At 41.9% G+C, this 144,179-nt stretch overlaps 1 protein-coding gene across 1 annotated transcript; it reads right to left on the bottom strand.

The window, feature by feature from the left end:
• Window positions 1–31,196: 31,196 nt before the first annotated feature.
• Window positions 31,197–133,431, bottom strand: ZNF516 (zinc finger protein 516). Its single transcript, XM_058040491.1, has 6 exons — window positions 133,405–133,431; window positions 88,340–90,358; window positions 46,582–48,051; window positions 41,622–41,726; window positions 40,647–40,714; window positions 31,197–34,140 (listed from the first exon to the last, which is right to left on the bottom strand). Exons 2-6 carry the CDS (start codon window positions 90,234–90,236, stop codon window positions 34,081–34,083), a joined length of 3,600 nt encoding a protein of 1,199 aa, XP_057896474.1. The 5' UTR covers window positions 90,237–90,358; window positions 133,405–133,431; the 3' UTR covers window positions 31,197–34,080.
• Window positions 133,432–144,179: the final 10,748 nt, after the last annotated feature.

The raw sequence follows: 144,179 nt of genomic DNA, 5'->3' as shown, positions 1-144,179 counted from the left end.
TATGATCCTTTCAGCTTTATTGTGATCTAATCACTAGGCACGTATTTAGGAAATATAAAATCCTTTCTAGACTTTTACCTTGAGACAGGCTAAGAATGCACAATGCACAAACACACATTCATAACAGTTCCCAGTTTGGTAAGATGATCTGTTCTCAAAAGTCATATATATAAAAAAAAAAGTTAACCGAACATTAGCCATCTTTCAAACCTAAATTGCCCAACTTGCTTAAAATAGAATATTTTGCAGAAATGTTTTTGTAAATTAAAGTCATGTTCAAGCTGCAGACATAGAGAGAAATGGAAAAAGTCAATTTTGGCCAGACTGTCACTTTGGTATGATTTTGTCTTTACGGATTAATGTCAGAATCTAAATACAACTCAAATAATGGTGTTTTCTATCCACTGATGGCCAGACTTCAAGAGTTTTACCTCGAATTAAGAAGAATGCCCTATCACCATATCCTGTATCAAAACCTGTTTTTAGTGGTTTGGTTGTTTTTTCTGCAAGCGCAGTGAACTCTCAAGCAGCTCCCAACCCCTGTGCAGTGGAGCTGTATCAGCAGAACAAAGTCCTGGCACACCACACCATTTTTGCTGGCAGGAGACTTTCTATAGTAGTGTTACACCAGCCTGAATGTTCCCTGTTCCTGCTAAGGGATTAATGATGATAAATAACTAACTACAGTAGGGCAAGTAGGTGACAAGAGTTGGAAAATTTGGTAAAATGATAATATTCAGTTTGATATGATGGATGGCTTTATTTCACATTATGGGATACAAACTTGATTCTTCAGTGGATGAATTTGAGCTGTGACTAGTGTGAGGCAGAGAAACTTTGTGACTGCAATGAGCATGCTTATTACTGCTAATAAAATATGTGTTCCCAACATTTCCTTAGTGAAAGAACCTCTTCCACAAATATCTCATAATTAAGCAATACTCATATTGTGTCACTACCTTTTTTAAACTTCCAATTGCAAATATCTACCAGGATGTCTGGCAGACACATTACTTTTTGAACATAAATTTCTAATTGTAATGTCTACAAGCTAAAGCTTGAAAGCACGAACACTTAAGATTATGATACCTGCAGATAAGTAAAATAAATCCAAATCTTTGCAATTTAAAAACCAGTTCTGTAATCTCTTCCTTATCATCCTAATTCAAATCCTTCTTTTAAAAAAATTCTTCTCTGTAGACACACTTACACCGTCCATTATTTTTGGTACTTACCAGATACTTACCAGAGAAAAAACCCCTAACCTGACAGGCTACAAAGTAGGTATTTCTTATGAAACAAGACAATTCTTTTGCCCTTGTGTAGTGAAGGTTAAACAAGAGGGATGGGTAAAGGTGGTTCTTTGACCAAAAAGATATATCCTACCCCACAGTTTGTTTTTCCAGGTATTTATACTTTTTTCCTATTTAATCCATTTAGAATAAAAATCCTGAAGCAAAATTCCATTCTGAAAATATCCCATCAATCTCACCATCTCATACTTCCTTATGGTTTGAGCTGTCCTTGGTGGGTTTATCCCATGCTCAGCAAGGGGAGTAAGGCAGTTTAGGGAGGGACTTAATAAGTTTTGGTGCAAACGGAAAGTTTCAGAGTTCTCCAGTGCTCTTTAGGGCTCTGCTAACACTAAGTGTTGGGGGGTAGGAGAGCTGTGAACAAAACAGGGGAAGAAGAAAAGGCAGAAAACAACAAGCCACTGGATTAGGTGGGAGGAAAATTAGAGAGAGAAGGACTGCTCTACAACCCATAGCCATGGCTCCAGCTCAGGTTACCTAGATATCAGATGTAGATATGGTTGTGGATACCTCAGCTGTGTGCCTCCCTTTTGAGCTACCTCTTAGTGTCCTTATAAATATACTGTGGGTAAAAGCTCTTTCTGTAGTGGTATCAAATTGTCAGCCTAAAGAAAATAATTACTCTTGGTGCCAGTGAGAGTTTTTCCTATTGTTTTGTTTGTTTGTTTGTTTGTTTGTTTGTTTGTTTGTTTGTTTGTTTGTTTTTTCTGTGGGCAGTAATAGGAACCTCATTAAACTTTAATCAAAATCCATGGAAACTTAGATGAACTTCAGATAAAAGCTTCGGTGACAAAAATAAAGATGGATGGATGGATGGATGGATGGATAGATAGATAGATAGATAGATAGATAGATAGATAGATAGATAGATAGATAGATAGATAGACAGACAGACGGACAGTTATAGACAAAACAGGGGTTTTATCTGTGTTTTGAACTTCCATTGTAGATGGGTACTTCCAGGCTAAACAAATGTCCTCCCCTCCTCCTTCTTCTGTGCAGCCCTGCGGGATAGGGCATAGCCTAACCTTACTCCAGTTTCTCTGTTTTCATCTGCTGAGGGACAGTGAACAGATCAGGAAGACTGTTGTTCCAAATCTGAAATTCCAAGTGCATTACTTGTTCAAATTAAGCCATGTGATACTGTTTTAGTTCATTGATTTGACAACTGTGACATTTAAAACAATGTTTCTGATACAGAAACTGCTTGAAAAGCAAATGAAAAATGTCCCAGAAGCAAACTGTTGTGGAAAGTAAGCACAGCTGGACCCTAATTCTTTCATAAATTGGAATGAATATTCCCAGAACAAATTTTCAGTATTTTGCTGTGTTTTTAAATTGGAAGACTTCTGAACTTGCATGACGCCTGGAAAACATACCATCCTCCCTGTCTCCACAAACTGAGTATTTCAGAAAATTTTCATGTCTGTACAAGGAAAAGCCTCTAAGTTCAAGCATGATAATTTTTAGGCATAAAGTTTAAAGCTACAATACACTGAAGTTTGAAATAATTTAAGCATCTAATGGTACAAATACTTGTTTACTGAGATGTTCAAAACAACCAAAGCTGCTTAAAACACCCCAAAAGTATATGGATGTGTCACTTGGGGACATAGTTTAGCAGTGAACATGGTGATGCTGGGTTAGAGATTTATCACACAGATCTTAGAGGTCTTTTCCAACTACAGCAATTCCACTATTGTATGAAAGTGACTTTAAAAATGTTATCTGCTTGTACCCCTGCTTTCTGCCTTTCCATCTCCTGTCCCCACTTGTGCCATTGTCTCCATGGCCAGCCTTTTTTCCCTTACTTTCCTCCAAATGCCAGACTAAAAATACTTCCCTTCTGCTTTCTCCAGCCAAGTCTCAGCATGCTGACCATACCTTTGCCTTGATTCCCAAGACCATTAAAAACAGTCTGTGAGGGATATTGCTGCACAGCTTGATCATGTAAGCAACAATGCTCTAGTGTACCTGTAAGATGCAAAGACACTGTAAAAATAGAGAGGGGATGAAAAAAAAAAAGGTGCTGTTCTCATTCTTCCCAAATGAAGTAAGAGGTTGTCATGGAAGCTGTTTCCACACTCTCTCCCTACCCAATTTTTTGGCCAGTCTGCTCTTCCTCCCCCACTCATCCATGAGGAGTTGAAAAGGGCAGAACCAAAAGCAGCATGAAATGGGAGTGAGACTTGTAAAGACAATGAAACAAAATGAATAGACATAAGTAAAATAATCCTAAAACAATGACAGCTCTCTTTATTGTAAAAACCGAGATGATAAAATGGATAGTAAAACTTTTAATCGCCTCTTTACCGCAGTGCAAGACTGCCGCTGTCAGAGTCCTGCAGTCAAGCCATGGTGAGACAGAGCAGGTTTTTTAGAGTTTCATTCTTCATCTGCAGATTTCAGGAATGAAAGGATTGTTCCTAAGAGAGGAAGTTAAAATTTAAATTGCCCAATTTCTTCCTTAGGCTGGCATATATCAAAGGTATCAATTGAGTTACGCTGGTTGGGGAGAGATGAAAATCTGGTCTGCAATCTTTAAAAGAAAATGCATTTCTATTGCACATTATTAGAAAATTAATTTTTGTTGCCTCTATAAGACAGCAATAAGAAAGGGAGGGAAAATAAAATGTTTTAAGTACTGTACTATGTCCCATGGACACTTTTTGGAGTATCAGTCAATCATCAGTCCCAAAATAAGGTTCTCCAAGGCTGCAAGGGATTCCAGGTATGCAGGAATCCAAAACTCATGGCCAGAAGCCCAGGGTCCCGACAACTGACCAGGAAAAAAAGGCAGACTTCCACCACAAATCTGTCAAACTTGAAACGTTTCCAGGAAGCATTTCAAGTTATACTAATCACACCTTTTTGAGTTTTGTCCTGGCTCTCCTCAGGGGGCCTATAGTTGTGCCAGATTTCTGTAAGAGAAGAACAGTAAAGCCTGAATCAAACCCATTCAATTTTAGGTAACCGTGATCTGCAAAGCCCCGTTCCGAGTCTGGCCTGAGGGATGTTCCAGCTCTTCCTTTACAGTTTATAATTTTCCCTCTGCATTTATTTCAAAACCACAATCTTCTCTTTTAGTCTTGGACTCATTTAATGAACTGAAGGCCATCTGCCACTCCTGATGACTGACTGATGAAGTCTGCTTCTATTTCTAAAATAAAGCCAGGAGCAGACTAAAGCATGCCTGAGCCAGGCTAGGATGAGAGGGATGCTTGAATGAGTGGATGGTTGGAGTAGAAAAGGGACAAGTGAAACATTTATGCTCTGTGTGTCTTCTTGGGCAGGTGATTTAGGACAGACAACTTTGCCCTTCACCAATAAAATAGGAACAAAACTACCACTCTCCCTGCTGTTCTGCTGCTTTATGGCACAGGAAGGGAGGAAAGAGAAGAATGTATTTGTTTGGAGCATCCATCCACCATTCAGATCCTGGAACCCACACCCCAGTGTTATGACCTGGCCACACTGCTACATCCCAGGAACAGCCCTCCTGGGAGAACAGGGTGCTCCTGGTTGCTGCTGTATGTCTGACAGAGTTGGTAGGCAAACTAAGATGGATTTGAAGCTTCTCCTCCTAGCACAGGAGGGAAAAAATTTAAACAAATGGGCAACAGGATGTCTAATGGTGCTAGTACAATCAATGGCAATAGCAGCTGTAATAGAGTCAGCCTTGAAGCGAGCTATTCTTTGTAATGATCATTGTTAACTAATATTTGTCTGCTGAATGCCCACAGGTCTTTGTCAAGGATCAGGCCCCCACTATGGCTGGCCCTGAATACAACCTAATAAAAAGCTGCCGTCCTCCAGAGCCTGAAATTGAAGCACAAGTCAAAAGACAATAAGTGAATTCTGCAAAGAAACAGGTGGACCCCAGGGTAACAATGAGACAAATGTGTCATGACATGGCCTGAAAGTGGCCAAACAGTTACATGCAAGAGAATGAGAAATGCTGCTATTTCTGTTAATTTGAAGAGTCTCTCGGACAGTCTATCTAAGTTAAAGTTGCCAGGTCTTTTGATGCCTTTTCAGAAGTCTCCCTCCTGGTAAGCAGCTGTCAGCAAGGCAGGGAAGAGGTAGCCTCTCTCTCAAGGTGACATGAAGTGAACGTGGGAGCAGCAATGTTGATACCTAAGGCTAATTCTCTGCACACAGTCCATTTGAACTGCATCTTCCAGAAGCCAAACTGGACTTCCCAGGCAGCTAATAAAAGGGATTTGTCTTCTGTACAAACTGGCTGCTTCCAAACGGCCACTGCAGTGTGAGCAGCCGGTCCTTCCCCAGGCTCGCACTCTTCAGAAAATAATGATGGCTTTGCTGTCTCTGCTGACCAGCTCTGCACCGAAATGGGAAAGGTTCCATACGTGTAATAGGAGCTCAGAGACCATGGTAATGAGTATGGTGTAAAAAATGATAGATAGGTGGATGGACAGATACCTCTTTATCATTTTTCTGAGCCATCCAATTTCCCCAGGCACAGAGTACACCCCGGAGATTTGGGTTTAAGGCAGAGAAAGCTTTACACGATGGATTGAGTGTTGTGTAAATATGTAAATAAAGAATAGCTCTTTAATTTTTTATGAGGAGTGCATTTTAAAGCCCTGCTTTGGTCTTCTTACTCGGGAAAAATTGCCACCTAACAAAATGGCAGTCATACCTGAACAAACATAACTATGTTCTGCACATAAAACACCTCTATTAAAAATTAACTAATGAAAAAATATTTGGATAATATTAAAAATAGCAAAAAGCTTGTGAATCAGACAAAAGCTTCCTGGGGTATGAAGTGCATTTGGCTATCAAGATGCTCTTTGTAGGCCACATGCTGCTTGCTGACATGCTTGAATCCTAAATAAACAGACTCTATACAGGGAAGCTAACAGGGTTCAGGGGCGAGTGGAATGTCACAGCCACCCTACTGCCGTGTGTGACGTGTCTGGAGGCAGTGTGTGCACAGCAGCGTGTAGTGGTGGCGCCGTGCAGGACTGAGCTGTTCAGCAGCAAGACTGGCACCTGAGCACCCAGAAGATGCCAGGCCCTCAATATGACTCCTGCAGGACGGTCAAGAAAGACTGCAATGGGGTTTAAGCACAACAGCTCCCAGCCTGGAAGCTGGCAGAGGGAAGTGGAGGGCTAATCAGTGCCCTCTGCACCGTCTGAGCTGGCTGTAGGGTGCTGGGTCCCAGGCAGGCACACCTGCACCCCGTGTCTCAAACACAGAGCCTGTGCCTCAGCATGTCAGCTCAGGGGCCCCTGATGTGAGCCCAGTTTTGGGGGTTTTGTGGGTTCCTTTATCCCCACACAATCCTTCTGTTGGTGCTGCAGTAAGGAGACCTACATGGCTCAGTTCCCAGCTGCACAGAGGAACTGGCCTGCTCCTGCCTGCCTTGCCTTGTCATGGTCTGCCCTTACACACTGAAACCAGCAAAAGGAGGGGAAGCAAACCCCCAAAGCAAGGCATTGCTAGTGGTTTACATGGAGTATGGCTAAGGCAAAGCAATGTGTGCATCTGGGAACAATCCTGAGCTGGTAGCAGCACAGACAGCACAGTCCAGTCATAATTGCTCTGTTCCCCCTCCAGGATCTCCAACAAGATGAGAACGGTTTCAGCAATTGATCAACATCATTCAAAGGGAAAAAATAATTTTCTGGTTCTGCTTGCACCTAAGAAAAAAATCTTAGAACTGTTTTACTGCTAGAAGTCCAAGTGTAAATATCATCTATGAGAACAGACTCTGCCATTAAAACCATCCTTGCTTTGTTCATACCACTAAAGACACAGTGTTCTGCCTAACTAAAGGTCACAAAACAGCAGAAATTTGAATGCTTCTATCAATGCTTCTAGCAATCCAGGAGATTTCACATAAAGCCTGTAATCCATCCAGTAAGCATATCTACATACATGCATACATACAGATATTTATATACACACACATACACACAATGAAGGAGGAAATACTCCCTTGAATAGCATGACCTTGTTGTTTTGTACCACTGTTTAAGAAAGGGATTATTAATGAAGCCAGCAGAAGTGCAGCAGTGTTTGTTAAGGCATCAAAAACACCCATTCCTCCTTTTTTCAGCAGAACTGAAACCCTCACATACATCCAGACTCTTGCAGTGTTTAGGTGTAAATAACACCCGGTGTGTACAAAGCTCCCCCTTTCATATTCATTACTGTCATAGCTTTGAAAGGAAAAAAGCAGAGGTCATTTATTAGAGGTTACTTTTCATGCAAAACACCCTGTGGTTGCTGTCATTCAGAACTACTTAGTCTACGCCCTCAGTCATCTATTAGCAGGGCTTCAGGTCATAACCTTTAGTGGCATTTGGAATCCCAGAACCTCTGATTAGTGCAGGATTTACATATCCTTCAGTAAAAAATGCTCAGCTATAGAAATGCATGAAGTGTTGTAAATTTGTTTGGCCTTTTGTCTGGAATACATATGAACTCTGCATTCAAAGTAGGGTGCATTAAACTATATTTGTTTATCGTGTTGTAACTCCTCTGTTAATGTGGCGTCCATTAACCCATTAAAGACAAACTGTCCTTTCAAAATGGGCTCATAATTGAGCACAAAGAGGAGGTAGATGCCAGTGCAATTAATAGGTTCAGATCCCACAAGCCAAATGTTGGTACTTCTTTAGGCCTGCTCTGTTTTTGTCAGAGAAGTAGCCATGCCTGTACGAAGTTTGATTTAATGGTCTCTGCTGGGATCCGTATCATGAAATTTTACTGGAAGGTGTGAGAGTACTACCGAGTTGCTGCCTTGGCAGGTGGTAGCAAGGTGGAACCAATCACACATTTTTGAGTTTCAGTAGCGTAGAAACATTGTTCATTTGCAATATAGGATCAATACATGTTGGGGCCTCACCTGAAATGAAGTTCTCTAAGTCATACACAGTGAGAGACCATCTATGTTTTATTTAGGTTGGTTATGACTCTCTTTGCCTGGATGTGAGTCCTAATGATGATAACAAAAGTGGTACCCTATGCAGTGGGGGCTTCTCTGTATCACCACAAAGCTTCACCTGGACATTCCAGCCTTTGAGTCAAATGAAATTCCTGCCAGAAGTTCGTTTAGCCGATGGTCTTCCTCCTTGGAAAGTTAATTCAGATGTCAGTGAGCTCCAGTGAGAGCACAGCAAACAGAATACTTGCCAGGAATACTTTCAATATATGCATTAGGACTTTGTGTGGCTATATGTCCCCTCTAGGTAAACCTGGAGATATTTTCACCACAAATTTAACAAAATAAATATTATTTATAATTATTATTAATACTTCCTCACACCAAATTAATATATGATCTTGCATACAGGGTGGTGGACATCTCTGGCCCCCAGTTTCTTTCCATTTACAATCCAACTGAGAGGTGACACTCACAGTCTCAAAATTCTTTGTTGAAAGAGCAACCCCATCTGCTTCTGCCAGATCCATCCTGATTTCTGCATGTCTTGGTGTTTTATACACTCAAATGTGAGAGGAACTGCTTCATGCCCTGCAACCAATATCAATGGGAGATACAGTCTGAAAGGATGCTCCCTGCATGGACGGAGTTTTGGCAAACAGATCTATGGTCAGCAAAGAGGATATCACCTTGGCATATCTATCTCATGTCAGCATCCAAATGACTGCCCAGTTCTGTAGCTACTCTTTGGTTTGCCTGCAAGTTGAAAATGTCAGAATGGCCTGGCCTCTGAGTATGAAACTTGACTTTTGAGGTCACATCTGTGCATTGCTTCATTCAAAGGCTGTGTCTCTGCAGGAGTGAGGTCAAGTATTTCAATGTATCTCCTGGTTTAGATTAAACTCAGTGATAAGAGGCAGAGGGACCCCACATTTGGGTGATTTGCTGCACTGGCTTGGAAGCAGCCCACTCCCCAGGGGAGCAGAAGGACACAAGCTCACCTTTAAATTGGCAGCAATGGGGAAAGACTGAACCTGTGAGCTGCATCTCAGGTGATTATAGCAAACTTGACTTTTTCAATTCAGGAAAGAATTTCAAGGCATACAGGCTGAAACCAAGAGCGCAGATCTAGATACAGCCCAAGAAGAAAACCTGGCCCTTTGTCTCTTTTTTACCACAGAGAAGCAATACCTTTTCAATTATAAGAGACATCAAAAGGTCTATCTGTAACAGACAGAAGGCTAAAATACTTACCTAGAAAATGTCATTTTCCTGCAACATCAGGTTCTGGCATGGGTATCTTCACTGATCAGGCTTTCTAACTCAAGGTTACCAAACCCTTCAGGGTGGAATCATGCGTGCCCATCTTACTTTACCTTTCATATTTCCAGGCAGAACCAGATGAAAGGCAGAGTGCCATTTTCCATTCTGCAGGATCAGAAAAGAGAATGACACAGAGCCTAAAATTACGTGAACTTTTGAGCAAAGCTGAGGACATTTCCTGTGGGAATGTGCAGTGGAGAATGATCAACCCCAAGACACACTGAAAATAATACCAGGGGTTCAGCCACGTCTTCCATTCATTTTTTTGGAAGCTTGAAATGCTACTGATTCTCCAGCAGTCAGAAGTTGTAAGAGGCAGGATACTGCCAGGTGAACATCCATCTGATACACCTGATCCACACAGAGAGAGCCTGAAATGCACAGGAAAACTCTCTGCCACTCTTACCTAGATGTGTGTTACTGCCCCAGTGCACATCAATACCTAGAATAAACAGCACATTTAAAAAGTTCATTTGGTAGGTGTCAAGGTTGTTCTACAGGGACACATGCGAGGGATGGTTTTCTGAGCTTTCATGGGATTTCAGAAAAAACCTCATCAGTCAGCCCCTGATGACAAAAGGAGCTTCATGCATGGGACAGTGCTCACCACCCACAGAATAAGAGCCCTGGGGGACATATCAAGGGTAAGGAAGGATTAATAATGGGAAACAATGAAAAGTAACAGAGAATGGAAAGTAAGAAGCAGTAAAAGAGATGGAGGAATGGGATCAAAGCAGTAAAATCACTTTGAAAGCAAACTTTCTCACATGGTTGGTTGAAAAGAACAGATGGCACATGGACTTATTACAGCTGCTTGTCAGCACAAGTAAGAAGGCAAGTCTACAGATATCTCTAAGCCCAATGACTTCAGCCTGCCTGTGGCTTGCACATCTATTCAAAGTTAAAATGGTTACAGTAGCACTCTAAACCAGAGATTCTTCTGCTAATATGAAGAAAGAAAACTGGAAACCTGTGTTCCACGGTGATTAAAAAAGTGACCAGCTCCAGCAATTTGTAAGAGAATTTGCTTTCTTCTAATATTTAAGCAGTTAATTTTCATTCATCAAAGCTTTTACACCAACTTTTAGGCTGTTGAACAACAACAGGACTCTAGCACACCTTTAGTTAAGATGGAACACAAATATTTTGCTAAAATTACATCCAGGGAAACCATTGTTTACGTAGAAGTCAGGGAATGTTTTGTGGCTACCTTCAGTGAAAAAAGACTGAATTCCATGTTGCATGGTTACAAATCGTTTTAAAATATGAGCCTAATTTAGAAATCATTTCATTAAGATAAATACCATCTTTCCTCAAATAAATCCTCTATCCTTTGTTTTCCTCAAAACCTGGTTATATGAAAGTACAGTATTCAGGAAAGCATTTGAAATACTGCTATTGTTTAAACTGAAGATGATAAATTCAAGCATTGATCTGTCCCTGCTACTGAATGGGAGGAGCTGCTCTTGAGGTCAGCACTGAGAAGAGTTGTCAGCAGATCCCTGCCATGTCCCATCAGTTACTCATGCACTTTTGATGTACCAAAAGGTTTAGTTAAATTAGATGGGTTCCGTTCTGTTGGACCTTGAATGTGAATCACATATTCTCAACTAAATAAGGCAATGAAATTAAATACAATTTTGGTCAACCCTCTACCACAAGTGAAAGTTTTGTGTTTGTATATACAAATGCTTAAATCTCCATACATGCAGACAATTTTTAGTGGATTATTCCAACTGTCTGCCTTACAGATGCATCACATTGGCTGTGTTTAAGAGCACTGTGACCTTCCCCTGCTCGGGAGGCTGTGACTGCAAGAGAGGACACATCCATATGTTCTCCCCTCTGCTTCTCCCTCCTCTGCTTCCGTGCTCCCCCACATCCTGACACTTGCTCAGACAGGAAGGTCTGATAATTTTCCCACTCTGCAGGTTAACTCATTTCATTACTCCACCATTCTTCCAAATTCTCCACCACTGACCATGTTCTCAGTGCCTGTGCACAGCAGCACCCCCAGACAAAGCTCTCCTCTGTCTTAGGGGCTTGTGCACTGACCTTATCAACTCCTCTTGGAACAATAGCCATAACCAGCACTTTAAACACCAGATTTATTTAAAAGCAAAATGATCAGGAGAGCACAGCACAACCAGAGCTCAGGGAATGTGTTTTTCCCTCTGGCTCTCCCACTGACTGGCTGTTAAGGCTTCACGCAAGTTACTGAGTTCCTCTGTGCTTAAGTTCAGTGCTCAGACATGTTTCTCTCAAAACTTCATGGTCTCAGAGACAAGGCCTGTCTTTTGCTCCAGATTTGTAAAATGACTGGCACAGTAAGGCCTTGTTAGTAGCTGGGATCTGTGGCTATTATGGCAATACCACAGGTGCTGTTAACATTTCATAAGCAAGTACTGCACTGCAAGTGCATTTAGCACCCAACAGTCAAATAATGTAATAGGTCCCTGCCAACATCAAGGTTAAGTTTCACTTAAAACAACAACACTAAAGAAGTCATCTGAGTGTGGAAACTGCAGCAGACGAGATACAGCCTCTGTGACATTTCCCTGGCTTACACAAGCATTTTCTGCCCTCCATCTGAGCTGCCAAGGCCTGACTTGTTTGCTCTTATAAGAGAAGGAGTGGTGGGCTTAGGGTCACAGTGGCTACAGGGCCTTTTCTCAGCCAAGCATGTGGATGGGCAGTGTGGGTGCTTCTGCCTGAAAAAGGTGTTGTGTAGAAATGTCCTTACTCAGCAGACGGCTGAGAGTGAAGCTGCTCAGCAGAACACAAGGTGAACAAATGGAAATGGAGGGGGGAGAAAATCATCATCTCCTAAACGACCCTGCAACACCCTGAGCCCAGCCAGGACTCTGCTGTCCCCTCCTGCAAAGAGGAGGTTGCAGTAGCCATGCAAACATCTACTGACCTCACTGGAACACGTGGCAGAGATGAAGTAGGTGACAAACAGCAAAGGCATCATTTCCTAGACAGCCATATTTATAATTTGTAGGCATACACACACACACTGTAGAGCAAAACTGGGACCTAAACAATTTGTGTGCATTGATTTTTGTGCTAGACTCAAGCTGTTCAGTTCACCTCTGACATCTCTTAGCGGATTTTTTTTTAAACTAGCATGTGACACAAAGTGAAAAATCCCTGTTGAGCTGTCTCCATCACAAGTGTCTTCACCTCACTGAACTTTGCCAGTAAAGCATCCAGAAAACAGAATGATGCCACTTTTAGTCATTGTCTCATTTTCCAGCTGTTGGTAATGGACACACTGTGCCTTAGCCTGTAATGATAAAACTGAAACCACAACTCTGTGTTTATAGGCCTCTGCTCCTTTGAATTTGTGACATCTATGCTAAAATACGTCTTTTTTTTTGACTACAACTGGAAAAAGGCACCAATAAGCTGAAACACATTTTATTGCAAAAAGGTGAGAAGGATTATTTTTAACAAATTTCATAAACAGAATGGTGTATTTTTTTGATTTTTAAATACTAAAGATTTATAAAGAAAAACAAAATAACAGTTCTCTATGGGTTTTGTCTTTCTGTACCATAGGGAAAAATCCTTTGAAATGTTTTAGACATAGATGCTGCTCAATGAAATATCTCCTAAAGTGGTCAGGTTGAGGATTTTTTTTGGAGAGGAGAGGTGCAAAGCCAGCAAATCCAGCCAGAACAATGTATTTATGTACTGTGTGTGAGCAAACCACAGTGAGCTGAGACTGAGACTGTCTGGTGAAAAGTAAGGAAAAAGCTGTAGCCTGGAATAGGAAGGTTCCCTCTCTCTGTTCCTGGGAGTCTTGTGCATTGCCAAAAATGACCATCTGAAGGCTTTTCCAGAAAAACAAACAGACAGCCAAGGTAGTGGGTGGCATTTGAAAATCAGGCTGTGGCACAGTCCCAGCTTGAGGGACTCCAGAGAACCCCCTGGTGAGTGGGCCACACTTGTGACTACATTAAATTACAGCAGCAATGAACCCTCACAATGGGCTAAGAGTTGGGGAACCTCAAAATACAACAAAGTGACCAGTGCTGTGCAGCCCCCTGCCCCAGGCTGCCAAATGGCCCTTGGGATGGAATTCCCCAGCCAGACAGAATCGTTTTCAAGGTGTGCTCTGCACCAGAATTACCCCCATAAACATGGTCCTACATTTATCCCTCCTTCTCCCACTACCCACAAGAGCAAGTGCAATGCATGCAAAGGAAAACTTCCAGCATCTACTCAACAGCTACCAGTGGTAATATCTAGGAATTACTCCTCTTGTTTTCCCATTATTATACGCGTCACAGGGGATAACCAGGAGGCGGGGAAGGGAGAAGAGAGACCACCAGCTGTTCCCAAAACTCCCAGCTGATCCATCTGGAAGATGATTCACACCTGGGAGGGAAATTGCTGGTGTGTGAATGGTGATGGTTACTTAATCCCTACACTCGCAGAGAACTGGAGGAGGGCACAAAGGCTGAGGCAGTTCTTCTTGTTCCTATGGCCAGCCCCTGTTTTAGCAGCACCATTTCCTCCTGACCTTGCCCCTCTCTCCCCTCTCTCACCCCCAGTTTAAACTGGAAACGAGCCAAATGTTTTCCTTAGGCCTGCAAGTCTAGTTCTTCGTAGGTTTGAGTTGTTGGTTTGTGTTGGAGTTTTTTTTTAAATGAAAACGCCTTGTTATGTGTAACATATGGATTTTATAAAGGTGGCTATGTATTAAAGGTAAAACAGAAAAAGAAAGAACAAAGTTTATTATTTTACACAGTGGAGTAGACACCTCATATGGCTAATTCTTGAGTTAAATGAGTTTTCCAAGAAAGTGTTTAGTCTTTCATTGAACAATTATTTTAAATACTCTGCCACCAAGAAGTAAAGCAGTGTAAGTTTTATGAACATATAATTTTTTTTTCCTTTCACGGAAACATTTGCTTGACTGATCCCTTATAGTTCCAGAAACAAATACGAGTGCATTTGCTTAAAATAACAAAACCACACACAATACTTAACTCATTAGGATGATTTAGCAGCGGTTCAGTATTTCTTTTGGCTGAGTGCTCTGGATGAAATCCCATGTACACAGCCTTGTATTTTACGCTAATACTTTTACTTCAGGTTACACAGTAATCTCTGTCAGGCGCTGTGCCCCAAGTACAGTATTAAAAGCTATCTGCTGCTGGAATGTCTCTGTCAAAAGGGCATGTGCAAAATAGATTCTAAAAATTAAACTTGTTTAATGCATTACACTTCATGGGTGTTAGAGCAGAGAATTAACTGAGATAGTAACCCATACTCCCCACCACTTAAAAGATAAACACAGTCACTGAGCAAGGGATATATTTGTAACTATGAGGAAAAAAATTGCCTCAGTTCTAGAAAAACTGTCTCAAACTGTCCTCTTTCCTTTTCATGCCTGACACAAGTAGAAATTAAACCTGTTAAGTTGTAAATTTAATTAAAAGAAACCTCATAAAATATATTAATACAATCTCTAGGAGCACTCCTCTGTACAAAACTTTTATTGGCTTCTCTTTTTATATGCCAGAATAATCCTTTGTGAAATTTCTCCTTAAATGTATTTAATTTATATCTCTCTGGCTGGTGACACTCACACTTAACATCCCTGCAGTATGGATGTACCCTACACACTGTGTTTTGAGTGTGTGGCACAAGTTTTTCCAGCTGAAACCTGCCAGATGCTGTCCTGTGACCCCACAATCCTCTGCCTTCTCCTCATGACCATTTTGGTACCAAAAAGTTACTTTGAGGAAGGGTGACAGAATCTTGACCTAAAGAAGGCCATGTATTTACAGGCACCATTCTGCCATCCTTCCACAGGGTTTTAATGTTTCTAGTTTCCTACTGCAGGGGAGTTTCTAATTTTTCTGGTCATACTTTATTATCTTCTGATTACTAATCATTAGCCTTCAACTTTCTCTAGGGCTTGGGTTTTTTGGATTTTTTTTTTTTTTTGGGGGGGTGGGAGGGTGGTGCTTTAGGGGTTCTTTGCTTTTTTAATTATTTTTTTTAACGGCCAGGGATAAGATATATATTAAAAATCAATTTCCTCTTGTCAAAGTAATTGCAAGCTGGGCATGATAATTTCTTTGTTCGGAGCAGATACAGAACTATTGTCTTGGCCTCCTAAATCGGTACGCCGTACCCCATGCTGTCTGCAAGCCTGAGTGTGGAGCCATGCACAGGAGATGCTGAATATCCAATATAACGGTGGTGTCCCTGTCTAACAAAAACTAACTCCTTCTCCTTTTTTTTTTTTCCATTTTTTTTTAATGGAAGAGAAATAATGAGACAACCGCACAGCATTTTAGTCCACATTTCTCTATTTCCTTCTCATAAAAGGTCTCAAAGAAATGCAAAGCACCATTGAAGAGTTCAAAGACATACCTCAGAATGTGACTGCACATTCAAGGCACACTGACATATTCAAGACTGGATAGCTCTATTGGAGGGGAAAAAAAAAAAAGGAAAGAAAGAGAGAGGGAGAAAAGAAAGAAAAAGGCTCAGCCTACAAAACACAATACACAATATCTACTTCTACTGTGTGAAACTCACTGCATTCATTTTGCTCACTGAGCAAACTAGGTCCCAGAGTATAACACGCACAATAAATCGAGCCCTTTTTTTTTCCATAGGACCTGATTTCAAGAGAAGCTAAAAATTACCCAGTGTAAATGATGCAGAGGCTGATGCAGCTGAATTTATAAATTGGGTTGAAAAGTTTGACATGCTGAATTAGATTATACTATATAATGCATCACTAAGTAATTGATATGTACATTACGTGCAAAGAAAGCCCCGCTAACTCATGTGTAACTTTCTTTTTTTTTTTCCCACATTATTGTGTAACTTGGCCGTTGGCTCATTGTCAGTTGAACAAATTTTAAAAAGGTGATTTAGTCCCTTATGAGCTGGATAAAAATGTTATTACATTCTGGTATTCTAAAAGTAAAATATAGGACAAAGATACACTTTTTAAAAGTAGAAAATAGATAGGAAAGCATCAGAGCATTTAAAGCCTCTTTTGTGGCCTGTTTTCCATTTTTAGGGAAGTTTTCCTTACATTTGCTCAAGAAATGTAAAAGTCCAGATGAAAGATGTGCTGTACCAGCTCCAACTGAAGAGGTCATCAGAAATTTAAGGGACTGGGGAATATACCATTTCCTCAGCTAAAACCAAACAATGTAACACAGATTTCTGTCTTCTGGGAGTACACTAGAAATCTTTTTTCAAATTATACCAGAAAAAACTTTCAGTTTGATACTGGCTGTTCAGTATATTTACAGTCTTCTACTGATGATCTGCATTTATTTCAAGAAGATGAGAGCATTTCCCTCTGCAATTACTGGCATATCTGCTCTGATCCAATGCTGATTGCAGCACAGGGCCTTAAATCTCTGTAATCTGTCTGAAATGTTATTAAATATTAGATTTCACTGTGATTTGTTTTCTTATCATTTTACTTGTAACTTTACTGCCATTCACCGCCAAGAGACCTTGAACTGGAGGCTACGGCTTTAATCTCAATTTGTTATACTAAAATGCAAAATTAAAGAAGAATGAAAAAAGTTGAATATTACCAAGGAATATAATTGATAACACTGTGTCAGTTTTGAGTTTTAATATTATAAACTGAATTTTATTATACTGTAGCCTAATAGTGACATATTTAACATTTTAAGACTGGATATAATAATTTTATGGGACAAAATGGGTATTGTTAGAAGGTTATATAGTAGTACTTTATCAAGTCCTTGTATATTAAATACCAAAACACTATGATAAAATAATAGCAAGTCTCACTTCTCCTTGGAGAAGAAAATCTGGTTTTAATGTCTCATCTCTGGTTCAAGACCTCCTGGAGGTCTCTGGTCAGGAAGCAGTGCTGTGCAGTATGTGCCACCAAAGCTCTGTGCACAGGGGCATGGACAGACAGCATTTACAGAGTTCTGGCACATTTCTTTTGCAAATACAAAGCAGGGACATTTTTATATCCTGACAAATCCTGCTTTGCTTCCAGGAACTCTTAGTTTGGTAGGTGCCCAAAGGACATGTACCAAAGGGAACAGGCATGAACATGCTTCCAAACAGTACAGGAGCAGCCAGAAATGGATGATTTTGTTTTTCCTCCCCTGTTTGACCACTTCCTGAAACAGAGGTTCTCTCTTCCATATCACCAGCTAGACTCAAACTTCCTTACATCCAAATCCTTCTAATGCACCTCTGGCATGCTGCTGATTATGATGGTTGTTGGTTTGCATTGCATTTTCCTTCCAGACATCTCTTCCCTTGACCTCCATCTACCTCCCTCCCAGCCCATCCTTAAATTGTGGAGAACTTGGGATATATTAAAAAAAAAAAAAAAAAAAAAAGAACCATGCAGAAATCCAAATCCCTGTTTCAAGTGAACTACCTTGCCAGAATGTGGCAGGATGTCATCACGTGTAACACTGGTACACATCTGTCATGGTAAAGAAAGGCAATTTTCTGGACTGGGAAAAGGAAATAATTCCCTGTTGCCAAGAGTCTGAAATTCAGACAACGTCCAAATGCAAAATAAAACTAAAATAAAAAAATATTGGTAGAAATATTAGATGTTAAGGCTGCAGTATGGCAGCAGTGCTGGAGATGAGTATAATATGTGAGGGTACAGATGTACAAAGAGGGAGGATAGCACAGGACTTTCAACCATGGAAATATCCAGATCAGGGTACTAGCCCTGCAGTTCCATCCTGCTTTGTCTGTCTGAATCACCCAAGCAATGTTCCTCCCTAACAGTCTATCCTTAAAGTGCATATAATAAAACGAGGCCACTGAGACTCGTACAGGGCTGGCTCTCTCCACTGATTTTAATTCACTAACTAGAAATGCTGCACAAGGTCAGTGTATGTGCAAAAATCTGTATCAGCAGAGGCTCACATTGACCCTTCTTTCAGAGGAAAAGGATAGGACTTGAAATTTGGATTTTGTATAGATTGAGAAAAGTGTCCCCAGAAAAGAATGGTGACTGCAATTTTATACAGATACATATAAAAGTTTTGAAGAGCTTTTGTTAGTTATATAGGACTCTTTCATGATGCACAAAGATCAAAACAACTGAAAACTGTCAAATAAAAGAGGTTTGGGGGAAGGAAGGAAGGAAGGAAGGAAGGAAGGAAGGAAGGAAGGAAGGAAGGAAGGAAGGAAGGAAGGAAGGAAGGAAGGAAGGAAGGAAGGAAGGAAGGAAGGAAGGAAGGAAGGAAGGAAGGAAGGAAGGAAGGAAGGAAGGAAGGAAGGAAGGAAGGAAGGAAGGAAGGAAGGAAGGAAGGAAGGAAGGAAGGAAGGAAGGAAGGAAGGAAGGAAGGAAGGAAGGAAGGAAGGAAGGAAGGAAGGAAGGAAGGAAGGAAGGAAGGAAGGAAGGAAGGAAGGAAGGAAGGAAGGAAGGAAGGAAGTGTCGGAAGGAAGTGTCGGAAGGAAGGAAGGAAGTGTCGGAAGGAAGGAAGGAAGTGTCGGAAGGAAGGAAGGAAGGAAGGAAGGAAGGAAGGAAGGAAGGAAGGAAGGAAGGAAGGAAGGAAGGAAGGAAGGAAGGAAGGAAGGAAGGAAGGAAGGAAGGAAGGAAGGAAGGAAGGAAGGAAGGAAGGAAGGAAGGAAGGAAGGAAGGAAGGAAGGAAGGAAGGAAGGAAGTGTCGGAAGGAAGGAAGGAAGTGTCGGAAGGAAGTGTCGGAAGGAAGTGTCGGAAGGAAGTGTCGGAAGGAAGTGTCGGAAGGAAGGAAGGAAGGAAGGAAGGAAGGAAGTGTCGGAAGGAAGGAAGGAAGGAAGTGTCGGAAGGAAGTGTCGGAAGGAAGTGTCGGAAGGAAGGAAGTGTCAGAAGGAAGGAAGGAAGGAAGGAAGGAAGGAAGGAAGGAAGGAAGGAAGGAAGGAAGGAAGGAAGGAAGGAAGGAAGGAAGGAAGGAAGGAAGGAAGGAAGGAAGGAAGGAAGGAAGGAAGGAAGGAAGGAAGGAAGGAAGGAAGGAAGGAAGGAAGGAAGGAAGGAAGGAAGGAAGGAAGGAAGGAAGGAAGGAAGGAAGGAAGGAAGGAAGGAAGGAAGGAAGGAAGGAAGGAAGGAAGGAAGGAAGAAAGCTTATACTTTGGATATCACAAAATATGAAGACAGTCTAACCACATTTGATGTTCATGAATGGGTTAATATTAGAGTTGGCTGCTCTAGAAAGTTCTGTCCAACAAGCTTGGGTGTCCCTGATCTAGAGCACCAAGCATAACACTTTATTGCTTATATTTGTCACCTCTTACTGGGACTGCGATTTAGGGACAGATTTAGGTTGAGATTTAGGGACAGAGTTCTTTTCCCAATTCATCCCCACAAAATACGGGTCACCAAAGGTCTTCTTAGCTGCTGTATTTTCATGGTTTTCTTTCAATTTCACATCATAGATGAATACCCTAACACTTGCACTGTCTTTGTCTCTCTCCTTCTTTGTGTGCATTTACACACAACATGAAACATTCTTCATTTTAGTCCATCAGAGATATATACTATTTTCAGTTTTACTTTTTAACTCTAGCATATCACAGGATTGGAAAATATTTAGAGTAAAATAGGGATGGCTATCTATAGCAAGAGAAAGCCTACTAAAACTTTCAAAACACAAAGGACAACATTCACCCAAAACAGGATCCAGCTAGATTCTGTCTCCAACCATGGACAGTCCTGGAAGGAAAGGTCATGATCATCTTCCTCTTGGAAGAGGATCACAAAATAATTTCTGAGATGTTAGTTTCAAACAGACATCAATCACTCTGCCTGCAACATTATCCCAGGGCTCAGTGCAGAAGAGAAACATTTATTTAAACATGCCAGCTGTGTTCAAAGTGAAAGAAAATTCCCCTAAAAATACTTTCAAAACAGAAACGAACATCAATTAAAAAAAATTAAAATCAGCCCATAATTATAAAACAAGAAGAGCACAAGAAGAGAAGTAAAACCTTGCCTGATCACACTGCAAAAGTATGTGCACATTTTGTAGTACAAAGAAAGGAAGTGAAGCTATAGCTGATTTTCTCTGAGTTTTGTTTCTTTTTTTTCTCAGAAAAGAAAGACACAAAAAAAGTAAATAAAAAGTGAATTCAAAAATGCACAGGGAAAAGGAAACCCTCGTTCTCTCTAATTCCATCTTTGGAGATGTCAGCAAAAATAAAATGTCCCGCTGTGCCGGCAGCGGGACAAGTCATTAAAAATATGAAGAGCCTCATTTTGCACCAGGCTGAAGTGCCAGGGGAACTGTGGCACCCAGGCAGGAGCAGCTGGCAGCTCCCCCAAGGCTTTTGTGCCTGGAGCCAGGAGGGCAGAGCTGGCCCTGGAGGGGGCTGGATTGACTGCCCCAGCATCAGGGCACTGCAGCACAAGGAAGGGCACTCTGTGTGCTTCCACACTGCGGGGTGCTGGTCTAAAAGTGACTCTTCCTGACACATGATTGCTGCGATTTGGCTCACTGCTCTATCCGAGTAAAAAAAACAAAATAACCCTCCAAAACCCAATAAACAAGCAAACAAAACAAAAATTTTTAAAAAAAGTTTTATATCAATCTTCTAGAAAAATTCTGTTAATGTTCAACCTGGAGACAAAAGCCAAAACACCCAAGAGGCCGATCCCAGAGCCACAGTGCCCCAGCAATAATTAAAGGGAACATTTTTGTTTTATGGCACAATATAGTCATGGTGTTTGGACTTGTCAAAACAAACAAACCATATTCAGGGAAATCTGTGGTACAAAAGAGCTAAACAAATTATGGGGTAGAGGCAAACATGGCCACACCATCAGCATTCAAGACCTGAAGAAAAGAGTGGAAACTTTCAGGGTCTGAAAGCGGGAGTGGAAAAGCTAATTGAGCACAAATGAAAGGATCTATTACGGCTGAAAGAATAAGTGAGAGTACAGGCAGGACAATACTCTCATTTATGATTCAAATATCCATGGATAGTGCAGTACAGCTTTAAATACAATTTACAGCCTTGATTACAAATGACTATGTGCATCAACTTGGAAGCAATGCAAAGACTGTGAGCGGGAGAAAGAGCCTGCCTTGTCAGAAAGGAAGGAGAAGGGGATAAGTGACGGCAGAGCGGGGCTGGACACTCAGAAGCAATTGGAATGTGCAGAATTATGAAATAGGGCTTTTAAAAACCTGAAGATGAACTGATTAGTGGGCAAGAAGGCTCACATTTAGAATAACCGAATTGCCCAGTGATAAGATTATAAAGGGAGATTTATGTTAGATAATCACAGTGAGATCAGGGGCAAAGGAGTATCATTCTGTCCCTGTGTCTTCCAAAAGCAAAATATAAATATATGAATGTGGTAAAAATAATAAGTACTGGAAATGAAGAGCAAGGACAGGCTCTTATTTTTATAGAAAGCAGCAGCAGCTTTTTTTCTCAGCCTGCATGAGACCCAAAACTGACCTGAAACCACCCAAGTTGTGAACTGCTTTCTACCCAGAAACTGCCTGTATCCTCATTGCCTTTTTTTTTAAGCTGTGTTATGTTTTATGAATCAAACATTACTCCTGTTAAATTTCCAAGAGTTGGAAAATTCTAAAAATTTTACAAAAAGCATAAAATTATTTGGGCTGTGTAGCAACAAAATTAGCACTTGATGGACATTAGCACCAAAGACAGTGCACCCTGAGGTTCCACAGGCTGTTAAGTTTTCTGTATATTTCTTCTATTCCTCATCCATTCTGAGTTCCAGTCATTGAGTACCACAGCAGCTAACAAAAGTCAGGATAATGCCATCAACCCTCCACAGATCCCACTTTCCCAATTCTCTCAGAGCCTCTCTGAAACCAGAAGGTCGCTAAAAAGCCAGTGGTGGCAGCAGACCCCAGTGACAAGGAGACAAGCACAAGCAGAGGCAAAGAGCTGGATGAAGGTGTGGCCTTCACATCTGCAGGAGGACATCAGTACCTGAGATCTCAGCCCTGCCACGCTTTTCACTGGGATTGGCTAAACAACACAGGTAATTCCTTTGCATTTACCTCTTCCCAGAGACCTTGTTTTCTTCCAAGTGGAAATCACTCACTCGAAGTGATCTGTGCATCCAGGACTGTCAGTCTTAATCATAGGCAGTGCACCACGTTCTCAGGATTGAAACCCAAATTTAAAAATCCTCCAAGCCTTGTGCAATATGTAGCAGTCCCTTGACTAAAGCAAATCAAGGGGTGGCTAAATGAAATTAAGGAAAGTTGTACATATATCCCTGCAACATCCCAACCTGTTCCGACTGAACACTTGTCAGATTCAGTGTTCAAAATTTACAAGTAGTGAGAACAACCAAACATCAGGAATTACCCCTCCTCTCAGAACCAGAAGCGACAAACTCCGTAATTATGTGCACGGGAGACTGGAACTATGTAATGAGGAGGAAGAAAATGAGAGGCTTCTGGTGGTTGATTCAAGACAATGGAGCCCTCATCTCTGAGCCCAAAGAGTAACCACACAAAGGACAAACCCAAAGTCTCTTCTGTTTCCCCTGTCATAACCATTCACTGCAGAGCACAATAATGCTGGGGCAACTGTGTGTTATTTTGCTTCTTTTGTAAGAGGTTGGGTGGCACCTTTCTTTAGCAAGGCAGTTAGCAGGGGTAGCCCAACACAACACCCCTTCTCCACAGTTATTCCTTTTTTAAGGAAACTTTTTGAAAGAAAAAGAGAATGAAACTACATGGCATGCACTCCCAGTCTCAGATCAGGAGTGGAAGAAAATAGTGGCCACACACTGCTATACAATTAGGTCTGTCTTGGAAAGAAATTATACTGATGCTTTTCTAAGCAATGCCAGGTGGTTTATTCACCAAATAATGAGATCCACTAAATGGATCTAAAGATTCTTGGTGTCTGGTAAATGCTTACCTTGGACTCCCTATTCCTCTCTTCAAGAAATGGTTTGCTTTTCCCAATAGTTTTCTTAAGTAGCTCCTCAGCTGTGATTAAAAGTAATAACAGTGGTCTGAAGGTTGGTTAACTTACACTTGTTTAATGATACAGCTCAAGGAACTGCAAGTGCACCTCAAAAGCCTCATTGATTTAGTAAACAGCTTCAGCCACCAGAAGACCTTGTTTTTAAAGTCCATAATTCGCTTCCAGAAACTAAAAAAATCCCGAACTGTTGTAGTTTATTTTTCTCTACTTGATCACTGCTCAAAATCCTACTAGAAAAAAAAAAATTAAATCTTCTGAGCTTCATTGTTTGTAAGAGCAACAAAAACATGGAATCTTTTCCCTGACACTGCAGGAGGAGGGAGCACACGATCTGGGAGCAGGAGATGGCCATGTGTGGGCAGCAGCACAGCAAGGACTGGTGGTGCCCACAGCCCAGCACAGAGGACCAAAGGAGCCAGGCTGCCTCAGAGCTGAGCAAAAAAGGGGGAGACCGTATGTCAACAGGCTTGTGCAGCCTCTGGGCTCTGCATCCGCTGTGCAGCAAATCTGTGGACAAAGAAGGACCTGAGTGCACCCGGGTCCAACACTTGCCCAAGTAAAAGTGGGTGGGATGGCCAAGAACCTCAGAGCCAACACTGCAGTAACTCCCAGGGTCATCCCGTGCCCCTAGGGCCAGCTGAATGATCCCACTGGCCACTGGGAAACTCGGTGTTCCAGCAGAGCTCTGTCCTGTGATACAATCCCTGCCCTGTGCTGCTCCATCTTTGAGAACTAGACAGGGCTCCAGCTCCAGACAAAACTGACCTGGGGACAGAACCCCTCCTGTACAGGTACAGAGCAATTTAAATGAAACTGGGGGTGCTAAGGGCAGGCTTAGGTAAGGGCTGCTTGCTTTTCCCCCTGCTGCACTGGCAGGGGTAGACACAGCCTGGTGGGCTGGGGTGGACACCAAGGTGGGCAGAAGCATCAGCACCCAGCAGGTGACAGCCCTGGGATGTCACTCAGGAAAAAGGCTCTAAGGGAACAAGCCATTTCAGAACTATCAGCAGACAGCAAACAGAGCAGCCGATGGATTTTGCTTCCCTCTCTTTTTGTCAATTTAGGGAGAGAAGCACATTATAAAAATATTAATAATGAAAAAAAAATGCTGTGAATAATTCTTCACTTATGGTTTCTCCTCCAAATATTCAGAATTACTATTGCTTTGACCATCTTTGTCCAAAGATTGCTCCCATTTCAAAAGATGACTGTTCACAGCCAGAGATTCAGAATTTCGTTTATGTGAATACAAATTGATATTTATGAAAAATCCTACATCTAAAGTACATCTGCTAGAGTAATTTTCTAGAACATTCCACAAAACTCTAAGCATACCGAACATTGCAAGGCTTCCCAAGAAGAACTAATTACAATGCCAAAATTAATATTTGAAGAAAATCTTGAAGCAATGGCTCTGTTCTCATTTAAATATGTGACTACTCTCTTTATAATGTGCAAAGCATTATAATCATTTATATATGTTCCAAGTGATATATTACTGAGTTGAACCTAGATTCCCCTTCTTTTGTTCTGGGTTCATAACCTTGCTGTATTATCTTCCATAACTCTATAGCTTGCTAATGCATAATTCAAGCCTCTCTTATTGACAAAAGGCGGCAGAAAGAAAGAATATTTCAATGCCACTTTCCCACGTAGATAGTATTGCTTTCACTTCAGCTGGTATCATTTCCATACTAAAGCCAAATCTTTTAAAGTACATTAAGTATCATTTTCATAGTTTATTCGCAATTGATTCACTGGGACAACTACATCTGTTTACCTCCATCTTCTGAGACTACTTTATTGCAAGTTTTTTATTGGGTTGGGGTTTTTTTTTAAGTGGGTTTCTTGCCAAAAGAAGAAACTTCAGTTAAAATATTATGCACTAATGCATGACATCAGCTTCACATTAATCTCTTGATTTAACTAGAGCTTTGATTTAGGACTAGTGTCACAGCTTCCCCAAATACAAGTGTGGAGCAGAACCATTTTGCCATCATCCTGAAAACTCTGTTCTAATCCCTTCCCTGTGTAAAGTAACTGTAAACAGGCAAGTATCACGTTCCCATGCATCTCTGAGTGGAGATCAAATTTGCCTTACAGTCAGCCATGCATCTATGCAAAAATCCCATTGATGTTAGTGCAGTTTCTTCAAATACACACAGGTGGGAAGGAGAAGATAGTCCCTTTTTTTTTTTTTTCCCCATTTTCCATGTAGGTGATGGATACAGAAAACTCCAGTGGTTTTCAGTCTCCTCTGAGAAACAGACTGCCTTCCAATGGTACAAAAGGAATACAGGCCCACAGATAGACAGAATAATTGAAAACAATTAAAGGCTCCAAGAAACATCCAAGTATCAACCTTTCCTCATCACTACCTGGGCTGGTTAGGACTGTCAAGTTCTTGTGTTTCCACACTCAATGTCCTCTCATTAGAGCATTCTTTGGAAGCCTAAAAAAGGACACATCTTCCTTTACAGAGGGCTGTAGGGCAACGAGCAGGACTCTCCCAGCAAAGAGAGATTGTCACCACACCCTTCCCACAGTCCCTGCTCTCCCCTAACTTGCCCTGGGCTCAGTCTGCAGCTATACATGCAGCTACACGCGCAGCATCCACCACGATTTGTGCCATCTCTTGGCTGCAGTGAGAGCAGAGTTTCAGGCAGGTCGGTGAATCCGGGAGTGCCAGGGCTGTGCACTGCACCTCCCTTCTCCAAGCTGCGACTGGTTTGCCCCACAGGCAGCTTAAAGGCATTCAAGCAGGTAAGTGCCGTGGTCAGAGGGGGAATTTGCCCCCGGGGCTGGTGCAGCATCAATTCTGCGTGGCTGCCCATGGCAGCTTCAGCATCAGGAAATGTCTCTTACCATACAGCACCCAGCAGAGATGGACACCTACCTAACAAGCACTTTATATAATGAAGGAAGCTGTAATCTTACAAATTATTCTGCCAAAAGTGGCATGAACAATTATCAGAGGAGGCCCTGCAAGGCACCTGGACTCCCTGGAATCGTATTTACCAAACCAGTCTCAGGAATAACACCATCCAGCTAGGTCTGCAGCTCTGGTGCTTCTCTCTGTGCCATCTCAGCCTGTTTCTTGCAAGTTCAGCTTCCTGAAGCATTCTGGCTACAGTCAAGATGATTTCTCTAAATTTAGGAGCTTGTTTATTTTTTTCTAAAAACTCTCAAAGACTCATTTTCTGCAGAATACTCAGAAAACACAGCTTGAGAAGCAAAATTCAGGTGGGTTTAATGGTGCCTCCAGCTGTGCCTCATTTTAAAGTCACTGTTTATTCAACAGAATCAATGCAAAGCAGAATTAACTCTAGTTACCAAATACTTTAAATGTCATGGTCTGAAAAAGTTGCAGCTTAGGAGAGTAACACTGCTGCCACTTGGACTATTCCCCTTCTACTTGCCTCACCTTAAAAGCCATGGGATTTCTCATATCATATGCTGTCAGAGAAGACAAAATGGAAATAACTTATGTAACTTTGTAGGGAATTCTGTATGTTTCTAACCCTGAAAGCACTAGTACATTAGGGGGTAGTGTTGGAAATGGTGCTGTGACATAAATCAGCAGCCTTGCCAGCAGCAAGAAAAAGGCCCATATCATTTTGACACTTGCTCACCGCCTGTCCTTCCCCCTGGAATTTGATTGGGTTTGCCCGGATTTAACTCCAGCACTTGCACTCAGCCTAGCTCAGCAAGTTCCTGCAGTTCTCACTGAGATGTGAGAGAGCAGAGCAGAGCAGAGAGCAGAGAGCAGAGCTTCCCCTTTTGTGGCTGTGAGCTGGGAGGCAGGCAGGTCAGGGGAGGGAGCCCAGGAAGAGCCGTGCACGTGTGTCACTGCTGGCACAAGTGACAGCAAGCACAGGTCCCCTTCAGCACCCCAGGGCCAGCCCAGGGCCAGTGGCTGCAGGCAGCCTTGTCCTCTCAGGGCACAGGGATGGCAGGCAACCAGAGACTGAGGACCTGAGCAAATATCCACATAATTCCGTAACTCTTGTTAGCAAATTTCCAAATATCTGTCTTTGTAAAGAGCCCCTAGAACTTACCACTAGACCTACAGTTCCTAGAGATAAAAAATGTGCTTCACGTCACACCTGCACTAAGCTTCCTCCTGTACCTCTAACAAAGCAGTCCAACACTCCCTAACAATGACACTCTCTACTCTTGCCAATATTAAAAAAAAAAATCATATTTGGAAAAGCCAATTGTTCCTATATCCATAGCAGGCTTTTGCCCATTATCAGAAGCATGGATGTACAACTGATTTGCCATTTGTCAGGACAAGCAGGTAGGAAACCCCAGCCGAGGGGACAGGACTAGGCAAGCTCCTGATGTGGATTTCTTGTAAACAGAAAACTCTTCCCAGCTTTGCAGCTTTGGAGATGTCAGCTCCTGTGTGGTGCAAGAAACCATCCACCCACATCTATGTTCTCTGAAGCAGGAGAGGAACACAAGGGAGGAAAATTTGGGAAAGCAGTAGCCACTGACCTGGTTACCACTTTACATCCATGGTCTTCTGTGGCTGAGGTGACTGCAGTGACCTCCCACTGCTGGCTCCCATGGGGAAGAACAGACCCAGTGTCCCTGCAGCAGCATGACTGTCATCAAAACTCATGGCAAAAGCAAGAAATGGTTTGGTTTGTGACCTACCTTCACCAAGGAATGTCCCTCACAGAAGAACTTGTTTATTGGAGCACTGCTCCAGCACTCTGTAACAACCTGCAGGCCTCAGAAACCACCACTGGCTTGTGAATTGTCCCAGGCAAAGCACAACACTGCCCTGTCCCAGAAAAATAAGCTGAATTCTGGGAGTAAGATGAACCAGAGGGTCAGTGTCCCTTTTATTTTATGTCATATCATAACAATGAATATTTAGAAGATAAATAAATCATTTTTCTCTGCTTAGAAAAGCCTTCTGATGTTCCTGTGGTACTTTGGGTTGATGATGATGAGAGATGACATGCACAGCTTTTCACTTACAGAAAGGGAACATGGGCAACTCACATTTTCTAAATTCCTCACAAGTAACTCACCTGATGACACAGGAACAAACAAATCAAGCCATCTGTACCAATCTCACCTGAACAACTTGAGTCTGAGATACAAAGGATTTCACAAAGGAAAGAGCCAAGTGTCTGAAGCCATTTTAGTGTTGGACATTTTAACAGCTTTAAGCATCTCCAGCTCTTTCATCCGACATACTACAAGGCATCTTTAAACATTCTGTATTTCAGAATGCTATCTGAACGTACCCTCTAGCATCCTCAAAGGATTGCTCCAGTTCAGCATCTGCTTAGAACACTGAGCCTTCTTGCCTGCCTTTTTTCCCCCCATTCCTGCTTGGGGCTAATCAGTCTACTTGTTTCTCTGGAAGAGCAATATGCTTCTCAGAATGCCTTAGGTACTGGAGGGACCCTTCAGTCCACCCTCAACTACTCATAATTATTCACCTCTGATTCATTCATCACTCAAGAAAGCAGAGATCAGAAAAGGCATTCCCTTATTTTCTCTCAGAACATCATTCAGCCTAAGAACATTTTTGCAGAATAAGATGATTCACTGAGATTAAATTATGTGCTTATTTTCAGAAGTTTCCAATCCATCTTCCCAGAAGCTGTCTGCACACTCCTCCTCTCTCATTTCAACAGAAGCCCTCTACAATAGGCACACAACTCTTCTGGTTAGGTTTCAGTTTCTGCTCCATCTCCAAATTCTTTTCATCTCTCAAACTGTTGATTTTGCCCTTTTTGGCAATATTTTCACTCAATGGTGATTCCCCTCTGAACTTCTCGCTCCACTTCTGGCCTCTCCTTGGTCCTGTTCTCAGCTTCAGCCTTCCTCAGAGACTGCTTTCCATCTACTTCAATTTCAGGTGGTCAAAACTTAGCTCCTTAGTGATCTTTCATGGGCTTTCTTCGTCTTTCTTATGGCCCTGTGAGCAACATCCACTGCAGTATTCCAGCCTACAGAGCTGGGAACCAAACAAACCCCTGCTCTGCGCCTGCTTCTCACTCACAACATACCCCTTCCTCTCTCACTAGCAAAAGCATCCCTTACTCTGACCAGTGGCTGGTGGTCACTTTGGAAATACTTGCTTATACCCAACATACATAGATTTATTTTTTCCATGTACTATTTACTCTGTGACTAGCAGCCTCAAACAAAAGAGCATTATTTTCTAGTGTTTTAGGGTGGTTATGGTTTTCCTCCTCCCAAATGCAGTATTAATAAACCCATGAAGGAAAGAAAAAAAAAAAACAAACAAGCAACAGCTACTCTATACTTGGAGATAGCTAATGATGTCCTCACATGGGTACAGTCCCTCTTGAAAGTGAGAGCATTCCCAGAGTCCCATAGCAAACAGCTAATAGGGGACCATGTCTATGCTTTCAATTATCTTCAACTGCTTTACACCACTTGCTGCTATCCAGAAACAACAATTTCATAATAATTTGTAATAAAAAACTAAATTATAAGTTTTTTCATGTATCAACACACTCCATTTCATTTGTGTTACCCTCTAAGCACTGGGAGCGGCTGGTGTTCCTTACCTGTGAGCTCTCAGTGAATCCACCTGTGCTCTGTCTCTGAACACTGGACTGCCCTGAAGTGTGGGGTCCTCAAACGCAGCAGAAGAGAAAGGAGAGAGCACACGTGGAGAAGACTCTGCAATTTGGTGCTTTGCACAGAACTGCTGGCTTAAAAATAGTGGCTTGCAGGGAGGCAGGGGAAATTTGACTTGTCATAAAATGCAACCTATCCCCCAGTAATCCAACATATTTTAAGTATTAAGAATCTAATGAAGAAGTTACCTCTTGCTTTGTTCCAGGCCTTGTGACAGATCAGTTTTTCAAGGACAAATCCCCACCTATGTCAATGAATTCCAGCACTCCTGATGGAGCTGCTGAGATACACTTGAGGTAGCCCAGCATGGGAATATGGCAAGGAGGAACAAAACCAAGCACAGGCCTGGTCAGGAACTCCATAGGTGTGAGGAGGAGTGAACAGGAGGGATGCACTCCCACTAGAGTAACAGGATTTTGTTATTTTGCTGGCTCCAAACATCACGCACGCTCTGATGCCTCCAGCAGGGTAAACAACACCACAAAGTTTCCCAAAGCAACACATTTACAGGGATTACCATGAAACCTGCAGGATATCAGTGCCTGGAAATCCCCCAGTGAGAAATCTGTATCCTACAGTCAATAGCAAACCACTTTTTGCACCTGCCAGTATGTGCTGTTTTCTAAAGGCTCAGTCTTTGGAAGGAGAGAGGCAGCAATTTATGCTAAGGTTTATCACTAAGGGCTTTTAAGAGGTTTTAAAAAACAAAAACTGTCTTGGCTTTCCAACTGGCTTAACTTTTTGTAGAATGCACCCATTTATACAGCGTTTCTGACAGAAGGAATTTCAGGAATGCAGTATGGTGGCAATGTAGCTGATTAGCACTGTGGATAAAGTTTCTCCAAGCTGGACTTTTGGTCAGTGTACAACATTCAGGATACAAAAATACTCTGCAGGTCTTTCGCTTCAGCCACAATAAAAGAGTCTCCTACACTTTAGCTAAAATAAACCACACACAAACCAGAGAGAGAGGGAGAGAGAGAAAGAGAGAGAGATGGCAGATACACTGAGAATCTGCAGTGTAGATAATCAAACCCTTTATTGTCTAAGTTACATTAGACTTGCAACACCATAAAAACCTGTTAAGAAGAAGAAACAGTAGATTGGTAGAGGTAGTAGAAAGTCCCTGTAACAGTCATAAAAGGGCTTTACAGGAGTGTGTCATGCCAAAAAACTTATCACGTTGCTTAAAAGAGCTGATCAAAGCCCATTTGACTAAATAAATAAGAACACAACTCATTTTAAATACTATGGTCTAACTAAAATAACAAATCAATACAATACAATGATAAAGAAAAAAAAAACAGAAATCGTGGGATTCACTTTCAAAAACAGATGGTCCTTAAGGTTGGTTTTCCCCCACCCACTCTTATTTCTTGTTTAATTAAGTGAAAATCTCACTTCTGTGCCATACACAGCATATAATTATTTAAACTGATTTCCCCTACTGTTGTTCTTCATGAAGCTAAATTATGATTGTAAACTTTGCTGATTAGTACCCTGGCAATGGCAGTGACAGCACTAGCTTCTCTGGCAAGAATTCGGGAAGAAAATTCCAGAAAGAAGATTTTGGCTCTAAATATTAACTCAGATTTTCTAGTTCAGCTTGCCAAAAAAAAAATACAATTTAAAAAAAGAGAGAATTTACAAATGTACACTACACTTTTGTGCCATTTTGGGTATAGAAGAGTTTTTAATAACTAAACCACAAACAAACAGGTTAAGCAACTAGCTTTTTTGCATTCCTGAACTGTCACCATTACTTTCTCTCATGGAAAATATGACTCAGAAAAGCAACAAAACAAAAGAAAAAAAAAGTAATTAAAAAAATCAAAACCAAAGAGAAAGCTAGTGCAAACCCAAAATGATAATCATTAAGTAACACAGCAAAATATTTAACTTTTTCTTTTCTTTTTTTTCTTTTTTTTTTTGGTGTACAATGGAATGTGTCTATGCGAACTCCCTCAAAATAACCTCACAGAACAGTTAATTACAATCACTTTTAAGTACTTGCACAGACATTCCTAACTACACCGAGACTTACAGAGAACTCTGGTTCACATCTCGTGTAATAGCATAAGGAAAATCTAGTTTGAAAAAAATAAGTAAGAAAGTTAATTTGCATTGTTGCAAATGTTGCAAAGTAACAAAACTGTCAAGTAATTCAAAACAAGTAACAAGTAGTATCCAGCCCAAATTGCTGACTAGATTTTCTTTAAAAAGCACCCTCCCACCCACCAGTTAGAACAGAACTGTTAGAACAGAAAGATCACGTTTTAAGGTTTTTTTCTGCCTTTTTTTTTTAACAAATCTGTTGTCAGAAGCCCATTTCTACAAAAACAGCACTATCCCATTACTGTATTAAGTAAACTGTGGTCTCACCTGTATTAAAGGTTAGCATCATTTCTGTACATGTAAAATTATTGCTTTTTTGAAAAATATATTTAGCATGCTAGTTGTTTTAATTCCATTTCCTGCCTTTACAAAATGTTACAATTAAAAAAAAACAAACAAACTAGTAAAGCTTTTGCAAAAATTTTCACAGAACATTTTCTTTCAAGGCAGCAGTAACTTTTGATAATGCATAAAATTATATGTGCAAAATCTGAAACTTTCAGAAATATTACCATCACACATAGTGTCACAGCAATAAGAAAAGAAAATATTTATATCTGTGGAATACATTTTTAATTGCTTACACTGCATGGTTTAACAACCTGTTATGTGCCACAACCCCACCTTGAAAACTTGCAGTTAAAGAGTTACTGTAGAAGAGGTATATAAAGCTTTTTTTTTCTTTTTTTTTTTTTCCTAACACCACCAGTGATCACCAAGTACAAGACATGACACATTTATATGAACATTAACCTGCCACCACAAAAGAAGTTCCTCCTCTTTCCAGAACATCAGTGGGCCCAAGGAGGAGCAGCAGCTGGTCTGCTGAACCAAAGGCAGGAGCAGAGAGCACCTTATGGCCCCAGGGCTGCCTGAATCCATTCAGTGACACCTTTTCTCTTCCAAACAGACAGATCAGCGGTGTTAGACAGCTGAATGTTTTATTTTCTCCTTTTTATTTTTTCATTAAGTGAAGACTTCCTTTGTGACCAGGTTGAAGAAAGTAGCCCTGTTACAACAAAAAAGGTCCTGAGAGTAAAACACAGAAGCCTGGTTTTTTCCTTAGTGTTCAACTAGCTTTTCTTTTCCAAAGCAGAATAGAAGCTTTTCTCGGGAAGTGTTTCAATTTCCATATTCACATACTATTAATGGTGCGCAGTCAAGAGCGAGAGCACTAGAAATGCAAGTGGTCCCCAAACTGTAATGAAACAAACCATTGCAGAATGACGGTCTTTCTCTTTAGTCCCTTTAATCCTTCATCAAGCATTGCTTTCTCAGCACCGAATGCCACCTTTTCCCTGCACCCCCCATTCTTCCTCTCACTGTTGTTGTGTTTTTTTTTTTAATTTGCTTTTCAGCATGACAGGCAGTGGCAGTTTCATTAATTAATACTTCTCCAGCCCTCGAATCCACTGCTGTTTTTCAAATGTATCAAACAGTCATTGTGAGCATCAGGGAGGTTTTTGTTACAGTGCTTAACTTCTTCATGCTGTCCAAATCACATAAAGTTTAATTTTTCCAGTGTCTCAAACTTCTCTTGATTAATATAGACGCCTTGTGCCGCCACGGTGCTTGCCAACTCCACTGTTTATTATCAAGGAAATAAGGAACCATGGGACTGATTAGTATGTCAATTTATATATATCTTGTGTAGCATCTTCATTTGTTTTAGGATGATTAACAGCGCAGGGGCACCCCGCTGCTGGCAGAGCCTGCTCCCAGCCCGGCGCAGCCGCTCCGGGTGCGGGCCTGGCTGGCAGGGGATGGATGCTCTGCAGCGCGGCGGCTGCCGGGGCTCCTCCGCCCGGGATCTAGGTTCCCTTCCGGAGGTGCAGCATGTGGCTGAGCTCCGCGCTGCCGTGGTCTCTGCCCTGCAAGAAGGACAACACGGGGAAAAGCTCATTCTCAGCCCTGCTCCCAGGCGCGACCCTCCGGCAAGTTCTGCCGGCATTCGTTACCCTTTATTAGCATCATGCACATTCATCTCGACCCACCACGTGAGAACACTTTCGGGGTTTTGTTTTTTAATGCATCTCCACCAAGAGCAAAGCGTGTCAGGCCCATATAAAGTCCCACATAAAGATGGACTAGAAGAAGAAGTAACAGGACCTGGCAGAGCAGCTCAGAAAAGGCTGAGAACAAGAAGGGAAAAAAGTGGCCTCCAAAAAGTGGAAATTATGAGCTAGCCAAAAGGGATTCGCAACTAGACCAGTGTTTTAAAAAGGCTGAAGTTTGAGGTCACAGAGGCAGCTGAATGAAGAAAAACTGAATTCTTGTGCAGGTCTGTCAAATGGTAAGGCGGCTTTTTTCCCCCCTTGTCATCTTCCTTTTATTTTCTTAGACAATTTTCATGAATAATTACCACTTTGAAAAAAAATAGCAGGGATATTCTAAAATCAAGTGAAATTAAAGATAACATCATGAATAAGTGGGAGCCTGCAGCTCCCAAGAAAAGCTTTAAAATGACATTTAGAACATCACTATCGGAACAATGCAGTTTACAATCCTGATCCTAAAACAACATGGCAAGATTAATCTTACATAAATGCATTATCCTTAAGCTAAAGTCTTGATGAAGTGAAACAGACCATTTTAAATTAATGCAACATAAAATACAGCACCCATGTAAAATCCAAGCAAGTTTCAAGCTGTGCCTATGGCAGCCCTCGAAATAGCTAAAGAAAGCCCAGCTCTGGTTGACATAATGTATTAAGTGCATCTCTTTTGTTAATAGATTTAGAAAATTCCTAATTAAACCTGGCCCGAGATTCATGACATTTACCAGTCAAAGTTTGGTTTTAAGTCGGAAAGATTTGCAACAAAATTAAAGAAAAAAAAAGCTGCTGTACAGACTGCAGTATATTTGAAATGTAGGAAACAGTAACTGAATGAGAGATGTGATAAAACTTCCTTAGTTGGATGCTGAATTTCCCGCAGTAAACTAAGAAAGATGCTTTACATTTTTGCGCGGCTGCATCATGCCTGAGAGACACAGCCACAATTCCAGGAGGAGGCATTCATCACTGGAACGCCTCGCATCGAACCGGCTCCACGTACACGGGGGAGCACGGCAGAGCTTCGCAGGGCTGGGGAGCAGGGAGGGAAGGGGAAGGGAGGGATGGCAGGCTCCTTGCCCCACTCTCCCTGGGCAGAAGCTGGAAAAGAGGTGAAATTGGAGGCCCTCTTCTGGGATGGACAGCCTGCGAGGTGATGAAGGTGTGCCCTGCATGTCAGGGACCACACAGCACAAGGGATCCAGGGGAAGGACAATCCATCCGCCCCACACGTGCAAGGACAGCGCAGAGGGGCTGGAGATGCTGTGTGGCTGGGCCCCTCTCAGGCACAGCTGTGCTCCCAGTTTCACTGGTGAACAGAACCTGAGCTTCATGTGTGCTAAAACCCACCCAGGGGCTCACCCGCCTGTACTCACACCACCCCAAGGCATGGACACATTTTGAACCAGCTGATACAGAGCTGGATTGACTTCTTCCTGAAATAACTTTTTTTTCCCTTCTAAAAACTAGGTTTTCTTCACTTTCAGTGAAAAGCAGCAGATCTTTATGTGAAACCTACAGCTTCCATGCCAAAAGCTGCTCTCATAGCAACTTCCAGGGCTTTTCCACAGTCAACAGGAAAAACCCAGTTTGTGTGCATGTTAATATGCTGGAGACAGATCACTGCATGACATTGGAGTAAACTGCAAGGAGCACAGATAGCACTGCAGTTTACTAGCAAGGGACAATTGTTGGGACAAGAACCAGAGCTCCAAATCCTGTCTCTAAAGCTCATAAAGTAACAGACGTACAGCACATGCATATTACTCAGATGCCAGTACAGCAGCCTCCATGGTTCCTTGATTGTTTGCATTATAATCTCCATATGTATGAACGAGACAAATTAGGTTGCCATTTATTTGTTCATTATCTATTATTTTGATTAATGGAATTCTTGTTCTCAGAATAACTATTTAAAAATAACATTTGCAATAATGAGGACTGAACTATTAATCATGATCTTTGGAAGAAACTCTGCAAGGAACTGGAGCAAGACATTTCATATGAACAAATGTCATAAATAGGACTTCTAACAGACAGTACGAGAATTGTGAGTGCAAGAAAACCCAAATCAGCCAAACTCAGAAACCAATAGTTTAAATAACTTTTTAATCTGGGTTATGGTTTTTTGCCTCCTCCCTTTCTCTGTAAAGTTGCTTTAGGACAAGCAGAGCCATAGTGTTGCTGGACTATAAAAACATTACAGGTAACAGATGTCCCCAGCTTTTCCCCCAAGCTCCTTTACAACACACATACAGACATGTATATAGTGTTTTCTTGATGGCTCTTTCCAATCTTTCTATCCCCCTCAGGCTACTCCTAATTACGTGATTTCAAGTACTGAACGCTGCAAGAAATATTTTTAAATACTTATAGTGGAGAAAATAAAGGTTTATGGACCCCTTAATGAAGGGTCACAGAGTAGGTACAGGACCTACTGCACACCTGTCTTTTCAGTGAATGAGGCCCAAAAACTGGGGTGTCCAGAGCTGTTTCACAAAAAAGGCTGATCTGTTTTCTGGCATGGGGAAAGCTTCACCCAGAGAATTCAGGATATGAATAGTTTGGGTTTTTTCCCCTGAGCTGCAGCTTCTAATTGATTTTCTGTAAATAAAAACTGTTTTTCTGGAGAGGACAAAGGCTGGAGTTTTGGGGATTTTCCTTGTTTCACTCACACAGAAGAGGGAGAACTTGGTATCTCTGCCTCCAGTACTGCAAATATGGTTCACGTACATATACACTCAATTAGAGAGAGCTCTCCCTAACTGCTAACCAGGAAATCAGGCCTTTAGAAAACCCGATTTCTGGTCCCTTAAAATTTTTAGAGAGTATTGATTGACACTCATGGAGCATAAACTGCATTCCTAAAGCGGGCCAGGTTTTTATAGGGCTTTAAAACAGCAGAAGGAGTCAAAACTCACGGTGTACGCGTTAGAAACTGCCACACTGCTGTCACCACAGTGAAAAAGCAGGCTGCAGACTGACTCCTGTACCTCTGGGAATTGGGCTGCTGGCTGCAGCATCAGGCAGTGCCTCTGAAATGACCCCACGCTTTAGGAGAGCCTTGCTCTGAGACACACACACACACACACACGTGGTTGCAGGGCCCCTTCTGAAGGGGAGCCAGCTTTTGTCTTGCCATGTACGTGCAATTGGAGTGTACTCCCTGAATCCATGCCTGCTAAATCATGTCTCTGAATGTTGCTTAAGAGTATTCCAAATTAAGATACATATTCATTGTGGATAAGCAAGTTTAATTATGTATATACTGAGATATTAAGCATTTGTAAAAATATTCAGAATATTCAATATGTTTAATATGGCAGCTTTTCAAGAGAATCTGTGACTTAGCACAGATTGTATTGACTTGGGGTATGTAATGAGCATTTTTTGTCCTTTAGAAAAAGAAGAGTAGGAAATATTCCAAAGTTCATGGGAAATTAATTTTATGTAAAAATGTCATTTGGTTGGGTTTTTTGTTTAAAGCATTCAGGTAGAAATAAGAAACCACAATAAATAATGTTATGAATGAACATCTTATTTCCTACATTTCATTTATATTTCATTGGTGCTGGCAACAAAGCATGAAACACAGCCCAGTGCTAATAGTAGCAAAACTTGTGTGTTGTTTGATCTTTTTTTACACACTCCTATAGGTAACCTCCTTTTCACAGATGCTGAACACCTGCACCTCCTGTTGGTGGTTCACTACCCTAAAACAGGGTTCTTATTTAGACACCTAAATATAGATTTAGCTGGTTCATTTTTGAAAAAGCCTGGCAGTAGAAGCTATTTTTAACACACAGAATTAGAATTATTCTGTGATAAAACTACTATTCAACGTGGCAGTGCTGTAAGCTACCATGCTGGGGGATTTTAAAAGCCCTCCCTAACATTGTTTCCTGAAGGAAACCTTTAGAGATGATCTGGCTGCCTAGAGAAGGGAATGGCGGAACCGTGAAATGCTAATGTTAATATTTTTACTTTTTAGCAGACTACTCAGGGGAAGCTATTTTACCTGTGAGGTGGAAACATTATGTAAAGTGAATCATTTCCACTTGACATCAAAAAACCCCCTCTTCCCTTCTCAAACTACCATATAGGTAACTATTGTTTCTTGCTCGGAGCATGTGCATGGCACTTTTGTAACTTGAACTGACTTTACACCCTAAACTCTCATGAATAGATCTGTCCCCAATTAAGAAATGAAATGAAGACATGGAGTGACAACGTCTAAAGTGGGAAATGGTAATGTTAAGGGAACGCTGCAGGCGCTGTTCTCACTGAGAGCTCATTTCTGTGCTTCTAAAGGCCCCCACAGCTGCCTGTGGAAATGAGAGCATTCCCTCCGTAACGCCCAGGGACTGTGCAGGTGGAGGCTGCTGGGGCAGCACAATGCCTGCCTGCCACGAGAGCCAGCGAAACAGCAGACAACTGAACAATCCCCCGACACAGACACTGACAAACTGAGACAAAGGTTGGTACCGAGGAGCAAACACCACAAAAGAAAGGGAACGATCTCCTGCAGGATTGATCACACCGCATCTTCTGTGGAAGAAATACCAACTGGCACGAGATGAAGCCACTGAAGAAGGCAACCCCTAATCAGTGCTCTGCCGTACTGAGAGATGATGTGATTTCATCAAATGCTACGAAGGCAGACTGGCAGATAGAGAGAGCAAGCTACCTTTGCCATGGAAGAAGCTAGTCAATAAATTCTGGCATGACAATAGTTTACAAAGGCAAGATTACGAGTCAATTGATTGTGTGGCAATATAACCCAAATTACAAAGAGAGCCCAGATGTGGTCTGAGCTGACACATTTCTATTTGGATATATATGGCCATTCCAGAATATTTTGGAAATGTAGTTCCAAATTTGACCTTATATTGTCCTCTAGAAGAAAGCCTTCAGAATGTGATCTCAACTACACATGCGGAGAGAAAACCATGAGCATGAAAAGATGAAAGAGCATCTTGCAAGATGCTTAGGTTTACTAAATCTGTTACTAAACTGATGAGAACCAAAGACTATCTGAGTGAGGTGGCAGAGTTGCAGTGTTTCACTCTGTTACATTGACTGTGTCTGTGTCCCTGTTACTCAGAGATGTGTCCCTGCACAGTTTTATCCAATAAGCATCATAAGGTGGACACTGCAATGTAACTTTGCAGCTACTGTCCCACAAAAGCATAGCAAATATTGCCCATAACAACAACTGAAGTGCTATGCCATCTTGGAAACTTTATGAGAATTATTGGCCACTCCTGTAGCTTGGTGTCAATCCAGACACTGCTGTGACAGAGGCTGTGTTCCCCATGCAGCCTTTGGGCCAGAAAGATGCAAGGGCACAGAGGAGGTGCCAAGAGTCTTCATGAAGGGTGCAGCACATGAACTAGGCAGTGCAGTGGTGCCCAGTGAGAATGCTTACTGAGCAAGGAGAAACCAATTCCTGAACTTCATCAGGTTGGGAGTAGCATGGAGATGCACTTTCTAAGCATGGCTAAAAACATCTGCAACAGTTTAGTAGCAGACAGGAGGACAGGGGCTACTATAGTGAAAATTCAACTAAGAATGAGGATGAAAGGAAAAGTGAGTTATGCTGGAAGTAGTTTCACAATGGAAGGGCAGTGCCCATGAGAAGGTGTGCTCTGAAACAAACCTGCCAAGCTGGAAACTGAATGGGAAGGTCCAGGTTATGACACTATTCTACAACGACGTAAGATACACAAAAAAATGTTGTGTTTCAGTTTAATGATTTTTCAGTTTAATGGTTTTCTATATAACAGCTTTGTCAGGTATAATTCAGAGCTCTGAGAAGTGTTTGTTAAACAGGAAACTGTATACTACTAGAAACAGGAAAGCACACTAACAGAGTCTACGGAAACTGATGGGTGAGAGCTTTTCAAGTCATATACTGGGTATCAGGGTGCAAATACTCTTCAGAAAAATAGAGACTAAACATTAATTGTCTCATTGCAGCAGAAAACGTGTTAATTGTAAAAGCAAATTTCCAGGAATTCTTTATGTGCTATCTCACTATTACACGTCAATGCACATTACAGAGTTACCCATCCCACCCAGTCCCCAAGTAAGCCAGTAACATGTTTATTTAAACACTAACTACCTGCTTTAAAATTAACTGACTCTCTATATATCAGATTCTGATAAAATGCTTTAAAAATTTAAGAGCTAAAAATTAAGCAATACCATTATTATTTATACACGTTATAAAACAGTCAGTGCCTTAGTGATGAGTATCACTGTGCAATATTTTCCCAGCTACCACATTAAAAACCAAACACCCAATTAATTGTAAAACATACTTGTTTTGGGGCATCTGCAGAGGTGGTGTGAACTTCAGTACCTCGGAGTCCATTAGACTCAAACACCACTGTGGGAACAAGGGGGCTTGTTAACAGATGAACATTCAAGCTTCGTTAGTGTGTGTACATTATTTGAGACCATTACAAATTAACCACGTTCAAAAAAAGACACCAGCTCCTAGCCTGTGGCCGGAAAATACCAATTTACCGTAACACTTACTGTAAGAGAGTGTGCTAATGGCAGCCTAGGGCCACTGCCCTTTTTAATTCAGACTTCAGCGCTGAAGAAAGCAATCACTGACAACATTAATTATCAGTGTATGTGTAAAGGGACCCTCTTCTTGCATTACTTACCATTTGGCTTCTGTCATTTTGCATCAGACTGGCTTATGTATGCATCATTCACACTTTTGAGGAGGAAACCTGCTACTCTCACTGTCTCATGCAATGCTCAGGAGGGCTCAGGACAATGGTAGCTTCAGCGTCCTCCAGCCTCAACCACAGACCGTGGCAGGTTAAAAAAGGCTGGCAGGGATTTCCCATTTTAGGGCTAACCAGTCTGAGGGAAAATCTCGTTTCCCACAAAAATGTTCCCGTCAACAGCAACGGGAGGCAAAACAAAGCCTTATGTTGTGCTGAAAGGGGTACTTTGATTTCAATTTGTGCTGGTGGCAACAGAATTCATTAGCATATTCATTTCTGAGTACCCTACTCTCTAATTAAAATAAAACATTTGCAAACAGACTTATCTTAAATGCATTGCAATTTTATGGAGTTCGGGCAAGGATCAGGTAAGCAATATTTGGAGAACAAGAGCAATAGTCATAAAAATAAAAAACATGTCTATTAGATTTAGGTACTGGAATTACTTAGGCTAACATGGTACGTGAAATGTAATTCTTGGCATTTTGTTAGCTGAATCTGAAAGCAGGCAAGTGAGAAATGGAAAAAGCAATAGTGAGTGTGAAAAGATACCTGTGTGGGACCTCTGATGAGTCCTGAGGTGGCTGGGTTGGGTAAAGCATTTTCCACATTCTCTGCAGACACAGTCTCCTTGGCGTGTTTGTGTCCTGAGCATCCCTGTAGTCAGGAGAGAGGGAGGAAAGGGAGGGGAGGGAGGGGGGGGGAGAGGAGAGAGGAAAGTTGAGAAGAAAACATTATGCCAGAAGAAAACATCATTAGTATGTCTAATGTGTCATTATGTGAGGCTACCTTCAGGCCCTGGATGACAACTGTCAGCCTTCATCTAGGCACTGGCTGACAGGCCAGGCACACACAGGACTGCAAGAATGCATAAATTACATTGAATTAAAAAATGCTCCCCGTGATGTGCCCGCACCAGGACTGGCATGTCAGGTGTGCGCTTTTCAGAGCAGCTGGATCCACTTCTCAGCCATCACCCAGCTTTGTCAAGCAGTACATCAGGCAAATCAAAGTGACTCCAGCGTGGCGGAGACAAGTCACATGGATAATAGGAAGTGAGTAGGACCAGAGCCCGACTGTCCCCCCCAGGCAGCAATACCTCAGAGACAAATGCAGAGCGAGTGCAGCCATCGCAGACTGATCAAACCTTTCGCCCCTGCCTACCTGCCTGCCGGTGCTGCTCTGACCCCGGACCTCTGAGGCACAGACGAAAGACATCTGTGAATGAAAGTGTCATTCCGGACATTTTGAGCTGGTAGCAGCACAGCAGCCTTCCCCCAGCCCTGGGTAAACATGTTTTCTAGGCCATTAGCATTTGTGGAAAACCGCTCAAACCTCTCCTTTTTCTCCAAAGGTCAGTTTACAGCATCTGACTTAAAGGGCTGGTCTTTGTCTTTTTGCTGCTGATCAAAAAAGACACATTTGACTTTTATTGGGCTTTTTTATTATTTTAAAAAAATGTTTGAACATCATCTTTTCTATTTTGGTAAAACACCCTCTTTGGAAGAAAAGAGTTGATGTTTCCATTTGCCACTGGAATACTCTGGCTTTTAAAGAAATTTGAGAGGGATGTCAACAGAAGCGAAGTTTCAGCTTTTCTTTCATATCCCCCCCCCTCCTCCCAGTCACAGAATTTAAAAAGAATAAAATTGAGACCAAAAAAGTGGCAACAAAAAACCTCCACACAACTGAAAAATCAACTGCAGGATGCCACAAGATTAATCCAAAATATGGATGCTGCACCTGAAATTGAATGGAGAAGAAGACAGCTGCCATTTACTCTGCTGGTATGACACCAAGCATCCTGGGATGGTTTTCACCAGACCATATACTGCAAAGAAATCTCTTGCTGCAAAAAAACCTCCAAACACCACACTCACAGATTGTTTTCTTCTTTTATAATAGCACCTCCTGCAGATGGCAGCACAGTCTGCATAATACACCTGAATACCCACAAACTTAAGTTTCTGACTGTCAAATACAAGATCATGATTTAGGGAAAAATCCAGATCTGGTACACACACACAAAAAAAACCCCAAACAAACAAACAAACAAAACCCTATGGAAAAAACAACCTATCAAAAAAATTTAAAAAATCATGTAAGTGTTCTAAACATGAATGAGAACCTTACTGAACTGTAACAGGATGGGTTTGCCTTGTAAGGAAGGCAGGATTAGAGGTGGATTTCTGAGCTGTTAGGAGCATTTCTCCCCTCACTGCCCAGAACTGTAGCTGCAAGCTGGAAAGCAAAGCTGAGGGAAGTGTGTGGAGGAACCAGCTGTGGCCTTTGCAGGAGTGCCACGCTGACTGTGGATAGGCAGGGACTGGCAGGGCAGCTTTGTGAGGCCCAGGAGAGCTGGGTTCCTCAGGTCATGGTTCTGACACCTCTGGAAAGACATTTAATCCCTCTGTAACCCACATTTCCTTCTGTTGAAGGGGAATACAGTTTTCTCAGCAGCCATCACCAATCTGACCCACCAGCCTTCATGGAAGCACCTCTCTCACCCATGAGGGAAGGCGGAGCATGCTGTTTGTAAACCAATGTACAAACACCAAGGATGAGTGGGTTAAGACTTCCACCTAGCCCCTCCCTAGCACTCACTTTATGGGAGTTATTCAATAAGCAGGTGGATAAAATGGACTGCTTCCAGGTGTATTTGCTGTTGTTGCATTTCCCAGGTAGCACCAGAAGGCTTTAGATAGTTCAGAGGTTTGAGCCATGGGGGTGAGTCATCACTCAGGTTTTCCTCTAGGTGAACAAAAGGGGGTGGATGACTGCAGGTGTTCGATAATTCATGTAAAGGAACACCACTGTGTGAATGGGAGCTCCTGTGAAACCCATGCTCAAAGCTGGTCTCAAAGGAGCCCCGAAGAAAGAGTGCATCTGCTGCCACACCCCATCCTTTCCTAATATATTAATGGCACGAATAAAATAAATAACCTCTATTAAATGTAACAGTAAGATTCTCTCCACAGGCATTTCGTAAGACTGGGAAGAGTGAAACAAACCTAGCCCAGCACAGCAAGCTTCATGTTTGCAGCTGTATCACAGCAGTACACACAACAACTCTCTTCCAAGGACACACTGGAACAAACACAAACATCAAAGAAAGGATCCCAAAAACAAATGCAGCCACTCAAAAGGAAGTTGAATACTCCACTACCACACACTAAAATAATCTACTGTGATCCAAGATGACATCACATACCAAAAACCCCAAGGAAAGTCCATTGGGAATATTCAACTGAGGGGAAAAGAACATGACAAACAGTATACATAATCCAGATTTTCGGATGTCCTTTATGTCATAATTGCCATATTCACATTACAGTATTAAAGCTAAATGGGATGATGCATACTGACTCAGAGGACTCAGCCTATCTAGAGCCATATGTTATTTCAGATGAAGTTCAATTACCCTCCTCTGTTTGCAGTTGGTAGGATCTCGTTCCTTTTGCCCGAAGCAGCTTTTTATTTGAGTGCTATGAAAAACAGCCGTCATGCCAATTGGTTTGGAGAAACATCAGCAACCTGGAAGTTGTATATAAAACCAAGACAAGCTACATTAAAAAAAAGGGGGGTTTCAAATTCTGAAAACTTGATTGCTGTAAAACACTTGGAATGAAAGAAGAGGTTTCAAAGCAGAGATGGGCACTAAATAACTTCCAGTTACAGCATCTCTAGAAATCACTGCCCAGCAAAAACATTTTGGCAATAAAATCCCTCTTTTAAAAGGCAGGTAAACAGAGACCTCTTTAAAAACCCTGCCCCTATTTTACTTTGTTCCGAAAGTCATCATGAATTTTCTGGTCCTTGCCTTCACTTAGTCATCTTCCATTTCCTAGCTTTTACTGTTTTTCTCTTATCCCTCCTAACGTGGCTGGGAGCTCACTGGATCAGTAAGATTTCTCTGAGCAGGCTGACACAATGTACTGTTAAATAACATCAAGGAGGGCACCCACGCGAAGGTGCCCCAAGTTGGGGGTGGTACAATTAACTGGTACTTGGAGCAGGAAGTGGGCAGGGAGAAACTTTAGACAACAATCCACTGGGATGGTGAAAGCAAAGCTGACTGGACCAAAAAAACCCTAAGGAACACTGAAACTGTAGTTTCAGACATTAAGCATGTCTTCCTCTGCTTCCTTAACAAAACTCAGGAGCCTTGTGTTGGCTGCAATCATCATACAGGCCCTAAGTTCCTGTGAAATGATCTGCTCAATAAATAGCAGGATCCCTCACAGCATCACCTTTGGATTGACTGAGCAGAACTGACAGTGGGGGTGGCTGAAAGGCGCCACTCACTCATGGCCTATGTCAGGGAGATTCTGCCCTCCTGTCTCCTCCAAAAGGCTCTTACACCAAAACCTGACTTAACAGTCTGGGCTCCTTCCTTGCCTCAACTTGCACACCTCTTCTGGGCACCAAACCACAGCTGTCCTTAATACTACCACCTTCCAAGGGTCCTGGATTTTGTACCACTTGCAAAAGATCCATTTCACACATGCTTCTGACAAAACAGAGTGTATTATGTCAAGGAAGGACACCAGAACACTGCCCCAGAATGTGTGGTATTTTCATGACAAGTTCATTTGCATGACTTCTACAAAGAGGAGAAGGGTATAAAAAGTAGCACAGTTCACAAGTGGTAAGAGGTGAGACTATGACTCCAATTCTCCTCCCCTACAGACACACATACATTTCATGTGTAAACAATCAGTGTGATTTTCAGTTTCTACTGAGACAAACTAATTCTGGTAGACCATCAGAAGAGTATGGTTTCAAATGCAAATACATAGGTGTATTTTTATTTATACGGCCATTGAACTTTTTTAGTCCCCAAACTTTTAAACTGGCTATTTGCACAACTGATTTTTCGGCTTATGTGAATTACCATGCACGTGTTCAGCTCTACCTCTTTTTAATTATAATTATAAAAAAAAAATCAAAATACTAATTTGAAAAATACTTAGTAGCCTTTGATATGGACAAGGAAGATCTCAAGACTTTTGTCAAGAAAGACAAAGGACACTGACAAGCGATTATCCCTCTGTGTTGTTGGAAGACATGTTTGCAGACAAAATTGAACAAAACCTCCAAAATAACATCACAGATAAGCCCCAGAGGATGTTTATTTTGCCTGAAGCAAAAAGATGATGATGTGTGCCAGCACCAGCATATCAGGGGGATCTTCCTGTGACAGCACATCTGTGTAACTCTAGCCTGCTTGAAGCAAGAGGACAAAGGAACAGCAGTACTCCAGGTGGAACCAGATACATTTAACCTGCAACAGAAATGTCACACAGAGCACAAGGGGGGATGCTGCAATGTTAAGAGAGCAGTAAACAAACCTATTCAAGCCTATCCAGCAATGATAAAAACAGTGAACTTGTAATCCTAACTGTTAAAGGCAGAGGGGGAAAAAAATGGGAAACAGCATGTCATGGTTCTGAACAAAGAAGGAACAAACAAGCTATGTCCCCAGCAATGCAAGGGCTTGTTAAAATCTTACCTGTGTGATCTAGGACAGGGCTGTTGGCACCACAGGTTTGGTACAGTGAAGCAAGGTCCTTTGGAATGTATGTTTTAAAGATATTTAAAATGTCCAAATGTTTCTCATGCCCATCTGATCCCAGATCCTGTTTGCTGGAGTGTAAAGCCGGAGGAACTCCCACGGCACCAGGCTGAGGCTGCAGCACGGGACTGGCTCGTGCAACTGCTGTGCAGTTTGCCAATGTCCTCATCTCATTCCCGGCCTTGACGTGAGGCTCCCTCTGAGGCACGGACGGCTCTTCGTGTTTAGGGTACTGCTCACTCTTACACAGGGCGTGGTACTGCAGCGGGGGGGTGTATTTGGCCTTCACGGAGTCGGATGCACAGTGCTTACCTGGAGAGGCAAAACCAGTACTTCCTTGGGGAACCACATACTTCTCCACCTGCTTACTGTTGGTGGGCTGCGTGCCAGGCCTGGATATGACTGTTTGAGCAGGTGTTACGCTTCTGCCGTAGCTTCCCATTTGTGTGAGTTTGGAATTTGCTTCGTATTTGCTTTTTTGTTGTGCTGCTATGCTGTACTGCTCCTGGGAATGGTTTACCTTGGGCTGTCTGTACCCATCCAGGCCTGACACACGTGAGGCACAGTGGCCGAGCGCGTGACTGTCCTTTGATGGATGCGTACTCCCAGACTTTGCAGCCATCCCGACAGAAAGGGAGCTGGCTTTGGAACCCGGCAACGCACTTGGCACTTGAGTACGTGTAAATCTGGCAATGGGCAAAGGCTGGCATTCCTTCCCACCGAGAACAGGAGGGGGGCCAGTGCGCCCACTCCTCGCCAGAAAGACCAGGTTGGTTTTAATACCCTTGAATCCATTTTGTTGAACCCACGGGGGTACCATCGAGTTACAGCTGATTTTGTGCAAAATTCTTTTGTGCATCCACAGGACTTCAGGGTAGTAGGTCTTGTGACTGCAGAAAGGACACGGGTAGACAATTAAAGCAGCCTGCAAGGATGTATTGAGATATTTATTGCATGAACTATCCCTTGTTGATTTTTCACTCAAATCAAGTGGAGCTACCTCTAGAGCTTCAGCACCTTTTTCTATCAGAGGATGCTCCCTGTGCAAGTCTAGCAAATTTTCTCTAGCACGACTAGCCTGCACTTCAAGTGATGTTTTCAAGTCCATGACCATGTCTAAAGATGTCTGGCCCATGCCAGAAGCAAAGCCAGCAATGTGACTGGAGCAAGGAAGCCCTTGGCCATGATGAAATACTGGCATCTTTATGTCTGTAGAACCATGGTATTTTGAAAAGGGTTCCTTGATGACACTCTCCAGTGCTGAGACCAGAGCAGGAATCTCTGGTTTAGATTCCCTGGCTTCATTCTCTCTGGCGTTGTGGCCTCCCAGTTTTGGGAGTTCATCCAACTGAGATGTTATCATTGGGGTTTCCTCTTCGGGGAAGTTGCAGTGGTATGGCTTTCCAGCTGAATGGGAGAAACAAAAAAACATCATTGTCATTTTACGCAGAAAGGAGCCCAAAAGACAAAGAAGAACTCAAGATTAGAAGAGGACAAACTTTGGCATTACTATGGTAATGATGTGCTACAGACCAAATGTACCGTATGAACAAGAAAATCTTGAAATAAGACACAACAGTTCAATTTACTTTTAAAGATTACTGTGTAGTCTGGATAAGCTCTCTAGTACTGGGTGTTCATGACATTTTGAAGAAAAAACAATTCAATAACAAAACCACGTTAAAATTCTGGGACTGCGAGAAAAATAAACAAATCTGCAACCATTTAATGCTTTAACAAAAGCAAAGATAATGGAGCCAGATAAAACTGACCTAGTTAAAGGTCTGTCAGCGCTTCCATTACAAGCCCCTATTTTCAAAGGGTTTATAACTCAGCAATAAAAATTGGCTCCACATGGAAACCAACCATATAAGCAGGTACAGCATACAGAATAAACTGCCCACTTAAGGGAGACTTTTGCAGTGGCCAAGTATAAAAGATGAGTTGTAGAGGACGTAAACTTTGAATTTTCTGTCCTTTAGTTTAAAGCAGGTATTTTTCTTCTGGTTTCTTTAATATTTTTTTTCTCTACAACATACATTTATGTTTGAGTCAAACTTTAGGAAAACTTTATGACGGCTCAATCCACAGGAAGATAAGAACCCAACATTTCAGCCATTTAGATTACAGAATTCAAACCGCACTTTTAATTCTCCTCATTTTCTTTTTCACTTCTCCAGAGTAAATTTATCCACCAGAGTAAATTTATATGTCCTGGAAAGGGAGCATACTGGCCAGTAATTAAAACTGTTTAGGGTAAAAAAGTAGGAGTTGTTTTGCTGGGAGTGTGGCTACAGCTGCCTGCTCTCCCAATGCTGACCTCTGAGAGCCACTGATGAAGCCAATGAATCCCTTTAAATCAGTTCACAGATCAATTCCACAGAGATTTTCACCACAGCAGTAATGCTTACTGCACTGAATCCATTTAGCATGTAACTGAATTGAATCATCTGACAAACTTTCAGTTTCAATTAACACGCAGTTAATGAGCCACTGCCAGGCAAGTATAAGGAGACCGTGCTCCATCTAAAACGTCACCAGTCCAAAGTGATCACACATCCATAGGAGGGGTGAGAAGGGGAAAGGAGTGAACTGCTCTAGAGCTGCAGATCCTCTCACATCAGCTCAGGAAAGCCAGCCCTTCAGAGAAGCGAGCGCTGTTTGTTAGAGCAGGGCACTGCCACGGGCAATATTCTGCAATGGAAGAGCCACGCTGTTGGCTGGAGCTGCTCTGCACATGGAGTCTACTTATCCTCACCTTCAATTCAAGCAAAAACATTCTTAAGCTTTTGTTTAATTCGAGGTAATTAGGTTAAAAATAACCCATAGGTTTGCAGCCTCACAGGGCTGAATGCTCACTCTGCTAAGATCATTTTCCTTCCAAACTCTCCAAGGGAGTATAGGCAGGGGGAAAAAATCCCCCCAACCCAGAAATTTGTTTTTCCCGTGTTGCAGGCAACAAGGTTTTGGAAAAGCACATGCTCAGCACCACTAGCCAAATTTACAGTTTGAAACAAAGACACTGCATGCAGCAGTGAAATCTGATACTGCACATCTGTGTTGTTTTCCAAGTATATCTGTCAAAGCTCAAAATACTTGTGCTCTTAAATAAGATTTTAAGGCTTCTCTTTATGATCACAGGGAGTGGCTGCTTTGATCATTGTAGTAAATAATAAAGCAAAGCAAAAACAAATCCTTTGGTTGCAGCAGTACTCAGTGGAGAACCAACCTGCTGGGTGTACTGGGCAGAGGAGGGAGGTGGAAGACCACTGCCAGCCCCATTCCAGGGATTACACAAATGGGAGGCTCTTGGTCCACCTCTGCAGCTGTGATGAAGCTGGGCATCAGCAGTATGGTATCTGCAACTCCCAGGTTGCTCTGGGTACCACAGACATTGCTGCATACTTTCTTGCTTGGTCAAAATCTATGTACCAAGCTCTTTCAGCAAGGAGGACAAGTCAGACCGTGGAAGGTGGCACATCTCAGATCTGGGCTTGGTCTTTAGGTCTGGACTACTCAGTTTGGGTCTGTACCTGGGGAGGGGAGGAGGAGGAGAAAGCAGAGAGACAGCCCACAGTCCCATGTGCTCCCATAAAGCCTGGGACTGCAAATTTTGAGGTGGATGCAGACCTTTTTGCCCTATTTCCTAGTGCAGCCATCTATGAAAAAAGATCTTTTCAGGTGGAAAATGTAACACAGAGCAGGAAAACGATGAAGACATTTCTGAGGTGTATAGGTCTGCAGTTGCCCCAATGCTGTCAGTGCATTAGATGAAAATTTGTAAGCTATTACAAAACACAACCATAAGCTTCTAACATCTCCTCCTAGTGTCTTGCTAGACTCAATTCCTCTGATGTCTCACAAGAACAGTAATGAACGCAGTAATGAAAATACCAGGAACAATTTTACAGCTTAGATCAGGAGGCTCAATAGCAGTATTTGTGCTAACTGCTTTTTTTCCAAGCTGTACTTAAAAAAAGAAAAAAAAGACAAACAAACCAACAACAACAAATGAACGAACAAACAAAACCCCAAACAAACAAAAACCCCACGTCCATACCCTACTTCCCAAGATTTGGACAGAAAAAAAATTTCACCCGCAGGCTAACCCAGGCTTCCTTCTCAGTACAAACACAGCCTATGCTCTTCCCTAGTCCCATCCTGCCCTCCACTAGGGATCCAACACTACACATCTCAACACCCAGGCTGCCTCGTCCATCCTTCCCATCATGGCAGGGGGTCCAGGCTGGGCAGTGAGCAGGTAACAAGAGCCAGGTGGAAGAGGGGATGCAGGCAAGAGCATGGAAAGATGGTAAGCATAAGTCTTTTTAGAAAAATGGATTAAATTTATTTCTGCCTGCTCCCAGCTACTTGCCCCACTGAAAAGGGGTACTAATAATCCTTTTAAATCACTGGTATAAAATATTGTTCAGTGCAGGCATTACTGTCACCAGAAACTTTTGAAATTTTATTATGGCCAGGTCAAAGCAAAAAGCCATGAATGAGATGCCTTCTGCTTGGTCTCCAGGGACTATAACTCACACTCCCCATTGAAAGAGTTCTTGGCTAAGCATGCTCTCGCTTTCATCCTACAATTTCCATCATCTCCTTACATTTTGTCCCAATTCCTTTGTTTCTTACCCCAAACAGCTGTTTTTATCTGTTGTACTTTAGAGTGAGAAAGGTCCTTTTACGACAGGAGAAGTGTTCCAGTCTTTCTGTATCACAGGTACCTGGGCAACAGCTAAAGCATAGGAATTTTCCAAGGTGACTTGCTAGGAGGTGGCTGCTGATGCCAGCACCAGTTTTACTGCAGCTTCAAGTACCAACAGCATCACAGGCCACATGGAAAGCAAAGCAGGAGAGTGCAAAACACTTACCTACACAAAACCCATAGTCTAGAAACACAAGAATATTCGGGGATTTGAGCAGTTCCTCAGAAATACACCTAATGCCCTCAGCCATTTACTCACACACAGAGATAAAAGCAACTCCCCTTCTCCCCACACACATATATCCCTCTTCTCTCTTCTCCCCCTCACATGCATAAACTCCACTTGTTTTCTTCCCAGCACTGTTTCTCCACAAAACAGAACTTCAGAATGGGCTGCACAGCTGTTTTAATTCATGAGGCTTCCTATAAAGTAAACCAGGCTACAAGGCTGAGGACAATGAAATCGTGATTTCTATTCAGAAGAGCAGAACTGGCTAGAAATTGGCCCCTTTTCTGGCTAGTGTTACAGCACTAGGAGTCTGAGGAAAAGGAACAGATGTGGTGTGTTTGATTTTCAGTAAACATTTGATAGTGATTTGCACTTTGAGATTAATACTATGGCTTGATTTGAAAACTGACTGCAAATAAATCATGATAAAAGCAAAGGGATAACATAGGAAGAAGGTGCAATATTGCAAAGACCTGTATTAGGTCCTATTTCACTTGGTATTTTCTTTAATGTTCCAGAAGAGATTCTAGACAGCATGCTAACCTAAATATCCAGGAAATATCACATTTGGAGGAGCTGCAAAAATAATGGGGACAAGGAAATAATGCACAGGGACTCAGAGAGAATAGAAATGCAGTCTGAAAATAATCAAATGGGATTCATTCTGGGGAAGAAAAGCAGGCTAAGACAAGTGAAGGGAAATGATCCAAAAAAATCCATGCAGCAGGAAGGCAAAATCCGGGAAGAAGCAATGTTGAAAATAACTGATGTTACAATAGACAGCAAGTTAAATATGAGTGTGCTAGATTAAGTTCTTCAGAGCTTAGTTTTCAGAGATAAAAGCACACATTATAAAAACAAAAATAAAACTATTGCTGAAGAAGACACAATGGCAATGCAGGTCACACTGGGTTTTGAATATAGAAAATGTATGAAAAACATATATTAAAAATCTATATAAATATATACAGACAATAATAATGGGCACTATGCAAAAGTCCACAGTAAGCACAATACAGTGGGACCCAGCAGGGGGAAAAAGGCAAAAAGCAGTTTTGCCACAGAAAATTCAGGTGATTTTTATTCTGTGAAAGGAAGGTTCAACAAAAACAGTCCATGCCCCTAGAATATCTGTGCAGATCTGCAAATACAGGTAAGTCAGGAGGAGTTCAGAGAACTGCCACAGGAAAGTAACCCCCCCAGAAAATAAACACCAAGAGTTTCCCCACATGGCTGAGGGAAGACAGAAGGGTGACAGGCCAATGTCTGCAGCCTCCCCAGGAGCTCAAGCTCCAGAATTATGTCATCCTGAGCACTGGAGTCTATCAACAACAATCAGATATACTTGCACGTAGAAAAACTCATGATTAACAGAAATACAGAAATAAAAAAATGATTACATATTTGCAGCTTGAGGAATAAATGTCAAGGGAAGAGGCGAAACACCACTTGGACTGTAAAACTTGCATGGACAAAAACATGGACTATCAACACATAAAAATCCATCTTTTTCATAGGGAGGCAGAAAGCATGAGTTACTCCTCCCCTTTGCTCTCTCAACACAGCAAAGCAAAACCTTGCATTAGCCAGCACCCACACACTGTAACTGCTTCACAGAGATATGCCAAAAAACTGTATGCCTTCCTTTCATATTAATTCCAGACATACTTAGTCCTCCAAGAAGGGCCTCTTGGAGCATTCAACAGTGAGCCCATGACACTCCTTAGCAGCAGGTTTATCCTGTGAGCCTAGCTCAGCTGTTCAAAGAGACCCAGTGTCTGTTTTTCAGAGGGGGATTTGTCTTAGCTGAGCCACACCCCCTGTTCTAGCTAGTTTTATACCCCACACACTGCCCACCATTTTCCCTGCTTCCTGATCCAGTTTTGCCACTCAGAGGATCCCACATGGTGGCGACGTGGGCATGAGGTGAGAGCCAACTCCTACAAACCCTCTCAGGTTTTCTTACAGCACAAGGCCACGTGCCACAACGACACACTGGGAAAATAAAGTTATGCGGTTTTGATAGGAGATGCAGCTTCTCATCTGCAAAGCTCCTCTTGCTTTACACCCTGTTAGATGTTTTGAGGGGCTCCTACATGAGCTCCCCAACAATTCAGAGGAAGATCAAGGACTAGACTGGGGCACTCAGCACCACAATCAGCTAATATCCCTGCTTTCTCTCCAATGAATTTTAGAATTGGCGGTGAGGGCTTTTGGCTGAGGTTTGAGGTTTTTAACAGGGCAGAAGCCCAGCACAGCTCTTGTTGCTGGCTGACACATATGGTTTGTCAGTCAGACAGCCCATCCTGTCCCACAGAGGTTTCCCTTCAGCTACACAGGGGGGGAAATGCAGTAATGCTGTCCCATACCACAGCCCAGGAGCACATGGAAAGCAAGTCCCAGGTGCCCCGAGAAGTCCTGCCTTCATCAATGCTTCTGGTTTATATTACACTGCTTTTTCTTATTACTTTAGAGTATTTTTTCTCTTATTTTTGTTGTGGCTAGTTGTTGGGGAATTACTTTTACAGTTCCACAAAATCAGCTATACATTTCTAGCAACCCTATACATCCTTAGCAAATAAACCCAGGCCAAAGGTTTGCCAACCAGAAGTAGCAGCCCTTTGGTACAGTTTGCACTGTCTCCCCATTCTCCTTTTCTATATCTAAATTTTAATGATTTCTCACTGACTTTTTAAATTCAAAGCCAGTAATTTCAAGCAAAGCATCCTGATGGGAACTCCTTACTTTCTATCAAGTATTTACTGGGGAAGGATGATGACTATGAAAACCCATGATGCCACAAGTAGAGAGATAAGAGCTGCTGCCTTGTTCTGTTTTCTTGGGGGAGGGGGGGGGGGGAGAAGGATGGGATGGAATTGGGCCCAGAGTAGAAAATCAATTATCTGGTGAAAAAAAAATTTAAATTTTTTTAGGCACTGTCCTGGTTTTGGCCGGGACAGGGTTAATATTTTGTAAAAACTGGAAGGGGCATGGCCAGGACCTTAATGTTATTGGATACCACCTCAGGTCACTGCTGGGTGGAGGGGAAAGGGACACTCTCTCTCACTGCTTAGGAGAAGGGAGAAAACTGGAGACCAGACAAGTGCTGTATTTGTTTGTTGCTGGTTTCTTTGTTTTTTTTTAGTGTAAATAGTTTCTTTGTCTTATACCTCCTATCATTAATATTGTTTCTGTTTGGTTTTTTATCGCATTTCTGTTCCCAGCAAATTGCTCATCTCAATCTGTGATTTTTGCTTTTGCGTTTCCAATACAAGGGAGAGAAGGAAGTGACCAGCAGCATGATGTTAGTGGGAGTTCCAAACTGAAGAATAGTATTCCTAAAGCACAGCAGGCACCCTAGAGTAACAAAATTTCACATTTTTTACACCATTTACTTCCCAAACAGTACTACTGCTGTTGTCACAATGATTATATGACTAACAGTGTCTCTAATTCAATTTTTTTATGACCATGCTATTTTTCAGTTTATTTTTCTCCTTTTTTTTTTTTTTCAGGATTCCCTTTATAGAACAACAATGTACTGATTTATTTCAAAATCCTTTTTCCTGCATTTCACTAACTTTACCCTCTGCAATTTCTCACTTTAGCTGCAAGTTACTTTTTACCCTCGCTGTCACATGCATCATCCTTCCAAACTCAGAGAGTGCAAACAGCTGAAGGACCCCATTGCAATGTTCATTTCCTTTCCCCTGCAGAACTGGGGGACACTGCAGGGGACAAAAGCAGGACAGGCCATCCGAGCCCACCACTTCCAGTGCTTCCCAGTCTCCATTTAACTAATCTCTCCAGCATTGTCCAGCAGGACACCTGCTGCTTATGAAAACAAAACCCACAGAGCGCTTACAATCCAGACAGCAAAAAACGTGAATAGGTGACCATCAGACTTAATAAAGTTTGTTCAGTTCTGGACTGCACATGTTGAGATTTCTGAATTATTTCAGATTATTAGTGTTATTAACATCAGAAATACTGCATTGGTTTTGCATTTCAGAAAGAATCTGAAATGGCACCAAAGTGAGTGGAAAAAAGTACAAAAATTTTAGTTGATTACATTTGAAACTTAACCTTTTAAGATGAGTGAAATCTGACTCTGAGAACACTAACAGTACAGCACACAAAAGACCCCTCTCTACAAGGTATTCCCTAGCTCAGTAAAATTACAAATTCCTCCACACAGCAGAAATGCTTCAGAGTTATATCACACTTCAAGATCACTTTTTTTTTTTTTCTCAAAAGAAAAGGGAGGTCTGAAATCATCCGCACAGCTACAGATGCAAATGCCAGCAAGGTTATTGGAATTCCAAGCATGATCAAGAGACTAGGCACCAACAAAGTAACTAAGAAACTAGGCTGAAAAGGGTATCAGGTCCAAAATCTCTCAGACTGAATTACGCATTGTTAGGTACTGGAAAAACAAGACTGAAAGTTCACAGTGAACTTTTTCTCTCCAGCTACAATGTTTTCTTTAAGACTATTTGGCTTAGTTGTTATCTAGGGGACTGATGCTACAAGGCTCCCAAACATCAAGTGGCTGAACCAGCAGCTCTGTGTGCAAATTATTCCAATATCCTCTTGCACAGTACCTTTTCATCACCCTCAGCTTTGCACCAGTGCACATCAGGCGCAAACACAAACCGTCTTCCAGGGCAGATGCTTTGGGATCTGTCTCCCAGGTATCAGCCCTTCCAGATGCAACACAAACATGGGGCTTATGGAAGGAAAGCATCCACTGCAGGGCACTTAATGAAGTGCAAGTGCAAATGTGGGCAAAATGGCTGCTGCTGGCAGTGTGCCACAGACAACATTTTCAGTGTTCATCACATTTCTCTGCACCTCCTCATTGACATTTTTTGGTAAGTCATTCTATACATGGTACACAGAAATTCCGTGCAGTGGCAGAGCTAGTCGTGACTTATCAGTCCTTTCACCCATGTATTTCTCACAGAGGTCTGTGAGCATATTCTCTGCCCAGCAGCAGCCAAGAAGCCTCACAAAATAACACATACTAATCTGCAGGTGAAGCTGTAGCTCCTGTTATCTCAGCCTTTCTAAGTGCCTTTCTCGCCCTCCATCCATATTGTATCAACCCAAGGGTAGTGAAGACTTCACTGGTGCTTTCACTATTTGAGAATGAAGTTTGTCTTTTATCTAGAGCTGACAGCAGGTGACACTGGTCTGACCAGTTCTAAAAAGCAAGGCTGCACCTAATGCATCTGATCCCCATCCTGATGCCACATCCTGCTCTCATCCCCAGCAGAGCTCCTTCTGGGACTTGGGACCAGACTTCCCGCTCATGGCCCACAGCCCCTCTTTGCTCTCTGAGCTTCAAGAGCATCCTGATGTCTTCCTATCTCACAGAGAGCTGTTTCAGCCACAGTCTGAATCCTGGAAAAAGGTGAAGGAATGTTAAGTGCTTACCTAAAAACTGTGGGTAAAATAAAGGGCCAGAGGAATACATACACAAAACCAATAGAAACACATTTGAAGGCACTGCTTGCCGAAACAGAACTGTACAATTTGGCATTGCCTTCAACATTGCTGCTTATAATATAGTTAAAGAAAATTATGGGGTATAAAACCCCTGGAATGCTCTGCAAAATTAGGAAGTGATTAGGCCAGATGATACCAATTTGACTCCTAACACAGCTTTGTTGTAATTTCAGAGTTAACAGCAATACAGTAGAATACAGATCCAAAACCCAGGCAGAATACCTCCAGTATGCTCTGTAGCTGCTGCACATTTCTCTGTGTGTGGCCCTGCCTGTGAAGTTTGGTTCAGGTAGAGGGGGAAAAAGAAAAGGTTTAAGACCATTAACACAGCAGGATACGTAATTAAATTTGAGAGTTGGGTTTGGGCAAGGGCTGTTGTGGGTTTTGTGGGTATTGGTTCTTTTCTTTTAATTTAAGGCATAGAAAGAGAAGCGCAATTGGCTTTGATGCATCAAAAATACTTGCAGAGGAGATGGAAAATCATGACTCAGATTTTTTTAAGCAAGTGGCAGCTTGCCTGTACAATCCCTCCAAACATAGATCCAAACAGTTGTAAATCTTCCTGGAGATTTTTCCTTTCATTCCAACAGTCAGATTTGCCACAATGTCTGCTCCACAGCATCTTCTTGACCACCACCTGTTCATCTTCCTTCAAGTGCATTAAGGAGGAAAGCTTTCCAGGCCAGGACTGTGGACTGGCAGCCGTCCCATACAGCTTAACATTCCTCATCCAATATTTCATTTCTCCCATCATTTGTTAAGCATGGCTAGCGTACTGCCATACATCATAAAGCCTTTTACTACAGCTACTCAATCTAAAAACAGAGGGTACAGCTGTGCTGTCAGCCAGCATTCTGCAGAAATGCCTCAGCCACAGCCGGCAAGCCCAGCGTGGTAACAGAGGCAGCAGTCACAGAAATCAGGAGCTCTGCATGACCTAATTTACCTTGTTTCTCCTGCTGAAGGCCACGCTACCATAGCTGGTGACTCTGCTAACAGACTTAAGGCAGTCAGGAATCTCTACTGTGCACAAAAAATACAGGAACACATGACAGAAAGGGGAACTTAGACGGTAAGCATTACACAGATTTAAAGATTTGGTAGTTATACAGTGCTTGGACAGAAAATACGCTTTCTTGGGCTTACTGTTTTTCTGGCTTTCAGAGGAAAGAGGACATTGAAAAGAGAATGGAATGAAATAGGGTTGGAACAGGGCAAGAAATACATACTATGAAACCCAAGACATAGGCTGGACAGAACTATGATTCTTTGACCACCACTGGAAACTGGATGGAAATTGGATGCCCTTGGTGAGGTGTGACATTGCTGGATTGTAATTAGCACCATTATGTGGTGCTGCAAGCACATGGCAGGAGAGATGAGGAACCAAGCACTGCAGAGTTTCCTCAAGGTACAAGAAGAACCTATGCTACTGAAATATCAAGAATTGATTTGAAAAGCTCTGCTCTGGATGGACCACAGGGAACCAAGGTTCCCGAGGAGGATGTGACTGTAGGCACAAGGGCAGCCTTTGGCTTCTCAGCCAAGAGCACTGACTCAGTGCCCACTGCAGCTGAATTGCATCAAAGGCAAATGGTGTCCATGTGTGTCCACCAAAGGCACCGCCCATGTCACACAAGCTGCAGCCCCGAGCCAAAGGCCTCAAGAGAAGAGGCTGGAGGTGCCCGACCCAGCTCACCTGTACCCACCTCTGGCTTGGCATTGGCGGTGTTTGCCCCTTTGGACTGCACAGGACAGGGGTATTTGCAGGTTGGTTAATTGCTACAAAAGCACCTTCCCTTTCCCCTTCCTTCCATAGCCCTCCCTTGGGGTAGCAAGGACAATGGAAGGCACTTCCAGAAAAGTGAATGGTCTTTCAGACCTGGCCTGAAACAACTCCAGACAGCCTTATGCAGATCACTGAAGACATGAGCCATTTATTGGCAACTTCCATAATCCCCTTGAAGGGCTGACAGACAAAGCAGGAACCTAGCACCACCACACAGCAGCAGAAAGGGCAGCTGTCCGCACGCAAAATGCGCTCTACAAGGGATTTGGAGCTCTAGCATTTTTCCTGACTCCATTCTTTTTATACTGAGGGGTAAATTTGAGAGCTCACAAGAACACAAGAGCTCTGGGTTTACTTACATTCTTCCTTTTAAAGTCTTACTATTCTGAAAAAATGAGTAAAGAGAAAAAAATAACAAATAAATACCAACATCTATTAAACTCTGGCGGAAGAGACAGAGGAAGTCCTCTGTTTGGGAAAGAAGTCAGATGAGAATCATCCCAGGGTGCATCATCTAACTCAAAAAGGTCAGGAGACAAGGGTCTCAAAGATGTTTTGAAAAAAAGAAGAACCAGCTGTAAACTTGTTTTAATCAATCTTTCAAATAATAGAAACTTTGTTATGCTAAGGGATGATGGGGAAGACAAAGCAAATCCATTTGAAAAGTGGCAATAGAAACACATCACTTAAAATAAGCTTCAGAGACAATGAAACAGTAATTCTGCACCTGTGAGCCATGATTATTTATATCACCGCCTCATTTTAATAACAGCTGTGTGAAAATGCTAAAACATTATTAAATCTGAAACTAACTACTGCATCTAGCACATAGGAAGCTTCTCCACTTTCCAATTAGCACCAAGGCTTAAGCGTTAAAAGCAGCAGAAGCAAAAGAAATGCTGAAAAACACTGCCACAGGCTGGCTTAAATTGGAATTTCTCCTTTTCAAAAGGATTAAAAGCAGAAGACCAAACAGCCAAATACACACATCCAGAAGGGCAGGAAAATACTTCAGATTAATTTCCTTCCCCCAGCACTCATTTTATTGCATTCCTTACAAGTGAGCAAGTAAGTGTATTTAAGGGCAACTTAAAAACTTGGTCAGATAAAAAAGAATTTCTACACATGTACCTGCAGCATTCTGCAGCACCACTCTGGGTGAGAGGCTCCCTTAACCTCGCTGGCATCTCGCACCTCCATACTGAGAGCAAGCCCCAGGAAAGATCCCTGGGCCTGCCATGGGATTAACAGAGGAAGATTTTAAAATGTCTATGATCAGTTATTTATGAGGTGTCCTTGAACAGAAAGATGTCTGATGTTTCAGTGCAAAGCTTGTCTGCTCAGACATGCAGACCTGGCAGGATGGAAGAGCCTCTCACTGGGAACAAGGAATAAGCTGCACCAGCTCCTGGGCAAGGGCTGTGGCCTGGTGTATTTCTGTAGGAAGCAGTACTGACACCTCTCCTCTTGAGGAGTTTAAGTGTTAATTATTCCCCGGGACCTGATTTTTTGGAAGCTCAGGAAGGCCATCTGCTTTCCCAGCAGCACACAATAGGTGAGAACAACTCTACTGGGGAGTGGATGCACTGGGGAGGGATGAGGGGAACTAAGGTAACCAAACCACCCTCACCCCACTGCCCCAGACGTGTATCAACTGCAGGGACTGTTTTTATGCACATAACACTCCACGGGGGAAAAACAAACAAACAAACAGACAAACAAACAAAAAACAAAAAAACCCAAAAAAACTGCTCAAAGATGAAGTTACTAATAAAGAGTGCCTCGGATCTCCGATATGACTTCCTTATCATTTACCCACAGCCTTCTGCTATAAATGGCAGGACACCACCCATCCTAACCACAGCTGACTCCTTAAGACTGCTTCTAAACAGAAATAAAACTTGTCTACAGAAGAACGGGCTTAAGAAATTAATCTGGTTAATTCAGATTCTTAAATAGTAGAAAATCATACCGAAAAACAGATGTTTGCCCAGATATTTACTAACCCTGTCTGTGTCTCTGTGTGTGTGTGTGTGTGTGTCTGTATTCCCAGGACCACCACATAAAGAAATACTTAGTACTACAACTGCCCTGAAAAAGATGCAGATTAAGCCAATGACACAAAAATAAAAATGGTTTGAAAATCCTTCTCAAAGTCAGAGTAATTTAAAATCTATTCACTAAGAGGCATTTAATCTGCAATTTAATCCACCCGCACACCTGACTACACACGAGATCCAGGTGATAACTAGTCCTCATGTACAGACATCGATCACATCGAGCCAATTTCAGCTGTAGTTCCTCAATGAAAAGGAACACAAAGACTCTGGAGGGACTTCAGGCCGCTGTGAGGGATGTTCAAACATGGGTGCAGACACAGGACCCATTCCTGGAGCTCAGCCACACGCTCTGGGCACTGCGGAGATCACACTGGCACCCTCACCTGTGTACAGGCAACTGTGTTCGGCTGAAACTCCATCCCAGGGACTCACTGCCATGTGCAGCACGTCCTGCCGTGTCCTGCCACCCACGCCCCCACCACAGCTGCCCAAGAGACCAGGGACACCCATTTGTACAGGACATCGCCCTGCAGAGCTCTGGTATTTTCACTGTCGTTGACGGCGCGGTCACTTTTGCTCGCCGATGTCAGTCCCTGGCGAGGAGGAGGAGGAGGAGGAGGAGGAGGAGGAGGAGGAAGCAGGGGAGGTGCTGGTGCGGGCCGTGGCCGCCAGGTGGCGCCGCCGCCCAGCGGATGCTGCCGGCGCCGCTTCCCAAAGGCAGCAGCGCCGCCGCCTCCGGGCCCTCCAGCCGGGACCTGCTCCGGACGCGGCCCGAGCGTCCCGCCCCAAACCCCACCCGCGGCCCAACAACCACCACACAAATAAAAAGCAAACAAACAAGAACAGGGAAAAAGATAACAAGAAAAAAATCTCCACCAAGAATTCCCTGCCGTCCATAACCAAATTCATACGTGTCATTCCACCTCTGTGTATTGGGGACACAAGTCCTTTGGGCTCCTGCCAGGGATGTGGGGCAAAGTGACGCTCCATCAAGTGGCAAACGCTCCCTGCAGGACCCAAGTGTGCTGACGTGGCTGATGATGACACCCAACTCACCCTAAGTCAAAGTCTGCCACTATCAAGAAAATATAGCTGTAATTACTGGGGAGTAATTACAAAAGGACCAAGAGTTTTCTATATAATGAACTGTACTATATAATTTTTTTTTAAAACCAAAATTCTCTTTATTTAAATAGTTCCTAACAGGTTAATATAGATGACTTTACAAAGAAGCACCATGTTTGCAGATGGTGGAAAGGCATCCATTTTAAGGGACACAAAACCTCTAGCAGAGCTGCTCTGACTTTTGTTCACTGCCCCTACTATGTAAAAAAAATCCCTGTCAAAACAGGCCAAAGTTTGGGTGGTCAGAAGCAGGATGAGGTAATGCCAACCTCTATCTTTCTTCCCAGAGTGCCCTCCTTGATGCATAGTGATCAGCCCACATGTTCCTTTCCACAGGAAAGGATGGCTTGAACTTTCCTAGCAAAGCCACTGGGGAAAATACAGAAACACGGGTGAAGAGAATACAAAGACCTCACAAATGCAAAAACCTCTGCCTGCCAAGTGCTAATTGAGAGAACATTCTTGCCAATTAAAAAAGTGCTCTGCTAGTGGGAGAAGCTCCACTTAGAGCTAACAGGGAAGTAAACTAATAAGCAGTAACTTGCACAAGAAAACAGGTATCTGTAGAGATGGCAGATGACATTTGCAACCAGGTCAGTTTTAAACTACTCCAGACTGTTGGTTTGTGGTTACAGGAGGGCAAATGAAGATGTTGCAACAACACATTATTAAATTCAAAATGCTCAGAGAGTGCACGTGAACAAAAACTTCAGATTTTGCCAAACGTAGCATGGAAGACAAAGAAGTACAATATTGTGTTCTGAATTCAACTTTAGACAAAGACCAGGAGAAGGATAAATGGAGCCAACTCTATTCTCAGGGGGGAAAAAAAAAATCACTTCTTTAGAGGAAAGAGTCCTGAAATAAAGGCCTAGGTTTTTTGAAGCAATGCAAGAGTTTGGGTACTCATATTTTATGACATTAAAACATACTTTGTATGCTGCCATTCACGAGGCATAGGTTCCAGAAGACAAGCACACTTCACCATGCTCTGCAGAATGTGCACACTCTCTGCCACTGGGCACCCGAGTGCACTTGGCTTCTCTGGCATTTGTTTTCACCTCCAGCTTATGAAACAATTAGAGCAAACCACTGACTCTTCCCTGATGCCACACCTGATGCCTCACTTTTCTCCTTCACTGTCTGGGAATGGAAAACAACAGCAGCCGAGTCAGAACACGCAGTTTAAGGATGTTTTGCAAAATTTTATAAAAAGCAGCACTTCTGAAGTCAATTCTCAAAAAAATTACTTGGTTTAAAGATTTAAGGTTAATTTGCATAAGTCCTTCATTATTTCAGAATGAAAGTTCTCTGAAAAATATAAGAGCATAAATAAGCACTGAGTTTACCAGGGACTTTCCAAGGTTCTGACATAATTTTGTATATTTGTTGATGAAATACTGACTTTCCCAAGCTCATTGCTGACAATTCCTCCTTCCCCTTGTCTTTTGTTTTTTCTTCTTGAAGAGCCTTTTAAGTTTTCTTTTGTCTATAATTAAGAAATTTTGCACTATGAGGTACCTCCTTTCATCTTCTTTGGGCTGTGCAAGAAGGCTTCCCATGAGAAGGGAATCCTTGGCATGGTTTCCAGATAAGCCAGGTCTGTATTTAGGGTCACAGGTGTGAAAGCCACCCTTTTCAGCAGCATACAGAGTTCAGCAGCAAGCACTTTCTGCCAACTATGAAGCTGAGTCAACTGTTCCATCTCCTCCACTAAAGGACTTTACCTCTAGGGTTTTTCTCCTTTGCCCTTCCTGTCTGAATCTTCATGGCTGTCTTTCTGTGTTTTTTAGCCTCTGGAAAAGCTCATTGCTTAGGTATAATGCCTTTTACCTTTATCACAACCATAAAGATGTCTTCTGGACCTCTTTTCCCCACACCCTTCCAGAATATTCTGAACACATCCTTCTTGCTAGTCTTTTATACTCTTTCTCTGTCCTTTTGTCCTGCTCCATTCTCTGCTTCTCAACAAAAAATAAACTTACAGAGTGGATGGTTTTGTAGTTAAAGACAACGAAAGACATTCCAAGGCACAGTTTTTGGGTTTACTACATACTTTAGTCCCATAAACAACCATGAGAAAGTTGTTCAATCCCTCTGAGATTACAGCTCTCTGTCCTCTGGAGGAGGAGCACTGCTGCTCAGAAGTGAGAGTGTCTCTCTGCTCCAACAGAGAAGATTTGTCCTCTACTTGACTCAGCTCTGCACACAGAAGCCTCTGTGTTAATTTCAGTTGTGGTTCCTTCATCACCACCCTGGCCAAGACAGAGAACTTAATAAACTGGTACACTTCCAGTTCTGAAGATGTAACACTGTGAAAACAGCCTTGCTGATCCTAACTCCTCACCACATTTAGTCCTCATCATTCACTGCAACTGAGCATTCACATCACAGTTTGTAAACTTCTATTCCTTCTTTTGGTCTTTTCTTCTTTTGAATCTAGTTAACTAGTTGCAGTGAAGCTCAGAGTAACTATGTAAGGCAAGAAAAGTCATAGTCATTATGAAAAAAAGTATATTTAAAATAAACAAACAGCCCTTTACATTGCCCTTGCCTTTTTCCTTGTCCCAATGTTCTGAACCCCATTCTTTAGCTCTTCTCAGTTTTCATTATACTTTCAGTGCACTGTATTTGCACTCAGGCAAAGTTGAAAAACTTCCTTTAGGCAGAAACTCTTACCTGAGAAATTCATGCTCCCTTAACCTAAACATAAAATTCAGACTTCAATTAAACTACTGTGAATTTCATACAGCTGAGTATTACTGGCACTTGCACTGTGCTAAATGTTTTCTTGCTGCTTAGTAGCTGGACTTCAAAGTGACGTACAGTTTAACCCTGGAAATCCTCTCAACAGACAAAACATAAAACTTTTAAGACTGTGGAGTACTTTCAATATTGTGGTAAAGTACAATCCTCATTTTCAAACAAATCAAAAGTGTAAGTGCTACAGCAGCTCTTCTAAAAATCTCTTAATTTGGTTTACCTAAAAAATGTTATTGCAGTGTCATACTCCTGCATTTATAATGAGAAGTGCCTTTAAATGGAGCTGCATTTTTTATGCATATCCTATTATGGCTAAAAATTGATCTACTGCTACTGATAGTAAATTTAAGCTGTAATGTTAAGAACATAAACCTATATTTTTAATAGAGATTGTTTCTATGTAACCTATTTATCCAGGTTACTATCTGAGTCATCTTGTTACTAGGCTGAAAAAAAACTCAGAAAAACAAAGCAATACTTTGTCTAATATTACTGAATCTCAAGAAATGAATTATTTTCTGTGGAAAGCAGTGGTTTTAGTATTATAGTATCACACTGTTACAAACAATACTTTCAAAATAAGCATATTTAGATCTCAGACTCCTTTTAAGTAGCTTTCATAAATTTTTTCTAACCTTCATTTTAAAATAAAGTGTGAGAAATATAATGAATGAGCTCAGTTAAAGTTGCCTCCAAATTCTGGGCTGATGGGTTCTACAATCCAAGTTGAAAGGCACAAGGAGGGGTAGTGAGGGGTTTCTCTACCCCTCTGCCAGTCTTATAAAACTCAAATCCTTGCCAATTTAGTCTTCTCCGTTCCAGACACTCTGTGGAAGAGATGGCTGCAGCCTCAAAATGGAGAGTCACCACTGAACAAGTCTCACCTTTTATTTGAAACTCCCTCTGAGGAGATTTTCCATTCCCCCACAGCTGGAAAGAGACAAACAACAGCCCCTTTTTTACCACAGCTGTCTTGCTGCAGGTGGGTGCCATCCTACCTCTTCTAACCAAGCTCCTTCCTGCATCTAAGAGGATCTAAAAAATCCCTCACTTGATGTGGCCTGTCCTCTAAGACACGAAGACTCGGGGTGATAATGGGTCAGTACAGTCTAAAGATAGATCAGCTTGCTCTAACAGCTTAATAGCTCGTTACAGGCAGCTGTAGCACTTAATGAGGCAAAGAACAACAAACTCTGCTCCTTCGAGGTTCTGCTCACAACTGCTGGGAGTGGCACTGGCCAACTTGGCAAAAAAAAAAATTAGGACTACAAAACAAAAACAAAACAAAAGAAACAAAACAAAAAAAAATAAAAAACAGACAGAAAGCAAGAAAGAGAAAAATCATCCTTTTACTACTCACCACTAAGTTAATCTCAGAGCTGATGACAGTATCTGCATATCCCAGATGCAAAGCCTGTGTCTATGAGCGATACTGGCCAGAGATAGCATAAATCAAGTCTGCCTACTCACTCACTGAACTGGTACCAGGACAGGCTCTCCAGCAACTGCTGGAAATGGATGCCACCTCCACCACATTTGATGCTCAGTTTAAAGGGAAAACAGGAAAGCTGTTGGACTGGCAGTTCTTTTCCTTTCCCTTTGCTGAACTCCAACACCAGATTAGCAGCCTGGCAGACGGTTACAGGTCTTCACCCATTCTCAACCTACGTGTTCCATCAAGCACTGCCAAGAAAGAGCCCTGACACTACACTGCAGCCTCGGGATACACGGTTTGGAAGAACGCAGAAGCTCGACCTTCTTAATTAGTTAATTCCCCAGAAGGAGTTCATTCCACGAACATCTGCTCTTCCAGGGAATGTCAAGCTTTGCTGGAAGAAGCAAAACCAGTAACAGATCCACAGTATTCATAGGGCTGACATTTTAAAATAAAACTTGCATGGCAGTTACTTTAAGGGCCTTTTTCTTTAAGCAACCTTGTCACGACTCATCAGTTTGGGACTCCAGAGGAGAACCACCTACATTGCTGAGACTTCATTACTCTTCATACAGCCCATTTTCAGATTTGAAAAATCTGCAGGTTTGTATTCTGCAGGAAAGAAGTAGTAAAGGAGAGGCTACTGCAGTCATATCTAAGAAAAAAAAAAAAAAATGCTAACACTGTCGGATCATTGCAGTCACTGGGTTCAAACATCTTTCCATATTGAAAAGTATGATGATATTTTGGACCTGACAGGAAATCACCAAAATTTCTTCAGTGCTTCCCCTGTGAACCAAACAAGTCAGGAATAGAAATGTATGAGCCAGTGCATCAAGTGCTCCAATGGTACTCTGAGGCTCATCAGACTGTGCTGAGCAGTGAGGCATCCCTGAAGCACTATAAAACTTCAGTTAGAACTTGCAATTCAGAAATCTCCCAGTGACCCCATTATCAGCGTAGCATAGAGAAAACAGGGCTGGTCTTGGTATATGAAGGCAATGACTATTCAGGGAGCTTTAATCAGAAGGAATTTAACTGAACAAACAGCCGTGGCTCCCAGAGAAAGGACGAGTACTTTCAATTTTTAAAAGTAGCTGAGCGTATGCTCTAGAACAATAAGATAGAATTATTATACTAAAACCCTTTAATTAATGCATGCGACAGAAGCTGTGATTTTTAAACCCTAATCTCCCTGTCATTTCAGTTTTTAAGAAATAGTAAGAAGCACCCATCTGCTCAAGCTGCCACACGAGGCCCAAAGTTCTGTTCTCACACCAGTTTCATGCCGGATGTCTCAATAAATTTACTGCTTATTTACATCAGCCAAAATGGAGAAGAAAGCCGCTAATCTCCCAAGTTTGGCCTTGTGCTGAAACAAAATATATTTTGCTGTTTCACACAGCATTCTTCACCCTAAAAGCAGGGGTTTGTCTCCCCCTCCCCCCAAAAAAGAAAACCCATAGGGCATTTCTAAAAGCCTGACAGATGTTTAATTACAGAGGCACTAGCAGGCATTATTTTGAGAAGCTCAAACACAGAACGACTGTATCTGACGACCAAATGGCTAAAGTGTCTGCAGTACCACTAGTGAAGCAAAAAACTCTGCTAATCCACGTTTTGCTAATTCAAACACCTCATAATTCATATGCAAGCAAAAAGCTGCCGGTAGCACAACACATCTGAATAACCATTTAATAGGAGGAATCTGTGGTGCAATCTCATGTTACCAGGGGTGTATTAGGAAATACAGCAAACAGCAGTCAGAGCTATGTTGTGAAATATCAAACCCAATTCTTACTCTCAGCATCTAAGAACAAAGTACCTTTTGTAATGCAGGTTTCTCCCCCGTTCTGCATTTATTAATTCATTAACTTCATTCATTTAAATAGGTCCTTTAGTCACTGATGTAAATGAACAGGGAACTACAGTATGCCTGTGGCTGTGTGGCAGGAAGAGAATAGAGATGGCACTGCCTTCTCCACTGTTATTTCCAGCTGTTTCTTACAAATTTCTCACTGATTCCCTGGAAGTTCTCACACTAGGTTCCAATTAAAAAACTGCTTTATTCAGACAGAAAATCCTAGTTAGGACTATTAAAAAAATAAACAAAACCCAAAAATCCAGTCACACAGACCTTTAACTAAAATTTCTTGGCTATGCCTCTGAATGGAGAGGAACCTGCACCTTCTTTGCTGAGTCAAATTCAGTAGTGAATAATTTTCATCCTTTATCCACCCTCGGAGCTGAGCAAGGCGTACGCGCCTCGCTGTGCTGTAGAATTGTGCGCTGAGCACGCAGCAACATGAAATATTGTCCTAACAGATTTAAGCATGCCTCAAAGCACATTGTTCTGACAGCGCCTGGGTCTCCGTCATCACTCTCGTAACTATCAATGATTCTGGTTAATTTTACAATCACAAGAGGTACAAGCCTCCATCTGGTTAGTCTACATATTGCTGCGGAGTTGGAATCACACTGATCAACAAAATATGTTGGCTAGTAAAGCTCTGTTAAGGTGGACTGGTGAGTGGAGAACAGTCCTGCTTTCAGCTACACTGAGGACCCACAGGAAACACAAGGGAGAAGAGCAGGGGATTGGTGCTCCCTGGGGAAAGGTGCCTGACACTCTAGGGCTGCTGGGGGAGGCCAGACACACAGATCACGATTCAGATGTGCCAGCAGGTCTGCTTGGTAACCTAACACACCAGGTGCAGTCTCCTGAGTGCCTGCAATGCATAAAGCAACAGCCTGCCACAGCTCTTTCCCTGGAATGAAGCTGAAGGGAAGAGAGTTTCTGGTTTAATGCCTGTGAGTGAAGCAAACTTGCGAGCACAAGTGGCAGAGTTTCCAAGCCCTTCTTGTTCCTCCCCTTGCTCAAACCCCAAGTACAAGAGCACCCTCACCTGCAAGGAAATCGTGGTGTATGTAGCTGCCACTACAGAGCGAGTCGCCACCACTCCTGTCATCCCTCACCAAGCAGCCCTGGCTCACAGATCTTAGGGGCTGTCAATGCAGGGATCCTGACACCAAGAGTACCAAGGTTACATCCGTGCCAGCAGCCAAAACCAGACATCCACAGGACTGTCAGCATGGATGGAGACACTGTGGCAAGACTGCTATTTGTGTTGTTATAGCCCTTTCTCTACACGAAGACAGCTGGAAGTGTCACTTGGCTGGCATTGCTGCATCTGTGTCTGAGGTCCCCTTTCACCAGACCCACAGGGCTCAGGGGGCAACACTGCTCTAAGCCTAACACATCCAACATAGACACCTCTGCTGGCAGAACCTGAAACACAGAGTGCATCTAAGCCTCCTGTGAAACAGGTATTTCTTGCTTGTCTTCCAGTTCTGGGTTACTTCTGGATGCTGTCACAAACCAGGAGTCCTCTCCATCCCCTTCTGTCTTCCAGCACAGGAGATAGTGTTGATTTCTCCCAAATCTCACCCAACTGTGTTCTTACCTTCTAATCAGGCCCTTTCTCTGAACTCCTGGTAAGCAGCATATTTAAATGCAGAACTGTTTTTACAGATCTTTACCTACAGCTCTTCTCAAACAAATCTGCAAAAACAGAAATTACTGTGCTCATATGCAATGTACTCCATAAGCAAAAGAAATTACAAATTCAGGAGCCTTTTCTCATTCTGGAGTTCAGAAAACACTTCTCCAGTAAGACTGAGTAAACTGATTTAAATGCTCTTGAAACTTCAGCTATATTCTCAATGCTAAATTTGCATGTGAGGCTCATCACAGCATAGTATGTGTAATGTAGGATTATACAATGGAACTCCCTTATGCAGCAGTTAAGAAGCAAAACACCTCAATCCTTATACTGTTTTGACCTTCTTTTTGCGCTAACCTACAAGGCAAACAGAAGCAGTCCACGAGCAAAGGGCAAGTGACACTTCTTTCTCTGCTCTTGCTGACAACTCCCCTTCCCACAGCTCTACTCACTTCTACTCACCATCAGGCACAGCACAGAATCCCCCAACCATGTTTTATTTCATTCATCTAATACTATTCTAAATATGTACAAGAAGCCTGCTGTGATCCCACTGAAATCCTCGATGCTACAACTGGTAACCTCAAAAGAAAGAGAACTAGTCCGAAGAACATAAACATAAAAACCAGTTAATTCAGAGCCTCTCCTAGCTCTGGCCAGCTGGAGTTTTAAAAAACACAGTAGCTCCATATCTTAAGCAATGAAAAACAGGTTACAGAACTGAGCAACAGGAATTAATAAAAATGACCAAGGGTCATCTGTAGTCTATCAATCACTGTATCGTTTACAGTTCATATTACAGTAGAAAGGTATGAATGTTGTCAGTGTTATACAATGGCTACTCAGATCTATCATGAATAATTGATAGAGGTCATCCATCTGAGTCCCAGCCTATTAGTCAAAACTCTAAACCTGCTGTTCACCAACAGTAGAGCACTGCAGATGAAGGATAGAGGGGCACTTACAGGGAACTATTTTCAATGATGCAAGCAGTTATAAGGGAATGCAAAAGATCTGAAAAGCAAAAGCTGAATTTTTCTGAGACCTAAAACACTATTCTGTGAATCAGCAAAACAGCATTTCATATATACACCTATATACCTATTTTGTACAATTTTTATTGCCAAGAATAAAATCCATAAGGCAAATCTGAACTTGAGGTTTCAATCTTAAATCTCTTAAAAAGTTGAGAAGCTTTAAGAGTGTTTGAGTTCAAGACTGAAAAGTGCATTTGCCTCACACTCCCTTAGGTTGTTTGCACTGAGCACCCATTATGTCTCATCCTGACAAAGTGACTCTGAACTAAAATCAAAGAGTAAAAAAACTTTGTTAATAGAACAAAGTTTTGATGTTACTTTTAAAATGAGTAAATAATAAACCAGGAATAGCTGTATTTCTGAATACACTGGGTGTTTGAGGAACTAAGAGTTGCAACATGACCTACACCCTGACACAGACATTACCCAAGTAACTTACTCCATGACTGTATCAATTCCAATGGTAGCAAATGGCAGCACACCTCGGAAATTTGGATCAAGGTTAATATACCAAATAAGCATCTACTAACTACAAACAGTCCTACTAACTAGTGCCTTGTTTGTTTACTTGCAATTCACCATGACTGAACCGAAGAATCACCATCCTGACTCTCCCAGTCCATCCTGCAGGGTGCAGAACAGATCATAATTTCATTTTAGCTTTAAGGTCAAGCTCACTGAGCTGCCTTTGCATGGTTTGTAAGGGCAGAATAATCCTTTACAACAATGACACCTGAGATATGGAATAGGATTGTCAGCAGTCCCACTTTTTAATCTTTACAACAGCAGTTCAGCAGTGGCATTTGAAACAGCCATGATACAGTTACATCCTGACAAGCAACACCTGAACTGCCTTCCCTAGCTTTGCACATCCTAGGAATCAACAAAAAATTAACATTTTTTCCAATAAATTAAGAGGCAGGTAGCCAAAGTACAATTTTCTCTGCAAATGGACGAATATCAGAGCCTACTTTTAATTCCCTTTGCTGAAATGCAAGGCTCTGTCTAGACACCAGCCTTAAGGCACACTTTGCATATAAGGCAGGTCAGGGTATACTGGAAGCATAAGGATTGTCAAAAAACCTGTTTGGGCTTTGGCAAAGTAGTAGTACATATTCTGTAGACAGCACAGTTCTTAGGCTTCTGTCTGACAGAAGCAAAAAGATGCTACAGTATTTTTGACAAACTCAAGCTTTCCTTGCCAAAAGCCATCCTCTCCCCAACTCAGCCTGTTAGGAAACCAGCCTGAAGAAGGCAAACCTCCACCTTTACTTACCCAGAGATAAATTTTGTTTATTTTGACTGACTCTTGGAGGCTGCGTGCTTTGGACTTGCAGACTCAAAGATCAGTGATACTGGTTTTGTACTGGACTTTTTACAACCTGCCACTCATCCTTTGCACCAACTCAGTGGAGCCATATTTCAACCAGAAACAAACATCCTTGCCTGAACACACCAGGAGCGCCTCCTCTCCCATGCTTCCTGTAAATGGCAAAACCCAGTCCCACTCCCATCTTCACTCCAAAATATTTTTCTCACACCAAGCTCTTGTTCAACAGCTTGTGTGTAGTGGTCAGGCTGTAGAGACCTTTCACACATACAGTCAGTGGTTGCTTTTGATGGGTCAGACTCTCAGCTATTCCACTCCCAAGGCTTATGAATACAGACTTCCAGGCAAGTCTGGAATTTGGTTTGAAACACTGGTTTGGAAACAGGGCACTTGAGGAGACTGCATAGTTTCCACTGAGAAATTTACAGCTGAATTGGCTGAGCGGTTTGTATGGAGGCAGGGTGAGGTGAAAACAAGACAGAGGGAAACAGATTTGATAGCAAACAAGTAATTCATCACTCACTTTAACTCTTTGCTTCCCCATAATTTCTCAGCTAGTTAAAATGCCCATGCAGTACTTGACATGGACAGGAAAATACAAACAGCAGCATTTAGCAAATCAGTTATTAAGATTAGTTTTGCCTTACAACAGCTGAGCAAACTACAAGATATTAACAAACTTCATAATGTAGGAAAATAACTAACTGCACTTTAAAGAAAGCCTAGTAAAATTACTACACCATCAGAAGGGAGTAATTTATTAATTATGTGATGATCATGTATTTCTGTTCTTTTTAGCTAGGCCTGGAGATGAAATATGAGCCTTATATGGAAAGAAGCTTTGATGACAGTAATTTATTTGGGAAAGCTTTTCCAGCCTTTTTGTTTCACACAAATTATTTGAATGTTTAAAGTATTGAAATAGTTTCATATCTAGGTATTAATAAAGAGATGCTGTCTTTACCATCTTTCATATTTTATTAAGCTTTTAGTGAAAATGTGGCTGCTGGCTTATAAGCAATTAAAAATAATATATATACAAGCAGGCAGCCATTTTCACAGTCTGGCAAGTAACAGATTTCCATAAATAACAAAGAATACAGGGTCATGATATCAGCTGTTCAGAAATTTTAAAAAGTCAGATTGCTTCTATTTTTGCAGTAACTATTTGCTGGATTATTTTTATTTATGGCTTGAAACAGAATCTAGAAATGTTTTCCCTGAACTTTAGATACTATGCTCCTGGCTGACTGGCTTTCTCTTTGCTCTTTTTCACTTGCCTTCCATGCATCTGTGTCCAGTCTGAGGGCAGGGAATGGCACTGGCTCAGGAGCTGGGCCTGCAAAGGTCTGTGAACATCTGAATATGCTCCTCGTGCTTTTATATGCCCATATTGCACAGATATTGGGTTATTTGTTCCCATAGATGGTCGGCTGCCCTGTTACCTGGCTCCTCAGATGCAGCATTAATTGCACTGAGCATCAGTTTTAGGTAATTAGACACAGCTGTATGCTTGAAAATGCTAATACACAGTGGGAAATCCTTCTGGAAGATTTTGGTCATTAACACTTTCACAGTTCTCATATATACCATCATCTACTCCTTAATTCTCTGTTTTGATCCCTGTTTAAAGTTCTCTTTTACTTTTCCCCTGGGGACTTTGCCAAGCTTTCCACTTGAAAATGATTCTGCGACATTGTGACTCTGCCTCTTTCTAACAGAAAAAACCTCCATATATATAATTCTGTGAAACTGGAAGCCATGTCCTAAAAAGATACAAGAAAAAATAAAATTTAAAACCAAGTATTTTTGAGCAGCAGAAGTTAATAAACAAGATGAGGTTGCTGTGTTTTTTTGGTTTAAATGACATATGAAAAAATGCATTTCACATACTTCTTCCTCCCTAGAAAAGCTGACCATTTTTCTCGAAAGAGACAGGAAGTTCCTCTTCTGGGAAAAAAACCCCTAAAAACAACAAACACCAAAATTGTCTCAGATCTGCTCAATTAATTTTCTTCCACAAACATAGGTCACAAGCCATGTTAGTTTAGAACCAGATTTTGACAATCTCATTAGCTCGTGATTCAGGTAACTAAAAATAATAATAATAAAAATAATAAAAAAATCTATGCAACAGTTATTGATTAAAATTATGAGACTATTATTGTTATTGCTTATCTGATAATATAAAGAAGTTGGGTTTCAGACATCTTGAAAAAATGGCTTGTTTCATTTTGCTGTATTGGGGGGTGCAAATAAAGAGGGAAGAGATTACACTGGTGATTGTGAAAGCATGAAAACTCAACGGGCAAAAAGGCACTCACAGAAATAAATACAGCACAAAAAAGTACAGTAGAATAAAATTAAATGGGTTCATCCAGTCTGACTGCATATCTGGCACCCCAGAACGAGAGTACACTATTAGTTAAAGAAAATGATCAAGCTGTTTCTTCTTTGTTTTCAGGAGTCCAGAGAGAAGAATGCTGTCAGAAGAGCAGTGATAACGTGGTAACCCCAGAAATTAGAGAAGTGCATATTGCTTTAATTTTGATTCATGAGCAAGGATTTATTTTCTTCCTTTTTTTTCCTTAACTGCCACTAACTGTATTTCTGGTGTTCTGCTTCAAGGGAGCACCAGGCTACTAGGGGATTTCCTAAGTGGGATTACCCGTGTTTCTTCAGTTCCTGCTGCCTGCTTACAGTTGCACCTGTGACAACTTAACCAAGTTGGCTGTCAACAACCTGCAACCAAACGTGAAGATTTAGGCTCTCTCAGAAACAAAGCCCATGGATGAAACGTAACCTCAGGGTGGGATTTCCTCCTTTGGCTGAAATCAGTAAGGACTTCTAAGTCCTAAGGAAGAACGGAAAATCTAAGCTCGCCTAAAAACTTCCGCCTTTTTGTCAAGAGTCTTGTTTCTCCATTCAGCTTTTGCTGAGGTGTAGTCACAGTGCAGAATACAATTAACTCTTGAGTAAGAGAGGAATGGGAAAACAGTTTCCCTTCTCTTCTCAGGAAAAGCCTTTTGGGGTGGGAGGGTGGGCGCCAAAACAGAGAAGCGCCAAAGCCTAAAGTAAAGAGAGGCACAAAAATTAAGCTTTCATACAACATCTGTATCACATTTACACATGCACTCACTTCCAGGGAAGTGACAGACATCAAAACTAATGGAGAACATCCCGACTCTCCAAATGCAGGAAGAACACTGCAGCTTTCCCAGCTGTGCTCTTGGGACTGTAAAACAAGAGATTGGCAAAGGAGGCTATTTTTTATTGCTTTGACTATTGGTTTTGGCCAGGTAGTACAACAGAGTTCTTAAACAGAGTTATCCTACTGCACTGCAAGAATTAGGTACACCAGGACTACTGGAAAACAATAGCTGCAGAGTAAGCCTCATCATCCTCTGAATGTTATGCACACTAATTGGTTCCAGGGTCAACACTGTGATGCTACAACAAAGGGCTGTAGCTTAAGAGTAAAGAATAAACAGCAGGAGTTAATGGAAATTCTGTTAATATATAAATGCGCCCCAAATTGAAAGAAAGACAGAAAATAAAATATTCTGCATAAACAAAACTGATTATGAATCCAACATGCAACCTTAGCTCTCAACAAGCTGTTAATTTCATTAAAGAAACAAAGCAAGTATTTCAAGTCACTGTAACAAGAAAGCAACACATTAAGATTTTGAAGCTAGTTTGACAAACACTGCGCTTGCCATGGGTGCCAATTTATTAATGTAAAGAGTACAGACAAAGAAAGGTGTCTGAAATTACAGTATTATTCACAAAATACCATTATGAGGATATAGGCAACTTTGTTCAAAACACCACGTGCGATTGCTCCACTGAATCTAAACATCTGGGGCAAGTTATCCATCTGGCTTTAGTGACTTTAAAATGACATGCTACATTTAAGCTAAGAGGTCTGGTCACACCAGTTTTAAGTAATCATGTTTTCATAGTCCAGCACTTCATCTTTTTGAATCTTTCATTCCATAACATTTTTGATAAAAATACTTTTAATCCTTTTCCCCACACAGCAGGAAAGTGAAATAGATATAGAGGTACAAATGCTTTCTTTCTAAGTTTTTCTCCAAATATAACAATTATCTCCTGCCACTCAAGCACTCAGATGAATAAGTGCAAGGGAACATCATTATCCTTATGATTTGCCAGGTGAAACACTAAGATGCAACATATCAAAATGGAATCCCTCATTGTAGGTTTCCCTATCACTTCTTCCCTTTTCCATTTCCATTGTTTTCAGGCCCTGAAAGAAACTTTTATCTGCTTTTCTTTCACCTGCTCTGCTGCTGTGCACACCTTCAGGTGCTGGGACTGATTTTGCAGGGTTGTAGCACTGTGTGTCCTCCTTCCCCAATTCACTCCAAACATGAGCAGGATGACACTGAGTTACGACACCTCCCTCTTTGATGCTCCACTTTTTCTCCATGGTCACTCATTTCCTTCCTTCAAACAATACTCTGTTCCCAAATGCCAGCTGTGCCCACACAGGATGAGTTCCCACAGCGTGCCAACCTCCCTGGCACGTGCTGCTCCAGGCCTTGGCTATCCTTATGGACCTCCTCCCACTAGGAAGCCAGCACTGTGACACCATTTATGCAAACACAGCATGCTTTTACCTCCAGCTTACTTCCTTGTGCCATTGATTCAGCTCTTTTCCAAGGCTGCTCCTCAGGCTCCCCACTCCTACATGAACTGCCTATGGTTTGCAGCTGACAAGAACCTGAAATCCAGACCCTTCAATACAAACTCCTCTATCACTTCCTCCAGGTCACAAACACATCAGAGGAAAATACAAAGGAAAATATCCCCAGCCAGGTCCCATCCATCACCCAGCTCTTGGCAGCACCAGCCTGAGTGCCTGGTTTGCCCACAGCAACACCGGGATTCATCATGAAATGGCACTTTGGCTCCCAGCTGGGACCCTCAACAGAAGAAATATGGATTGGTAATCCTAAAGTGTATATGACATGAGATAACCTTGATATCATGCATCAGATCAAACATGTGCATGTCAGAAAGCAAATTCACAGACAGGGCAGTTACTGCAGAAAACCACATTTCTGGCTTGTGCTTTAGCATGGCTCTCACTCCGCACAACAACAGGGATCTCAGGAGAGCTGTCAGCAACAGAGACCTGCTTGGAACTATCAATGAGCTTCCAGAAGAAGCTGTTTACATCATCTGGATGCAGCTCTAATAGTAACACATCATACCTTTACCGTGTAGATCTATTTATCTATACTTGTTACATAAACCCATACACCTTCAGAATTTTGTGTCTTTCTCAAACCTTTTTCTGCTTGATGGACTTCTTAAATACATTATGGTTTTGGCCCTTTCCAACCTTTCTTTCTTCCCTAGGCATCAGGTTTCTTTCCTTTTGGCTTTTATAGGCCTCAAAGAAAGTTGCAGAACTGGAATTTGAGTAAATACTTTATGAAGAGTACTTTCCATGATGCCCTGGTTGAGTGAAGTCAGTATTTCAACTTACTGAATATATGCTAAGATACATTTTTTTTTTTAAACACAATCTTGCTCTAATATAATTGACCAAGAAATGTCAGTATAGCAGAAAATTCTTCTTGGCACATAAAAACTTCATTATGAATTAATAGCATTTCATTTCCAATATAAGCCTTACTATTAGACATTTGCATATTGATAACACCTAAAATAAAAAATCCTAATAACTTGCAAAATTATATTATTATGTTTGAATTGGAACTAATGTGTCATGTCTGTGTGCATTAAACTAAAAAAAGTACAACACTCCCTACTTCCACAAAAATAACAGCATTGAGGCTTCCTTGTCTAATATATTTAGCATTACAGTAGCAAGTAAGTGATCCTCACTTATGCGTACCCATTTTGTTGTCCCAGAACAATCCAAGTAAAGATTAATTTTTTCCTGTTACAACTTTACTTGTCATTCTGTGTTTGGGTACTTTTTAAGCCTTCTCCAGGCATCAACAGTACTTAAGGTTAAGACATTTCTGGGAAATTGCTGTGCATGTGGATACAGATATGTGCAAGGACAAGAAACTTCTGCAAAGTATTATAAGGGGTTTAGGATTAATATGTTCCATGTGCAGTGTAAGCTGTACTTCCTGAATTCTCTTTTAAGGGAAGAGACAGATCTGTTTGCTTCCTTATCTAGCAAAAAAAAAAAAAAAAAGGCTTTACTACCTACTGAATAAAGGCTAAATCACAGAAAACTGATCAGACCCTTGGTTCAGTAGTGCTACACACCTACCAAAACATGCAAAAGGCAACAAGGAAACACAGCATCTGCTCCACTACCTTGGGGTACAGCAGGCACAGGAAGAGATGAAGTCTTTTATACTCCATTATCATCCTGAGTCATTGCATTCAGTCCTTCACCACCATGACACTGGTGAAAGATCTCTACTGTCAAAACAACCAGAAAATGTTACACAGGATAGAGGGAAGAGAAAAAAAAAAAAAAAAAAAGAAAAAAGCCCTTTAGACCTGAGGTTCACACTTCCCAAAGAACCCATATATTTCCCTTGTGGTTATGCTTTTTTCTCCCCCTGACAAATATTTAGGTTTTGCTGACAACAGCTTGCCTCAAATGCTATTTAAGCAGTAAGACATCACAAGACATATGCTATCCTAAGATAACACACACCTCTGAAGTGCTGTTAGGTGTAGCTGATGCCTTCAACTGCCTGATGAATTTGTTATCTCAAAGAAACACAAGGTTTGGGAGTGCCTTACATTGCAAGCTAACCCTAAATTTAGTCTTTAAATAAATAAATAAAATCTGTGATTTTGCATCCTGTATTAAAAAAAAAAAAAAAGAGAAGAGATCTGACTTGGAGTAAATCCTAACTTCTTGCTCCCAAATAAATGTAAACTTTTTAGCTTTATACTTGTGATGTGACAGAAACAATAATTTTAATGGCTATTTCCTTTTTAGTTATTTGAAGTAACAGAGATAATGAAGTCATAACTGAGGTTTAGGATTACTAACCTGGAAAACAAATTTCTGAAAGCAGGAGGGCAAATCTTTCCCCCTGGGTCCTGTACAAGGATGAGTATCTCAGTGCTCTAATTCCATGTTAGGTAAGCACCCCTATCAAAGTCACAATAATCATCACTTGAGCGAGTACTTCTGCCTTTCACATGGACACTTTCTCAATAGAGATCCTACTTTAAAAGGATGAAGGGTTGGATTTTTGCCCTCAGCATTGCAAGAGCATAACCAAGCCATCAACAGAGTATCCACAAAAGACAATTCTGAGACTTGCTCCTCCCCTAGACTTATCCCCTGTGAAGTTTGCATGCTACGGCGCATTTCAGGATATGCAATTTACACTGGCATTGATTAGAGAAAAGAAAGATTTCCCTATTCTTCTCTAATCTCAGGCCATTAGGTGCCAAGTGGTTCAACAAAGCAGTTTACAATGATTCCAACCTCACTGCTCTGTGCTTAAAATCAAGCCAGCAGTTATAACTATTGCTGTATCAGGGCCAAAGTATTCTGCAGTTTTCCAGTCCAAATCCATGCTGTCTATAAACAAGAAAAACAAATTCACCATGAAAGTCAGTTCCCTACACATTTACAAATCCATTCATGGCACTGAAAATAATGCCTACCTGTCACTTAGAAGATATGGGACAGTAGCAATCACACACCAAGTACAAGGATCCAAAAGTCTCCTTCAAGGCCCAAGGCACTGCAAATTGTAACACTAAACTCAATGCTTTCCTCCACAGTTTCAATAAAATTCACTATATGCTTTTCATGTCCCTAAAAACTACAGGCTTGCTGATGATAAATCTTGGAGGCAATGAAAAGAAAACTGAGAATAAGAAAAGCTATCAATGCTCCCATCACAAAGAGTTCCCTTAACTGCAGCAAAGTTGCTCTTGACTTTTACTGGTACAACTGGTACCACAGTCAGGCCTTTTCACAGTAAAGTAATCCAGTGCCTCAACGAGACTACTGGGTTAGAAAGTAATAAAGTGAAGTCAAGTGAGACCTAGTAAAACTTGTATTTGTAAAACACACCTGCAGAAAACAAATTATCCACCAAGGCTTGGCCCAACCACACATTACTTTTATATCCTGTGCAGCCCTGGGACTCCCCAGCATTTCAGCTCCTGCAGAATTCAGCCCATCCCATCCACTGAGAGTACCTACTGCCAAACTTAATGCACTAAAAAAGAAAATCTGACTCTGGATCGAGGGCAAACTGTGAACCATAACGTTAAGAACCACAAAAAGATTTAACATTAAAGACATTTATACAAGCCCCTCGTTAGCAGTCATTTACAGATCAGCAGAATCCCACTAAGCACAGTCATGGAGCTACCAAAGTATTTGGGAATCAGATTAAAACCATCACAATTTTCATCATCTGAATCTTGTTTTACTAGCTGGGGGATGGCAGTCCTCACTCACTGACCAGAAACTGCCTCTGCTTGAAAATAAAAGCACTACACAATGTGATCTTTTGACTGTAAATGTCACAAAGCAGTATTTCACAGACTACAGTTTGATGTAATAGAAACATCCAGTACAAAGAGTTACCAGAGATGCTAAACTGACGTTTACAAGGCAGCAAGGTCAGAGCAGGTGTCAAGAAGTGAGGGATTTGTTAAAACTGAGGTTCTGTGCAGCAGGATTTCCAAGTGCACATCCCTATATGGAGACATTTATCACAGTTACTGAAGAAGAGCTAAAAGCCCAGTATCAACACTGGAATCCCTGTGCAACTGACTTAAACATAAAGGAGTATTTTTGAATGCACAGACTGAAACCAAGATGGCCAATACCTTTCCACACCCTTGGAAATATTTTTTTTAATGCTACTCTATGGTAAGTGTGGAATGGTGACCAACAGCTCAGGAAGGAATAAACAGAGACATAAGCAATCCTTTGAGGCAACTCTTGGGACAGCATTTCTAAAAACTGTGAAAGTAGTAGCATGAAGAAATAATCTTGGACATTTTCTATAAGCTTCAGGGCAAAGCTTATCCTACTATGACCTACCTTTAAGAAACCACATTTCCTTGCTTCCTAAGAGATAAAATAAAGGTTGGGTAAACCTATCTCCCTCTTAGCAGCTTGTACAATTTTTCTTCCAAGCTGAGCTGTGTTTTTGCTTATATCACAGAAGCACAGCTACAATAAACTGCCTAAATAATACTTCTATCTCACTGTGTCACTTGGAATTGCATATGGTAACCTGCAAAAAGGAACACTAACAATTAAAGCTAAATACAGCAGAAGTACTTTTGACATGCACGAAGTTCTTCAGCACTTAACATCCTCACAGAAATGTTTACAAGGAATAAAAGTAGTGCTGCAGCTGGTCTAATAACTTCAAAACACTGCATAAGAAATTGTCTCTGAGCAGCAATAAAGGCAATCTCTGTCACGACAAGCCATCAATCTACTGAAGTATCCCAAGCTCAGCCAACAATCCTTAGTTCTGACTTGAGCTGACTGTGGGTTTTCTGTTCCTCATCACCATGCCCCATTTCAAGAGGAACTTGAATTGCTGTTTAACACCCTAGCTGGCCACCCACATTACATAGGACTGGGTAAAACAGGCCTGGTAATGCAGAGCAAAGTGTGGTCCTTAGGAACACAGTGGAATTTACCTAAGATTCCTACAGGGCAATCTTTGCATGTTCCTTAGTCAGTATGGTGTCAGGTTAATGGACAGCATTAAAGGGTACAGACTGCTTTATGCCAAACACTGCTGCCCTATTCCAACCAAACACTTCCTGCATGGATTTGCTGAAGCATAGCTCCCACCATCAGCCTAAAATACAGAATGAGCAAGCAACTTCATGTGTGTGAGGCGCACCTGGCAAGAGAGGTTTCAACCACTTCCTAGATGTCCCATGGCTTTTCTCTCCTCCTCTCCTCTCAGTACACACTGCATTGATCCTAGCTGTCAGAATTTTTCTTGCTATCCATTTTCTTGGGACAATCAGCATAATTTCTATTTTGTTCTCTTTCCTTGGCAGGTATTCCATTAAGATCAACCCACAGTCAAAGACAAACAGAATAAAAAAATACTGCTGAGGGCAACACCACAGGAATGTGTATACTCACACAGGAGATACCATCTGCAGTCTGGAGGAGAGTACAAGAGTCCAAAGAGGAGGAAAAAGCAACAAGTGCTGCTGCGGTGATATACAGAGGAGATATGACCTGTACTGGTCAAAAATGATGGTTCAACCTGCAGTGTTTTGCAGAGAAACCTCAGACAATGAGAAAGTACCACACTGCACACGACTTTGCTAACAAGCATCACGACTGGACTATCACTACAGTCCATTACATTGTACTTGCATTACAACAAGGCAGATAGGAAAGAGACATTTCTAAACAGTATTATTAGATGTGTTCAAACTAGGTAACAAACTAGGTAATGGATCTAGTCCAAATCTGCTTTAAGGAACAGCTGAACTCTGCTAAGCCCCAACCAACATCTAATGGATCTCTTACTGCTAGCACAGGTTTTTGCTTCTGCCCAACTTCCTCTATGATTTGAAGCATCAATTTGCTTGTAATTCCAAGTCCCAGAGTTTCATTGATCTCACTGGAATTAAGAATCCCAACAACTAGTTTGAGTTGTAAAGCTGAAAGGGTTTTATATTCCAACAAGCACCCCTCAGCAATGCCCAAATTAACTGGTGAATCACAGCATAAGACTGTTATCTTCACAGTTCTGAGACACTGTTCCTCCTTGAAACTGCCTTATTTCTTGGAAGCCTGGGGCAATAGCTACCAATTGTCCAGCACTGAAACATTTTCCAGTTTGTTATATGCTCCTTCAGCAAACTAAATATGTTAAATAACTTAAACATACTTAAGACTGCACATATAGAACAAGATCTCATTTGGTGTAAAAAGCCCCAAGAGCACTGCCCTTAGCAGCACGATACTGTGGGATTTACACTGAGAGTTTGGCATGAGAAGCATCTGAAGTGCAATTAATCAAGATATGTAATAAAAATGTTTGATTTTTACATAGTGGAGAGACCTCCCCTTACACACAGAGAAACACTTTTTCATGCAAGAACAATGAAGTCCTGGTACTGGATACTGGCAGCTGTTCCATACACTCGTGCTAGCAACAGAAAACATTTACTAGAACTAGCTCTGTTCTCTGGAATTACTATACATTTTTATTTTTCTAATTTCATTTGCTTAGCTGCTTTATTCTTATTGTTGCTTTCCTCCCAAAAATTACAGCCTTGTTGCTTTACTAAAATATTAAAGCAACTCTAAACAACTTTCACTTTTGAATTATTTTACATGGAAAGATTTCTGAAAAGATGCATTTTTCAATAAACTTCCAGCTCCTGGACTTGTTATAATTCATATGTGAGCAAAACAAAGTCCAAATTTATGCTTCATAAATCTCTCCTATACTTCTTTCTCAGAACTTGCCAATGTTATGTTTCTATTCAAGCATTCCAGTTTATATATAGGATTTTCATGTAACAGGCCTGGGATAAATGGTATGTGTTACATCCCCAAGACTGTATAACCTGTAAGCAATTCATAGGCAGCTGTCTCTTCAGTTTACTATAAAAGAGATACTAAATCAGTCTCTGGCCATGCTCTTCTAAGAGTTTTTGAAATGTAACAAACACAAAGAGGTCCAGACCTGGTTTTCACATGGAAATCCTCATGGAGTGACCCACCTGAGCACAGCACATCATAAGCCTTTAGAGCTTCAGTGCAAGCCATCAATGCTGGCACTGCCTTGGAGGGTCTAAACTCCAATGCTACTGCACACCTCTCTTGAGCCCCTCAGTTCTCCTGAAACCTCATCACCAGCTCAGCTCCCTTCACCAAAGCCGTGCTTCTCTCCACCTTCCCCCATTCTCCTTTCTCTCCACCTGCACCTTACTCCCATCTCATCCCACTCCTCCACGGTGCTCATGTTCTAAGCAGGTCCCACCACACCGCCAGTGATGCCTGATGTAAACCAAGCACAGCCACACACCGCTGGTTTTTATTCACTGTTTGAGTTTTTTCACATTCTGCAGAGTCCCGTGCCCACCTCAGTCAGGTCACGAGCTCCTCGGGCTGAAAGCAGCATTGATACGGGGCCCAGCACAACAGCCCTCACTCGCAGCCATGTGCGCAATACAGGTGAATCAGTCTCTCCTTAAAACATTTCAAAAAATCAGAGCAGTCCAACAGAAGGGAAAAAAAAGACAAAGAGAAGGGAGAGCAGAGGCAGGAGATAAAGGAAATAGAATACACAGGATGGTTTTTACTGGAAGCAGCATTCCAAGGTGATACATCCTCTCCTTTCCCTGATGTCCTTCCTTGACACGGCCACGCTAGAAGCATCATTCCTCTCCTTTATTCCTATATAACAGTCCTTCTCTTTTCTTCTTTTCTTTTATTTTCTTTGTTTTCCCCTCCTAGATAAATTTTAACATTTACTTCCAGCCCAGACTGACAACGACATACCAGAAGAAGCACCACCTGTATGGCACTTCCTCACTGGCTGGGCTACCTCAGGTCTGTGCTTTTACTCCATGCTTGCCAAGAACCAAGAGGTATTTAAATTATTTTCACTTCTTCTACTCATCTTTCCACCAGCCAACAGCAGTCACAGCCACAAAAATTCTTCTTCCTTCTTCATTTCAGGACTGACATATAGCCCAATGTAACAAACCCAAACACCTTTGCTGCTAAAACCACCATGGCAATGAAGGGGCTCAATGCCTTAAAAACACTAACTACCAAATTACTTTCATATATCTAAAACTACATTTTAGGTGAGAAGATGAAAGATTATAAAAACAGTGTTTTCCTTTCACTTTTATCAACACATATATAATCCCTCACTACTCTCTCAGTCATATCTCTGGGGCTCCTCTCAGGGAAAATGAAAATCATTAAAAAGACCCAGCCAAAAACCTCAATTTGGGAAAGAGGGGCGCAACAATCTACAGATGGTTCACACAGCTTTGGATGCAACTCAGCAAACATTCAGGTACAGTTTTGCAAGTGGCTTGAATGATAAATAAAAATGAAGAATCATCTGGGGCAGGAATACCTCAAAAACACCCAAAGTCTGGTCTCAAGGAAACAAAAGCGCTCTGAGCCACCTCTTCCCACATGGCTGTCACACAAAGACTTCACGTGTGATCTCTGCATGACGGGTATCACACAGTACACTATGTGTAACCCTACAAAACTCAGTTACCCTCCCTCCAACCAGATAAAGCACACTTTGTAGTCAGCCCAGCAGCTGATAAACTGGGTTTGCAACACTACAGCCCAGTGTCTGAGAAATCATGATGTTACTCAACAAAGGCAGCAGGGGCAAATTCCTGTTAAAAGGAGTGCCTGCCCTGGAGCCTCTCAAGCCCAATTCTTGCTCTTCTCCCAGTGAGCCCTGCAAATAATCCCTGCTCCTGCCACCCTCAGCCCTAAGTGACCACAGAGGTGCCCCACCAGCTTCCCTGCTGCAAGACCCTGTGCGTCAACAGCACTCCTCAGATTATTAAGAATTAAATGCACAAAGAAATACTTTCAGCTGAGTCAAGGCCACAGCATTCTATACTTGGCAGTCCCAAGGCCCTTTTCTGACACAGGATAACATAGTAATGTATGAAAGGGGGAAACAGAGAGTAAAGATAGGAAAGTAAAAAAAAAAAAAAAACCAAAACCAACAGATATGGTAAAACCTTCTGAGTAGCACAAGATTTTCCTGATTACAGCCCGAGTAAAAATAATGCTGTAGAAATAATTTCTGGAGCACGAACTGAGAGCCCTGCTTGTCAGCCTCCACTGGGGAGGAAGCCTGTCCATGGGGCTGAAGCTCTATTCCTGATGGAAAATCTTCACCTGGAAGAGTAACTAAAAAAAGCTGCAGCAAAGGATAGCAAACTACAGCAGTTCTAGGACAAAACGTGCTTCAAGGCCACACCAGAACACCTCATTTTTGCAGGTACATACATCAGGGCAGAATCTGGCCTATATTCCATACACCTTAAGTCACTGTTCATAGGGGAGGGGAAAAAAACCATCCTGAGTTACAGCAGAATCTGCAAAAGAATAAAATTAATCTTACAGCTTGCTGGACAGAAGGACTACAGTTCCTTAGAACACAATACCAGGGCAGTGCTAATAAACCTCCATACCAAAATGATAAAATTGGGAAACTTTAGTCCTGAACATTTGCCTATGAAAACTCCTTTTATACATAACAAAACAAATAAGCAAAAAAACCTTAAACTTTCTTTCAAATTAAAAAACCCTATAATTTGTTAAAAAAATATTCCCTTCATTAAGACAGTGATTTGAATTAAATAACCTCTAGTAATAGGCAGCATTTCTCTTGCACTGAAACATTTTTCATTAGCCAATTAAATACTTGATTAGCTCTTCAGCTGTGATATTAGCAAATATAAAATGCAGCAGCCACCCTCCCAGCCCATCATTGCAAATATATCCCTTTTCCAAAATGTGCCTTTATTCAGACCCATCAGTTTGCTGCTTCTTTACAGTTAAAGAAAACAAGGATCAATTTGATACCCAAGGAAGTGAGTTTCCAGTTGCTGGCATTGGTTAAGCCAGTAACTTTAGTTCCTATGAGAGCAAAGTGCTGTGTGACTAGCTCTCCCCTTTCAGTCCTGCAGCAAGGGCTCAAAGCCTGAGCTGAGGCAAGAAGCAAAACAGGCAAAGATATGAGAAAACTCCTCTTGTTAGAAATAAAATATGGAGAACATATAAGAACAGTTTTCCTCTTTGAACATCATACAAAGAGGTGTTGCAGTATTTTTAGCCCATGTCCAGAGAAATGATTTTCCAACCCAGCAGTTCTGATTGCAGCACTGTACATTTCACTGGTGCAACATGGCAGCCCCATTTAACTCTAGACAAAGTTGCAGTTTTAGCACCACACCTTGTGTCAGCTGAACCAAAGTATCTCAGGTGGCAGCTGATGGACTTGCACACAAAGTAGGCATGTACCCAAATAGAAGAGTTCAAGAATCCAACAGCACATAGGAAAGCCAAATTCTGAGTCTTTTAAACTTGCAAGTAATCATACTGAAAATATTTAAGAATCTGTAGGAATCTAGCTTGTCACTAGACTTTCTGGAGAGGTTTTTTATGAAAAGGTGAAAAAACAAAAACAAAAATTGATGTTCTTGGATTAATTTGAATATATTCACCATTGCTTCAAAAAATTACAAAAAGTGTGTAACAATTCACAATTCTGGTAAATGTCTCTCTGTTGCTGTGGGGTCTGAAGCCAGGAGAAAAGGCAACATTATATAATATCCTGAAAGAGCAAGGTAATTGAATAAACCCACTCTCTTCCACAATACTGCAGATTACTTCATCCACGATGGTCTTGAAAATGAGTTTAACTCTATACATAACTATGTTCTTCACAACAAAAGGAATGAAAATGAGAGGAAACCGTTTTTGTTCACCAAACAGAAAACAAACAAAAACCAGCAGAAGGGCTAGTAAGGAAAGAATGGTTAATCTCACATTTCTAAAAGGGTATTATAAACAAAGCATGGTGAACAACAAAAATAAAGGATTAAAAAAAAAAAAAAGATACGAAAGTGCTTAATGGTGTTCTTTTAAATATTTACTTTGCTGCTATTTGGAGAATAATTTGTTCCATTTAGTAGCATTGGGCTCAAAGGACCGCTTTAATCCAGAGAGATTAATTATAGCCTTTGGAGTTATAAACACAATTTGGGAAGTGAAGCGGAGAAGAGGAGAGAGACTCCTCTCACGCTGGCGTTTTAACAAGTTTATGTGCTTTGGGGCTACGCTACGCAGGCCACACCTGTACTGCAGGCAGAACAGGACAGCCATGAATTGTGGAAAAGCAGCCCCCAGGACATCCAGGGGGCTATCCTGAATATCCTACAGTGTTGCTGTAGGCAACTAAAATACTTCTCAGGTGCCCTTCATCAAAATACAAGCTCACCGGCACATTACAAAAACATCATCTCGCTTTTATTACCTGCACCAGAGAGGAGCTGCTGCACTGAGACATGCAGCGCACACAGGGTCTCTGAGACCTCTCACATGCTTTCACCTGTTTCTCCCTGTGGTCATCGCTGTGTCCCAGACCAGGAGACACAGGGACCAGCAACAATTACTGGGGCAAAGCTGGGAGCGGTCTTACCTAGCAAGGGATTGGCCGCTCCCTCCTCCGAGCTCTCCTCAGCGCCCTCCTCTCCCAAGCCAGAGGTGGCCGAGTCCTCCGGGGCGGATGCAGAGCCGGGGGTGCTGGGCCCGCTGACGGAGCCCGAGTCCCCTTCCTCGCTGCTGGAGCCGTAGCGGTCGGGCTGGGCGGCCGTCCCGCCCTCGCTGCAGCTCCTGCGCTCCTTGCGGTGCACCCGCGAGTGCAGCACCATTTGGTGGTAGGTGCGGAAGATCTTCCCGCACTCGAAGCACTCCGTGGACTTGTTCTGGGCGCCCCGGCGGCTCTGCCGCGAGGCAGGGCGATAGTCCAGATCCCCGGGGGCAGGCGGGCAGCTCTCCCCCGCTGGGACACTGCTGGCTTTCTCCAGGCGCCCACCGGTGCAGCTCTTCTTCTTGGGGTTGCTGGGTGAGTCCTGGTCTCGCTTGCGCTTCTCCTGGTTGACAAGGATATACTCCCTCTTATCCTTGTCGTAAGTCACGTCTGCATCTGCCAGGGCCTCATCCCATCCCACATACTTCACATACTCTGAGGGCTCTACTACTTTTCCTTTGGTGGCCAGCTGCCAAGCTTGGTAGCTACTGACCGGATCCAGCTCAGCTACTCTTTTCCCAGGCTGTCCTCTCGTAACTCTATCCAGCCCTACAGATGGCCGTAGATTGAGACACTGCAAGAAAAACTGCTTGGTTACCGAGGAGCCAAGGCTCCCATCAGTCAAGCCCTCAGCTTTATCCCCGGTGCTGCCCGGCTGCACACGGTAGTGAACAGCATTATGCACTTTCAGGCTTTCCATATTTGTAAACAGATTTCCACACTTGGTGCAAACTTCATACAGAGACAGGCCGGTCACAATTGTCTCCTCTTGTATCACATCATTGATAGTGGCAATCAGCTCCAAATCATTTTTTGGTTTGTTTTTGCTCCCAGACCTGGGGCCATGCGACTTCATGTGGTTTTTGAGAAACCAGGGCTCCTTGAATCTCCTGCCACAAATATGGCACCCGTGATCAAATGACCCCCTATGCTTTTTCATGTGAGCTTTCAGGAACCAGGTTTGACTAAAGGTCTGACCACAGACTTCGCATGGGAACTCGCCCACATTCAGCTCGCTCTTGCAGTTCTCGGTGTAGGTCTCCCCATTGGGGACCTGAGCTGTTATATGGTCTTTCTCTATGTGGTTTAACAGCGTCTCCTCCCTCAGGGTCATGTAGCTGCACAGCCTGCACTTGAATGGTTTGTGGACTTGGTGCAGGTGCTGCTCCAGGTCCTTCTTCCCTTCAAATTTGTTTTTGCAGAAGGTGCACTGGTAAGAGGTCAGCTTGTCATCCTCCTCAGCTGGTGCCATCTCCGTGACCTCCTTCTTGCTGCTTCTCAACAAGATCTTGCTGCTATCAACCTGAGTGGTACCGTTCAAGATCTTGTTGCAGGCAGATGTACTTTTAGTGGGGCTGGTGCACCCGCCAAGGCCCTCAGAAACGCCCATCTCCCCCAACTGTGCCTCTCCCATCTCTGCCTCGTGCCCCTGACTTAAAGTGCCTGTCCTGTGACTGCGGATGTGAATCTTCAGGTTGCCCTTTTGGGAAGCTCTGTGATCACAGTAAGGGCATTTGTAGGGCTTCTCACCTGTGTGCTTCCTCATGTGCTGCGACAGGGAGCTCTGAAAAGGGAAACTTTTACCGCAGATGCAGCAGCTGTGGCACATGGTCTTGTCAGCATCCACGTCGTTCTTGCTTAGCTTGCCAGGGCTGGAGGATCTCCGTAACTCCATTTCTGCCTCTCTGCCACGATCCATCTGTATCACTGCAGCAGGGGGTAAGCGGGGCAGGAGGACAGAAGCATGTCCGGCAGCAGAGCAGGGCTGGACCGCGTTCTCAATCATGCGGTTCTGCAGAGAGGGGCTCTATTGCTTCATCCTCGGGGTAACGCTTCCTTCAGCCGCTCCACAGAGTCCACAGCACCAATTTATTTCTGCGTGCTTTGTAAGCACAAGGCACAGATCACCTGAAACAAGAACAAAATCACACAAATGTACAGATTCTTAAATATATTCAAACCTGTTCATGCTTTGAATTCAACAGCCCCACCACTCACTCGGCACTCAGAAGCGCACCATATGACAATCTATTGCACCAAAAGGCACTAGTTTCTCTTTCTGCTGATATTCTAGACTTCAATGACAAGCATAATTACTAAATAAGTAAAATCCATAAAAGAGCAAATACTCATTTCCATACCCTGACATCAGTGTCTTGAACGAAGTGCAAACTTTAAAAATATTTTTTGTTTTAAAACCAGGCAGAAGTGGCTAAAAATACACCTTAAATGAGGAAAACATTTCTTGTGGGGGTTATTACACTTTAAATCTGTGGCTTTACCATCATGTGTAATTTCATGTAAAATACTTACTTGCCAAAGATAAAAGGCTTTCCTAGAGACTTTAGTAAGTATCATATTCCTGCTGGCAACTGCATTACTTTGTGTCTCAGACAGCTCGGCTGTGCTTGAAGTGGCAGGCACAGAAAGGCGCAAAGGCTGAGGACGCTCAGTACTTTGATTACAGAGCAAACAAAAAAGCAGAGCCTGACAAAGCACTCATGAAAACTAAAAGTTATTTCCTGACGGACAGTGAACTAAAAAGACCCTCCAAGTATAAATTTCAGTCTCAAACTAACAAAGCAAAGTGATAATGTAGCTATCAAATTACCTCAAATGTGAGTGATTTATGTCAACATGACACACAGGAAATGACACCACCACCCACCTCAATGAAACAGAATTTTAACTATAAACAAACAAAACAAGAAAAAAAACTCTGATTAACATAGCAGATTAATAAAAGTTTAAATATTTTTGTATCTCTTCATGAATAAATGCAAAGGTCATTATCTTAGTGCAAGATGAAACACACCAGCACCTTGTATACAGCAAAAAACAATGATCAAAATCCACATAGGCTGTTTCTTTTCCAATTACTACACTGTAAAACAAAATCTGCCCCCTCTGCTACCCTCATTAAGGACTACAAACACCACATGACTAAGATCAAAGAACACAGCATTCTCTAATGAAGAGAACTGATCTATTGCCACATTAAGAAAACATCAGCTTCTTAAAATGTAGCTAAAAATATGCAGAGCACTAATGAGACCATATATTCCCACATCCATCACTTGACATCTATGACTCAGGAAAGAGCTACAGATCTACAGCTGCAAATTTTAAGATTTCTCACTGTATTCACCTCTGAGTCTCTCCAATACGTCAATAAGCAGTCTAACCACATCACCAGCAGGAGCTAAACAAAAAGCAAGACTGTCGCAATGCTCATTTCAGTTACGGGCTACAGAAGAATTTATCACATTTAATTTGATCTAGCCCTCTTATTTGCTACAAGACGTTCATTTCTGGGCTGGATTTTCTGCATATCTAGTATCTATTCAGCATGTTAGGGAGTTCTCAAACAGCATCAAACCCAAACTACCTTTTCCTCAGAGAGCTGGCAATAACATTTAAGGGATGAGTTACAAAAGCAATTTCATTTCTTGAATGAAACAGTTTTTTATTATTCAAAAAAAAAATAGGTATCTCAAATTCAGCAGTCCATATGAGCAGGAAGTTTACAAACTACAGAATCTAAACTAATTTTTGAAATTAGTCATTTAAAATCAAACAGAGACAGCCTCAGAAGAAACTTCCTGGGTGAATAAAGGATGTCAGCCACTGAAATTGTGGCTGCACCAGAAGGAACAAACACACCACACAGAAAATACAAGTTTATATTGCCCATCAGTGGAAGAAACAACTTCGAGTAACATCTTATTTATCTGACCCACAACCTAAAACTGCCAAGTGACAACCTATATTGTCTTACAACCAAAGATTTAACCTAAAAGTCATTAAATCATAAAAAGAAACACCAGGTTCAAGTATACTATGCTAAATGCAAGTAAACAGCTTCTTCTGAAATGTTCCACACCATTTCAGAAAAAAAAAATATAAAGCTTTGGGAACAAATTTTTTCCGTGTATTTTATACATTTTTTCTACATTCTTAATTTTCTACAGTGAGGATATTCCTTCTATTGGCAGGTTGATTTTTAGACTAACAACTTTTTTTTAATTTTAAAATGTAGGGCCCATTTTAACTCAACTTTCTGCAGTGTTTCCTGTCTGAAAGTTCAAAAGAGCTTTAAGAGCCAAGCTTAGACAAGAATGCTGTACGCAGCAGTCCAAGCACATGTAGATCCAAAGCTTCAGAGTCCCTTTGTTTACTTGGCCACAAATTCCCTGGGCTTAGTCTTGACATATTTCACTTTAATTATTTATAGCATTTTCATTAATGAAACTTAGTTATGAAAATGAGGCATGAAGAAAGCATTACTTATAAGAAGGGTATTAGCCACTCACAGGAGATCCCCCTAGTCCTGTATTAAATTAGGCCTGAGGGGGAAAAATGTCAGACTTAAAAACTACTGAATAATTTTATTAGTCTAAAATACTTAATGGAAGTGTTACTATCTTCACAAAAATATTCTGAGAATTTTTTTCATCTTTATTAGTTAATCTTGCCCAATGCACTGTAATCTGTGACTTAGAAGTTGAAATAAAGTATCCCTAGACTTGAATTGTTCCAATTCATGCAGACGTAAGACTCCCAACATTTCAAGTCTGATATTCCACAGACAAAATTCTAGGGGGATGAAGGGTGTTCACCCAATCTGAGCTTGCTCTACACAGCACATGGAGGTCAGTCTTGGGCTTTGGTAAAATATATAAACAACTCACTTTATATATATATATATATATATATATATATATAAACTCTTCATATAATTTGAGTGGCTACTTAGAAGTAATCCTTCCAGAGGGGTCTCTCTGCAGAACAGCAAAGCTGGTTCATTGGAAAGCGGTAAATAAATTACAACTTTGAAAAAAAGCTTCAATTTAGAAGACTGAACATACAAAATAAGGGAAAGATCACCTGTAAAAAATTCTAACAATAGAAAATAACATTCTGTCTTAATAATTTTTACTTTAAAGATTAAAGTAAAATATTTTATTTTAAACATTTAAGATGGCACAATGGATAGAAGAAAACTGATAAATCAAACAACACCAGTTACTGTTTCATGAGAAGTAAAATTTTTCCATCGTTATCTTTGCTTCTTTCAGCTGATGTGATGCTAAAAAAGGTTGTATTTTGAAATAATTCCAAATTTTAAAGTGCTCTGAAATAATTCTCTATCAGCACACATGGAATGCAGCCACCTCCAGCTACCCTCAGGTTACTGAAAGTGTTTCAGGTGATAAGCAGCAGCCCTCCGCTGCTTTGGTCCAGGCTCACCCTGCAGTTCCACAGCACTGGCTCATCACACAGAATCCACAGCACAGTCACACCCAGCCTGCAGATTCCTCCCAGACTGTCACAGCACAGAAACCCCCACCAGCAGAGAGGCAAGCCATAAGAAAACACAAGTGAATGTAAACCAAAAATTAATATACAGTCTTTAAAAATATTTTGTGGCACTGCAGTCTACACCAAATGCCATCCAGTTACCTGGGGGAGCTGTGATACTCTAAGGGGCAGAGGAACTAGATTCAGTTTATTTTGTTGAACTAGGAATCAGCAGCTCAGTTCATGTAGGAAGCAGCTAGCCAGTATCCATGAGGCATTTTCAGCCCCTTTAAATACACTTATCATCACTGTTTACACACAAGTTTGGTATATAAAGCAAGATGGAAAAGAAAAATGAACAAACACTGAAAACTATGAGGGGTGGTGTGCTGAGAAATAAATGCCTTTGCACAGCCAAATATTTTAGTAATAAGGTTTCTTCTTGCACCATTGCCTCACCAGATTCTTTGCCTTGACACACATGGGAACAAATAAAAACAAACTTTGTCATATTCCCCTGGTGCCCCCGAAGGGAAAACAAGCTTTCCCACACATTTAAAGCAAGTACTTGTCAGAATCTACTCTATTTCGAACATTTAGGCATCAAAACTCCTTTGGTTTCTAAAACTAACTTGGACAGAGTTGTTTCCTCTCAGAGAAAGCACATTTGACCAAAGTGACTTGCTCTCAGCACAGAGCCCCAGCATCTCTGCCACCACCATCCATGGCTTTCCCAGTGAGGCTGTGGTAGCCTGTCCCTGCTGGCAGCTCAGCAGGTACCCCGGTGCACAGCTGCATCACCCTCACAACTCCTGCAAGACCCTCATTTAGCCTAGCAATGAGCAGAAATACAGGCAAAGAGCACTTTGTAAAACACAGGAATACTCTGAAATACACATTACTCTTCTCTTCATCCCACCTCCATACTCTGGAAGAGGATCAGGTATTGAGGACTGCCCACAGGTCCTCAAAGGAAAGACACAGCCTCCTAAGGACCTTCTGTGCCTCTTGGAAAACAATAAATAAAAATAGAAATCAAAAATAAACAACACAGGAAAACTAGGGGGGGGAAATAAATTAAGACAAAAAGAATTCAAAAGATACTACACCAGAAAAGTAATTACAAATTCATTTCTTACATACAAATATGCTGTGCAGTGCAGACAGAGAAAAACATAGAAAATTATTCCTGTTCCAACACAGAACAAGAAAATTATGTATTTCTTTTAAATTTCTCTTCAATTAAATATGATTTTTAAAATCATATTGCATGATATATAGTGGTAAGAAGGCAAAACTCTTCAGTAAATAATAAAGAAGAAAATACAATTTTGGAAGCCACACAGACCTACTGAAATAGCAGAGCGTATCTTTTAAAACAAACTGCTTTCAGTCTGGGTGTATTTCAAGTCCCATCTGAGAGATAAATGCACCAGAGAAATAATCGCTCTTCTAATCTCCAAGAGGTTTGAACACACACTGCAATCACACCACCATGTTCCTCTGCCAAGAGCAACAAGGACTTTAAACAAAAAAAAAAAAACAACTTTGGGAGGCATGATCATGTTGAAAAATATCTTACTGAAATTCCTTCTAGATGATGAAATGATAGGACACAGGATGTCAATATGTAAGTGAATTTGAGGAAGCTGTGTTTTTGAAGAACAGTGACCTGGAGCAGAGAGAGGCTCTCTGCTCATTTGAGAAGGCTCAGCTCGCTCAGAGCCAAACAGGCTCTGCCATTCAGGGCAAAGATGCCAGACGAGAGCGAAGTGCAGGAGAGAGGGGACAAAAGGCACAACATTGTGCAGCTGCCCCACCAGCCCTGGAGCTCACTGAACCACAGAGACCTTTCCCTGCTCCATGTCTTCTCCCTGGGCTACAGACTCTGTCCTCCACACACACCACCTTGCTCTACTGCACGCCCTCCTCCTCACTTTGTGAGGGGACATGGCTTCTTGTGAACAGCCACATCCCATGGGCTCATCAGTCCATCGCCCTGACTCACGGCTCAATCCTGCCGTCCTTATCTACACACCAGTCCTACCCAAATGCCTCTCATAACCATATCACCAGACTATGGACCATACACTACATCAGAGCACAGAAGAACATGCTTATCTTTAAACAATAAGCCTATACCTGAATTTGCAGGAAATTCTGGCACTGCACAGCCTACAAAGGTAAAGGCAGCATAGTTCTAAATGGATTTTTTGAGAGTAACCCAAACTAACCCAGTAAAAACCTATCAAAAAATCCCAAGCCAGTTGCAGAAGACTGGCAAATTTTCCAAATGCATTCAGTTATCAGAAGTAGCAATCTGGACAACAGACCTCCTGAAGTCTGTTGAAGCCTGCCAAAATTGACACAGCACTAAAAAAGAAAAATAAAAAGCTTCTGGAAAAACAAACAAGAAATTTCTATTAATCTATTTCCACTCAGGCTTTTAAAATCTTTGGGCAGCATTTTGAAAAATGTTTTTTGTTTAATTATTTTCAACCAGCCTTCCCCTGCAGCTGGTGAAGCTCTTCCCATTTGCAAAGTTTGCTGTCTGAACCCTGAGATATTATTTTGAGCTTCTCCAAATACATCGTGTTTTTGTGCCTTTCTCCCTCCATGAGCTAATGACATTTTGCAGCAGGCTTCCAAGCAGCAGCCAGGAAAGCAGTCAGGCCTTTCCCAACTGGTGCCGCACCCTTCGCAGAGGAAGGGATCCATAAAATAAAGGTAAAAACACTAACGCTGAAAAAGCTGGAGGTACGAATTTGCAACGAGGTGACTGCTCTCAAAATGAAGTCAACAAAAACTCTGTAACCCAGATTTTATGTGGGTCCTCAGGAATCAGCTCAGGAGCAAGGCTGGGTGGGGGCAGGGGGGAGTTTGTTTTCGCACTGCTACAGGGTATGTTGAGAAACACAGAGCTGTCACCCACTCAGTACATACTTTGTGTTTTAGTGTACTGTGCGTGTTTGTCTTCTGAGAGACAAAGAAATGTACTTTACTAGTTACACTGTAGTATTCTAAGCGATGAATTGAAATATATCATTAACATCCAGGACAAGCTTTATCTTGCTACCAAAACAAAGGGACCATTCTTTGAACAAATTGAGGGGGAAAATCCCATAATGACAATGAAGAGTTCCTCTCCCTAAAAACTGTGCTGCACAAGAGTAACAATTACTGGCTTATATTCTGCAGACCGAGGTTGCGAATGGCTGCATGAAGCGATGCATTCACTATTGGGAGAGTAAGTACCATTGATGACAAGGCCTTGGGGCTTCTGCTGTTCGCAGACCAATCAATAATCCATTATGAACAAACTACATTTCCCCCTAATATGAAGAAATGAATAAAAGGGAACCACTAACACTAGTACTTTCATGGAAAAAAACCCAACAATGCAGAAATCACAAAATGCCATCACAAGACTTAAAACTATTGGTGACGTCTAACAGTGACAGAACTAACCACAATAATCCTTTATTTTACAGCAGTTGCTGGAGACCATTACATTACATTTTTTTAAAAAGGAAGGAAAAAAAAAAAGAAAAAAAAGGCTTATTTTAACAGCAAGATTTTTTTCAAGGCTACTTATTCTGGCTGCAGGACAAAACAAAAAGCAACATTAATCTTTCAAGGCAAAGAGGAGAAAATGAACTAACTTCACCCAAACATCTACCAGCTTGCTTCAAACTATTTTCTAATGCAACGTAAATAAGAACTTCTAATTAGAAATAACTGTCCAAATGTGACTGGTCAACCATAACAAGACTTTATTGCAGCAGCTGCGTTACCATCCAGACACGAGGCCCTGAAACTGTTGTTCTCCCATTGTCATTGTCAGATGCTACAATACAATCAAGAGAGGATCCATTTAAATAGCACAACCACAGCAAACCTTAGCATCCTGAGCCCAGTTTCTACCCAGACCTCTCAGCACAGCACCAGAAGGCAGAAGAGAAAAGCTCTCCGGAAAAACTACAGATAAATAAATTTAAAAAACCAAAAAGTTGCTGATTCTTTAGATGGGTAACAGTAAATTAGACCCAAAGGAAACACTGAGACTGATACTAGTAAAGCAAAGGCAGTCTATGTCCTTTTTCTGAAATGTAAAGACTTAGTAGTTAAAGTTGACCCTGCAGGGTGGGGGGCTAGCGGGAATGAATGCACAATGTGATTATTGATCAGCCCTAGAAAAGCCAAGAACTGCACCAGTGCAGAAGTGATTTTTCTTTTCCTAGGGTCATTACTGATATATATTGGCAAGTCAAAAGCTCTTATTTTGACATGCTGTAACAGTATCATTAATTCTGAAAATAAGCATCAACTTAGGTTAAAAAAAAAAAAAAAAATAAAAAATTCCAATGACAACAACAAATAACCCCTCCATTTTACTTCAGTGCAACAGTAATGTTTTCCTATTTGGCCACACCCACCAAGGGAATTACTTTAGCGGCTTATTATTCCCAAAATCTAAGATTTAAAAGTTGAAGAAACATTTAAAGTTCTGATAATTTCAAATAAAAAAGTAAGTCAGTTACAAGCAAAGTCACCTCAATCCTGTGTGTTACCTCCTTATTCAAATCGATGGCATTGATGCTGTCTATTCATGCATGTCTATGGAGATGCATATATATATGGGCAGCTCAGTATTTTCCCAGCATCCAATAGTGCTTTTATATTTAATGATCTTGTTAGGGTTTCCACTGCAGACCAATTTACACGGACTTGTAACATGGCCATTTTAATCTTCAGTGGGGGGGCTGATTTCAAACTGTATGGGCAGGGTAATTTTCCTGTTAATATCCTCTGTTCCAAGCTCAGCTTCTATCTTACAACAGCAAAAAAATTTGGAAGTATCTTTTTTTATTTGCACTGTCATGACAAGGACATACTTAGGTATTTTGCAATTATTACATTATCTGTATAGAAGAACAGGGACTGGATCATCAGCTGGCAGAAAACACAGGAGTGCAGTACATGGCACACACAGACACACACCCACCCACCGCTTCTTGCTGCCTCTTTCCTTTGCCCCATCAATTCAAGCTACACACAAACCACATCCTCAGCTGCCAGAAGTGCACACAGTGCCATGAAATCAATTTGTATCAATTCAGAAGCTGCACCACTAACTAAAACTGGAAAGCCTTTGTGCTGTGTACATCAAGACCTGAATGCAAGAAAAACATGAGCATAATTGAAGGTAAACGTTTTGAATTGTTGATTTCCTATCGCAGCAAAAGTTACACGAAGCAACTTTGCCCTAAATGTCCACCCAAATTCCACTCTGTCACAACTACCAATTCCACCAGTAAGGACCAAACTTCAGTGCTTTGGCAGACTCACGCAGCACTGTAACTTGCCCATAGCAGACCTCAAACATGAAAAGCTGTATGTTTAATACCAAACAAGTTTTCTAGCTACAGACATGTGTTCACCGGGTCAATGGAAGGTAAATATAATATCTATGGGCCATTGCTGCAAGATAAGCTGTGTGAAGAATTAAGAAATTCAAGGCAATAAATTAATTTCACTTATACCTAATATATCTTACTGCTCAAACTGCAACAGTAAAATCATTACCTTATAAATAGAAGCGTTGCCAAGCGTTAACCTCTTAACAGACTGAGAATTGCAGCACTGGGCTCTGATTAACTACTAATGCCTTACTGTAACAAAAATTATGTCTGAAGTAACACCACCAATTTGTTTGCTCGTTTCTTCCCCCTCCACAGTATTATAAAGGAATTATAAAGCAATGAAACAAAAACAAAAAGAGTACAATTAAAAAAAAAAAAACAAAAAAAATAATTGGGGGGAGTGAAGAAGGAGTGGGACAGAAAGGGCAGAGGGGAAAGGGAGAGGAACTGTGCCCTGAAATACAAAGAGGAATAATCATATGCAATAAACCATAAAAGTATTCGTTAAACATTAACTTCTGAGATAGCACTGAGAAGCAACACAAAATTCACAAAACATACAGCTGGCAAAACCTCAATTGCAGATGTTGGGCTACTTTTTTTTTTCTCTGTGTGTGTAGAGATATGTATGTGTAGAGATATGTATGTGTATGTGTGTGTATATATAAAGTACTTCACTGTAAGCTCTTGTAAAGCACAAACAGCATGGACAAGCTCTATTTTAGGAAGCTTTTTTAAACTTCTTAAGAACTTAAGCAGGTAATTCATTAAGACTTTCAATCACAGTTTTTCCACTCTCTGCACTTCTGAATGTCAAGCATGCAGAAGAAGACACTGCACTTCAGAGATCCCTCACCACCCAAGCTGAAGGCTGCTCTACACCCACTGAGACTCAGGCCCTACCATGCTGCTTAAATCACACACAGCTTTGGCTCCACGACACCACCAGTCCCAAACTGGCAGAGGACAGCTTGTGGTTAGCCAGTGCCTTAGAAATGCCTTCATTTCACATTCGTTACACTGAAGTACACAGTACCCCTGAAGATAAGTCCATCCACAAGTGTAATTTGGGATGATGAGTTTATCTTACACTTTGCAGTAAGATGAATGACTGCTAGCAGTTTAAAAGAAGGATCAAAAGTTCCTAAGTTCACCAGCAGTTTTAAAGATGAGATGTCAGCTGTTGCTTCATTACTCCAACAGTTCATTTTAGAGTTTTCTGCAGTTATCATCATTAAAAGCCACTTCCATTACATATGTGATAAATCCAACTTCGAAATACACTGACTCTTGTACTAGCCTGTCCCTGCCAGCACAGAAAAGCAAACACGCGTAGCCAGTACAATAAAAGTGGCATAACCATAAAACATGAGTTGATTTGCTCAGTGAAGTAACTACTTTTCTCCTCTTTTTATTCATTTACTTCTTTAAACACGAAGGGAAGGAAAGAATAGTCTGGTATGTCAAAGCACAAGATAAGTTTTTCTGGATTTCAAATCTTCCAGTCAGGAGAAAAGAAACTAAACCTGAAATCAAATATTTCAGCTCTCTGTTGGTCTGGCTTATTTTGGTATGAAGTGCTGAACTATCTCTGCGGAACATCGCTGCAGTGTACCACCTAAAAGAGACAAACATCCCATCCACTCCTTATAAATACAATTTCAAAGTCTATTTTACCAGCTCTGTCAACTTTGCTCTCATAACGGCACAATGAAAAGCATGCTTCAGAATTTGGCAGGTCAGGACACTGTGGAATCACAAGATGAACCCCGATAACTCTGTTCAGAACTACTCCGTACATGTACTTCTCCTCTCCTTGCAATTTAATCAAAGGCTTGGAACCTTTGGGCTAGTCCTTCACCTGCAGTGTACAAGGCACTTTGCTAGAACTCCAAAGATAGACAGAAATTTACCCAAATGCAGAAAATGATTCTGAGTTAGATTGTCTGTGAAAAAGAAGGGCCTGGGGGGACATCTCCAAAACCATTCCTGAGCTCACTGCTCGCCTTTAGTAAAGGAAGGTAGAGTTAAGAGCATTAAAAAAAGTAAAGGAACAAACCTCACCCCTACTCAGATACTCTGGTAACAGCCTCAACATTCAAATGCTGAGCAACTACTTCAAAGCAAACCAAAACCTCTGAAATTATCACTCACAGGACAGCAAGCAAGAAAGAAAGGTCTGATGTCACAGGCTGTTGCTGGTTTATTTATTTTTCAATACACAACTATAACTTGCAAGACAAATCTCTCGACTGGTAAGAAAAACATGAATTACATACACCAAGAACACCAACCTGTTTGCATGATAAAATATTAGTTAGACTTTATCACTGCTTTCAAAAAATGAGTGTGTGTACCACATGCACAGAGCAGCACCCTCTCCTCTCACCACTCTTCACAACAGAGACCCCAACACTCCACTACTGCCACACATGTCACTGCACCTTCCACCAGAGCCCATGTCCCTGCCCATCCCACACCACTTCTGTGGCACTGCCACCCTCTGACCTGGCTCCCCCCCACAGCTGTCACCACCATGCCTCCCACCCCAGCTACCCACACATGCTGCTGCCTGTCAGGTTCCTCCTGGACCACCTGGGGCCAGCTGCCAGGCTCACACTCCCTTCTGGCCACTGCCATTCCACAGATGTACTTTAAAGGCCATGTCTTCTCCCCACTCTTCCCTGTCTGCCTGCCCTCCAGCCCTTTCTCAGTTGTCCCCAACACTTCTGCTTCTTCCAGGAGCACTTTCACTTCCTTGTGTCTCCCAAACCTGTTTGGGCCGTTCATGACTAATTCTTCCATTCAGGCTCTCCCTCATTAGCCCAGCCTCAGTCCCTGCTCACTGGCTTGTTGTTTGCCAGGACATTCCAGCACACACTCACATGCCTCCTGCTTGCCCCTTCTGTCCTCTTGCCCAGAAGATGCCCACTCTTCAGGCTTTTATACCCACAGTAACACCAGAACCATCTCCAGCCTCCAAGCCTGTAACTTATTCCCCTCTGTCTGTTCAGTAACTGCTGCTGTCCCAAAAATCAAAGGATGCCAACACCCGAATGCCTTGCGTGTGAGGTTCAAGTGCCATTCTTCTTCTTCAAGGACCTACACAGTTCCACCCTACTCCCTTTTGTGTGGGCAGTGACTCACCCTCCCTAACACAGCTTTTATATTGGTTTCCCACTTACAACCTTGTGTTCTGACACTGCATTTAGAACTGGTTTTTCATTATATTTTCATTCATTCTTAAATTATATTTTCAACAAATGACTCAAAATTATTTTCGAAAATTAAATCCATCACTCCATTTTGTATAGTTTTTTCCCCTAATGCATTATACGTGTACTACCTATTGCTATGTTCTAATTGGTATGTATATTCCTCAAGGCAGGAACTTGAGATCTTTTGTATGTGCTCTTTTATGTACTTTTAAACACTGCCAAATGTTCAAACTTCAAATAATTTCTAAGAGCAAATTATCATTATAAAGTCAAGATTCACCTTTTCAAAGAGTCAAAGTCCCTCTTTTCATCAGAGGTACAGAGAGAAGTTGAGAAATAGCTTCTTTCCCATGAGCTCCAAAAGTAAACTAACCCCTTCTCCTGCCTACCCAGAGTTCATCTCTTAAGTTAACCAAAAGGACCATCAAATAAATGGTAAAGGTAAGCTAGTAAAGAACTAACAAGGCATAAATCACATGTCACTAACCCCTAGCCTGTCTGCCTATTTGAAACATACATTTCCAGCCAATGTTATGTATTTACATTTAGTAACAAACAAGAAGCATAATGACAAATAGAATTCAAGTGCTGCACCTTTCCTCCTTTCTTCATAAGCAACTGGAGAAAAAGCAGGCTATGCAGAACATCAAATTAAAGGGTAGGATCCTTAGAGGTGATGCTCACTGCAGTGACATCTTCTTCTTACAGGAGTTAGTCTCTTTCCACACCTGGGACTGTAAGGATGATTTTAAAGCTTTTCAAACTCCCTTTCCTCCAGCATGAGCATGCTGCTTTATATCACACACTTTCCCATTCTGCAAATAGAAATATACTCCTTCATCCCTCAGGGCAATGCTGAAGCAAGTAGATTTTCCACCAGAGAAGCACAACATCACTGTGACTCTTTAACTCCAAGAGCAGAATTTGAGCCACACTGCTAAATCCTTAAACCTGTTACACAACAAATAAGCATGGATTACAGCGTGGCTGGTTCATTATGGGATGTTTTGTGATGCTATTCCTAACACACAAATGCCATTTGTCTTGGCCACATACATAAAGACCGTTCTCCTATTTTAGGTTATCCATCTTTACCATCGCTTTCACTTCTCTGTATCTCCCCCATTTATTACTCATTTACTCCCTATTTAATATATTTCTACACCATAAGCAGTGTTAAATAATCATGATGTAACAGCACAGTATTATATTTGCTCTATATATAAATAACTGCTACAATACACTTACCTGACACTTCTTACCAAAACAAACAATTTATAACTATATATTACCTTTAGTACTCCATGGCTACTCTACTTGCAGCCCTAAACAAAGAGAGTACAAATAAAAAGAAGCAATCTACACCAGAGTGGTTTATATTTCAGCAGAAATAGCAAGCATGTTGTAGAAAATGCCTGACTAAAAGCACATTTTTAGGCAGGTGTAATCTAATTTTGGCAGGTTTACAAGAGTCAGCTACAATATTTGCTAATACATTGGAGGATTTGGGTTTTTATTTTTTTTAACAGTTTTAGATAAGCACACCTGTATTCCCTTCCTTTAGTAACGGGTACATTTACCAAAGCTACTGTTTATAATCTGAAGAGATATTTTCTCACAAGTAAAAACTTGCCATATATGGAAGAAACAAACAGCCTCAATTTGACCAACAGTAAAAAGCCACAATCTTGACTGAAAAACACATGCATTATTACTGCTGTGTATGGGGTCAAAAGTAAACCACCTTATCTATAAGCAAGTATTTTGTAAAAATAAGGAAACTTTTTCCTTAAACCCTTGTATCAGGTTTGTATTCAAACAGGTCAACTCCTTTCAAGATCACAACTCTAAAAATACAGGTTTACAATTAAAAGTATTGACCTTCCTTCTGTCACACTTCTTTTTTCACAGGCTTTCAAGTATCTCCTGAACTTGATTAATTCAAGCATGATTCATTCAACTAACATTTAAAATCAAAGAGTTAATTAAATACAATATCCAAAACCAGATATGGATAAAACTTGCAGAGAAAGCACAATAAAAATGGGTATTATAGTACTGTCAACTCAGAGCACTAAACCTCATGGGTCAAGCGCTCAAATACCAAGGTACATCCATCAGCTTAAAAGAGGTTTTTGACCAAAACTTGGCTGTGGATTCTCTTATTTGTCTTTTGAGCTTTTAGAGTACACTCAGTAATATCTCAAGCTTCTTCCAATAACCACAAAGTCAAGGAACTTTCTGTTCTCACAGGCTTATATCTTCTCTTTTGGAAGCACTGGACTGCAGAAAAAGGGGCTTTGGGCTACCTTCTCCACTGACAGGACTGTAAGTGGGAAAGCCATAACTGAAGCAAACAGATGTGGTATTCTTTTGCTCTGCTGGTTCAATCATAAAATACTCCTCAGAAGGTTACAACAGCCTTACCTAAAAATATCTAATACAAGGGGCCAGAACAATCCCATCCAAATTCAGTGGACAGATGGTCAAATGTACAGATCATGCACACTCTTCACTTACTCCATGGGATTTAGAGGTAATCAAAAAATTAGGCAAAGAAAGATCTTCTGCCAGAATGATTTTAGTATAACCCTGAATATAAGTAGAATAGATGGTGACAACACCATTTTAAGACAAGAGAGCTCTGAAGGAGGTGACAAACCCCTCTGCGTCTCACTGGGTTTGCCATTTGAAAAACTGTGTCTGCCTTGGGTACAGCTAAAGGCAGTAACAGCACCTGCTAACACCAAAACCAGTAAGAGGCTGTTTCAGCCCAAATTGTTAGGTATCCCATAAAGGAGAAGTCAACAGACCAACCCTCTGAGACACAGCAATAATGCTGGAAAATGAAGTCCAGAATAGCCTGTTTCATCACTTATTCTCTAGCATATTATCAACTTGGAACTTGCAAAAAGAACGTTCCTTCATCTGCTTCAGATAACAAACCAAAGGTGCAAAGGGTGGTCTCATGCTGTTACCAAGCTGACTGGATCAAGAGAAGCTGGTCCAGCCTCTGAAGTGATGTTTGGCCATCAACGGGCCCCGTCTGGTCAACATGGTACGTCTTGCTCAAGGCAGCTGCTCTTTGGGAACCCCATTATGGCAGCTGGATACAGCTCATTTAATCAAGAAGTTTTTCTCATCTAGAGGCTTGCAGAAAGACTGCCAGCATACAAGAGGTTTACAACAACTCAAGGGCTTGGTTGCAAACTGAGGGTCACATTCGAGCCTGAGTCAGACAAGGATCTCTCCTGATGTACTGCAATGACTTGAGACTCACTGCACACTTACACCATCCATGAAGAGAGACATCAGCCCTTCAGTTTTTGTTTTGAAGTCCAAGGCTGACATTTACCTTCCCTATACATTTAGAATTACTTCCTTTTGCACTGGAATTCTTTTTAAATCCTGCCTGAGCCTACGAGCACATCAGCTGGAAACCAAGACACCCAAAATTTAAGTTCCCAGTTTGCCTAGCACACCTCACCACTATCTAATCAATTCACATAAGGCTTAATATTTGCAAATGGACAAACTCCAGAAAGAAAAGCCCAACCAGGCTAAGAAACCAAAAATACTCAGATATGACCTCAGCTTAGTCACTGAACTGCAAACTGGTCAAACTGGGAGAGTACCCCAGAGAGTACTCAAGAGGCTTCTGATGCTCCAAGCACTATCAGAGGAAAGACTGGGGAAGGAGCACATGAATCTTCAGCCTAATCCAATTCAGACCCTCATACATTCCCATGACTATTAGGAACAAATCCAAAGCCATCTGCTGCTGTATCAGAAAAGGGCGAAGGCCTCCCCACATTGAGATATTACAGCCCAGCCACCTCCAGTCAAAGGGTGGGGAGTCACTTTTATGTGGCCACACAATTTCAGGGCAAGGCTAATCTTTCATGGCAAGCTGCAAAACAGCTGGCACTGCAGCCACCCAGAGCACAGACACCATCTCAGGCACAGCAGCAGGAATACTCCTTGGCAAGGCAAAGAGAACTCCCTTCCCTGCCTTTTTATGAACATATGCGTGAGGTCAACAGTGTCCAAAAGAGCTGACAACACAAGTTTCGAACTGGGAAGCCAAATAGTGCTGATTCCCCGGAACAAAACAAAAAAACCCAACAAAGCTCTGAAAACACACACATCCCCCATTCTGCTACCTGCTCTGTTTGTGTGTCACTACTTCCATCCGCACAGGCCAGCAGGAACACAGACACCTCCCTTACTGCAAACCAGACACTGCCATGGCTGCCTACAAGATGCTTCAGAGACATCCTCCTTGTGCCTCCATCAAACGAACTTGAGTGACCAACCCACAGCAATTATCTTGCAGCCAAAGGGAAGGAACAAAAATCAAGTTAATAAACTTTGGTAACTAATGACAGGGATTTTTCAAATCTTAAACAATGACATATAAAAAAGATGTCAGTTAGATTTAAAGGGCCTTCAGTACACAGATTTTTTGAGTAAAGGGCATGCTACTAATGAAGAGACGACATTATCAGGGTATTTACACACACACCAAACTTCACAGCTCTCACTGCAAAACCAGTAGTTTCTCTGTTTGAAACAGTAAAGCTCATCTGTAGAAATTTTGCAGCTGACAAGCATTAGATTTCACTTTCCAAAAACAATACTGCCATCATATTACAAATACCATCAAATAAAATTTTAATTATTTTCTAAAAGTCAGTTGGCAGCTATTAATAAAGGTAAACTGTTAGGGAAATCCAGCCAAAAGAAAGTAATGACCAGATGTGTACCAGTGCAGCAAGGTCTAACTTAACTGAGTAACTACTTTAAAACCTTAAAAAGAGTTGGACTCACCTATTAACACCTTCATTCCAACATTATTTTAAAGTATTTTTCCTAACCCAGAATCTTGATCAAAGTAGTTTAGGAATCATTAAATATATGTTAATATCTAAATAAGAGAAAGACAAGTAATTTTGCAGGCTTTCACATTTAAATCTCAAATTCTTTTGAGTAACTTCCATTAATCTCCCTTTACAGCTTTTTCAGAGTTCATAATGCTTCCTGCAGCCTGAAATACAACAAACTGCAGAGATGTCAGAAAGCTATAGATGCACTCTTTAATTACCCTATATTAATAATGTTTGTCATCTACACTAACATGGGAAATGAAAACAACACATGCAGATCCAGAGATGTGCTTGCAAGAGTCTGTACCCCGGGCCACCACGCCTGTGCGGCAGCAGCTAATTACGGGGGTGAGCTATGCCAATATGGAGCTTGTGCTCGTACTGCAAAAAAGAGCAATTCCTAGCCCAGCTTAGGTTTGACTGCACAGCGTGGGGCTTGGGGAAAAGAGACTCATTTTGTACTGATATTATTAGAGTGGTCTTTTTGACAAAACTGAAGAGAACTATGTTTCCATTTACATCAAATAAACCAAAAGTGCAACTGAACCAACATCTCTTGAATCATGCTGCATTTCCTTATAAGGGATCTACAATCCAAAATATTTAAACTACTCTGATAACCCCCTGACATACTAAACTCCATGGCATAAAAACACAACACATCTTTATCACAGCATAGAAATATCAAATTTAAAAGCTATTTCATTTGTAAATGCATCCTTATTAGAAGAATGCTTATTGCTTCACTGGTTCATATTCCCAAGTCTCTGGCCTATTGAGCAAGTAAGTGAAACAACATCTATGCATTTTATAATTAAGTTATCTCCACATTATAGTTCTTGTTCTGCACTGATAAAAGCACTACAGGAAGAAATGCAGCTGCTGAGCACCAAAGGTACTTCTCATTTAAAGTACTTTACAGAACAAAAGCTGAAATCAGAAATTGGTCTCATTCATTCAGCACAGTAAAACCTTTCCAGAGTTGCCACAATTATCAATAATCAATAATAAAATGTGAAAAAAATTAGTTTTTCACCCTTCAATTCCAGCATCCATAGGTAGGTTTTCTACTAGTGTTACAGTTACTTTTAGCTATGATTATTTGAATCAATTCTCTAAAGAAACACAACCAACACCTGAAAATCTACATGTACGGTTTTAATTATTCTCTTCATGTCTTGCCATGAAGTTTGCTCCAACATTTTTCCAGCTGGCCAAGAAAAGGAAATGTGTCAAGGTCAGAGAGAAATAGCTGGTTCTTGCTTCATTTGAATTCCAGTTCTGGGCAACAAAAAAGTTCAGCAATTTAAACAGGAAACTGGCTTAATAGTTCTGAATTCATCTTTTCCATTAATGGAGAAGCAACATGCAGCAAGCCTGTCTGCTTCTGCTTGTTTCATCAATGAGAAAATGAAAAAAAAAACTTTAAAAGCCTCAGATTTGGTCTTGCTGAAGCAGATCTGGAAGCAGCGGCTGATTTAATAAAGCTAATCTTCAGCGAAGCACATGATATGTAAATTGCAGACCACAGTAGTGTGTAGCTTTCCTAGAACTACTGGAACTACATGCTAGAAACCAACTACTGTTGGTTTCTAACATGAATGTTCTGGAACCTCTTGTACAAAACTTCTGAGGATGATCAAGTTCAAGTGCTGCTATGTCACCATTTTTTGTCATACAATTTAGTGTCATTTCAGAGACATTGCAAGCACTCTGCGGCTTTACTATGGCTGACTTTGAGCTTAACTGCTGCAATGTCACTTGGTTTGCTTTTTAATCATTTTTATGGTACCAGATTCCCCTTTCTGACAGACACTGTTCATATTTGGTATCAACATAACAGAGCCTGCATAATCATGAGGACATTTCCTTAAAATCTAAGTCACTGTAGCAGTGATTCAGATGAAAAAAATACTTTTTCTAAAACCAGCGCCATCCTTCATCTTAAGAAAAGCAGTAAGAGATGAGACCAGTACTCCAACTTCAGAGGGTGCAAAGTGATTTAGAAGCAGGCAAGAGCATCCTTCTTTGAAAACATGTCTTCTTGACCTCATGCTTTGAGTAGCCCTCTTATGGCAAAAGTCATATGTCATAACCTCTCCATTAGTTAGCCTGAGCTGTAATGTTTTACTCTGATAATATCTTGGTATAGTGAGCTCCACAGGTCAGATGTCTTTGAGAGGTCAGCTCATTTTGGCACCCAACCACTTGAAGAAGTTTCTTTTCACTCAAGCCTCGCTCCAACTCCACAGACTGTGACCAGGCAATACTGGGTTTGAATAGAAGTTCAGTGTAGAATACTGGTGAAATAACCTGAGCCTAAAGCAATCTCTCCTCAATGACTACATTTGTTTTGAAACAGATATTTAGCCAGTTTTACCACAGAGTAAATTTTCTATACTTACATATTAACAGATGCACAATACAGGCACACAATGAAAGAAGCATAAACTGAAATTTTCAAAGTAGCTGAAGAGTTAGAAATGGTGTTATGGAGGTTCCTTTGAAAACTTCAGCTATGCTTTTTTTAAGTCTCTTCACTGGCTTTTTTATGCAAGAGTCAATCAGATAACCTAGTGATAAGTACTCAAGAATGCATAGCTAGAAAGAAAAAAAAAAGTCTCTAGCATACAGAAGGAAGTGGGGAAAAACAGAGGGAGGGAGGTTATAGTGTTTTTGAGGGAAGTGCTTTTTGGTCTACCCTTTAGTGCATGGGAGTTGAGCAGGCTTTAACTGCTACTTTGAAAATGCCCCAATTTGTCTGCAGAGCAAACTAAGAGATGTCTGAAACCATTAAACTTCCAGGTATCACCCAGAACAACTACATAAAAGGACACAGTGAATCCTGCTTAAAATTTAATAACAAGAAGTATTTTATATATTGCCTGAGGAAATGTAGGATGTCCTGAGCTTCACAGCATGTCCATACTGTATGGAACTATTTCAGGATGTATTTAGAACTGCTCATTCAGGAATACTTTCTTAAAATATGTAGTCTTATCATTTCTATGCTTTGTTGTATATTACTAGAACAGAATTATCTGTTGCACATTATTCACAGTGTCCTAAAAAGGCCTGCATTTGAGAAAGCCTCATCCGTCTTCTCATTCCACATAAAACCATTAAACTGCTCCGAATGGTAAAGTCATCATTTTGTAATTATAACCCTAAATTAAGGCTTTTGTGTTGTTAATTCCCCAGGAAAACTTGTACCTGTGTTTTACAATGAAAGGAAAAATATCAAAATACATCTTACTAAAGGTTTATGAATGAATCCATTGTATCACTGATGAAACACGCACAAAGCCAAAATCCGTTCTATTTCCACATCCATTTCTTTCCTTCTACATGAACAGAAGCTGACCTAAAATGATTTTCCTTTCTGAAACCAAATGCAGAGAGTGAGCTGTGCTGTAAATACAGGCATTTCAGACATCTTAAAAATAAAGTTATTAAGAATGGAAGAAAAAGAAATTAAAAAAAAAAAGAAAAAGAAAAAGCCATTAACTGAAACTTCACAGAACCCCTAGTTCTGCAAACACTTATACAATTGAGTAACTTCACACATATAAATAATCTGCTTAAGTGCAGGGAGGCTACTATAATTTTCAAAACCCCTCACACTTTTTGAATGTGAGTAGAATCATGACACAAAACATTTAACAAAAAACAAAATCAGAGATTTCACTGTGAAACTTAAAAATTTTTTAAAAAACCAGTACTTAAAATACATAATCAAATTCTACTCATCTGCTCCAAGCAAAAATACCTACAAGATTCAGAATTATTTAAAATTAAACCTGAAATTTTGCAAATGATGTGCAAACATTTTTCAAACACTTCATTGGCTCTGGAGATACTAACTAGTTTACTAATTTAGGTAAAGAATTTTCATGTATCGGGTATCTCTACAAACCATCATGTTTAAGTCCTTAACAAGGAAAGTTCGCTTTTCAAAGTGCTTATTATAGCATTTCCCGTTAACTGCAATGGGATTTCCAAGTACCGAGCTTTTCTGAGTTAGGGAATACTTAATAACAGGACACAGGAGTGCAAATTAAGAAATCTATAATTAGGTCTTCCAGATTTTACAGTTTTTACCTGAATAACTAATTTGTACATTGTACTAGAGATGACAAGCTATTACACACACAAAAACAAGGAAAGAAAAACTAAACAAACAAAAACAAACCCCCAGAAATTGTGACACAGTAAAATACAAAGCACACGCCCTTGCTATGAGAGAATGCTAATAAAAGACTGGAGCCTTGATCTTATTTTCAACAGTCACTTATACAATGGCAGAAATATCCTTAATCCTCCAAAATATATTCAGCCAAGACTACAAGCAGCCAGTGCTTTCTCCATAAGCACTAAATAGAGGATGACTTCACCTGAGAAGTCCTTTAATCCTTCCCGTATTACTTTGTTGTCTAAGCACACAGCAAAAACCCCTCCTGTCGTACCTCTCCTGGACCCACGGAGAGCATTCTCTGCAACTCAGATGCACTAAACAGCAGTTCATTTTTCAAGTGTGGAATCAATACTGTTAAGTGGGAATCTGGGTGGGTTTTCCTTCCCTTGTATGAATGCTTGAAACCATTATTGAATCATTTCTCATCTGCTATCTTGCATAACATCAGCATTTGTTCTTTCACCTTTGTTTCTGCTGCATCTCCACTTTCAGAACCTGCTTCCAGACTCATTTTGGAGGCACTTAGTCATAGCAGGGTTGGTGAGATCATTTCTTTGGGATGCTCACTTCATGCTATGTTAACAAACAAACAAACAAAAGCACACTAAACATACTAAAAAAAAAAAAAAAAATCACTCCCTGAGACTTTCATTGGTTTTTCTCCTCCTAAACTTTAGGGTGTTAGTGACTCAGCTTCCAAATGAAACTGATGCTGGAAAGCTGTCAGGAAATTATATTTATCTGGCAAGTTATTAGGTGTTGCAAATGTTTATGTTGTAATTTAGAGAAATTATCTGTTACCAATACTTCAACCGTCTCAATCACTGATTTCCTAACATCACACACCCATAACCGAAAGCCGGATCAATAGGCATCTGATAATCACCAAACACAAAGCGCCCCTTCACAGTATTGATCAGCAGCTTTTCCTACACGTGCAGTAGTTCGAGGCAGTAACAGGCACTTGGCAGTATCAACACTGCGCTGACAGAAAGAGAAACTGGCTGGCACTCGTGCAACATCGTGTCAGTAGATACCACGTCCATCAAACGCTGACAGTTTGGCAGATCAGACGCTCTCTGCCATAATGTCATAATGACTTCAATTTACTTCTCCGCAGCACCCAAAGGCTGCGATTTTATGAGCTATCCAAGGCTCTTCTCTTCAAGAACGAGACTCTCTTGCTTCTGCTGCCTTGACAGCTTCATATATTTCCTTAAAGTTTCCTAGCAGGCAGAACCAGAACAGTAAGAAACACAAAGCTGTTAACTGAGTCCCTCATTATTTATACAAATAACTGAAGTTTTATTTAGCAATTAGAATTTCACTCTCAGAATTCAAAGAGCAGCAAGTTTTAATTACTGAAAAACAAACAGAAGCAGAAAAAGGAAACCCCTATAAAACCCACTAGGACAGTGACTTTCTCAAGCCCAAGGTCAACAGGGCTGCCTTCACTCCTAAGTGAAGAGCAAGATGCCAGGGTTCAACATTCAGGAATGTGTTTCCAGGCACCAAGAGGAGGCAACAACTGTTTCAATCAAGAATAGGCACAGAGACAAAGCCTAGTGCTCGCTTCTGTCCACTGTGGATGGAAGAAAGCCTTGGCAGCAATGCGTGTTCAGGCACCAGTGGGAGAAAACACACATCAGTGCATGAGGTCACCAGGACACCACCAGCAACCAGGAGATACTGAGGTATTTCCTCACAGTTACTCAGATGCTGCAACAGGGGCAATGATTGTGTCAGTCAACAGTTGAACTGAAACTGCTGCTTGAGTTTTGGCAGAAAAATGCTACACCTTCCTTAATCTGCACTGGCACTTCTAATTGAACAGGTACTTTTGTTTTCGCTGCCTTTCTACATCCCAGCTCCCCAGGGTCTCCTCTGCTGGCCAAGACAATGACTTAAATATTTTAAATTGTCTTGAATAGCACAATTTGAATCTTTTCCTTTAAAACTTAGGTTGAACAAAAAAATGCAGCAAAACCATTCTTTTGTAAGAACAGAGAGACTCAGAATTGAGAAATCAAACCTGGGTTTCTGCATGCAATTTCTGTTTGCCACAGGAAACATTATGTTCTTGTAAAGCACAGACAGCTAAACCTACACTTCTGGTAAAATGTAGACAGAAAACCTACCCACCTGAAAGAGAAGACAGGGGCGAGGAGGCAGACTTTCCACCAGAGGACTTCAAAGCACTCCTCAACTCAAACAAAAATGTTTCAGCGATGCCATGGAGGTAAGCCAACACCTCCAGGCTGTATCCCTGCCCTCCTGTCTCCACCTCTTCCACCCCTACCCCTTCACCAGGGCTCTGCCCTCCACTGCACAGCCACTATCACAAAGCTAAACACCATGACACAAGAGACAGGAGCTCCTTCTTATGGCATTCAGCTGCTCAAGAAGTCTGGTGCATTGGCCTTGAAAGAAGAAGGGACCCACACAGCACAAGGCAGAACTTCCACGTTGTTGAATCTACATAAAGCAACAACACCTTTGCTGCAATTTGCACCGCTGTAGTGGTTACACCCTACGTGCAGGGGGAAAAAATAGCCTGATCTTACTTTCAAATTTATTTAAAAGAAAAATAAACCAACTTTTCATTCACAGTAACAAAAACAATGCTAAAGAAAAGTTTATATAAGCTACCTCACTTACACCACAACAAGTGATTGTTGTATAAATACAGAGTAATTGCATCTTAAGCCCCCTGCTTTAAGAGACAGATCTCATTAATCTGAAGTAGGATGCAAACTCTTTTTGTTATGCTGTGCAACCACCCCAGATTATTAGATCTGTAAGATCGGTATTGTATGACCTAGCTCAAACATGCAGATGCCTGCTACACTGCAGGATGTTACCTGTCAGTAACTACAGGAAGAGTAACTAAGCACAGGACAATCAAATTTGACTGCACCCTGGTGACTGCATCCCTTTGGTCTTACCACACTTCAGCACACTTGCCAATTGCTACATCCCAACCAAATCCCTTCCTCCTCACCCTGGCAAAGTTACACAGGACATCTAGTGTGTTAATCTAGGTTTCTCAGCAGACCTGGTTTTCACCTATGTCAGTGTCAAAACCACCAAAAAAAAAATCCAAACAAAAAAAAAAAAAAAAAAAAAAAGGCACATGGATGAAATCCAAAGAGAAACACAAAGAACCACACCTCTCAATACTGAATCAGGCACTCCATACCAAACCTTTCCTCTGAAGGAAGGGGTAAGGCTGAGGAACCCACTCAGGCCAGTATTTCTTATTAAGGTCACCTCTCCACAAGCAGTAACAATGAAGGGTAATCTCTGTCGCCAGGTGCATATATATATATATATATATATATATATATATGCACTGATGTGCTTAAAATAGTTTTTAAAAAAATTAAAAACATTAAAAACCAAAAAAGGTTTTTACCCGAAACCTTTTACACTTGCAATACCACGTCCTTGATCTTGATTGTTCTAAATCCAATGTTTCATATCAAAACTAATGAACTCCGCCCAAATATATCATATGTTGATATACATTTTTGTTAAATTCATGCAATTTTAATGAGGAAAAGTTAGGGTTTGGTTTTTTTCAAAGAAGATTAAGTAATTCTCGCTGACTTCTTTGCCTTGCAACCTTTCAACCACACATGAGAGAAGAGTTGTCTTTGCACTGACACCTGCAGTGACTCCCTGTAAGCACATATGCAAGCAGGCAGTGTCAAAACATGCTTCCTAAAGTGATGGCTGAGAGAAGTTTTTGGCCAGAAGACATCCATATAGGAGTTGCAACATGAAAACTTGCAGAGGGGAGTGGATACGTGCTCCCCCGCTCAACCGCCCCAGCTGTCACAACAGGGCATGTGGAGCAACCGGGCAACAAGATCTCACCTATGCCATGTCAGCACTGCATTTATTAAGCTGTTTTCCATTTATGCAAGTTGGTATTTTAGCCTTCCTAAACCTTCCTTCATATTCTTCTCACTGCTTAGAGAAAAATCCACAGGAACAACCGTTCCTGCCTGCTCCTTCTGTTTCTGAGCTTGCACCTGTGGCTCTGCCATCCTTCAGATACCTGGGCAGGAGCATCAGCTGGGGCCAGAGCCCTCGACCTGCAGCAGGGCTATCCTGCACACTGATATTGCATCATATGCCCAACGAGGCTTTTTAATCATCCTGATGATGACAGCTTCCCTTAGGGTAACTTCAATGGGCTGCCTCAGTCCTCTCTGACTGAGCATAAATCACAGCTGACTTGGGAAGAGTACCAAGCTCCTTCAATGTCTTGAAAAACACAGCCAGTGGGCAGCTGTAAAGGATGAAGACACTTTATAGATCTAAAAGCTACATCTGAGCATCAAATGCTAAATCTAGTGCTCAGGGGCACTGTGGATCTCTGACACTTCCAGGAGGAAACTGAATGCATTAACTTGTGGATGGATTACAGGCATTACTGATACATAAACAGGGTGGTTTCATGCAAACTGTTTCTCCTGTCATTTAACATAAACTACCTGCTTTTACACCCTAATTAGGAACACTTCCAAAAGAAGCACTGATAGCAAAGCAATTATTTGAGCTCCAAAATTAGGCAATAGTGAATCATTGTCTCTGAAACTAAACCCCACATTGTACAGACTGACCCACATGACCAAATCTTTGCAGTCAGTTCAACAGACTTCCAAGTGGCCACCAGCATCTGCCTACAGGGATCAGCTTGCCAGACCAAGGAGGAGTGTTAAATTACAAGCTTTGTACTCATGGCAAGCATGTTGATTAAATAAGTAAATAAATAAAGATCCATTTTATTAATGGCAGCATGGCAGCCCCATGCAAAAACTTCAAAACCTCTTTTCATTCTGAGCTCACTCTAATATTAGCTTAAAAAAATATCAAATCATCAGCATCTTTTAATGTTTAACCAAACAGCTACACTCGTCCCTGGTTAAACTCTGCCACACTGGAAAAGAACCAGAGATTAATTTAATTGAATGAATTTGGCTTTTAACCTAGACAATAAAATTTACTAGTATAAAAGCTTAAATCCCAACTGGCACTGGTAAGGATGCCTTAGGGTACACTCTGCTTCTTGCCAACACCACATATCCACCTATAAAGTTTTAAAATAAATCTCTGACTTTTGTTTCCACATGTACAGGCATATACCATGCTTATACTACAAAAAATCAACACTGACTTGCAAGGGTTAATAACGTGATGCTTGCTAATACATAAACTCCAAACTATAGCAAACTACAGATAACCTCCTTCTGCAAAACTGGAAGTAGGAGAAGGTAAAAAAAAAACCTGCTCTTTACCAACACAAAAGAAGCAGAAATACTGAATGACAACAGGATTCTGAAGTCACTCTATTGAACTCCATTGGTTATACCTTTGCCATTAAGTTCATCATACACTTACTATTATTTGAGCAAGCATCTTTTTAAACAATACTTAGCTAGGTCTCTTCTGTCATACTTGAGAAACTACAGGAAACAATCTCAATTTCTACAGCCATTATTATGACAATATTGCCTTTATTTTCCCATTAACCAGCAAGGCATGCACCATTTTCTGTTAACAGCTGACCTGTTGTTTAAACAAACACATTCAGAGCATGCAGGTCTGTGTCCTATATAAACAGAGAACCAAATCAGCCCGGCCTACACCCCTGAACTCTCCACATCAGTGGGTGGAGATGGCAAAGAGTTGAGGAGAATCCAGCCCACAGTGTCACAACGGAGGCAGGAGGACAGAAGCACATCACGTTGCACTGCCATAGACACAAAATGTTCCACATCACTATGTGCAGCCAAGGAGGCACTTGTACCTACAGGGCTGCAGGCAATTCTGTTTGCTTGATTTAAACACCATCAACAACACACCTGAAACCAACAATTCCTTTTTTTTTTTTTTTTTTTTTTTTTTCAAATCCTGGCCAGGTAACACCAACATCCTTTTCTTCCCCTTTTTTGGTGTTTTTCTTTGTGCATGTGTGTGTATATGCCCAAGCCTAGGCAATGCCAAACTTTGGGTAACTGAATCATACCATCACCCTCTAGGGCCAGGCTGGGCCACCATTGCTAACACTGGCAAACTCCTACTCACAAGAAAGTGCCTCTCAAGTCAGCGAGGCTCCTCAGATGAGTAAGAAGTGCTCACTGATGTCAGTGAAGATTACCTAGTGAGGGCTTTGAAGCTGCTATTCTGCAGTGGGGGGGTGTGTATGCACATATGCACAGGAGCAGACATGACTCCCTAAAAGCCATGAATTCATCATCAACCTACAAGGCAGTATGGCTTACAGTCAGAAAGTGAGATAATGACCCTATGCCATGACCTCAAGGTAGAAATAAACTGGGCGTAGGCAGCACCTACCGATACCAGGATTAACATGACTCAGGGAATACGGGGCTGAAATAAAGCATTCAAGAGGCACAAAACAGATGCCATAAGCACATCTCCTTCTGCCAGCCCAGTTCCCTGTCATCCTGCTCTTTCTATGCCACAACACATATTCAGCACACCTAATACCAGGCTCTAGTCTAACATGTGCTGATGTAAATTTAAACTAATGTGACCAAAGCAACTGGACAAACATTACCAAAACGCACAGTAACTGAACAAGGTTTAACCTCTGGGGTCAAGTTGATGGAATGTCCTAAAGTGATGGAATATGCATCATTTTCTGACCACTGTCTAGAAGAAATTACAATGCCATTTACACATGCAGGGGATGTGGCACCACTTCACTTCCAGTTGCTCTGCTCAGGAGGTACACCAAAGTAAGCTTCTTATCTGTGCATATTTACTATGCCACACAGCTCTTACTAACAAGGCTCAATTACCAAAACCAGAAAGTTGCTGCTGCTGCTGCTTGCAAAAGGTAAGTATCTTTGCAATGAAAGATAATTCCATACTCAATACTCTTTCTCAGGGAAGAGAGCTGTACTCACATGAGTATACCCATGCTCTATGGCACGCTAAACCTTTTCCTCCTTGGTCACTGATCTCTTATGCGACCTTTACTGCCCCTCTGAAATGGACACAAAGAGAGAGAGCTAATGAACCATCCTAATATTTTTCAGGCAGCTGACAGGTTACTTTCTTGAATGACCCAAGGACCCTGGCATTGACCACATTTCTAGGCACCTATGACATTTCTAGGCACCTATGGTGTCGTACAGAACTACAGCCCCAAGGTGCAGCTTTCCTGCAAACCTGGGACCGGTTTCTGCACAGAAACCAGCTGAGTCTGGAGGAGAGCAGAGGACATTTCTACTCCATCACAACACAGGCAGCCTTCAGTACCAGGAAGACTGTGGCCAAATTTTTGCCTTGCATTATGCATACACATTCAAATGCCAGATGAGGATCAAGCACCAACGTTGGCTTCCCCCCACAGTAGTAAAATGCACAGTTAATTCAATTCTAGTAACTTATTATTGTGAAGAGGACTGTGGTAATTAACAGACATTTATTAGCATTTAATTTGACAGCAGATATGCTTTGGAGAACTTTAATGACCCCTTAATGGATCCATACAACCACATGTACACAGAGGAGATACAATCAAGTCCTGGAACTTATTCTTACTGTGTGTTTGTACACATCCCAGAACAGCAGCAATAGATCATCATTGCTACTGGGTGCCACCATATGACAACAGCTTATAATTATACTCTCTTGATAAATCATAATCTTCTGTAAGCCTAAACCGCTGACTCTGTGTCAGATAAAAACAGATGCCTGCTGTGTTCCCACGCACCTTTACCTGACCATCATGTTGTGGTTTGATGCAGAGGATGATTGTTACCATAAGGAACTGATCAGAGCTACAGAAGGCTGCAAAAGTGAACTGCTGCAAGTCCTCATTTTATCTCCTTTATAATGCTAAAAACATAAAGCTACTACTTCTTTTTAAGAGAGCAGAAACATTATACCCAGCACATTCTTTGCAAAAGTCATCAGAGTTAAGGCTGTAGCAGTAAAAGTCACGTCTAGAAAATGTGCTTTCAGGACAGACTCATGAGAGTATTCACAGAAAAGACAGAGGATGAACAACAGACTTCCCAAGTGCTTTTATTTTTCATGGCTATTTTTACTGACATGCATCTTTTACAAACTCAGCTATTCTGAACAAATTCTATTCATTAATAGCAATTTCTTTTTTCAGGAAGTTTGCTACCAGTGCTAAAAATTAATCAATATTAGGTGGCTGTTTGCATTGTGCCAGACACCCTCCCAACCTTTCTGTGCCAACAGCCTGGTTTCTCAGCATAGCTCAATCCTTCTCATGGGTCCCTTGCAACACCTGGATCACTCCTGTTTTCATTCTGAACACAAACCTGCTCCACTTCATATTCCTCCTCCAAAAACTCTCATGCTCAGCATGCCACATCCACCCACTCATCCCAAGTCTCTGCCACCTTCAAGTTCTGAATGCTGACACCAGCTCAAGTTCAGAAGTGCCCAACAGCCAGGAAAAAGGGACTGCAGAGCAAAGTACACCTGCGGGACAAGAGACAGGAAAGGAGCCTACAATAATGGGTGATTTGTGCAGTAGAACCAAGTCTTAAGTCCCTTCTAGAAACCACACAGAAGAAAAATTCAGTTACCTCACACACATGCAAACACATGTGCTCAGCCAACCTCCTCTTCTTCTGTTTAACATCTCTCTATAACCATCACCACTCTAATTTCTCCCAGGGCTCCTTGTGATGAAACAGGACTGCACAAGCTAGGCACCAGACAGAACACCAGGCGTCTCCCATATCCTGTTCCTACACAGCTCTACACACACTCCATCTCATTCTGGTGCTGCTGCAGGACGGCAGAGACCACCCAGCAGACCAGTGCCACAGGAAATAATGCAAATCTCAGTCAGACCCCATTAACACATCCCAGACAGCAACATCCAGCAACACTGTACAGGGACATGATGACCAGGGGAGCTCCGGCCACCACCGCAAACTCAGCACTCACGAAGAAAAGCATCACCAAAGGGCAATGATTCTTTAACTACCTTAACGCAGATAACTACAGATTCCTGCCGTGGTGATTTCTGATGAAAGACAGACACCCACCTACAGAAACTCAGCATTCCCAGGTACAGGGGAAAGTAGTTCTCCACATTCAACAGTCTTCCTGGACACCCACAGCTCCTCCAAACACCCATTTCCTCCTCCTTTTTTCTGTATGATCTTGTTACAGTCTTTTTACCTTTAAGGCTGTGTTCAGCTCAACACACCCTATTTTCTTCTCCTACAGCTTTTGCTGTGCCTGCTGCTTGCGCCAGCTCTTCATCACTTCTGAGCAAAGAGACGGGCACTGATGCCAGACGTGAAACGGCTGAGAGATCTTTAAAGTGAACCAGCTCACACTGGCATAGCTCCGCTGATGCCCAACACAAGGTGTAATTACCTCACTTGTGGGTGGAATTACACAAGGAGTAATTCTGGTTACCTGGTCTTCAATAAACTTCACAGAGCTGCTGTAAGATTCCACATGAACTGAGTTATGATAGGCAAAATCCATTAGACCCTAACAGCATGGGAGGAAAACAGGGAGGACTGTGTGGTAAGCATTTTTATTATTCATCTGCAAAATTATTTTCCTACATTACATACTGCTATACCTACATATATATTTTCTTTTAAAATTAAGATTCAAATTCAAAACTTCATTTTGCATATTAGAATGAGAAACTGAGACTTTTGCCCTTCAAAGACTGTTATCTTCTTCAAAGTGTAAAATACAATGAATAAAGCAGAAAAAACTGTGTGTATAAGAAAACAAAAATCTGTCTCATGTCTAGCATCTTCTTAGCTGACAGACTCTCAACTCTCATCATCTTGTCCTTTTTCTTACATGTTGAAGAGAGTTTAGTTTAAGAGATAGTGTTCTTCCACGGGGATCACAGATGACAGACTGTACCAAGTGATGAGGTTTTTTTCCTGTTCAGAGGAAGGACCAACTCAGAGGGCAGCATTCCCAATCCCACTGAGCCAGCAGGACAGCTTTAGGCTCCCTACACACTCCAGAGTAACCTGCACCGATGTGCAAACTGAACTGCAGGAGAAAATACTTAAGCCAAACTTCAGACAAATTTCTTGATCTTGTCACTGCTCTGGGCTGCTGATCCTTCATCAAGTCTATTATGCTCTCTCTCCCATCCTCCAGGAGCACAAAAGTCACAGGAGAGCCACATTAAGCAGGTAACTATCTGTCTTTCTCTCCAGTCTGGTGATACAAGTCTTGATCCTTGGATATGAGTCTTAGAACCTGCAGGAAGCTTGGACAAGCCTTATGGAAGGACAGAAGAAAATCTAGTTTTTATAAGGGTAAGGAATTACTTGATCTTTTACATCTCAAGGTTCCCATTTCCTTCCCTTTTGCCAGCCTGCCAGATCAGCCAGTCCCCAGAGGATTCTTTTTAAGCTTGTATCTTCCACTCCTCTAACCAAGTCAGCATTTCTCTTCTTGAACTTCTTGTTCTCTCCCTTATCTTCTGTCAGAGCCAAGGACACAAAAACAATTACGATCTCTCCACCAATCTTGTGCAGTGCTCCACATCTAGCTAAAATTTGCGGAAATGTTTACCTGCTATTTCATTGCATTTGACTTAGCAAGTATTGAAAAGCCAAATAAATGTCACTATGTTATCTCAAGCTGTACATCAGGACAAGGTAGCAAAGAGCGCTAAAGTCACAGCATCTCCTGAACTAGACAGAGGAAGATAAGAGTAATGTTTAAATGGTTCCATCATGGGTGCCATCTTTTTATCCCTCAGAGGGGATGCCCTGGTTTGCACCTCTATCCCTAGCTGAGAGGTGTATGTGTGATCTGCAATAAACAGGTGGCAGTTAAAGGATTTTGTTATGCAGAGGTACACACAGTTTGTCTGCAGGTTAGAACAGGACACACAGAAGTCATCAGTCTATTGCACAGACTGCACATCATAAACATTGTTGTAAGAAAGCCCTGGGTTCTGCCCTGAAACAGGGAACACAACAGTAAGCAATTCAGCAGCAGGCATTTAAAATTTTCTCAGTGGCCTGCAGATTACTGTTTTGTACCATTTTGCAAACTTTTAACAATCAAAACCATACAATACCCAGGCTCCTTTTACATCTACTTCAGGATATAAAAATCTGAGGGGAAGGGCTGCCCACAATCTAGAAACCACTTCCGAGCTCCAGACACCCTCTTTCTAAGTGCATGAAACTTTGAAGCAAAATATTAGCAATCCTCGCATTTGCACTGCTTACTTTTGTGATGGCAACCTATAATCCCTAATCAACCTAGAAAATAAATGACCGATAAACCAATCTGCTTGTAACCCCATTAACAGATTCTGGCTTCAGTATCAACAGGGTAATTTGCTGAGACTATTTTTAATCCCAACTGCTAAACCATTAATCCCACAATTTCCACATAGTATTTCCACCACCCCCCAAATTTACTCAAGGTTACCAACAATTTTGCAACTCATTAAAAAGCAGATAAATAAATAAATAACATTTGCAAATATACACCTCCTGGCACGGGAGAACTGACAGACTCCGATTACTTGGTTGATCCCGTTGAAGCCATTACTTTCTAATTGGAAAGAGTCATTCAGAAGCAAAGCTGTGTGTCTGGCATGTCACTTGACACCTGGTATGTACTGCTCGTGATAAGATGAACTCTCCAATATGCTTGCCACAACGAAAAGAAGTGGGTTATTTCATCACACCACTGATAGTCACAGCTCTCTACTAAAATCTGTTCTAATTTAATGGGACCAAGGTTACCAACATAAATTGTCATGTTTTCTCAAACTGGCATTAAAATATTCCCCAACTATCATTATTAATGTCAATATAAATTATGCATTGAAGATCACAGCATTCATTACTGAGGTAAAATTTATCTGGAGGGAAAGAAAAAAAAAGAGATAAACAGAGCAAATCTAATTAAAGTAAGTATTTATAGATTTCATACAGCTTTTCTCTTTAGTGATGAAAACACTCCTTTAAAAAAGGTCCTAAAATAAGGATTCACAGAGCCATCAAAAACAGTACCAAGAAAGCATTGTGTTAATCAGCTAAAGGTACAGTTATACACAGGATGTTGCAAAGGGACTGATGTGAAAATACACAAACTTGGTATTTTATCCAAGGATGTATCAATGTGCTAGCACAACAATCTGGAAGATAGACCCTTGGTTTCACATAAGCAGCTACAAACAGGAGGAAAAGCTGTATTTAGTGTTGGAAGGGTGGTGTTTAATGCCCCTTTCAACTTCTATAAATTACAACGTCAGCCATTCCTAATTGGTATAATTAGTATTCAAACACCACGCTGAAATTAGAAGCTTAGCAGTTTTTCGGTACACTTACATACTCTTCACACAAACACATGAATAACCTTGTTGAAATATTTTTGAGTCCCAAGGTTAAAAGAAATTACTTTAAGAGACAGATGGTGAGCAACTGGTACCTCAGTGAGGAGTGCCACCGACTTTTGAAAGTTCTCACGCAACGCACCGTATGGGGCTAACCCCTATTTACTGCACACTTCAGGACTTCGCAGGAGAGCCTCAGCTCCTGAAACTCCCAAGATGTGCATAGACAGGATGGCACAGGGGAAAGAAAGCCTAAAAATACAACTCCCAGGGAAATCCAAATCCAAAGGGAAAATAAGCTATCTTATTTCCCTAACTGCATAGTTTAAGTCAGTCCTTAAGCTGCCTGATTCATAGTTTTATCATACTTGTGGTTGCCAATGCTGCTACCAGCTCACCAATGCAGGTGCCTCACAGTCTGCCACAAAGGAAGCCAGAATGCATCCATTAAAACAGACAACTAAGCAGCCCCTGTGTAAAGACTGGTGGACAAAGGGGGGGAGAGAGAGACTTTGCAAGCACATACTCAACCATCAAAAGAGGAGCTCTAGTTTCAGCCAGCAGAGACTGTAACACCTCGCCCCGCAATCCTTCACAACACACCGTGTCACTGGCTATTGTTCATAACTCTTCCCGCAAACCATTTCAACATTCAGAGAATGACTATTTCTTAAGGAAATTATTTCAGAAGGGGAAAATATTGCTTACTCATGAACCTGGTATCATTTCAGCAATGAGGCAAAACAGCTACAGACAATTACATTGCACAACCCTAAATACATCTTTTATTGTACTAGATTTCAGAAAAAGAACATTCTGAAACACTGAAATAAATCAGAGAATAAATGTGACTTGTTGTCAGCTAATACAATATGGGTTAAATGCTACCATATGGTGAGTGCACACACGTTACCCTTTTAAAAACAAAGAACATGGCTAATTTCATTCCCAAATCTATTTTTAAATAAGTAAACGTGACCATTTTAAAATTAGGCTACAATTGTGCCCGAAATACCTCAATTTCTACCAGCTTCTCTCCCTCTTTCTTTAGTGAAAACTAACACCACTTCCCTGTTCACCATCTTCTTAAAAAAGACAAGGAAAAATTACTATTCAGTCAGCTTTATCCCCATAATAAGCCAACACAAGCATTTCTATGCAGTGTAAAAATAGTGACGAGCCAACTCACCGTTCTTCCTTTATTATACCTGCCAGAAAAGCAAGGCGTGCATGCGTGTGTGTGTGTGTGCGGGTGTGCGTGCAGTACATTGAAACTCACTGACACACGATCCGCTTTTCAGCAAGCACTCACAACAGGACCTGCCCGACAGACAGAGCTCTCGTTTTCCCTGCACCCCCCAGCATGGACTGAGACATACAGTTTCAGTACACTCCCAACCAAAAAAAGAACAACAAAAAAAAAAAAGAACAAAAAAGAAAAAAAAAAAAAAAAAAAAAGAACCAAAGGAAACACGTATGAAATACATACAGGGTAGCTGAAGTGGATGCTGTTGGTTTGAAAATTGTCTGTCTAGGCACTGTGCTATTTGTTTTTATCACTATACTATAAATGAAACATGCCAGGAGTCCAAAAATAGCTACAAATTGTAATTACATAGCTTTGTAGTTTTTATTTTACTTTGAAAAGAAGATTAAAAGCTAGATCATTTTAGAAACAGGCCTTATAGATTTAGGGAGCCACAAAATTCTTCTACTTTGCAATTTGAAGTACACTGCTGGAAAGCATTTCCTTTGGGACATAAATACGACAGCCCAACATGGAGAAGCAAGCTCCCAACACCACACAGTGAGGTGGCAAGAAAGAAAAGGGAGAAGAACAGACAAAGGAAAAAGTAATTTCGTAGAGATTCTAAGAGTGCCCTGATTACGGATGTAATACTATAAGCTTTAATTAGGTGCTAAGTGCTGTGTGCTAAATTCATCCCCACATCCAGTGCTGTAAATTCAGAGCCACCCTACTAAAGTTACCTTGGGTTTACCACAACAGTACAATAGTAATGCCAGGCCTACAGCTTCTGCAACAGCCCATAATGAAATGTGGATTTTGTTGAACAAGCGTTAAGCAACACAATATCCTGCTGATAAAAATTTAATTCTTTTCCACAAGCAATCACTTAAATGAAAGATTAGCAAAAATGAATTTTAAATAGTCCTCAGAAGGTAAGCAGTCTTGAATCCACAGAAAAGAGCCTCTGTTCTTACATGACTCGAAACAGTTTAGAGACCAGTCTTCAGCAGCCCCTGTCCCAGCATCCCTGCCATGGACACCCATGTGCAGTGTTAGCTCACAACTTGGGGGTGGTAAATAAACAACTTATCTTAGAGCAGATATGTGCCACTGCTGTGAGACCTGCTACAACTTATAAGGCAATAAACAGTTTGGTAGCAACTTGAGAGATGCAAGTTCTGTCCATCCGCACACGAATTTAATCTCGGAACACACGCTTAATGCCCCACGTTCCTTTGCACCAGCGCTGCTGCAGTTTCAGGAACGCAAGGAGAAACTGCTAACACCAAGTGTGCAACAACAGTGATGGGCCTCTGCAGATAACCAAGATGTAAACAACATCAAAAAATGAACAACCAGCCATCACACCAAAAAAAAGAGAGCTCGCTAGCTTCAAATGGCAAAGCAGGTTCAGCAGATCAAGAGACTAAACATTTGCTGACTAACAGTTAGGTAATGAAAGTAAACATTTGTAATGAAGTCATCATCCTAATGAAAGCCTAAGTGGCAGCGTTAACTACCTGGACCATAATCCACTCGCAAGTTTTAACGCGGGCTCGCCAACATAACATTTACTAGAATTGTTCCTGCTGGAAAAGACAAGGAAGTTCCACTTAATTTTAATATTAATAACAGAAGTGACAACCAGGAAATATTGCTATCTGTTAAGTCATTCTAACTCCCAAGTACTCTACAGTTTCTGTGCAGTTACAGTGGGTAACTGAAAAACAGAATTTTGCCTTCAGTGTCTGAGTCAGAACAGCTTTATCCTAGCACTGAAGTGTATAAATATTTGCAGCATGTAAGATGTCTGCTTTGAAAAAGCAACATTGCACCAAGTTTCAAATATTTATATTGCAGATATCTAATCAAATAAATGTGACTTTTTTTTTCCTGGGGTTTTTTTTTTTTTGGCCAGGCTTTGATTAGGTATCTGGATTAAGCTTATGGCTAGAGGAAAAAAAATGACCATAACAAGTTTGAGTTGATTAACTGCCAATATAATTAAGGATTTCAGATATGCATAAAGAAACTGTAATTCAACCCAGAATCACCCTCATGCAAATCCCAGTAGTCAATGGTAGTGGAAAGGGTGCTTATTATGGGTCAGCAGTGGATTCACAAGCAACAAGTCAATTTTTAGGATGGTTGGACATGCTCTTATCCAACTAAAGAACACCACATGGTTGTGAAAAACAGCAGTACGTCCATTTCTCCAATGCCCATTCAGCCTCAAAAGGTATGTATCTACAAATTCATACTTGTGTCTCAAAAACTCAAACAGGCACTTTTCTTGTGAAATTTGCAAGCTTGGACAAGTTGCTTCCTGAAAAATGCAATCACTTTGCATTTCAGCTTTCTATTCTGATGACTTTATGAAACAGTATAACCAAACCCAGATTTCCAGTTTAAGCACACATATACAGCTTTTGCACTGGATCATTCTGCATACTGCCTGTAATCCCAAAGAAGTCCTGGAAGTTCTTGGCACAAATTGAAGTCTTCACAGAAGTTAGGCCTTTCAAAGCTGACAGAGTTTGGATCTTACTAAATATAGGTACCTTTCATTAGATGGGACCTCAGAACAAAACTCATCAGATCTCAATCACAGAGAAATACAGATAGGTAACTATAGATAACTACAAATATAGACAGCTATAGACAGGTAATATTTATTGGTAATTATAACTATACATATATATATAAGACAATAGTTAGAGGTAACTAAAGGTAACTGTTGAAGTCACCTGCTCACAAAGACCCTAGCAAAAAAATCCAAATAAACAGACTGTCCAAAGATCTCAAAAGTTGGTGAGTACTCCATTTCTATGAGGATACTCTTCCAGGCAGCCCCCTCTGGTGTAAGCACCCACAGCAGGGTGCATTTTAAAAGTTATGCATTTTTCAGTCAACTGAAGCCAACAGCCCAGCTTCTGAAGGTGCTCTGTAAGATGTTAAGACATAAACATGCTCCTTTGCTAAAATGACGATCAATTCAACAGGCAGAGTTCCAGAACAATGGCCCAATCGTTTCCAACTCCTTCAATGAACGTTTCTGTACTGATAATTGCTATTATTAAATCTCGGTGACAGCATGATACTATGACCAATTATAAAATCATACAATGAACCTATTTTTTAAAGTAAATACATTAGTCACTGCCGCAGGAAAACTTTAATCTACAAAATGTTGCTCCATTCTAGGCAGATAGAGTTATTGAGGACACTTGCAAGTAACAGTAGGTAAATTTCACCCTAGTGATGTAAACTCTCTTCTGTGAGGCACAGAGAAATAGTAGCTGCCATTCATGGAGGGACTAATACATAGTTTGTCTGGTACAGGAGTTTAGAAGGTCGTGCTAAGCTTAGACAGGTGCTGTGCTAACAAAGACCATTCCTCTCTTTAAACATATTTTAGATCATTCCTTAGGACAATGTTATTTTCACTGATGCTTTGTTTTTTCTCTCTTTTCTGTAAGCATTATCTTTGCATATTAATCTAACAGTTCAGAGGGACGGCTATAATGCCCTTTTGTTCACACAGACTGCACAGTACTTATCACTAACTAGATGTCACTTCAACACCACTCAGCTTCATAGGAACTAAAGGCTTGAAAACAAACCCCAGGCAAGAATTTCTAGAGATAGCTAAAAACCACTTTACACCAGGAGCTAGTAAAGGTGTGCTTGTGCCAGTAACACAGAGCCCCACGGAAATGACTTTATTATACAGAGTTCACTCAAGATGGCTATGGCAGCTGCTCTTGTGAAACTGAAGACGTCTCCTGGAATATCTGCACCTTGATACTAATTACACCACAGGTGCTCCTATGCAACTTCAGCTTCCAGTTTCAACAGAGGAAAGCTCAAAACACCACTGTGCCCACCCTGGTGGGACAAGGCTGAGGTGCACAGAGTAGCAGATGACCAAGCTGATGATGGTGCATTTGCTGTGACAGAAGTGAAAGACACTTTGGCAGAGAAGCAACATTCACTGACAGACAACTCCTCCGGCCAGCTGCCACAGCCTAAACTACTGGAGCAAAACTACCAACATACTTCCCCAACCGAGATGAAACTTTTGCTCTCATTAGCAACGCCCCTCCCTGGCACTGCTCCCCCCTAAAACAGCCAACACCTCTCACAACGCTGTTATTTTTAGCCCACTGGCAGCAGCCACCCGGGGAGAAGCACATGGGGACCTCACTGGAGAAGCCCAGCCTGCACTCCTTCCCACACCTGCCCACAGGACACTGCCACAAACACGGGGACAAGAGCACACACAGGCACCTGCGTCAGTGAAGCATTCCCCCGCCCCGCAGCCACGCCAGCCTCATTCTGCCGTGCACACACATCCCCAGCAGCACCTACAGGCACACACATCTGGCTCCCATGCAGCAACGCAACATACCGCATCCCTGCCCTGCCCTTGTGCGCACACTCCAGTGCACCTGCTGCAACACCTTCCCGGCCTGGCACGCACCTGCCTGGCACGCAGCACCCAGCTGCCCAGCGTGCACACTGACACACCTGCACACCCCAGCATGTACACCTGCACACCCCAGCATGCACACTGACACACCTGTACACCTGTACAGCCCAGCATGCACACTGACACACCTGTACACCCCAGCATGCACACTGACACACCTGTACACCTGTACAGCCCAGCATGTACACTACACACCTGTACACCCCAGCATGGAAACCCACACGCCTGTACACCCCAGCATGCACACTATACACCTGTACACCCCAGCATGTACACCTACACACTTGTACACCTGTACAACCCAGCATGCACATGTACACCTCAGCATGCACACTACACACCTGTATACCCCAGCATGTACACCCCAGCAAGCACACCTACACACCTGTACACCCCAGCACATACACTACACACCTGTACACCCCAGGATGCACACCTACACACCTGTACACCCCAGGATGCACACCTACACACCTTCACACCCCAGCACATACACTACATACCTGTACACCCCAGCATGCACACCTACACACCTGTACACCTCAGCATGCACACTACACACCTGTACATCCCAGCATATACACTACACACCTGTACCCCCCAGGATGCACACCTACACACCTTTACACCCCAGCACATACACTACACACCTGTACACCCCAGCATGCACACCTACACACCTGTACACCCCAGGATGCACACCTAAACACCTGTACATCCCAACATATACACTACACACCTGTACACCCCAGGCTGCACACCTACACACTCCCCCCAGCCCCATCCACACATCCCTCACAGGGCTCAGGGGGGGCAGCTGCCACAGGGTCAGCATCCTCCTACTTGGTCTGGCATACACAGAGCCTTAAAACACCGCTGGAAAGCAATGGTCAAAATCAAGACACACATTACATCTCACAAAATAAAACTCTCAGCTATCATCCCACACACACACACCATGCCCAGGCATGGGGGTACAAGGGAAATCTGACAGAAGCTTTTGAAAAAGACTCCCCCTCCCAAATCAAAACCAACCCATGTTATGTCACTCAGATTTTGCTTAAAATTTCGCTTTCTTTTCTTTTTTTGGGGGGGGGGGGGGGAGGGGGGATGTTGGTGGTGGGAGAAGCCGACGAAATACACGGTTGCCAAGTCGAGTTAATGAAAAACCCTTTGGCTGTTAACTCATTTAGTGCAGCAAGCATGAAATAAAGTCCGTGGCATGGGGCCAAAGCGCAGCGGCCCTTTGCCGGCCGGGCTTCTGGGACCTCGCCCCGGCCGCCCAGGAGCCGGCCCTGAGCACGGCGCCCGCCCAGCCACCACTTTTGGGGAGACACTCTCCAGAAACCGGTGAATCCGCCTCAGAATAATACAAATATTAAAATGAACGCCACAAAAAAATTCAAATATCGATGGCCCCGCCGGGCCCGACGAGCTTTTTCATAAGGGCACTTTTGCACCCACTTCCAAAAAGAAGCCGGATCCCAGCGCTGCGGGGGGAACGGCGCGGGGACGGCAGGAACGAGGCCGGGCCCGGGGTGCGCTGAGGGCAGGGCAGGGCAGCGGGAAGGCCGCGGGAGGGCGGCGGCACGGCGGCTCCCCGTCCCACCTCGCCGCGCCCCGACACCCCGGGGCCGAGCGGAGCGGGGCTGGGCCGGGCCGGGCCGGGCCGGGCGGTGGCGGGGGGCGGGCCCGAGCGATAGGGCCGCCCCGGCGAGGCGGGGCCGTCGGCGGGCGGGGGCTCGGCTCGGCGTCCGTCCGGCCCCGTTCCCCAACCCCCCCTTACCGCGGCACCCCCGCGTCCCTCCCCGCCGAGGAAACTTCTCTGCTCGCCGGGAGAGTTCGGCTCCTCAGCCGGGGGAGACGCTGGGTGCGAGCGGGGAGCGCCCGGCGATGGGGAGCGAGGGGAGGAGGAAGAGGAGGAGGCGGCGAGAGAGTTGCGCCTCTCCCCAAAAAGGGACTTTGACCCCGCACCGCTCTCCGGCGGACCGCGAATTACATATTTTTGTCACAGGTCGGATCCTAACGAACGTCGGCACAGCGTCTAATTTATGAACTCATCAGCCTAATTTCATTATTTAATCATGCGCCCAGCAATCGTGTTTCCTTAAGAAAGGACTGACCTATTTTTGGCTGGAGATAAACGATCATGTTAACAGATGTTAATCTTGTAATCTGTTTTTCCTGTAAGCACTTCGCATACCCGCGTTTCAGACATTTAAAAAAAATTTAAAATCTTACCCAAACGACTTGACGTCACGATTCAGTTCTTATTAAAAAAAAAAAATCTCGCAGTGGTTTCAAAGACATTAAATCTTTTTCACTTTATAAATGCTGATTTGTTCTGCCTCAACTCCCACAGGCTTTTATTTGCATTTCAAATTCCACAGGTTACACCAGTCGCCTTTTCAGAAAATGTACACCCAACAATAAGGCAGCAAATGCGGGGGGGGGGTTGGGGGGAGGGGAACCCTGCATCTGGATTAAATAAAGAAGAGAATTAATGTTTCGAAAATAGTCCGAGCAAAATTATATTTGCACGTCCAGTGCCCGAGCGCCTCCGTATCTATAGGGGTAATGGATAAGCTGTGGGCACACACAATGCGCATTCCCCAGAAGATCCCTGTCTGCTGATGGGAGCTTATTAACGCTCCTAATAAATGGTGCTGACTCCAAACCGACACTTTTCGGCTTAAAACACAGGGTTTGTCTCCAGCAGCTAATTGCAGAGGTTAGCTGGTTTGAGGGGAAAAACAACGGCCGGCTGTCATGCTCCACACGCCTCCCCACACGTACTGCCAGTTTTAGCACCCCACCTTCTTCCCTCATAGCAAAGTTTACCCATCCAAACTTTCCTCAACTTGCCCAAGTGCTTAATTCGCATTAGGATCGCGACTCGGCGCTATGCTAATGATCACCGAAGATAGTAATGGGGGGAGGGAGGGAGGGACGAGGAGGAGGAAAGCTTTTATAGCACAAAATGTCTGGAACTGCATTATTTCTATTCTTCTTTTCTCTCTCTCCCTATCTCTCTCCCCTTCCTTCCCTCCTCTCGACCCCCCTCCTTTTTTTTTTAACATGTACATTAAACTCCCTGCCGCCCTCCCCCACCCCACCCGCATCAAACGGGCTATTTTTCCTCTTCTGGAAATAATCGCTACGGAGACATTGTCCTCCGAGTCCTCCTCGCTGTCTATATGTGAATAATTGTTTTCTCCGCCCGCCCACCCCCAACTTCCTTTGATAAACTGTGTACTTCTCTAACGGGGATCACGCAGCGACCGACTCGCCACGGAACCGAGAGCGACTCGCAAACAAGGGGGGGACACTCACGGGCACAGCCCCACATCGGGCATTTCACGCACACGCTGGATCAATATCAGCGGGGCTGGGGGGAGAAAGAGGGGGAAACAACCCACTGTTAATAATGGAAGTGGCTACTCGGGGCTCGACGACCCATCACCCACCTTCTTCAGCCGAAGCTTTTTACTTTAAAGTGCGGCAATTTGTTCTTTGTCTCTTAATGGATTAATATCGCAATCCGCCTCCCCTCACCGCCCCTGACGGAGCGTACAAAGCCAAAAGGCTGCCGGAGCCCGCAGGGCTCCCCCACCCCCCGGCACCACCACTGCAGCAAACCCGACCTCCTCGCGGAACAGCGCAAAGTTACCATTTTGGAGCTGCTCCGATGACCGGGGGGGACAGTCCCCGTGCCCGGGGCGAGGCGCGAAGTTGAGGGGTTTTTTCCCCCCCAGGGGCACAGCCCGAGGACCCCCCGCCCCCCGGGCCATTCCCCCGCCCCGCCGCCCCTCACCTCCTGCGCGGCCGGCGGCGGCAGCGTTCGGGGAAGGGCGCGCCGAGCCGCTCTGAAGGTGAAACCACGCGCCGCATGCGAGCGGCGCCGCGCTGCACATGATCCGCCGAGCGGCTCCACTGGCGCGGGCGGGGGCGGCCCCGCCGGCCCCCGCCGCGCCCCGCGCCCGCGCACCGCCCCCGCCGCGCCCGCGCCCCGCCCGCCCCGCCGCCGCCGCCGCGCGTCCCCCGGCGGCCGCGCTGGTGTGGCCGGTGCCGAGCCCGCACGCACACGGCGGGCACCATTGTCTGTCTGCGCGGGGCAAAGTTGGGGCGCGGGTGCCGCCGCCACCCACTCCCGGGCGCTGCGGGAGAGCGGGGGGAGGAAGGCGGGCGCCGCGCTGTGCGGGCGCGGAGTGGCGCTTCTGCCCACCGCCGGCCCGGTTCCCACGTATCTCCTCCGCTGCGAAAGGTGCGGGCTGGAGTTGCCCTAGATGCATTTCTATGAGAAACTTTATTTTTTTTTTTTCTTTTTTTTTTTTTTTTTTTTGGGCGAATTCCACTGGTAAAATATTTATGGATCTATTGAAATGCGCAGAAACAACAACATTAAAGTCCTCAATCAAGATCAAAGAGGAATACTGTTCAACAGCCACGCTGGGGAAGTTGAAAGACCTCCGAACAAATCAATCTGCCATATGGCTTTAGAAAGAAAAAAAAAAAAAATAAGCAACCAAAAAGCTCCCCTGGTCCCCCCCCCCCCCTTCGTATGGCTGAAAAGTTCAATTCTTGTTTTCCTGCCTGTTTGCGAAGCCCTGTTTAATCACGCCAAATCTGTGTGTGCCACAGGCGAGGGGAGTGTGTTTAGTCTATGGCTGGGAAGCCTAATTTAACGCTCGGTACTAGACATCAAGGGTGTGGAGGATGGAGCCTTTTTTTTTTCTTTTTTTTTTTTTTTTCCTTTTTTTTTTTTTTCTTTCTTTCTTTGTCTCATAATGTGCGATGACGTACAGTTGACACGGAGCGCTTCGGACGCAGGGACGGTGTTTTCCTGACGCCCCGGGCCGGGAGAACCCCGTGGTTCCCGGGCACCCCGGCTCTGAGCTCCCCGCCAGAGCCGCCCCCGCCGCCGGCCCGGCCCTTCCTGGGCGCACCGGCCCCGCGCCCTCCCTCCCTCCCTCCGTCTTGCGCTTGGGACGCGAACTGCTCCGGCAACGAGAGGAAAACAAAATTGGGGCGGGGGGAGGCTTTAAATCCTGCCCTTTCCAGTGCTTATTACAAGACCCCTCGGAATAAAGGGAAGCGGTGGGGGTAGGGGGCAGCGAGCGAGAGGGGAAAGTTGGTAATGAAGGATACACGAATCATAAAATGTAAGCTATGTGTGATTAATGATCTGCACTAATTTGTATAGCAGGCGTGTTAAAGGTCATTGACAATTGTTGCTGCTTTCAGCATGAATGCCTGAGTGGGATGTATTTGGGACAATCAAATTTAATTATAATTTACAGGAAAAAAAAAAAAACCTAGACGTGCATAGCAGCTGGTCAAAATATAGAGAGGACGCACTTTAAAAAATGCATGTTGCCTTTTCTTCAAAAGCAGCTTCATTACATTAATGTGGTGTCTTTAAGTGCCTCAATAGCGAATAACGCATCTGGAATGTCTGGATTTTGTCCCTTATGCATCAGCATCTTTCCTGCACACTTTTTCAATTGCTGGCCAAATTGGGTTCCCAGTTACTCCAGAAGTGCAGCGTTTTGTGGGAATTCCGAGTTCACTGGTGCCAGATTTACCTGTGAGTGGAACAGGGCAGATGTCACCTCTGTTAGCCTGAAGAATCCACCCCAGGCACACGCCTATAACACAAGTGTGTAGATTCTCTAATCACAGTTTATATAGTACTTTAGCATTTCTTTACACAAGGAGTAAGAAATCCATTATAAATCAGCATTCCTGGGCAGTATTTAGAACTACAGTATTAAGCTAACAATTTCCATATGGCGAAAATTGACAAGTCAGAGCAATGAAAGGTGCATGAGACTTCTCAACTCCTCTACCTAAAAATGTGATTTTTATGACCTACTCCTTTTCTGTCGGAGTCTGTACAGATTCTTTTCCTTAGACAGTAAAACATGAGAGTACAGAACACAGTGCTTGCTCTATTACTTGACAGAGTAATGCTTAAAATTCTTAATATTTTCCATCTTTGCTTCCATAGGGCCCAGTCTTACACTCCTTGTTCCCGTAAGAAAATAGGAGGCTACAGGAGTGAAAGGACTGGAGAACCCATCTCAAGCTTAGTACACGAGGGGTATTCCACTTTAATGGAAAGGCAATTAAAAATTCAGAAGATGCAGAGACCTTAAAAACAATCAAGCGGTATATTAATTTCACGGAAAGTCACCAGCAGAGTTCCTCTGTCCATGTAATTTTAAATAGGAGATTTTCTCACATTTCTTCTGCTGAGCCCAGCACTTCTGGATTTTAAAAGCAAAAGTGAAACAGTGTAAGAATTTATAGACTCAAAAGATATGCAGGATATATTTGCATAATATCATCAATGTCATTAGAAATTTCAGGTAGAGATGATGTTCTTAATGTTTAATTCGTTAGTAGTGTACCATTTCCACGGGTGACTAATTTGTTTGCAGACAATTTGCTCATTTTATCTTTGCCAGAATCTTCCAGGAGATGTCCTCCAGTTTCAAATTCTTTAAATTACAGTATTTTGTATGAGAATGTCAGCGATATTAATGGCTCAATACGTGTTTTACTATTTATAGACTTGCATGTATAATAATTCTGGCTAATGAAATATTTGGAGCAGGAAAGCATTTATTTACTTTTGCTATGGTCTAATAAATTATTTGTTCAGCGTTTGGGACCAGGCTTTCTCAAGTTAGGGAAAATGGCAGTTTGATGAAATTCTGTGCGATGACTTGTCTGCATAACTTAGCCCTAGGAGTGATTGGTGGAAGTTTAGATAAGAAAAGGTTCCCGAGAAACACTGTGGTGGAGTAGTGAAGAAAAAGGCCATCTCTGTAAAAGCAAGGCTGAAAGCATAGATAAATACTTCAAGACAGGCAAACAAGCCAAGTTTGGATTACATTTCATATATATGTGTGTGCATATGTGTGTGTGTACATGTCACATACACAAATACAGTCTGTGAAATGTAATCTAGGGAAGTGAGTCTCTTTTTCTGTGTGCTTGCTCAGACTTACTCAGGTTTTGTGCCAATTAATATTTTCAGTTATTACAAATCTGTCTGAAATTCTGTTTAAATGTAAGACAGAGATTTTGCTCTCAAACTGTGCTTGGTCACAAAAAAAATAGTACACAAACTGATGACAAATCATCTTTACATTCTAAACCTGAATTTTCTTGGTCTATCTGGAGATACAAAACACATGTGCAGAAGTTACAAACTGGAAGGCACAGGCAGCTCTAATACCCACCTATGTCTGCAGATCACCACACAGAAGCATTCCCACTAATGCTTTTAAAAAAGAATCTCACATTTCTGGTTCCAGTGAAAATGGACCATTCTAACACTGGTGTGCTTCCAGAGTTTCTGTGGGTGGCATAAATTCCACTCCGAATCAAAATGGTTTCAATTAATAACAAGCTCATACACTTGGATTAAATACATTGACTTCTCATGTGCACCACAACAATCTTTCTTTCCTCTCTAATCATGCCTCAGTAGCTGTGTGGTGTGAGGCTGCTTCCAGAGTCAGTACTACGAAAATGCACCCCCACCCACCAAAGTTCTGCACACCAGTGTACCCCGGGGTTTGCATGGATTGAGGTCAAGCTCTTGCACCCTGTTAATTTAGTCAGACATAAATCTAGTGAAAGGATTTGAAAATATTTTTCCATTTGGAGAGGTGCACATATTTCATGATCTGACATGTCTATTAATGTGTAACAGCAATAAGCAACTTGGTCATATCTGTTGACAAATTGTATCAGGTGTCAGGATGTGGTCATAACCTCTTTACTTTCTACTCATACAAGTTGTCCCCTTGCTATCAATGTAATTGCATCAATGATAAAGGATGGCTGGTGTTTGTTTCCATCATCTTGTGTACAGCATGTAATGGGCTTTTCCTTATGGCAGAAATAATCTGGAGACCTTTCTTGAAGAATCAACATTTTTAACTCTAATGTCTTTCATATTTGCCCCTACTGCCAACACAGTTTCTAGGATATAGCCTGATTTTGATTTTTTTGTGCTTTGATCCTCTCAAACCCACATTTATTTTTATAACCAAATTATCCAATATTGCTTTTACAATGACACTGAGGAAGAGAGAAGAAAAAGTTAATATTGCAAATAAGTACAGCTTCAGTGTACATGGCTATTTTAGGTTCATGCTAATGTACCAACTTTTCCAGCCCTGGCAGTCAGATTTTCTCACCCATATGTAATTTTATAAACTACATCACGGCTTCACAGCAGGTAGAGAGCCCACAAACCTGTTCTTAATTTCAGCTTAACTGAAAGAATCTCAGCAGCAGCTGGTTTCAGAATAGTTGATCAGACTTCCACAGATGTGGCCCATAATGGGTTCAGAAATATAAAAGAACTAGGCCATAAAGTAGAATTAATTTCAAGGAAGACAAATTCAATAATGATGCAACTTTTAAGATTTTTATTTTTTGCTTTCAGACAGAGATCATTGGGAGGGCATATTTCTGTGGCTCGAGTTTTTCCATTCTGACTACCGATAGGGGTACTGCAGTACACTGATTTTCTAGCAGGCTGGAGCTGGCTGTTAGCGGGCTGTGCTCTCCCAAAGCAGGAAAATGGGGTATTTCTGACTTTGTGTCTCCTCCTCTCCCCTCCCCCTCGCCCTTCTTATGTTCCTCCAAGCATAACTGATAGTACTGGAGTGCTTGTGCGCTTTTCTGACTGGACCAGACAAAGACGTACAATAGCTAAAAATGACCTGTGATGTTGCAGCGAATGCGATGCCTGCTAAAATGGGGGAAATTGGTTGCCAGCTCTAAACAATGTCTTATCTGGGAGTGTTCCACCAATTTTAAATAAAGGACTACAGAAAAAAAAATAGTTTCACAAATGTTCATTTCTGGAGTTTAGCAAGAAGAATTTAATTGATTTATGGAACGGCGTGGCAAATACATCATTGTACTATCTTCTGCTGTGTGAAAAATACCTCCAAAGTAAAAGTGGAACAAAACAGTCACTTGTCCTCGCTAACAAAATTTCCCTTGACATTCTGTGCAGTGGTCTAAAGTGGTTGAATAATCTTAGTTTATATGGTCTTTCAGCTCAGGCATGCGAGGAAAAAGGAACTTCAAAAAGAGAATATTTTACCTGATGTGTACTATTTTAAGGCTTCAGTAATTAGAGAACTGCAAAGGTCAAAACAGCCATCAATATCACAAGCAACAGAGTAGAAGTAACATGTTTGAGAGGAAGTTAGTTGGTTGGCTGTAACATAATATGCCATAAGCACTCGGATGTGGATCTGCAATGACGAGCAGCAGAAGGAACAGTAAAAGTTAACCAGCATCAGATATTTACTTGGCTGAAAGCACACAGGAACTTGCAGATGAGAAATAGAGATGCTTTAGAGTCTAAATCCCAGAGTTTATTGCCTCACTGCAGAGATGCTGCAACTTACACCTAAGTCCATCCACACAGATCCATTCACAGGCTGGAGTAAAAGTTTGCCAGAGCTTTCTAACCTTTCAGTGGGCCAGACAAAAACATTCAGAAGCTCCCAAACCTTTTTTTCTACCTTCTGAATCTCATTCAAATCAGAAATGTGTGTCATTAGCCTAGTTTTAGCATACTACTGCCCACATCCTAAAGTAAAATCAGGAAGTACTAGATTGGGGTGGGTAGATAAGATGTTGCTGTGTGTCTGCTACTCCTGAAACTGTGTGTGTCAGCCTGTATTTCTGAATTGGCATAAATTAAAAATTAGTAAAAGTACAATGATTACATCTGAAGCTGCAGTAGTTTGCAACAGTATAAGTCATAATAAATATGCAGAATTTTGGGGAAAATTATTTTGAGAACAGGAACTCTTCCAAAAACTTTCCCCTTTTTCTTTCATTGCTGATAGACCATTTTTCTTCCCTGCACAATTTTATGCCAAATTGGCTACTTTTCTAATTTCCCCATAAATCACACAAAATTCATGATTCCTTTTTTCCCATTTGGATCCACGAATCAACCAACAGAATTCGTTCTAGTGAGACAAAGAGGCTGAAACAAACACTCAGGATCATTAGCATAAAATTATCAGCATAAAATTATCCTGACTTATAACAACAAGTTGCAGGCGGCGTCTCATTTGTTGCTTTCATAGGGTTTGAAAGACAGAAGTGAGTTAGGGAAGTTGGTCCACTGCAGATTTTGTGATGCATTTGCTTTTTTTCCCTCATTAAACTCCAAAGCTAATAAACCCAGAGCATTCAGTAACAAGCAAGGCACTCATGTCAACAAAGACCTTACTCAGAGACTGCAAGGTTTTGAGAAACTTCTGTAGGAAGGATTTGAAGATATTTTAGTCATATGCAGTGCACTTTTGCTTCTCTGCTTCCTACAGTATAATCCCCCTTGCTTTCCCCCCTCTGTGTTTTAAAACGAGCACAGAAAAGGCTGAGTGTTAAACTACACTATTCAATTGTCTGGTAAGTACACAAATTCTGTTCAAATCAGAACAAACTTTCAAGTAGACAGAGAGGGGTATTTGGATTTCTATTTGGATTTCTGTTTTATCCTGGAAACCCTGCTGAACACCAGTGTGATGGGGAATATAGCCATATCAGACCAACAAAAGGCCCCTAATGTAGTGAAGACCTCCTCCCCCCTCCTCTCCAAGGAAGCCGGCTGGCAGAGCTTTTGCTATCGGGATTGTTTGCAGAATAACCAAACTAAAGCAGCTCCCTATGTGGGTGCCTCATTCAGGAATAAGCAGCACTTTTATTCTAAAACACTTATCTAGCTTCCTGAAGAGAACAGGCTATTTGGAAGATACTTCTTTGTTTTGAACGTTCTTGCGGAGCAATACCTTTTCTGGTTTTTTTTTTTCCCCTTCTATTTACATTTTCATTTGCTTCTCTGACAAAAGCAGAGACATACTCACTCAATAAAGCAGTTATCACATATGCCAGCAACTCTTAGATTCCTTCTGCTATTCAAAAGATTCCCAAGAACTGTTTTTATTGCAAAGGGTCCTATTAATATCAATGGTGCAAACATCCTGTTTGCTCCTAGGGGCTTTATAAAATCAAATGCAATAGATCTGCATTTCACATCACTGGTATGGCAATGTTCTTGCAATGCAAGATATACCACCACTCATACTTTTATTGCTATGAAGAATGTTGCTCTGTAAATACTCCACGTATTTTTCCCTAAGATATAAGAACATTTCATGCCAAATCCCTCTATCATCTAAGAAGTCCAGGACCCTAATTATTTTGATGGAAGTTGGGGTAATGAAAGTAATAGATTGCAAAATAACTGCGGTAACAACACTGCCAAAAATGCTCACAGAATGATGCTGTTAGTATTGTCCAAGCCAATGTTTTCTCCAGAGAAGAAGGATCCATGTGAGTGTTTGCTGTCAACTCCATTTGGTGTTACTAAGGCTAAAATGTGTTTTGGTTTGTTTGTTTACTTGCGTTACAGAATTTAAGAGAGTTGGGTTCACCATTTGGTGCTTAACTCCCTGAAGACTCCTCCAGGTAGAACTGACACAAGACAAATATCTACGTCTGTAGTCCACAGAAGAGACACCATGAGGCATAAGTGGGAAGGAGGGGTCAATGGGCTGTGAGAGAGGGCGGGCGTGCTCTCCTCCTGCCTTGTAACCCCAAAGAATGTTGTGGTGGATCCAGTGCCAAGTCTGTGAGAGGCCAGCAACTGGAAGCTGGTGTGAACAGCCAAACAAGAACTGCTGCCCTAAGCTGCAGGAACCAAAGAGGGGTGGCTGCCGAGGTCACAGCCAGGAGCTCTGCTGTGGGGCCTGGGCCAAAGCCAGTAGTTTTGGCTACCCACTGCCTGGCTCTGCACCTGCTCCTGGAGCCTTCTGTGTTCTCACCCTTGCTTTTTGGAGAAAGCTACTTGCCAGAGCATTAACACTACCTCTGCACACTCCTTACTTCATTCAGAAGTGCTTCTGCAAGGAATATATAACTACATTAAGTTTATGTTCAAGAGTTTTCTATTAAGTTCATACCATTCTGCTGTAAGGCAGGCGTAGTATCCATAATCTGGTTATTAAAAAAGTGCTGGTGAATGGAATATTTGCATGAATGACCTCATTTTTCACTTGCTCACTAGAACATTTTTAAAAGGAAGTATTTGCTTGGTTGGTAGCCAAGTGTTTTCTCCTTGACTACCAAATGTGTTTAGTCCATATTAAGGGTAAAATTCTCTCCAAAGTTCATTGGTAATTTCCAGACCCTGCAAGATTTGCACGCAAGACACTGACAGGAACATTCTTATTTAATCATTTCCCACCATATTTCAAAAAAATGTGGTTTTCCAGATGCTCCTGACTTCCAAATGCAAAGTGGAAAATGTCCAAAAAAGGCATTACTTCATCTAATGTCATTTATTTAGCACACAATCCTTCTGTCCTTCTTCTGCTTTATCAAAAGCAAGGGGATGTGTCACTAGTTTGTATAACTTAAATTTCTTATCTGGACTTGCATAAGTGCGTGCAGCAGCTTCCTCAGATGTACAGTTAATGGGAAATTCCATGAGTTTTACACTTAAACTTAATCAGAGATATGAATGGAAGAATGTAACCATGAAGCTGTTGCAGAGTCCTTCACTCCCTGACCTTAGGGCCCATAAACCCATGAATAAGTTACATTCATCCATGTACTAACGCCTTTTCTTTCATCACTAATGCAAAATGGGTTTGGAACTCCAGCTATTAATCCAAGTTGAATTTCACTCAAACTTCTCACGAGTGGATACTTAGTCCTTACCAAAGACTTGTAGGACTCATCATCCTCTCTTCCCCATGCAGCTCAGGTGAGTGAGGAGAGCGGAAGGACTGCGCCGCTGAGCAGAGCTGATGTGGCTGCTCTCAATCCCAGGCAATTACTGGCTGCCCGTGGCAGCATCTGCAGCTCCCTGTCAGCAGGGTGATGTGTGCCATGGTCCCTTCTCCCTGGCTATCCTGAAGCTGCCACAGCAGGGGATGCAGGAATAACACATCTCTGCCCTGCTCCCAAAGCACCTTGCTGGGTCTGCTCCCCATTGCAGCCGTATATACTGGGTTTGAGGAGGACTCTCCCCTCACTGCATAAGCCAGTTTTTCTTCTCTCTGAGCCTCATTTTCTTGTAGCTGCAAAATGGGTCAGTACTTTCAGAGAGCTGTGCTCACTACCGCTGTAATGAAATACCCTGAGACCTTTGCTGACCCTGGCAGAGCAAACCGTGGCACAGTCATGCTTGGTACCTGTGCTTGGAATTGTGTTTTGGCATTTGTATCTCACGTAGCAAGGGTTATATCCATTCAGCAATCTTTGCAGAAAGCAGTTGTGCAGCTTCTTTGAATTGGCTGCCTAACCAGAGTCAGTCACCCAGCTAAAAGAGAGTAAATATACTGTGAATAGAACAGAAATTCTGTCCCAAACGTGCACCAGAGAAAAAAACCAATGTGTCTGCTGCACATCCAGTGCAGATTTTCTTGCAGTGCTCCAAGATGGTAGATCAGGAAAGCATAAGAGGGAAGAACCCACTCAGATAAAGACCTCTAAGATAAAAATATCTCCATCTACACAAACTGAATATTAACAAAAAGATTCAATGGAATTAAAAGTTGAATGTTTGTGTTCAGATTTGGGAAGTGAACAGGAAAAAATACCATTATCAATAAAATAATACTATTTATTTAATAGTCGTCATCCCAGTTCTGGTTAGTAAAATTTAATTTTTTTTGTTTAAAAAAAAAGAGTACCACCCAGACACACCTGTGAGCCAAGTTTTGACCTGGCACAATTTGATACAGGTGAGTGAGATATTAAACCCTGAAGACCAAGTTAACAATGGAAACAGTGACAGACAGTTAACAGTAGTAAAGGGTGGTAGCTGCAATTGTACTCGTAAGTTACACACTTTTCACATTGTAGAGGGACAGCTGATAAACCCTGAACCTGCTTTGCTGCCTTTAGCTTGCCTGTAGTTTTTTTCCAGGAACGACCTTGTGTTTACTGATAAATTCTGCGACTCACTTAATGGGGAACTAGAGCAACTTGAAAATTTTTAATATCAAGAGCATTTTGCCTCATTTCTTCAGTCTTTGTAATTTAAATATCCTGTTGTGTAAGCCCAAAGGCAGGAAGTGAGCTATACAAACCCTTACAATAACAGTATTAGGTTGCAGATAAGCCCATGTGCTCAGTGGCGTTTGGTAATTTTTTTTTTCCCCAAGGTAATACAAGTTCTGCCGATACTGGAAGAAATGCTAGAATGCTTTAACATATTTAAATTTTTTCAAAATGAGCTTCATCTGTTACACACACACTCAAAAAATACTCTTCTGATAACAAGAAATTACTTTGGCCCATTATGCCAGGCTTTAATTATTTATCTTCACTCTGTATTTGTGTTTCTGCCGTGAAACCCAAACCTTTTTAGCAGGCAGAGAGATGGTGGGGTAGGTGCCTACCTGTCCTCTCTTCCATTCTTTTCCCTCCAACTCAGCAGTGTTTTAATGCAAATCAAGCCCTTGGTGCGTACATAGCCAGCACAGATATCCTTACACTTCATGCACCTGGCAGTCAGCTTTCCTG

This window comes from Melospiza georgiana, chromosome 1 (assembly GCF_028018845.1).
Source record: "Melospiza georgiana isolate bMelGeo1 chromosome 1, bMelGeo1.pri, whole genome shotgun sequence".
In the NCBI taxonomy this organism is placed as follows: domain Eukaryota; kingdom Metazoa; phylum Chordata; class Aves; order Passeriformes; family Passerellidae; genus Melospiza; species Melospiza georgiana.
Note: the sequence above shows the minus strand (reverse complement) of the source record. Positions and strands in the feature narration are given on the sequence as shown.

Bases quoted from the DNA above. Each gene is read 5' to 3' on its own strand.
- ZNF516 (XM_058040491.1), bottom strand. From the start codon at position 90,236: ATGATTGAGAACGCGGTCCAGCCCTGCTCTGCTGCCGGACATGCTTCT. The intron at 48,052-88,339 runs GTAAGACCGCTC...TCTCCCATTCAG, and splicing joins AGCGGCCAATCCCTTGCTAG to CTGGAAAGCCATACCACTGC. The intron at 41,727-46,581 runs GTAAGATTTTAA...TCCTGACTACAG, and splicing joins CCCTGTCCTAGATCACACAG to GGATGCTCAGGACACAAACA.